At 38.2% G+C, this 144,179-nt stretch overlaps 1 protein-coding gene across 2 annotated transcripts; it reads left to right on the plus strand.

Annotated features, from left to right (window-relative positions):
* Window positions 1-4,783: 4,783 nt before the first annotated feature.
* AGTPBP1 (ATP/GTP binding carboxypeptidase 1) lies at window positions 4,784-58,205 on the plus strand. Of its 2 annotated transcripts, none has more exons than XR_015913950.1 (26): window positions 4,784-5,299; window positions 6,279-6,350; window positions 12,358-12,488; window positions 13,544-13,611; window positions 14,050-14,113; window positions 14,418-14,564; window positions 14,833-14,964; window positions 16,826-16,919; window positions 18,372-18,409; window positions 20,913-21,121; window positions 21,556-21,733; window positions 23,692-23,789; window positions 24,739-24,855; window positions 25,360-26,072; window positions 29,105-29,188; window positions 29,443-29,529; window positions 29,617-29,765; window positions 30,960-31,047; window positions 31,732-31,876; window positions 32,729-32,882; window positions 33,592-33,772; window positions 34,314-34,443; window positions 34,803-34,934; window positions 38,814-38,990; window positions 42,676-42,818; window positions 44,256-44,346. XR_015913950.1 is itself a non-coding variant. In XM_010218393.2 (26 exons), exons 2-26 carry the CDS (start codon window positions 6,319-6,321, stop codon window positions 58,024-58,026), a joined length of 3,684 nt encoding a protein of 1,227 aa, XP_010216695.2. In that variant the 5' UTR covers window positions 4,787-5,299; window positions 6,279-6,318; the 3' UTR covers window positions 58,027-58,205. The 2 variants fall into 2 exon arrangements, 1 of the variants encoding a protein (XP_010216695.2); XM_010218393.2 differs by lacking the exon at window positions 42,676-42,818 and adding an exon at window positions 57,849-58,205 and having other exon boundaries at window positions 4,787-5,299; window positions 44,256-44,413.
* The last annotated feature ends 85,974 nt before the right edge of the window (window positions 58,206-144,179 follow it).

The raw sequence follows: 144,179 nt of genomic DNA on the forward strand, positions 1-144,179 counted from the left end.
ACTAATCAGCTCATGCTTTTTGTTTTGCCACTATAAATATTTATAGGAAAGTGTACAAGAAAAAGGTAGTAACTGATTTGAAAGTAATTTTTATTCTAAGAGTCAAAAGTTCTTAGCCTGTTTATTTTATTCTGAATTTGGAAACTAGTTTCTCTTCTGTACTAAAAATGATTATTTCACTTCTATGAGAATCTTACGTAAAGTTATATTTATGCTGTTACCTTGTCAAGGCTTACATCTTGAAAAGACGTTTGGCTAGTTCCTCTACACTCTAATAACAATTTCTCAAAGAAGAAATACTTTTAATATAACCTCAAGGGGAACCTTAAGTACCCTTAAGAGTACTGCTACCAATTAAATATTAGAAAAAGATAACTGTTTAATGTGTATTTGAAGCCACTCTAATATACAATTTAATGGAAAATGAGAAATGCCTAATCATGAAATTTTTTCTCTCTAGACTATTGATGATAGTCCAGATGATATTGATGATTAAATTCCTATAAAAATTTCGACAAAAAATGAGTTTGAGGAGTCAGTGTTTGTCATAATAAGAGCTCGTATAAGAAGATTCAACAACTAGGTTAGAAATAGATAACTTGTGAGAACAGATTCAAGCTGCTATATTAGTTATAACTGTAGTAGGTATGTGTTTAACTTTTTGCTCTGTAGTTTAATACAACTAATGTTTGTCAGTTTGAAAACTCTGTGAAGCTTGAAGGATTTTTCCAGGTGTTTAATCATTAAAATTGGACTGCTAGACCGTTTTGTAAACCCTTTTGTTTTTCCTTTTGTTGTAGATGAAGCTGTTTGCTTTATTGCTAAAACTCTCCTGTCTAAAAGTTGCCCATGAGGGTTTTAATCTAACAGGGTATCTCATGTTTTTTATCAAGGAAACTCTCCATGCAATACCTCAGCTAGTTCCTATATCTCTAAAAATATAAAAGTTTCAGGTAAAATTCAGTTTCTTGTGGGGAAAGGAGGAGGGGAAAGGTGTAAATTATCACTTGGGGTACAAGGGTAGCAGTCGATATACATATGTTAATGCGTCAGTGCTTAAGTTGGTGGGGGGGGTAGTTAAGGCATAGTTCCTGTGCCCCCTGCCAAGGATGATCTTCACCGGGGTATAAGAGGACAAGGCTGTGGGCAGCATGGATAGCAGCCAACAGCCATTGCTACTGTCAGACAGGTCTTGCCCTGCATTTTGTGTTACCTCAGGTTGCAGATTGCAACTTTCCACAGTATCCAGGGATATTCCGTAGGTGTAGGAATTCCATAGGTCATAGTTAGTACCTGTTTTTAAGATTTTGTACTTATTTGGGAATGCCTTGGGTTTTTTTTTCCCCCTTATAGCAACTATTTACCAGGAGGGAGGTGATCTGAACACTATCTCATTTTAAGTGTTCAGTTGTGGTTTGACGGGAGAGAGGATGCGAGTTGGCATAGTGTTCCCAAAATGCTTGTAGTGAGCTTGCCTTTTGGTACTGAGATAGTGGCTCTTGCTGTCAGAGGCTGCTGATCATCCTCTATCTTGAGCATAGGGACTATTTCTAGAAATGTAAGCTTAATGAAGTCAAAATCTGTTTTTCTTTTTGAGCATAAAACTAAAACTAAAGTACTGTGATGAAATTAAGGTTGCCCAGAGGAATACAAAGAATTTAGTAGTCTTTTTATACTCCTGTATTTTAAACAAATCCATTTTCAGTGTCCTGGAAAAAAACATTTCAGACTATAAACAGATTCTGAGACTTTGTGTATGTGAAGTAATGGCTTGTCAGAAGTCTGCCTACTTTTGGTTTAATTCCCATTAGAATTAAATAGAGCCAAATGTGCTTCTGTGAGAGGCAGGACACACTTTTAGAAGCATAACTGAGAAGGCCAAGATCTGGTCTTGTGGAGAGTTTCAAGTGAGTGATAGGTTTACAAGTTCTTTTTTGTTTGTTTGTTTTTGTTTTGCCCACAGAAAATATGAAGCTTTAAAATATTACATGGTTTCTCACTTCATAATTACGTTTCAGTATTTAATTATATCAAATCATAATGAACTGTGAAACTGTCCTCTTAATTTTGTATTCCTTCTTGTCTCTCTCTAGTATTAGGAGTCTTTTTTGTAATGTTTACAAAGCTTTTCCTTAGTTAACTATTTCCATTATCTGATACGTAAACAGCAATAAAAAAATCTTGCTATGCACTTGTTTACCTTTTTTTTTTCTTTTTTTAAAATCTTTTCAAATCAGTAACTCCATGATGAACATAAATGAAAACTGAACTGGTTTTGAAAATACTATACTATGCTGGTAGCTTTACTCTGGTTCTGTGTTTTGCTTAGTATTGAGAGATGTGCAGTATTACAGGTTTTGCAGATTTTACATGCTGGACATGTTCAGTAAAACTTAAGTTTTGTTTGTGTCCTCATGAATATGATTTGATATGTTGCTGATACTGAATTGATTTGTGATATTAAAATGGATTTTTAAGTTGAACAGATTCAGTTGGCCTTTTTTAAAAATAGAAGTTACACTAGTGAAGAAAAGGAGTTTCTGGAAAACAACACAAAGAACAAAATATATTGCAAGTACAGCTGTTTTAAGAAGATTATCAATAATCTGTGCATATCTGCTTTTATTTTTTCAGTTCTTTTGATGAAAAGATCTAGTGCATTGTTTTCATAATGTAATTATTGCAGTATTCCACAATAAAGCTTTCCAATATTAACTGTAAATTAAATTTCAGGGTTCTTCAGCTTTTTTAATCATATATTTTTCTGATTAAAAAGAGAAAATAGAAAGATACTTTTCATGTGCAAATTACACGTCTCCTTCCAAGATAGAAATTTTCCACGGTAAAGTATTTTGGTCCATTGCAGCATGTGAGTTCAGCTTGTTTACGCTCAGAATGCTTTCCAACTTGAGTAGCAAACAGATGATCCTCCCTTTCCCCATGACAGAGCTGTGGCAGCAGGAAACTTGGAGGGCTTCTCGGGCAGTGTAGGCTCTGGAGATGATTCGTGCAGCAGACTGTGGCCACGCTGGTGCCCGGCGCCCCTTCCTGCGTCAGAAGCCGCTTTGCGCCGCCTGGCCGGCGCGGCTCCCTGCGCTCGCTGCTGCTCGCCCACTACAAGCAGGCTGTGCTGCTGGGGCTGCAGACGCTGCAGGGGAAGACGGACTGAGACCGTTTCCAAACGTATTTTTAACAAAGTGTAGATCCAAAAATTTTAGGGCAAGAGGGGAATCCAGACCCGATGTTGTCTGAAGCAAGCACACAGGGTTTTTCATGTGATATTACAGTGTCTAGTGTAGTAACTGGAATCGCGTTCAGATATGGTGCCCTGCACTTGACAGTCAAAGTGCTCAGGACTGACATGATGTAATATCAATACGCAGTGAATGTACATAGCATGAGAAACAAGTTCTAGTGCATTCGAGGCATGTATGTTGCTGCACCAAGTGCAATTTGCTTTCTTTGGTGTTATTTTAATATGTCTATTCAGACTTTAGGAATTCCACCTGTATGATTTGCAAAAAATGAGTATAATAATTTTTCTTTGAAATATATAGCTTAATACCCAGGATCTTACAGAATATGAAAAAAAACTCTGTGATGGTACATATAGAGGATCCGGTGAACAGTATATCCTTTTATCTCCTTTTTTCTTTTAATTCCCTCCTGCCATTGCTAAGTAGATGATGAAGAATGAAATTGATGACTGAGTGACTTTTGGGTGTGAAAATGAAAAGCTGTCTTGCTGAGAGAGAAGACATACAAGGGGAGGGGGCACAATCAAGTGGCACTGACTTGATTCCAGTGGGAAAATTTTTATTTATATACTTATTATTTGAAATATATGTTATTTTAAGTGCTTTTTTCCCCCCAAAGCAATGGAATTGTGATGAAAAAAGTAAATGGATATCTAAAATGGGAATGAGACCAACACCTTTAGGCTGAAACAGGAGGCAGTTTAGGCTGTACATGAGTGCTGCGGATGGTTTAGCAAAGGTGGATGCTGTGACAGAGAAATGAGATATGCAGGACTGAGGAAAAGGAGGGCTCTGTTTGGTTCATCTAATGACGAATTCTTCCTAATGAGAAATATCTGCAGTTCTTGATGTGTTGGGGGCAGAATGTGTGTAAGGCAGAAAACCTCAAAGCGGGCAAGAGCGAGGAAACATGAAAGTTTCATGCAATGTCTAGCAGTGCATTTTCATTGGCTTAATGGTGGTAGCATTACAGTGAGTCCAGCTGATCAGGAATAAAACCTGTCTGGAGAAATTTTCTATGAGAAGCTCCTGTTATGGCTGTGCAGGTGGGAAATGGGAAGAAATAATTTTCCACAGATAATGTTAAATGTCAGAGAGACTCGAGAGAATCCAACTTGAGATTTCAGTAGCAAACTGCCTTATCCTCCCAACTTGAGGCTTCTGTGTTAGACTTTTAAATGCAGAAGAACTGCTCATAATTTGTAATTTTCCCTGCCACCAATAGCAGGCAAGCAGCATTAACTGTTTAAAAAAATATATTTTCTGGGAGTTTTTTTTTCTTGAACCTTACAAAAACATCCTCTCCTGCCAAAAAAACCCCTGCAACCCCACATACCTCCTCTTTTTACCCTTCCTTTATTCAGTATATGCAAATATTTTAAAACATTTTAAAATATTTTATAAACAACCTTTTTTTAACATCTCATGGATTGTTAGGGATTTATTACTTTACAATGTATAAGTGATGTATATGGATGTATGTATTTCTTTTCTTTTTCTGTCTGTTCCTTTTCATTGTGTCCTGGCTTCTGCTCTGCTCTTTTCTTCTTGCCTTTTTCTCCTAGACCTGCAGCATTTGCACACTAGGCTTACTGAAATACCTCATGTTGCATTTAGAACAAAATAAATTAAGACCTTGCAATTCAAGATAGTTCAGCTCTGTAGCTGGCTACACTTGTTAATATGTAGATACTTTTGGCACTGGCAGACTGTTTATCATCTGTCCGACAGCTGGTCAACACTGCAAGCAAAACAGCACTTGGCTACTTGCATAACAATTCAAGAATCTAATATTTTCTCCCCAGTTAGACTTGCAGCCTGTTTGAAATAATACTAACTTTAAAATTTATCAAATTGTCTGTTTTCTTGGGACAGAGCTGTTCTCCTATAACTATTCATTTTCCTTAAAGGAAGTCAAGACTGTTTACACTTGAAGGGTGATTGAAAAAATCTAGCACACCTGTTAACTTGAGTCAAGCTGGAATTCTTGTAAAAAAGCAAGCATTTGTTTCCTGGTTGTTGGGGAAAGATTGTGCTTTCAGGTGAGTCTAGAAATAACCTTGCTTCATACTTCTGCTTTTGAGTGTTAGCAGTTGCAGAATAGATTAAGCAGTAGTCAAAACTTCGGTTATTGTATGTGTTGAAGAAAGTTTTTGAAGCTCCTGCACATTTTCCTTTGTGAAGTGTGTGCGTTTGACAGAACTTCTCATTGGCATTTCCCAAGAGAACAAGTGCCTTATGGAAGGTGAAGGTGAGAATTTTCAAAGATCATCTTTTTTTTTTTTTTCCTCTCCCTTTGCTTCATATTATATCTTTAAACTGTGTCCTTTGAGGACTTTCCACACACCCCCCGCCCCCGATGGGAGTATGTATTATTCATATTTGATCTCCTGTGGAATCACTAAGCTTCAGTTCATGGTCCTGTAGGCTGCAACCTTAATTGCTTGGAGGCACCATTTGAGGAAGCAGTGTACCCTGAGGACACTATGTCCTTAAAAGGGTAGGAAAATCGAGTCCTTAACACGATATGGTTTCCGTCCAAGAAGTGTATGCAGGTCCTGCTTAAATAAGAACACCAAACACTCCATGTTTCTCACTGTACCTCTCTTCCTCATTATCCTATACATACATGAAATGACAGTCAGAAATAAGTACGTTATATCATCTGACAATATTGTAAATGTGGTCTCCAGCTAAAGCTTTATTTGATAACAGCCTGTCCTGAACATGATGATACTAGCTGTTAAGTCACTGATATGATAAACTTGTGATTTATTCTAATGAGACTCTTGGAGGTTGGTAGGACTGAATTATACTGCAGAACCAGACTCTGTACATATTTTGCAATACTTCATTGGAAAAAAATGTGTCAAATAGTTTGAAGAGAGAAGAACTTGTGACAGTGTGAAGAACAATGATCTCTGTAATTTAACATTTCTAGTGCAGGAGTAAATAATATGGTGATAATATGAAGAACCAGCAAATGTTATTGATAATTTGTAACTGTTTGATATCTTCCAGGTTATCTGAGATGGTGATTTGAAAAATCAAGCTTTTCGATATGAACAAAGTAAAAACATCATCTGAGAAAAGGTAAATTTAAAACCATAATGATTTCTCAATGTCAAGCTATTTGAGTTTTGTACAGAAGCAGTCTGCATTTTAGCAAATTGTGTTAATTTACAGGTCCGCAGTGAGACAGTGGCAGGTGATGTCCTGAAACACCATTTAAGAGACATCGGAGAGAACTCAATATTGTGTACCTAAGTAATTTCACTTATAATAAATAACTTGGCAAACTCAAGATTTGTAAGATAGTGTTTATTCTATCAGAAATGTCTGCATTGCAGTGTACTTTTGACTAGGAAGTATCGAGTGAGCTTTGTTTCACTTTTTTTTTTTTTTCCCCCTCACTGATAATTTTACAACTGTCAATCTCAGATCCTGGCAAAACATAAAATTATTGCTGCTGAAGGGGTTAAAGGACAACTTAATGCTATTTACAATGAGGCCACAACTTTGCAATGAATAAGATTTGTATCAGTCCCCAGCCATCTTAAAATCCAACATACCGCTAGACAAAAACAAGCATGAGATCGCATAAAATACCAAGACTTTTCATGGTATTTTCATGGGAACTTAATTTAACATTGTAATATTTTTAGAAAAGCTATGAGATTATCTATGGAAAGTAAATGTCCTAAACTTTAGGAAATTACTGAAAGGCTTTCATTTTTACTTTTCGAGTGGTAGAACAAATTGAACCATCTTGTTTCATCCAACTATCTAGCTTTTTAAAATTACCTTGAGACAACAAAGTAGGTTATTTTGGCTGTACTGTTAGGTATCTGACATACTAGTCTTTTTCTAAATGCATGGATGGCTTTGCATGCCGGACTTGCTTCACTGTGGATTTATTGCTCACTGAGGAGAGGTTTCAAATTTGTGCGAAGATTATATCATTGTAATTTTAAATGCTTGTATTTAGGGGGTCTGCACTTTTATGGACTGTAACAAGGGAGTTGTTTGATGTTAAAAGCTCTAACCAGCTTGGTAACGTGAAAAATGCGTCAAAAAAATAGTCAAGAAACAACTAAACTTTCTATTTTGGGTACATTAGTTTCTGAAGTGTTATTATAAGCAAAGCAAGCTCTTCATCACCAATGGATGATTATAATCCATGAAGTGTATTAGCATAAAGAGTATTAGTTTTCTGCAGAGTGGCTGCTTAAATGTCATGTATTCTTGTTTAGCTATTGAGTTAAAATTAAAACTCCCACTTCCACAATGCAGAACAGCTTTCCATTAAAACATTTTTAAATAAATTATGGGAAACTTGAAGCGTACAGAGATAATCGATCAATTTCCTATTAATCCGATTAATTCCTGTCCGAAGACTACTGATTGCTTAGGAGATAATTGAAAGAAAAAAGATTTTCAAATAGTTTGTTCTGGACTCAAAGAAAGCACAAACACAAACAAGAAACTTTAATGAAAATGAGACCTCTACCTAGTTGTAATATATGTTTCTTGTAGCCATTGCACAGTGTGATGAAATACATGAAAGACCTTTCTGCTTTGGGGGAAGAAGTCACTCCCTGAATGTACTGGCAGACTGTAAACAATTAAGCAATTTTGTAGAAACAAATACAGTTGGGAAACTGAAAGTGTCTGATGTGTTCCTCCATTTGGCTCTAATCTGTTGGAAGACTTTTTGAAAGACGAACAGCCTAAAACCATTCTAAAGATGAGGGAATTTTGGTAAGCTGCCATGACAACCATTAGCTGTTACCTTTCCCATCAGACTCTAGAACAGGCTCCCTTGAGCAGACACTTGAGAAAGGGGTAGGATGCGAGTATCCAGTGTAGTGAAAGTACTACCTAGCACTAATAGTAGTGGCACTAGTAATGGAGAGCGGTGAATCTAGCAGTTCTTCGGAATCAGATTAAAAACAATGCTTAAGTCTCTTGAGGTATGGTGGGAGTGGATCAAAGTCCCAAACATGATAAAATTATCCTTTTAGGTAGATGCTTTCTACTTGAGGAAGTTGTCTTATCAAATGGGAACCTTGAGAGTTTTCTACTCCTCCCTGCGTGAACACTGGCTTCCTGTTTCGGTGTGTCAGAGCTTTCCCAACCGATGATGCAAGGAAATCCACAGAACCATCTGCCCATTTAATATCGCACCATGCATATTGGGAAACAGTGGAAGCGATGACTAGTTTGTTTGTTTCATGCTATCTGTAAGTTCATGTTGTAAGACGTGCTTTGATCTACAGTATGATCAGATTTTGGAAAAGAGAAGGATTTGTAGTTACAGTGTCCACAAGAGTTGGCGTGAAGGTGTAATTGTAGGTTGGTCAGCTTTGTCCAGACAGGTTCTGGAAGAACAAACCAAGCAGGTGAGGCTACCAACGCCATGGGGAGGTGAAGTTACTCTTGAAATCATCTATTTGTCTCTGAGAGACAGAGGGTAGCAGGTTTCATAAGCCAGGAAGAGTTATTAGAACACTATATCCTTTAGTAAAACTTAGGCATTGTGTGTGAAGTTGCCATAGGTAGCAAAGGCTACTGCTCCATTTAGAATTATTATGAGTATAAAACTCATTGAATAACAAAAGAACAGTTGTCATTCACTGTCAAAAGGAAAGAAAGTACAGTGTTATTTCTGTGTATTTCCTGTTTGTGGTTACCAGTTACTGTCTAAAAAGATTTTAAGATTTAGCTAGTGGTCTGAAAGATAGAAGGAAGAATATTTGTTAAAACTGTAGGTAACTTGAAGCTGAGGAGATGTACAAAGGCCAAGTGAGAATTCAGAATGCTCCTGTGAAAATAAACATTCAACAGGAATATGTGCAAGACACCATAAAGGACAGCAGATATTGACACTTGTGTGGGTGGGGTAGGGTCAGGAATAGTAAACTGCAATTGCTCAGTGGAGGTGTATAAAATCTTAAAATAAGTGTGTTTTTGGTTATTGAATCTCCATTTGTTTTGCATGCCTTAAATTAAGAGCTGGGCAGGTGCCCATCAGAAAGAGCAGTTGTAGCATTGATCTGACTCTGGGGAGGGTGATAGGTTAGGTGACCTTGTGAAGTTCCTTCCACAACTGCAGACTGCTCTTAGGAGGCTTTAGATTGGGTGAGCTGGTAAATGTGTATTTTCTCTTAGTGGTAAGAATGGTTCTTCACACAGGTGTAATACAAGCCATATATATAAAAGGCTGGCCAGAATGTTCTGAGAATTTATGTACGGTTCAGGAATGTCACTAGTTGAAGAGAAAATTTGGGGCCGAGGGCTAATAAATACATATAATATAATAATATTATAATAAATAGAGATTTTACTTTGCCGTTCTGATTATTTCTTGGGCCTACCTAGCTATGGTTTTAAAAATACTGATTTACATGGTTACCTGTCTTTTTTCAGAGACATCTTCTAGATTTGAACCTTGGATGGTTTACTTAATATAAATATCATAATTTCTGATTTGTAATACAAATTTTGTTTTGCTCTTGGGTCAGATGGCAGCATATGACTTGCTGGAGCAGCATCAATCAGGCTGTCTGCTGTCATTCTTGTCCTACAACATTTTTGATTTCCAGTTCAGGCATTGAAAGCTGTCTTGGGTATTATATGCTGCTACGTCTATTAGTATAAAATATTGATACATAAGGGTATAACTCCTGCTCTAAGAAGAGAACTCAGTTTACTCCTAGCTTGGAAAAGCAAATCAGCACTTTGAGTTATTCTTTGATACGGATTTCGGGCCGGTAGCATTTCCAGAAACCCTTTACTGAATGTTTTGGAGGTGTGGTATTTAGCAACAGCTCTGTTGAAAGATTTCCTGCATGATGACTAGCCTAAAACCATTCTAAAGCTAAATGAATCTGAATGCTGGTATTTCTGCTTAACTGCTACAGTGAGGGCTGGTTGCTCTTACTGGAAGTTCTAGCTTTAAACTTAGGAATTAAATTTTTGGCATTCAGAAGGTACTACTCTGGAGTGGGACTGGGAAACTAAAGCTTTCAGTAAGTATGGGGAGATTGTGTTAGTAGTGTTACTTCTGGATGGCGCTGTTTGTTTTCAGATTTTGCTTCATGAATCAAGAATCAGGTTTTCTGTGAAATATTAATGCCTCTACTGGGAGTTTTGTCCTTAACAGAAGCTAAGTACTGTGTTTGTTTGTTACCAAGGTTCATCTTCGTTTTTATGTTGGGTTGTTTCCAACTTTCAGGTTACATTTACTTTAGTGCGAGATCAAGGATACACCAAAATGAAAATTACAATACACACACATATATATACACATATACACAAATATATGTGTGTGTATGTATATGTAAAAATAAGAGTGGCAGTTCTCCCTCACAGTGGCTTCTGTATAGATTGGTTGAACACTGTTTTGATTTTAGACCTGGGGAAGATAGCACCCTTTGGAAGTATGTCAGTTTGGCAACTGTTTCTGGCTTTCATTACAATCTTGGGTTTATTTTGGAGGGTTTCAGTGAATAGATGGAGGAGTGGAAATGCACAAAACTCATATTAACAGTTGTGACTTTATGCTATGGAGCTATCTTTTGAGAGAGGCCTGAAAGGTTTATACATTATGAAGGAAGGTAAAATGTGAGCAACCAGAACAAATTTATTTTATTTTCACAAACTGCTTTTAAATCAAAGTCTAGCAAATGACTAAGAAGATGATGTATTTGTTTCTCACTATAAAGGTATTTCTATTTAAGATTTAAAATTAATATAACCTGTTCTTACTGCTAGTATTCACAGCTTCTGTGCCTTCTCTTTAAGCTGAAGTTTTTTGGCTATGCTTTTCACTTATATGTCGGTGTGGAAAAGTAAAAGTGGTGGAAGGAGATTTCTCTGCTGCTGTAATAATAGTTTGTTTTTACAGCAGTGTGACCTTTGCTATCAGCTATTTTTCCTTTGATCTTAACGTTTTTGTCCACATATGCGCTAATTCTTTTTAGCAGAGTTAATTCAGATCTTTTCACACATACAAAATACTGATCAAGGAGTAGCAATTCCTCAGTGCTGTAAACAATACTGACAGTATTTACAAAACTAATGTCAATTTTATTGCGGATAGCCAGAACTTCTAAGATATGATAAAATGAGTTATTGTTGATTATTGCAATGCTGTATGTGGAAAAAAAAATGGAGCAGTTACTCCTTGCGAATAATTTCCTCTAGTAGTTATTTAAATTATAGTTATGTATAAGTTTGTCTGAAAATAAATTTCATTTGGCTATGTGAATATGAAAAGGGTTCTGAAATTGGAGAACAAATAAAGCAGTTTTTGTACTGGCTTCATTTTAAACACTGTTAAGTTTTATATGTAAAAGTGATTATGTTATCTATCTATATAAATGCCCCTCTTGGAAATAATTCCCTATAATATGTATAAAAATACCCCATTTGAAATAGTTTCCTGTTATTAAATTCCATTTCTAGGCAAGTTTGTGATGTCACGCCAAAATACCCCTACATTCAAAAGAAATCAAAAATCTGATGATACCTTTGAGCACTTTCCTAGATTTGTCCTTCAAAACTGATATTTTTATTCAGTTGATCGGTGCTTATTTGTTAAATTCTGGAATTATATAATTTTCCTTCCATGTGAAAGGAACCAGCTGCGACACAAACAGTCCTCAGGACTACCCAGATAGTCTTGAAGCAGGAGTAGCAAGTTTTTCTTGTAGGGCAAGTCTGATGCAGTATCCTCACATTTAACTTAGACTATGTTCAATAGAAGTTACTCAGGCTGACATAAATAATATTTGTACGTAAGCCTATGCCTGGGTTTTGTTTGTTGAAAGCTTTTTTTCCCTGTTTGTGGTTGCTCTGGGAGATGCTGTTGTATATAATTAGCCTGCTGCAATGCAGACCTTGCAAAATTTGTAAAATGCCTGAACTGAGGAGAGTTAAGACACTTTCCTTATCAAGATAAAATACAGAGGTGATTTAGCCACTCCTCTTACTCTGACCATGGGACTTCTTTTGCTACTATTTTTTTTTCTGATGTAGGGTTTGGTTTCACATTTAGTGCGGATGGAAACATGAGTGTAGGAAATCTTTCTTGCAGCGGTTCTACCACTTCTCGGACTATGTTTCTGCTGTCACAGCTGGAAAAAATCAATTCAGATTCCTTAGCAGGAGAAGTAGAAAATGCAAGATATGTTACCTCAAAGATCCTTCATCTGGTTCAGAGTCAAGGTAAATATCTGAACATTTTTGATTTTAATAGTATTAAGCTCTCTTATATTTCTCCCTTGCTAGTGATTTTTAAAAAAATTATTTTCCTACACAATGAAGTTGGTTATCTGTCTCTTTTTATGATGGATTCTTCGAAGCACTGTTCAAGATCATGTTAAATATTACATAGTATAGTATTGGTTACTTGGTCTGTATTTTATATTGTCAACAGCAATTATTTCAATAGTAATTCAGTAAAGAACAGCTACTGTGATAGTATCACATTTTGGTACACTTTAACATATAATACAAGCCTGCTGTAGTTAAAGCCTTAATACAAAGTTTTTCTTCATTTGCCAATCTACTTTTTAAAATATGCTTTTAAAAAGAATAAACTATATATTTTTAAGATGATTCTTGTATGTTGTTCAACAGTGACCTCTTTCCAGGGTCAACTGACCCACTGTAGACTGCTGTATACATTGTCACTAATTAAACTTGTTAATATTAAAAAGTTAGAGCGATTTTGCTCCCCTTCTTCCCTGTCCCATAAATGAGAGTTAGTTATTCTTGTTTAATTACTTAATCTAGGTAGTTATTTTCAAGTAAAAATGTTAATATCTAGTTACATTTATTACTAGATGATAGACAAGTCAATTGTGAGACAAATAGATTTATCTCCATTTATGTAAATATAGAAATAACTTGCAATAAATTTGCTGCTGGAAATACGAATGTAATCTCCAGTAATTGTGCCTAGAATTCCGAAATATGTGCAAGATAAATTTCTTTTTTTTTCCTTTTATTCCCCTACCCCTCCCTTAAAATTAGGGCCTGTAAGCTTAAATAACAACAACAAAAACTGTTGAACAATTGGAACTAAAAATTAATATTAAAATCACTTAAGTCAGTCTGTTGCTTATCAATTTGTTAATGTTTTGTATGCCTGTGTGCAGTTTTTAAAATAGATTTTATTATTTCTAGCTTAGATTTTTTGATCTATATAGGACTACTGTTTTTCTTTCTGCAAAGATCATAGTATATTAAAAGAAAACTGATATCTTTCTAACTGGCAGAAAAAACTAGGAAAGAGATGACTTCTAAGGGTTCAACCGGAATGGAAGTTATCCTTTCAACCCTAGAGGTAAAACATTCTAATTTGTGTGGTTTTGTCTACATTGCATGTTTTCATATTATCATTTGGACTTCTCACCGATAAATATGCTTTAACACTATCTTTTATCTCCAAAAGTTGTGTTTGTCAAAGTCCTGTAGTAGTTAAATAGGATATTTAAGGTATCATAAGGTATCAAAGCATTTTAAAATTTTCAGTCCTTTATTTTTATATGTTCTAAGAGATGATTTGTGAACTATTGTCTTTAATGTGTCACGCTAAGAACTAGGTTTTAATTAGTTATGCAGATACTTTGGACTGCATGGTGGGATGGTTAATTGGGTGGTAATGTCTGAGTTTCATTTAATTCATCAGTACCAGTTTCTCTGAGGTTTGGGTATCTAAAAAATCCTGTATTAGATGGATAAATTAAGCATGGGAATATCTTTTCTTTTTATTTCATTTCAGAATACAAGAGATCCTCAAACTACTTTAAATATTTTGAATATTCTCATTGAGTTAGTCTCAGTTGGTAAGTTTTCACTAAGGAACAATTTATAGTATTAATCGTGTGTTCTTCAGACTTTTTTTTTCCTTTCCTGAAGTCACTAATGCAAAAATTATATTGTGCATGTTTCTTTGAAAGGTAGTGTTTTAGTTGTGTTTATGTTGAATATATGTACAATCCAAAAATGTGTTTTAGTGTGCTTTAGTCAAATATGAGGAAAGCATAGCTGTTTAAGACTTCATGATAATCATAGCATTAATATTTGACTGTTCTTTGTCTTTAGAAATATCAGTGGTGGGTTTTTTGTTTGTTTTTTTGTTTTTCTTAGGTGGCGGTCGAAGAGCAAGCGTCTTGGTTACTAAAGGAGGCACACAGATCTTGTTGCAGTTACTTTTGAATGTCAGCAAAGACTCTCCACCAAATGAGGAGTTAATGGTGCTTCTTCACACTCTTCTTGCAAAAATTGGTCCAAAAGGTGATGAATATATATTTGAGTATAGTTTTATCACTGAAACTTAAGGGCCTTTTTTTTGGTTTGTTTTTAACCTTCTATTATTGTGTAAGCAGTTACATAGTTAGGATTGGTAGAGGAGGACATAAGGAAAAGTGAAATAGAAGGAAGGAAAGTAGTGAAAAATAGACATGCAGGGTTTATATATCACTAGAACAAATTCACAGTTCGCTTTTATGGTAATTTCAAAATCAGTTTGATGAGTTTTTTTTTTTTTTTCCTTTAATATCAGATAAAAAGATTGGCATGAAGGCTAGAATTAATGGTGCCCTGAACATATCATTGAATTTGGTGAAGCAGAACTTGCAGAACCATAGACTAATATTGCCATGCCTTCAAGTATTAAGAGTTTACTCATCCAACTGTAAGTATTGCACTTTTTTCTTTTCTAATACAGCAACAAAAATAGCACAGGTGGTACAAGTATATGATCTAGATGCTTGGTTGGTGTTCCCTGGGCTATTACTACTTGAGAATTTACAGTGAAGTATGAGTGTACTTGATGTGTACGACTGATTCCTGTTTAGTGTGTGTGTATATATAAACATGGTTATTTATTAAGCAGTGCTGTTGGATTTCTGGAATCTTTGGCTATTGCATTTGTGTAAATGCTGATATGTTTCTACAAACAGGAATGCTACCATTGTTCTGCAAAAGCACTTCAAATGAAATAATTACTCTCTCTATTCCATATGCTCGTGTTTTTTTGTAGTTTATTATATTTTTAAATTAATTGTTGCTAATTTAGAATTTAGTTTACCCAGATAATATTTTTCTTTCTTTAACCATTTTTTGTTACTTTTATCGAAGTGTCTGACTATTGGACTGATGTGCTTCCATAAAAGCTTAATTTATTGTTCTTGCAGGCAGTAGGTAGTTGGTGAAAACAAAAGTTGTTCTTTTTTAATTTTAATACCAGTAAGATGCTTTATGAGCTTTATACTTTTTGTTTTGCATTGAATCCGAGGTGTATATTTAGTTTTTTAAATTAAATGAAATGGAAAACAACTGTCTTCAAGAGAGTGGATTTGCTAGTCAGTAGGATTGTGTTTTCTGAACATTCACATAAGCATGTAGAATTCATAAAGCTGCAATACTTGCAAAATATAGAAATTTTAATTCTGTTGCACCATCTAATAATGAGGTAAAAAACTTCTAAATTGGAGGAGTTAATACAGGTAGTTATGCAGTTTAGTTGAAAACCTGTTTTGTCATGGAAATAGGAGATTGAGCTAGGACTCAATTTAAGTTTAAATTATTTTATTTTCCATATTTATTCTGTACAGAAATAGTGCAGTTTATTTACATTTAAATAGTTTATTACATTTACCGATTATTTATTTACATAGTTTATTATATTTTGGTGGGTAGTTTTGCCTAAAATTGGTATACTGTTTCTACAAGAATAGATTCCTAATGTTGATTTTATTTTACTGTTGTAATATTGCTGCTAATGATGATAAAACTGCAGCCTGGGTTCAAGCAATGAATTGTATGCATTTGACATCTCTTATTTTGAAGGTAGCGCTTTGTTTAACTGTTCCTTTTTCAGCCTCATTAGGAATGCCTATTTCTAAACTCAGACAGGAATAATGTTTCTGTGCATGAATAAGTAGTTTGCTTTTACAGTGATTTTAACCTACAGTGTGCTTTTCCAGAACATGAATCTTGGCACCATCTCTTTTAACTTTCCCCCTCTAAACTAGTTTTTTTTTTTTTTTTTCTTTTTGAGAAAATCTTTAAATAGCCTGTAACTCAGAAAGAGTAGGGATAATGCTGATTGTAATTTCTAAATTATACGGTGAACACTTGGTTTTCAGTTGCTTTTGGACATACCTGTTCATCCTGTTACTGAAAGGTAGTAGCAAAGTGTAGAACCTCAGTCACTTACATTTTAGAAACCCTGCTGTCTGTGAGGTTTTGGAGAGTAAATCCATTTTGCGGTGTGCCTTAATAAGAAAGGAAACAGAGCATGCAGAAGGAAGTAATGATTTCCTTTTGTTTTTACTTAGAAAGTAAAAAATAATTTTTATTCTTGAGGTTTTATTAGGACCAATATAACACTATGCTATATGCGTATAGGCAGAATGGTATTTGCTTATTGTTGTGTTTTTAAAGCTCAGAAACTCTTAAAATCATCTATGTTTGAAAGTATCAATTTCATTTGTTTTTCATTCCACTTTGTCTTAAAACAGATTTTTCTTTTAATATATATAATTTTACAGCTGTAAATGCAGTATCCTTGGGAAAAAACGGAGTAGTAGAACTGATGTTTAAGATCATTGGCCCTTTCAGTAAAAAGAACACTAGCCTTATGAAGTAAGTAAATCTTTTTAATAAGACAATAAAGTCTTGTACTGTAGTATGTGGAAAAGCTTTAGATATATAAATATATAGAAATATTTCAAAACTTTGAAGTACAACTTGTATTTAATAGTTAGAGAGGGATGTTAAGGAGAACTACAAATCCTGTGCAGTAACACAAAATGCCCAAATATCTAGCTACAGTACAAGCAAAGGATAGAAGGATAGAGGTGTGATGTGGGTTCTTTTTCTTTTTTTGGGTCTCAAATATTCTTGTATGGAAACCGTATTCACAGCTATCCCCAAATAAATCAGAACAAACTGATCAAGGCAATTCCATCATTCTTAGACCTATTGGATTTAATCCCAGCTATCATTTGTGTTTCCATGGTGGCATGTGTTGTTTTATTTTATAATAGAATTTTCTTGCATTCTACTCCCAAGCAATTATACAGTTTCTGAGGGTAAAAGCATCCACCACAGAATAATAAACATCAGGAATATATATCTAGGGGACTACTATGTGAATAAAGATTTGATAGGGTACCTTAAAGTCCTGCTTTTGACTTTTCCTGTTGTGTGGGCAGTAATCTTAAGTTAAAAATAAATAACTCATCTATCCTGTTCATCAGGTATTTTTCACAAATGGTCCTGTATTACTTTTTTTTTTTGGATAAAAGCCTTCTGTTTGATATTATTGGAGCTAGCTCTTTCTTTATATACAAACAACCTTTTGAAGAGCATACATGTGGGAAATCGAGTTTTCATCTGTCTACTGACATAATATCATGTTGCTACATTCTAAGTTCAGCACAAATTAGGGTTCTGTTATCTAAATATTACACACATGGTTTTTGGAGTACTTCCAAATAATAAAAAAAAACCCTCCTCCCCCTTTAACCCCTAGCTAAAATTAAACATGTGAACTTACTATTCCATGATGTGAGTAATCATGATATCCTGTTTATGGTGTGAGATCAGATGTGTGAAGTCTATCTTTATGGAGAGGGTAAAAATAAGTGTATAGGTTATTTAGTTGTATATCTTGAGATAGTTGAGGCAATAACTTTGTATACAAAAGAGATTATACTGATGATTTTGCTGATCATTACTCTTAAGCACATTCAAGTAATACCATTTGTAAAAGCATGGGTTTCAGAGATGTCTTCCGTTGAACGTGATTCATGTTACATTACCACTGGTAGCGGGTTTTTTTGACAAAGATTGTTCATATAGCTATTTGATGAATTTTTAAACTTTCATTGTCGAATTTCAGATATGAAAGAAACCACAGTATTTCAGTAAAACCAAATTTTTAGAGAAAAGTCTGATTCTGTAGAGCCAGGAAAATAGAATAGTTATCTAATAGTATTCTGTCTGAAGAAATCTTAAAATATTAAACTTTTTGTATAGTTTTGCAGTGTTGTAGATAAAGTTTACTTGTTTGTCTTTTTTTTATGTTGACAGGGTTGCTTTAGACACACTTGCTGCATTGCTAAAATCAAGTAAGTTTTTGACTATAAGGTACAGTTCTTTTAGTTGAGATATGTATGCAAGCAATGTATAATGAAAAAAAAAAAAGTCTGTGACTCAAAGAAGTTCAAGTTGAGGAAGCTTTCAATTAAGACTGTCATTCCTTCTGCATTCCCGTGTTCTTTATGTATGTGTACATCCGTATTTAATAATTAGGTACTGTCTCTTCAGTTATGCAGCAGAAAGGCTGCCCAGCCTCTGCAGAACTGATCTGGATACAAGGTGGGGAAATACCTCTTACACACCTCTACCTTTCAGTAGTGGTCACCTATGTCTTAAATGCTATGCATTTTCCTCACGCACGTATCTTACATGACCAGAAATACCAGTGGGATTTCAGTGGGATGACAGGAGGTAGTACAAGGGTGCAATTCTGAAAATAGAAACTGTTGGGCTGCCTATGGAGTAACATGGGGTGATGAGATGGCTCTTCCTGGGCATTGGCTGTCTGAGCCAGCAGCTCTCAACAGACATCACAGCTGCTGTCTTTCGGCCAAGGTTATTCCACATAAAGAATGGTAGACTCATTCTCTCGCAACAATTGTGTAAAAACTACAGCAGCTGGAGAAATAGTCAGAGAAGAACTGAGGCATGCTGTTCTTTGCTGAAGACCGTTTCAGACACTGCAGTTCATGTAGAGTGTCAGATTTTCTTGAGTTTCTTGAGAAGCAGTGATTCTTGATCCTAAAGATCGTTTATTTACTAATTTGGAGGTTACTTCTTGGGAAATATAGAAAAGGAACCATTTAGAATTGCTACTGGTATTCTGTTCTGTAATTTTTTTTTCTCAGTACTACTGAGGAAATAAAATGTTGAAAAGTGTGTGAAGAAAGAAACATCTCTTGACTGACATGTTTGCATTTATTTTGAGAGATTTGGTCCTGAGAAGTTTTGGCCTTTACCATCCTAAGCTTTTATGTTGCTTTTCATAACAATGTTAATTTCTGGTGTGTGGAGTTCCATTGACATACTGAATATTCTACATAAGTTGGTGAGTTTTTAAACTAAGCAACGCCAACTAAAATAAACACATAGTCTATGTATGTAGAACTTCTGCCTATTTTTTTTTGGTGAAGCTTCCAGTTTATGGAAGTTTTCTGAAAATTAAAATATTTGTCTAATTTCAAATATCTCATTTCATTAGTAGGTTTATTTGAGGAGAAAAGAGAGAGCTAGAAAATCAATATAAACTATAATCTGCCATTTTGTAGTTTATTAATCGGAATATAATTATTTTAATGGCTTTAAGAAAAAAAAACAAAACAGTAGAACATCATAATTCTGAGTTTGTCAGAACTCGATTACTCATTGGATTGCATCTGTTCTGCTATTGGGGTAGGAACAGTTCGAGTTTATCATGTTTGAGTGACAGTTATTACGTAGAGTATAAGCAGTATAACAGTTTGTTTCAAGTCTTGTGTTTACACAGTATGTATGGACAGTGAGGGAAATGTTATAAACCTTTTTTATCCCCAAATTTTCTAGCTGCGAATATTTTATACCTATCTGTACTCTTTTGGTAAACCATGCAACAGTATCCTGAGGAGTAAAGGATACAGTACTGGGCTCAATCATTCAATTATTTCTAATGACTGTAATATTTTCTATATCTGTTCTCTTGACAATGATATTTATAGAGACAATTTTGTATAGCAGTAAAAAAGATAGTAATGCAAATGCAAAGCAAATAACATGAGGACGTGATGTTGCTACTTAAAAAACACTAATATGATTTTAATGTTGCACATCCAAATTTGCTATTTATTCATGTGTTGTATGTGTATGCTTTTCATGGAGGAGTACTAAACATTCTTGGTACTCATTTAAAAAAAAAAAAAGTCCAAAATGGGCTTTTAATTAAGAACGCAGTTCAAAATTATCATGCATTTGCCATGTTGGAGCAAGAATGATTAGAAATATATAGGTTTATTATAACAGGGTAGAAGTAGGAAATTCTACTGATCACTGCAGTATTACAGGTCCAAAATCTGTATTTTCATATGCAAATATAATTTTGCATATTGCATATTTTGCCTGCAGACATTGACATAGAGAAGTCAATTCCATTATAAGTATCATTCCTAACAGAGGTAAGGAGTTATGCAAAATTTGTGTGCAGGAGGAGAGATACAATATCTGCCTTGAACAGCTAACCTGTTTATTGTAGTGATTTAATTAGATATTTAGTGATACTGACACGGTAGAGGAATTGTAGGATTGTAATAAATGTATAGAAAATACAGAAATATGTTTTACAGAGTTTTTGTATTTGTGTCAGTGTAAAACTGCATCTATGTCAATGTAAACTTACTAAACATGGCTGAAGTATTTCTTCAGATGATAACATAATTCAGTAAATTGATTTAAAAGAATTAAAATATTGGTTTGAAAATCATGCTGAAAATATGACACTAATTATGCCCTTTCACCATTTAATTTACTGTTTTACTTTTTTTAAAAAACTTTTTTGTTAAGAGACAAATGCCAGGAGAGCAGTAGACAGAGGATATGTACATGTGCTGGTGACGATTTATGTAGATTGGCATCGTCATGATAGTCGACACAGATACATGCTGATACGTAAAGGCATTTTACAATGCATTAAAAGTGTTACGAACATCAAATTAGGAAGGAAGGCATTCATTGATGCCAATGGGATGAAAATTCTTTACAACACTTCACAAGTAAGTTTACTTCCTTTTTTCTTTTATTGCATTTTAAACTTTAAAAATATTTTGTGGCACTCAATTTATCATTATGAATTTATTAACCATTAATGCTCTTTTTGATTTGGGAATTATGCATGGTGTTCTGCAATTGATTAAAGTAAAAGGAAAGGGTACAGCATGATATTCATATTTTAACCTTACTTTGCTGCGACCCTCTCTGGGAGGGGCTGCTGAACTTCTGAAAAAATCTTCAATTGTGTAGATACGAGTTTTGGTAAAAGGTGAATTTGAGCTGAGAAAAGTTCCTCTGGTCTTCAGATAAGGCATAAACGAAATTTATTTTAAGTAGCACCATGAAATACTTTGTCATTAGTGAATTAAAAAAAATCTATAAAATGCAATATGGCTCTTAGTTTGAGATCCTTTTCTCTATTAATTGCTGTTAACAGGAGTGCCTTGCAGTAAGAACTCTTGATCCACTCGTCAACACATCCAGCCTAATTATGAGAAAATGTTTTCCTAAAAACCGTCTTCCTTTACCTACTATAAAAAGTGCTTTCCATTTCCAACTGCCAGTTATTCCTGCTAATGGTCCTGTGGCTCAGCTGTACAGTTTACCTCCCGAAGGTATGGATATTGTACTAAATTTTCTCTTTGAAATTGTCTAACTTAATTTTTAAAACTTTACTATATTTATATAGTTGATATATATATATACACTTATATATTTCGATGGAAACTAATATAAAAATAAACCAGGAACTAAAAAGTGCTTTTCATCTAACTGTCAGATGCAAAGCATAAACTGCATGTATTCACCTACACACTTAATCTTTGTTTTAACTTGACACATAGAAGAATATACGTGCTTCTTCAGTTTCTTTCTGTTAATCGGATAAACTAGATGCATTGAATTTAGTTTAGCATGTGCTACTTGAGGCATTGATATTAAACCATTGTGATTATTTCTTCGTCTATGTGATGAGAAGTAGAGCTGCTTATGTGAACTGCTGCAGTCCCTTAGGTAATGCTGGTCTGCAAAGCATTATCTGGGTGCTTTGTAAGAACAGCAATCTGATTGTGATTTCCTCTCATTGTTTTTGGGTAATTAATGATTTTTCAGATATCTGGAAGCAGTACTTGGGTAGGCAGACTATGAAGCTGCTGTGAGGAAATTAATCTAAATAAAGAGGTGAAACTGCACTTTTAATATCATATTCATGATATTTTCTGAAATAAAATATCATAATCTGAAAGAAGACAAGTATGTGTTTGAAATTCATATGAGATAGCATCAAATTACAGACTGTTTTCTATTGTCTCCTAAGTAGGAAATCTATACTGAAACCTGTTCCAAAATTTACAGAAATTAAATTTTTACTTCAGTATTTTGAAACTGTATTACTTTTTAGAACCATCATATTTTGATCATATTCTCTTGCCATTTATCAATCCTTTTTTAAAATATATAAACACAGAAAGATAAAAAAGATATAGGATACATCTCTCTAAATTTCTCTATTAAAAGAGGTACAGAATGGTCTGAACAAATACAGTCTGAATACATTAAAAGTATATTTTCATGTATTTAGCACTGTAAAAGTGTAATAATTCTGAATACTTCAGCAAATCGGTATATTTTGTTAATGTCTTATGTGAGTCTTCTACTTCTCTTATACTGAATACCCCCTTCTTAAAAACACCCTGTGATATTTGAAGAAAAAGATTGGATTTGTCACTAGTGATTAGCACATATATCAGAATGACTGTCTAGTGCCCACTTCTACATATCAGGAAGTGGTTTTAGCCCAGTACTCATTAGTAGTTGTGTAAATGAACATTTCACTTTTTTTTGTTGTTGTAGTTTAGATTTCAAAGTATTACATTGATAAATCAAATAGGGCTTGGTGTTCTGAATCCTTCTGCAGTTGTAGGGAGTAACTTTTCCTGTCTATATTTGGGGTTGCATATCTGGCTATGTTAAGCAGTTGCAGTGACTGCTTAAGTCAGCCCTCTTAAGATCCAGTATCTTGCTTACTAGGAGGAATCTATGTGGGAGCACTGGAAGGAAACTATCAATAGTTTCTGGCTTATTTTTAATTTTAGGCTCGTTCTTCAGATCTAAAAACATTTAGAGTAAAAACATATAGTGGTGGGTTTGTTTGTTTTCCTTCCTCTTTTTGACCTGCACATTACTACTCGATTTAAGAAAAGATGTCACGGCCATCTCATTTTGTGTTGAGCTGAGCCTGTACTGGGATATTCTGGTGCAGAACTGCAGGCTTGGCACATCTGGGTTGTTAAGCATTTCTGACAGCCAGTTGCTATTTTGGGGTGGGTGGGGGAAGGGATTTGTAGCATCGAATTTGCAGTATTGCCAAACATTCAGTTAGTTTTATAAACCTGCTAATAGTTACTAAAGCTTAGGGCATTTCACAGGACCTTGAACTAGTTGGTTTTGCCTTTTTTCAGTTGGTAAGTGAAAAATGAATAAATTTTGATGATTAGATAAACCTTTTTTTTGAGCTTATATATTATGTAAAATTTATGATCTGCCTTAGAGAACTTTTTTTTTCATATCACAGTGGATGATGTAGTGGATGAAAGTGATGACAATGATGATGTTGAAGCAGAGTCAGAAATTGAAGCTGAAAATGAAGATGACAAGGACCAACATTTTAAGGTTTGTAGGAGACGAAATTGTGCCTCAGTTTGGTCTTCTAATTGCATTGTTATTGCTTCAGTCATGTATGCAGCCATATGGTTTAGATATTATTAGAGTATTAGTAGAATGTGAGGAGGTTTTTCGTAAAAAAATTTGAAAAAATCATATGAATTTTAAAGAAGTTGAGTGCTGTTTGAAAGAATGAACCTTTGCGAAAAATCTTTTCGTTTCACACTAAATTTGGCTGCAGTGGGATGGAGCAGAACTGCAAACTGCTTTTTCAGTGTTTGTTCCCACCTTGTACTTACCTCAGTCCTCTCTACTGCGTATTGTACTCGGTAGGAGTAACTCCAGCTTTTTCCATTATTCTGACCTGGTATTGACTGTAGGTCAAGTTGACTTTGAAATTCAGCCAGCTTTATAGGTAGAGATCAGACCCTCTGTTCCCACTTTGGGAAGGTCTTGTTCTCAGTTGCCAGTCAGGATGCGAAAGGACATTCTGCCTGTTTTATGTTTGAATGTTATATCGATGCAGACATTGACGGCTTTGTTTGCGGGCTGTCTTCTCATGAGTCTTGATGAAGGGCATCTTCAAAAAGAACATTATTTTATTCTCACTGCAGTCAGGTGAAATGTTTACCTTTCAGGTTGTAATGGCTGCATAATGCATTATCTCCTGCAAAGGATAGGGCAAAATACATCTGTGCATAAAATAAATCTTTGCATAATACATCTGTATGAAAGCAAAAGAAAGTTAATTTGTAATGTTGCCATTGAAATTGGGGTTTTGGGAAACCAATAAAACTGAATTGCCTAAATCCTCATAATGAAATGTGCAGTTCAGCTAATTTTAAAAATGAGAGCTATGTCATAACCATGTTCGTGTAAGAAGTAAAGGCAGAATATCATATTTTTAGAAATTAATTCATCCTGTATGCAAGGTTAATTTATTTTGTTGGTCTTTCAGAATGATGATATTGAGACTGATATAAATAAACTGAAACCTAGACAGGAATTGGGGCGACCAATAGAAGAACTGAAAATATATGAGCAATTTTTCCCAGAACTTTTGGAAAACTTTCAGGTAAAGTATATGATTCCCAGTAGTAAGTGGTTGAATCTGGCATATATTTTAATCTTCTGCTTTTTTATGAATATAGTTATTCCAGAAAAAAAAAAAAAGTAAAAAAGGAGAGCATGTTTGCTACACATGAGGGGAGCTATACAGTCATACAGTGAGTTAGTTTCTGGCTATGTTATTTGAAGTCAATATACTATGTTGTGCACCTGAAAGCAGTGATTTACAAAATCTGGAGAATGGCATTGACTTGAAAGTTTCAGTTGGCCTTTTTATTGTTTCTTTTTTATTTTTATACTGTTTTGACAGTATCTTCTTGGAGAAGATGGAATTTTGTTGCCTTGTTCATGTAGGTTTACAACACAATGATAACTTTCTTTTTTAATTAAAACTTTGGTTTCACTTGGGCTATTGTCAAGTATATTGAAAGATAAATCATCTTATAAGAAGTGTTTACGTATGGGGAGGAAAATAAAACAAGAATCAAGGTTTGTTTCTGTTTACTTTTAGGAATGTGACTTGGTGTCCAAGGAACCAAAGCCTTTTCGATCTGATGCAAATCTGGGTGGGCCTATTGTTGTTCCTACAGCAGGAGAGGAGCACTGTGCAGAAGCAAGCCAATCAGTAAAAGAAATTTCTCTGAAGGAGAGCAATTCTTTATTGGCAGAGGAATGCAATATAAGGCCAGCCTTTCTGGAACTGTCCAAAAAAGATAGTAACAAAGGCAGTAGCTTACATCAGCAAAATGATCAAAAGAAGCTGCTGCCGACTTGCCAGTGTCTAAGCCAAGAAATTGTGAAAGGCTTGGACAGAATCACTCTGCAAAACACTGCAAAAAATGAACAGTATTTTGGTGCAGGGTGTGCCATAAAGAAGGAAAGCAAAACTAGCCTTACCACCCTTGCGTGCAGTAAGCCTTGTGAGCATGTTTCACCCTGCAGAAGTAGCCTTTTTGAGGGATCACCTGTTCAGCTGGGAAAACTGTGCTGTACTGGGGTGGATTCTGAGGAAGATGATGATTCCGGATCAAATTCATCAGGCGAACAAGTGATTCTTGAAGTTTCTGATATATCGCCAGTTCATGACTCTGATCTTTATATTGAAATGGTAAAAAACACAAAGTCTGTCCCTGAATATTCTGAAGTGGCCTATCCAGATTATTTTGGCCATATTCCACCCCCGTTTAAGGAGCCTATTCTGGAAAGGCCTTATGGAGTGCAGAGGTGAGTTAAAATTCTTTGTTGTGGTGGTTGTGGTTCCCTTGATAAACAGTCTTTACATTGAGAATAACTGGAAGTTCACCTCCTATGTATACAATTTTTATTCTGTCATGTAAAATGGTTTTCAGTGAAAATCAGTTTGAAGATAGGTAGCTAACTTCTTAGCATTAATCAATGCAAAGCCACCAAATAAAATTTGGTTCTGTAACTGCTAATTATAATTATGAAATTCCAGCTTCTAAAATCTTAATTTACTTTCTGCTCTCCAGTTTTTTTCCCCTCTTGACTTCCCCCCCATCCAGATCTTGTAACTTCTAAAAATCGCTTATCTTTTCCAAGATCAAAAGAAGGAAACTAGAAGTGACTCTAACTCATTATTTAACTTGCCAAGGAATTCTGTCATATTTTGTCAAGCAAAAACAATAAGAACTCTGAAAGCTTGTGGACATAATGGTGTATTGACAGTTTATCATCACCTTCTTTGCTGGGAGCTTTTCTCTGCATAGTCTGTGAATTAAGGACAAAATCTTATTGAAAGTGAATGAAGTTTCTTGAGTTTTTTCTCCTCTTGGAAGACCTTTAGCAGCACTAAAGTGAGTGTGGTCTCAATTGCATGAGACTCTACATGTTTACATTTAGATATTAAGATGACAGGTCTTTTTAAAACTAGATGAAATCTTTACAATAATTAGTTGACATATCTGTGATTGGAAAGAAAAATCTTTCCTACAATTGTTGAGACACGAATGACATTATGTTACTACATATATTCTTTCTAAAAAGCCCTCCTCACTGTTGAGAGTAAAGTATATTTAATTTCTAGATTGATTTGACTGATTTAGATTTGAACTTGGTATTTTCTGACTCAAGACAGCACAATACTTTAAGAAAATTTTGCATGTCCTGTCGTTACGTGTTTGATCATTGTGAATATTCCTGAGTAGTCTTACATTGGGTGAAGCCTAACTTTTTTAACTTTAAAGTATTTTACATTTGGTAAGATGTATTTTTAACATGGAAAGTAACATTTTACTTCCTCAGTGAAGCAAGAATGGAATTCCATGTAATTTTGCTAAATTTGATTCAGAAATCCTTTTTCAGCTTTTTAAGGTACACCATTCTAAGAATTCAGTTTTCTGCTAATGACTCAGTCTTGTTGCTGCAATATAATGAATTTCTGGGAAGATAACCCCTTTAAAAAGAGCCTAATCTTTTTAGAAATTGTACTTTATAGAAAGATGGTGAAAAGTGATTTTATCAAAGACACAGGGAAGTATTGAAAGTTTTCTGGAAAACCATGTGTAAATTCTGTTCGCTTTGAGTGAGATTTATGTTCACATTTTTGCCATTAATTAGTACACCCATCGTCAGCTAAGTCTCTGTTAGAAAGCAGAGCATTGCATTGCATTATATTGTCCTCACTGTATTCTAAGTGTTGTGGGGTGATGAATGTGTTTTGGTCTTGCAGTACGCTAGGAGATGCAGTGTTTACCAGCTTGTGTTTTGATGCACTTTTGAATTTTTGTTTGCATTTGACAATACGTAGTGTTTACAAAACGTTTAATCAAACTGTTGTCAGAATATCCTCTGAAAATAATTGAAGTGTTTTATTATTCTACCTTCTAGAGAAGGAAAATGCTACTTAATCCAGTCCCCTGTAAATTAGGAATTAAGTATCTACTTATTTTTTTTCTTCATCTTCTATAAACCTTAGGTGTGTTTTTGCTGCACATTTTCTAAACACCTGCAGAAGTGGTCATGAGTTAACTCAGAATTCTCAGGGGACCTACCCATAAACACGTAGCTCCAGGTCAATAGATTTTTCTTTCTCTTTTATTTTTCTAATTATTCCTTCAATAATCTTCCAATAGTTTCCCCGGTCTGCTATTTTTTCATTATCTTAAAATGCATTACTTTTTTTTTTTGTGTATCTTTCTTAAAGCCAGATCTTCTTTCTTTGTACTGTGGTTATAAATATGGTATTTAAATATTTTGCATTGATTAGTGAATTTTATCCTGATAAAATTCCTGTGATGATGGAGAGTATTATGATCACTGAGAGGTGTATGCTGAGGCATATTGAGATTTAATAATTCGTTATCAGGTGGGAAATCTGTAACTCTCCTGAGTTGAACCCTGATCAGATAGATTATGGTGAGTGGAACTTCTTGCAATTTTTTTATACATTGCTGGATATGTTTTTTTTTTCTCCTTGCCAAGTGACTCCTAACATAATAAGAGGTGCTACAGTTGTATACTTCTTTCTCTCTTTTCTCTTTTATCAACAATATTTATTTTAATTAAGCAGAATTTCCAGCCTGAACATACTTTACAGCTCTGTTCCTGTGTTCTTCATTGTTAATCTGCCTCCTTTTGTTCTTATTGCAGGTTCTGTGCTTTTCCCCACAGCTCTGCCACTATATTTCATTATTGAACTGCAACACATTCTTACTTTTCCAAACAAGGACCTAGATACTGCCAGTTGTGCAATGGTTTAATGATCTGGATAAATACATACCTGATATTTGGCTGACATCACCAAATTCATTCTTATTTGTTACCTAGTCGATATATGAACCTAGATGTCCAGAGGTGAAAAGCTAGTGCACTAACACACTCACTGCACGACCTACTCTGTAATACTTTAATTTTAGTTATGGTAGGACTCATGAAAATTACTAATATTACCAAGTACTGTCATAGATTAAAGCATTAACATACATAATGTTTGAGTAATTCCTGTTGCTACTACAAATTTTGATATGGTGCATTCATCTTGTAAGATAAAACCCACTGGGTTTTGTGCATGAAAACTCAGTTCCTACACATACAAATACTGGAATCAGGCAGCTGTGAATGCAGGTGTTTATTAAGTACACTTACATTTTTTGCACATAAGTGGGGACGAGGCTGAAGTGTCTCTGAAAGTCTATCCCACTATGTTCATGTTAATTTCATTAGTTTTTATTGTTACTTCTCTCTTACAATTGGAAATAATATGCAACAGGTTAAATGGGGATTCTTCTTTTTTCTAGGACAAAAATCTCTCAAGATATTGAAAGATTGATTCATCAAAATGATATTATAGATAGAGTTGTGTATGACCTTGATAATTCCAGGTGAGGTTTTAATTTTCTGAAAACAATAATGAATAGCCTAAGTATATTTTACTTTACCTATGATATAATTTGTAATTTTTAAAATGGTTCTATAATTGTTGATTTGACTAGTTCTTTCTTGTGGTATGACATTGTTTCTACTACTCAGGCTATTTTTATGGCAGATGTAGAATAATTGTTCAATTGACAAGTGAGATCTGAAGCAAACCACATGTGTTTCTGTTAGTCATTCTGATCTCTTTTTCTTCCCTTAGTTATTTAGTACCTGAGGAAGCAGATCTTTTGAAGTTTAATTCCAAATTTGAATCTGGAAACCTGCGCAAAGTTATTCAAATCAGAAAGTGAGATATTTCCATTTTTATTATTATGTGTGAAATCTTTCATTTCTTATTTTTAAAAAAGATGTATTTGTTTTTATTAATCTTCAGAAACGAATATGATCTAATTCTAAACTCAGACATAAATAGCAATCACTATCATCAGTGGTTTTACTTTGAAGTCAGTGGAATGAAACCTGGCATTGGATATCGGTTTAACATCATCAACTGTGAAAAGTCAAACAGTCAATTTAACTACGGTAAGATACATTTCCCATTCCTTGAGAAAAAATATGCAGTAAAATATTTGGACAGAAAAGTTGAGCTGTGTATCATGTCTTCCATCTATATATATATTTTTTTCAATAGTAGTAGTCACACTAGAAAGTGACTAATTTCAGCTAAAAAGAAAAAAAAAAGATGTAATTGAAGACACTAGCTATCAGATTTTGAAATTAAGCATTGATGTGATTAAAGCCAAAATAGAAGAATCGCAACTTCAGCGAAAATTGTCTTAAGATCATCTGGGATGAGGGACAACAAATCTTGTCAAAATTAGAACTAGGTGCCATTAAGTCCACTCCAAAATAGAGATGTTTTTCAGAAGGAAAAAAAAAGTGTAGATAGTCTCGAAGAGCTATTCTTACTGCATTTGTGAGAGGGAAAAGTAAGGTTCTCCTTTCAAGTGTTGTGAATGGTTCAGGTGTGACCCTCTGCAGCTTCTAACTCACAGCATTTGCTGTTTGTGCATCACGCAATGTAATAAGCTTTTCTTCCAGGAGAAGGGCCAGGACCTTCCAGGACCAGGGAGGTCATTCAGCTCAAAAGCACTTATGTGAGCTCTTTTCCCCATTTGATTTTGTACAATTCTTCCTTTTAGTCCTATAAGGAGAAGGAGGAGAAACCTTCCTTCCACCTTTCCCAAACACTTGGAACAAAATGACATCATATTCTTGAAGTGTTCACCTTCACTTGATTAAGATATAAACTTTTTAAGTGTTGCTGAGAAATAGGACATATTAAACCATTTATTTAAAATATTTGCACTTTCACAATAAGCTTATATGAACTAAACAAATAATAATCTCTTAACTTGAAAGTTCTCTCTTACTTGAAAACTTCTGTATTTTCCAACTCTACAGGTGAATAGATGATAATCTCAGTATTTTATGTTCTTTTTGCTGCCTTTTCATAGTGATGAGTTAAATGGAGTAGGCTTTTCTTTCTTTCTTTTTTTTTTTCTATCTTTAATTAGGATTTGATAGAGAGTGGAAACATGATCTTTTGAATGAAAGAGCATGTCCAGATTTTCATGAAAATATATTCTATGATAGCAAATTGAAAAGTGTAGCTAGCTTGGAGAATTGCATAAAAATGTTTGTCTGGTCCATTACCGATATCATCTCAACATTAAAGAGTGCTATCTTTACATTAAAATGATTTTTTTTTTTAAGGTATGCAACCACTCATGTATTCTGTTCAGGAAGCCTTAAATTCTAGACCATGTTGGACTCGTGTTGGGACAGATATTTGTTACTACAAGTAAGTACCAAACAGCTATAACAAACAGATCTTTTGCTGAAGATGACTATGAGATTTTTTGCTGACAACAAGAAATGTTTGCTCCTGTTTTTTAACAGTCTTACAATAGTTCTATTGTGAACACAGCTTTTCTCCTTAATTACTCTTGCTTTGTTATTATGGAAAAGTAACAGAAGTGATGAAAATATATAGAATCTCACTTGGTTAGCACACTGATATCATTGAAGTAGTTTACTTATATACTCATTTTGGCTAGAAAAGGCATTTTATTGTACGGAAATATTTAGTGAAACATAGATGTGCACACTCTTTAAAATGTCGTTGGTGACATGCAGTTATACTAGCCAGGTGGTATCTGTGATAAGTCTTTTGTGCCTTTATTGTAAATCATTTTAGAGTAATCTTAGAACATAAGAAGTTACCATTAAATTTCTTACCCTTCTTAGTGAAGGGTTGTTTGCTGCTGCTTTTTTGTTTGTTTTACTCATCTCCTCCCATAAAGCATGTCTATCTTTGCTCTCCAAGTTTCTTCACAAGTTAGTATTTAACTTGTATGAACACAGAAGAGAAATATAATCCCTAAAAATCTTCCTACCTCTTAAAAAGTATGTTCAGGAATAAGCTCTTGAGACAAAAAAAAAAAAACTTATTCAAATGTGTTCATTATCTTTGTTTTACTACTAGGAATCATTTTTCGAGGAGTTCTATTGCTGCTGGAGGTCAGAAAGGAAAATCTTATTATACAATTACATTCACAGTGACTTTCCAACATAAGGACGATGTCTGCTACTTTGCTTACCATTATCCGTATACATATTCGACCTTAAAGGTGGGAAGATTATAATTTGTTACATAGATAACCATTTTTACTTTTGGAGAACGTGTAATGTGGAAAATGATAGCCATTTGTGAATTAATTCTGCTTCCATTTTTTTAGGTTCAAACTGCTCCTTAAATTGGAGAATTTTTTTACATGATCTTGATATAAAATGACAGAGGGTGCGGCTTGTACTTAAGAACAATTCCTGGGAAACAAAATGATGCTTGTTTTCAAAACAAATAAAATATATGGTTTTTTGGGGATTCACAACTATATTTATTAGAAAAATCTTTATGCATTGAATTAGTGTTTTTGAGTGAGTCAAATTACTCTTATCCTCCACAAGTTCATAGCTGACCTATGCAAGCTGTTATATTGAAGACAGAGAGAAGCATTTTTAGGATAGTGAATTAGGTAAAAGGAGTGTTGTAAAGCATTCAGTATTAAAGAAAACTTCTGGACAGAATGCTTTGTCATAGACGACGTGGTTTTCGCCATATCGTGACTTCTTTTTTTTTTTTTTTTGGTAATAGTAGCAAAAACGTACTTGTGGATTCAATGTTTAGTGTAAACCAGTGTCGATTAAAGCTATTTATTAAACAATTTACTAATTTATTAAAATTTTTGAAGAAGTTTCACCTATTAGAAAATTTGCACTTTTCATTTTCTTCAAAGCAATTGTAAGAACATATAAAGAATTTAGCTGGCTAGATATGCAGAGAATGATATTTCATTGTCAAAATATTATTTGTAACAATAACAACAACAACAACAAATTGGAGTAAATAATGTCTGTAGAATAGACTTTTGTGGATGATTACAAAAGATTTGAAGTATCTTTTCATTATTTTGGGGATGAAGATGCATCTACAGAAATTGGAATCCATGCACAACCCTCAACAGATATATTTTCGGCATGATGCTCTGTGTGAGACCCTGGCTGGCAACAGTTGTCCGATAGTCACTATTACAGCCATGCCAGAGTCAAATAGCTATGAACATATCTGTCAGTTCAGTAAGTATGATTTCTCTTTCTCGTCAACAGGAAATAATGGTAAACTAGCTCTTGTGAAAAAAAAAAAAAAATCTGTCAACTACTGTGCACTTAAGCAAAACAATGTAAAATAAGTTTAATGACTTTCATGATATTGGAAGATGCTGGTGTTCAGGATTTCCTTTGCATTTAAAAACATATATCTGAGTATGAGAATTTTTATTTCTGTTACTCTTTGCTGATAGTGCTTCTTGGAGGAGAAAAAAAAACCTGATGTTCAACTAACTTTTCTGCCAAAACCTGTGGAAGTCAGCTTGTCAAAAAAGTTTTCATAGTGAAAAGCCTCAGCTACTGGGACTTTTAAGTGTGCTTTTGTTGTAAGAGCATTCTCAGTTAACCCCCTTCACGCCGGCTCCCCTGGTATTTTTCTAGTTTATTTGAAAAGAACCTTTGAAAGTATATGGCATGCTAATTGCCATCTTCAGCTGATTATGGCCATGTAGTTGTCTCATACTGAATTTAAAATTCCACTGTCACCTGTGTAATTAGCAGTCCTTCTAAAAATGTTCTGATGAGTTCATGAAGAATGCTCCATTTATATGAATGCACTGAAAGATAAAATACTACACGTTGCATTGGACTGAATAAAGGAAATGATTACTTCTCTCTTCTGTAAATAAAATTTTAAACTAGCTTGAATCATCTTTTGTGACATTTATTCTCCTTTTAGGGAATCGTCCTTATATTTTCCTAACTGCTCGTGTCCATCCTGGAGAGACAAATGCAAGTTGGGTTATGAAGGGAACACTGGAATATCTTATGAGCAATAATCCAAGTGCCCAAAGTTTACGAGAATCTTATATTTTCAAAATTATTCCAATGCTCAATCCAGATGGTGTCATCAATGGAAAGTAAGCTTAAGTTTACTTACAAATGTGTAAGTTGTGAATACTAAGTCTTTGCATCTGTTGTTTAAGAAAGTAATTTAAAATAGAATTTAAGTAAATATAACTAAAAATAAAACTATAAATAAATGAATCCTAAAAACATACAAATGCAATACTCATATATACTAAAAGAATTCTTATAAAACCGTGAGAATTTATTTTCTGAGGATTTTTAGGTTTTTTTGTTTGTTTGTTTTCCCTGAAGAAATATGGTTCAATTAGTTCACTGTAAAATCATATTTTAATTGTTTCGGGGCGCTTTGGTGTTTTGGCGTTTCATTCTCTTCTGACTGGAGATTGCACCTTTATTCGTTCTCTGAACCGCAGTCTTGAGCAGGTGAAGGTAGTTACGAGAAAGCAAAAGTGCTTTGAAATTAAAAAAAAAAAAAAATAGTCCTTTGGCATTGAACTCTTCCAAAGAAGTGGTAACAAAGAAGACTTGCATTAGGAAGGGTTTTTTTTCTTCATGCCTTTGTTTGTTTGTTTGTTTCTTTCTGCCAAATAGCCACCGTTGCTCCTTAAGTGGAGAGGACTTAAACAGACAGTGGCAAAATCCAAATCCAGATCTGCATCCCACAATTTACCATGCCAAGGGCTTACTGCAATATCTGTCTTCTATAAAACGTTTACCACTGGTGAGTATGTGTAAAGCAATTCTGAATCTTTTTGTTTATGCAGCTAGTCTGTAAAGTAAACTTCTTAATAGGTTCATGTAAACTGTATTACGCTTGCAGATGTGATTTGGAGAGCTGATCTGTTGCAAACATTTATGCTACTTTTTTCTGTTGGTAGCACAGAGGGTTAAACCTTATTTAGAAAGCATCTGAATTTTTTCTCTTACTGCATGAGTTGATCATATAAACAGTATTTCCTAAACATTTGGAACTTTTTACAGTGAAAATATAAACATAATAGCATAAGAAATAAGGATTTTTTTAATGTTAGTATTAAGTTGATACACCTTGGCTTCATTTTGCTGAATTGTTTCTTTCAGGTCTACTGTGATTATCATGGTCATTCTCGTAAAAAGAATGTATTTATGTATGGCTGCAGTATAAAAGAGACAATGTGGCACACTAATGTTAGTTCCTCCTCTTGTGACTTGATTGAAGACCCAGGTTACAGGGTAAGTTGGACATTCATAACTTTTGACACTTGACAAGAATTTGGAATATGCTTATGCTATGCACTTATGTGACTTTACAGCATAACTAGGCTTACTCAGAAAAATTAGTTTCATGAATGTATTTCAAAACATTTTGAGAGATGTAAACATTGCTGAAATATAACTTCAAACTTACTCATGGTACAGTAATTCCTTTTTCTGGGGGGAGAGGGGAGGGGCAGGTACCACTGTATGCTTTTTTGTGGACAGTATTACCTTATAATGTATACATGAGAAATATGCTTCTCTCCATTTATAATCGTAGAATCATAGCATGGTTAAGATTGGAAGGGACCTCTAGAGGTCATCTAGTCCAACTCCCCTGCACACGCAGGGTCACCTAGAGCACGTGGCACAGGACTGCGTCCAAGCGGGTTTTGCCCAACCTCTCTGGGCAGCCTGTTCTAGGGCTCTGTCACCCTCACTGTTAAAAAAATTTTCCCTAAGTTCCTGTGGAACTTTTGATGCTTCAGTTCGTGGCCATTTCTTCTAGTTCTGTCAGTGGCCACCAGTGGAAAAAAAAGGCCAGCACCATCCTCCTCACTGCTTCCTTTGAGGTACTTATAGACACTGATTAGATCCCCTCTCAGTCTTCTCTTCTTCTCTCCAGACTGAACAGGCCCAGCTCTCTCAGTCTTTCCTCACAGGGCAGATGTTCCAGGCCCCTGATCATCCTTGTAGCCCTGTGCTGGGCTGCACCTGAACTCCACCAATTCATGGTCACTGCAGCTGAGGCTACCCCCCACCTTCACATCTCCAACAAGTCCCTCTCTATTTGTTAGCACGACGTCCAGTAGCCCACCTCTCCTCATTGGCTCCTCCACAACCTGCGTCAAAAAGTTATCATCAATGCACTGCAGGAACCTCCAGGACTGTTTGTGCCTGGCTGTCTTGTCCTTCCAGTTGATGTTGGGGTAGTTGAAGTCCCCCATGAGAACCAGGGCCTGTAACCATGAGGCAACATCCAACTGACTATGGAAGGCCTCATCAACTTCCTCATCCTGGTCAGGTGGCCTGTAGCAGACACCCACCACAGTGTCTCCCACATTAGCCTGCCCTCTAATCCTTACCCACAAGCTCTCAGCTCGCTCATCACCCGCTCCCAGGTTGAGCTCCTGCATTCCAGTTGCTCTCTCACATAAAGAGCAACTTCACCACCTCGCCTTCCCAGCCTGTCCTTCCTAAAGAGCACACAGCCTTCCATGGCAGCGCTCCAGTTGTGTGAGCTATCCCACCCTGTCTCTGTGATTCCAAGGAGATAACGACGCTGGGACCGCACACAGATCTCCAGTTCATCCTGCTTATTCCCCATGCTTCACGCATTGGTGTACAGGCATTTCAGGGAAGTAACCAAGCCTGCAGGTTCCCCAGGAGGGGTGAAAGAGGACCCTCTATAATCATATCCTATCCTCACGTCCCCACTACCATACTCCCGCTGGAAACCATCTGACCTTGGCTGTGTGGTACTGTTCGCCCTGTTTGTGTGACACTCCCCTTCCCCCTTCTTGTCTAGTTTAAAGCCCTCCTAAAGAGGTTGGCCAGCCTTTTGGCAAAGAGACGTGTGGCCCTCTTGCTGAGGTGGTTCCCATCATTCCCCACTAGCTGGTGGTCATCAAACAGAGTCCCATGGTCAATTAGTAAATTAGTAATTACTAAAAGCAACTAGTAAAAGAAAGGAGAATCATTTAAGCATGGCAGAGATTATTCTAGAAAAAGTACTGAAATGCTCTGTGAAACATGCTCTCCATGTTTTTGTGCATGGGGAGAGGCAAGAATAGCTTTAAAATATGTATAATTAATGTATATGTCCCTAACGCATGCATGAAATAGGTTTGGACAAAAAACAGCCAGTGCATTGTATAAGCTTTTAGAATTTCATGAAATACCAGTTGTCAGTCAGTGTAACTTGACTGCCGCCTTGTGGCAAATCTGTGCAACTCAGTGTTTTGGGCCCATTTTTTTAAGGCAGTTAGACTCATTGAGCTTATACAGGCATGTTAAAAGGTTTGTTAAGCATCTAAAGACTCTAGATTAGTATAGATGCTTTCAGATGCTTGCCATTTTATAAAATAATTCGGTTGCTATTGAACCTGCCTCACAGAATGGTTAAGGTTGGAAGGGATCTCTAGAGATCATCTAGTCCAACCCCCCTGCACGTGCAGAGTCACCCAGAGCACGTGGCACAGGACTGCGTCCAAGCGGGTTTTGAAGATCTCCAGAGAAGGAGACTCCACAACCTCTCTGGGCAGCCTGTTCCAGGGCTCTGTCACCCTCACTGTTATTTTTTTTTTCCTTAAGTTCCTGTGGAACTTTTGATGCTTCAGTTTGTGGCCATTTCTTCTATTTCTGTCAGTGGCCACCAGTGAAAAAAAAAGGCCAACACCATCCTCCTCACTGCCTCCCTTGAGGTACTTATAGACACTGATTAGATCCCCTCTCAGTTTTCTCTTCTCCAGGCCGAACAGGCCCAGCTCCCTCAGCTCAGCCCTCTCCTCACAGGGCAGATGTTCCAGGCCCCTGATCATCCTTTTAGCCCTGCGCTGGACTCTCTCCAGCAGCTCCACATCACTCTTGTACTGTGGAGCCCAGAACTGGACACAGTGCTCCAGATGTGGCCTTCAAAGATGATGGAGAGAGGCTTAGCTGTGGCATCCGCCAGCTCACGCAGCAGTCTTGGGTGCATCCCATCAGGGCCCATGGATTTGTGGGTATCGAGTTTCCTTGGGTGCTCTCTGACCCAATCTTCCTCTACCCAGGGCGAGTCTCCTCCTCCTTGCCTAGTTTAAAGCCCTCCTAACCAGGTTGGCCAGGCTTTTGACAAAGAAACGTGTGCCCCTCTTGCGGAGGTGGTTCCCCACTAGCTGGTGGTCATCAGAGTCCCATGGTCATAGAAGTCAAAACTCTGTTGCCAAGCCGAGCAGCGCAGCTGGTTGTTTATCTGCCGTATCTGCCTTCTCCTCCTTAAATCATGTGCAACTCGTGCGGTTTCCCGGATGTTGAGTCTGTTTTCATTCACAGTTGCTGCCCTGCTTATTTGTATGAGGTCTTGTCATTTACACCTGCATGATCATAACATGCGAAACTCAATATACAATAAGTGTTGTGACAGAAAAGTGTTTTTCTTCCAAAAAGGGGAACTGAAATATCTGGGCAAGCTTACTCTGACATATACTACTGAAACAGTAAAATCAAAGTATTTTTGTCTTACCTGATACAAATAAAAGCTGGTCAAAAATGGAAGCGTTTAAGATTAAGCATGTAATAGATTCATTTGCATAACTGTTTCTTGTCATTTTCTAAATCTGTCAAGTAGACAATTATGTATTATATTTACTTGCTTAAGGCTCTGCTGAATAGAGTTTCATTTTATGTATTAGTAAAAATTGTGTATATCAGGTCAAAATGGATTGTTAAACCCATATAAAATCTGGATTACAGTTCTCTTAATTGCATGGGATATATAGTGTGCTTAATTTTGATAAAATCAGCTGGATAAATTAGGAGATGGGAATTGTCTGAAAATTTTTTTCTTATCATGTATATTATGCACATGATTAATGTTTCATTTAGTAATTGGGTCTACAAAAGACAATTTAAGCAGGTAGGAAACGACAAAAACCTATTTTCACTTGAGCCTACTGTTTTTTGAAAACTCCAGCTGAAGAAGTATTCTCATTATTCTTCAAATGCAAACTTGAGCAAAATTATCTGATAAGTTTGTAACTTTTATTTCTTCATAAATATTTTATGATATATGAAATTGAATATTTTTATGGATATTATATTTTTCATAAATAAAATTAAAGAATTGCTGTCTTCTTAATATTACCACTCCTGCAGACGCTCCCTAAGATCCTCAGTCAGACTGCCCCGGCGTTTTGTATGGGCAGCTGCAGCTTTGTGGTGGAAAAGTCAAAGGAATCAACAGCACGAGTTGTTGTCTGGAGAGAAATAGGAGTACAAAGAAGCTACACAATGGAAAGCACATTATGTGGATGTGACCAGGGTAAATATAAGGTAAGGAATTGCATCATTTGAACAATTCTTCTTTGATTTCTACCATCTGCACTGGAATCATGTTCTGTAACCCAGCTTGCTTGCATTCGTTTAATTTCTAAGAACTTTGTGTATTCCAATGTTGTAGAAAAATAATGTTATGTGCAGTATTACAGGTTGTGCAACTGTCTTCGTCTGTCACTTAAAATAATACCACTGCATATATGTTACGCTTTTCAGCTGTACTAACAAGACTGCTATTAATGAGTGCTTATGACACATGTAAATGCATTTATTAAAAATATTTCAGAGAACTGTTTCTTTCTAGTAGATTATTAAAATTGGATAGTAATAAATGCGAACAGTAGATAAAAGTTTTCTTCATATGTGACAGCTTGAGACTTCCCTATGTCAATTCATGACTATTGAACAGGTGTTCAATATCACCCTTTTCAGAATTAGTTTCAGAAACACACTTATAAATCAAAACTTTTTTAATATCAGGCTACCAATATTACAAATCGTCCATTTCTAAGTAAAGTCATTATAGTCGTTTTGCTTCTTATTTTATTTTCAAATTACCTTCTTAAAAGCATGCTAGTAGTCCTGAATATTTGAAAACAGAGAGTGGCCCCGTGTTTTTTTCAGCTGACAGAAAACCTATTTCAGAAGGAACACCCAATGAAAATGAAAAAAGAGTAAAAGAACATTAGATCTTCAGCTTCCGCTGCTGGATTAAGTTACAAATTGAAGCAAGTTTGCAAATGGGACATTCATGGAAGAAGTAGCAGTTTCTTCTACTTACAAAGTTTAGAAATGCTGAACAAGAAAATGACTGCAAGCCTCAAAAAGGCTGGTGCTTAACCAGGAAAAAAAAAAAAGGACGAGAAAACTATGAAAAGAAAGGGAAAAAAAGTATAAAAAGATAATACTGTTGTGTGCTTTAGCATCCATGCTTACTCTTCTGAGCGGTAGGAAGATGGATGTTTTGACAGGAATTTCGATACATGTGTAAATACTAGGTGAATGAATTCTGCTAGTTGACAACAGAAGCATGCTCTGACAATATGCTTATTGTCACTTCCAGAATATTGCATTTTAATTTCAGTGGATATTATGAAACTTTAAAGTGATAACTCATCCAAATCACTTAATCTGAAACATCAGAATATTCTTGCAACCTTCAACTTCCATGGCTTTAACAGTGTTGTTTCTGAAGGTTCTTCAGAAAAGTAAACTGAGATGGTTTACGGACAAACTCATCTTCCAAGCCTTCAATTCGGCGGTGAAAACAGTTGAGTTCTGTCAAAAGCATCCATTACTTAAAAGTTCTCCTGCATGATGTGAACTAGTCCAGTTTACAGACAGGGTCAAGTTGGTTTTTTTTGTCATTTATTTTCTTTGGAATTAAACAGTGTACAAGATCTTAGCATTCTCTGAACATACAGGAAAACCTTTCATAATTTCTTCACCATAGTTATCCTTGTCTAAATCAGAAAATATGCCTGAAGGGCTAAGGTCACTTGATCGAGCAAGAGGAAAATTTCTCCAGTGAAGATGAAAAGATTCCCTTCTTTCTAGGAAGGAAGCGGGACCAATAACTTTGTGAAAGAACTTACACTATAAAGTTTTTCACATCTTTTAAAACACCTTTTTTGTTTGTTGGCTTGTTTTTGTTTTTGGAAAACGTATTCTAACCTGGAGAAACTACCTCTCTTCCAACTTCCCATCTCAAATTACATGATATTTCAAAGGATAATGTGTTGCCTGCATGCCTGAAATGCCTTTTTCCCATTCTTGTGACTTAGTATCGTCCTAAAATCCATCAAGGCATAAAAAGTAATCACTCAAAACATCTGTCCTTTGTGAAACAAATGGTGGATCTCTGCGAAAACTGGGTATCACAGCATCAATTTAGCATTTCATTTTATTTTATTCAAACTCAATCAGAAAGCAAGAAAGCTGTTAAGGTGAAGTTGGCAATTCTTACCTGAATTTAGGGTCATTTGTAACAGAGTTATCTCTGGAAGCAGTCGCACTTTAGCTGGTTCTGTAGGGTCTCTGTTGTCCATTGAGAATTAGTGTCACAGATATTCGCCAGTCATCTGTGATTCAACACTGGAAAAGCAAATCTCCATGAGAAAAGTTATCCAAGGACCAAGGAGTATGGAACACTATTAAGACACGGGACAAGAGAAAAAGATCTCAATCTTTCTCCTGGTGTGAGAAAATGTGAACTTTTTTCAAATATATATTCAAATCACAATAAAACAATCATTAAGTCATTCCAGCTTAGGGATGACAGACGTGATAGACAATACAGATTAATCTTTCAGTTAATAGAGAAGTTTGCTGTTATCTGTGAATTGTGATGCTGCAAGGAAAGGGTTTTGTTTTTAAAAAAATAAAAATAATAAGTCTGAGTCAACAGAAGTACCTTGTTAGTTATAGTGATCCTTCAGTCTCTTGATGCTGAGTTCTCTAAGATAATCACCACTCAAGAGTAGTAAAGGAGAACAGGATCATTTACTAAGCAAGTGACTTCTCCACATCTAACATGGCTGTTGAGAATGTGCTAAATATCTACTATCGAAGGATCCATCTCAGCTTGAGTTAGGAGTCCTTCATGCCTCTGTTGCATTTTTGGTGTTTTCATGTTGTACTGACTGAGGAAGACTCAATTGGTGTTCTAAAGTGTTATTGCCTGGAAGAAAGTTAATTGTATAAAATATGAAAATGTAGGAATGAACTAAAAATTTTCAGCTAGCAAAAAAATCCATATGTACTTTAGAAAGCTGTGCCTATGTTGAACAGCAAAATTTCTAACACTTAATGAAGTGTAATAGGCCACAGAAGCAATTGCAAGTATTAGGAAGATCAAGAAGAGAAGTACAGAGAAGACCTCAGTGAAAATGAACTTCACTTCGCTTCCTTCAGCAGATAATAGCAGCTTCATTAAATGAAGTCAGCTTTGGAACCCTAGTTTCATGTAAAAGCGGAACATTTGTTTGATGGAAGGATAGCAGTGGATGAAGTTTGGTGTTTGGCAGCCATGTGGTATTACATTCTCCACTGTGATTCAAAGAAACGGCAAAATCAAAGTTAGACTTTAGTGTCGTTTTCTACTCCAAGTATATGTGCCCTTCAATGTAGCAAGTTCAAGCTTTGCCATCAGGATTGTTCAGCATCTCCCATCCAATTGGTTATGTGTCTCCCTAGTTATTTACTCCTTTTCCTCTGCTGAAAGTAGCAGCCATGGAATATGCACACGCTATTTATCATTCTAACAGTTGTCTTTGCACTTTCTTTCATACTGTGCTCTGTCCTTTTCCTACCTAAGAGCCACTCGTACTGTTAATAAGGAATCTGCAAACTAATGATGACTTCTGCAATAGCAGAGGTAGACAATGATGGGAAAAGTTTCTGAACTGTCAAGTTACACACATGCTGGTCTATGTAACAGTGAGATTACTGTTACCATTCTCCTTCCTCTTCCACATATTTGTTGCCTCTTGTCCTTAATGTTATTTTAATCTCTTTGGGGCAGGGATTGCATCTTCCTGTGATTAGCATAGTGGAGACCCAGCTATGACTGGGATCTTCAAATGTTACTGATGTGCAAAGAAATAAAAATAAATAAATAAATAAAAAAGGCCTCTGTGGAGGTACTGCACTGAGAGTGAGGAGAACTGATTTCTGTTCCCAGCGGGGTCAGTGACATGCTGTGAGACACTGTGCAAATCGCTTCAACCTTCTGTGCCTGCATTTCTCCATCAGTAAAGTGAGGATAATTCTTCCTTTATTGATAAAGTGCTTTGAAATCTACAGCACAAAAGCACTATAAAAGAGGTAAGTAGAATTCATATTAACAATAATACTCAACTATCCAATTCTTGTTTGCTGCTAGGAGGTTTCTGTAGCATTTGGCTGGAGAACTACACTGTTTAGTGTAGTGAATACAGGTTTCTTGTTACTAAAAGGGCCTTGTTCATGAAGATCATTGAGGAATTGAGAAGTCACAGGAAAAATCAAGTCAAACTTCCCAATAATTATTTTTGCATATATTCAAAACTGGAGCAAGTAAAGAACGCTGCAGACTACCATTTTGGAGAAACATAGCATTTTTGATCTTTGCATTTAACGATGTGGCAACGTACAAAGCTTGCGTGTGTGTTTTTTAGCGTGTAGGCAAAAAAGTGTCTATCCTTTTTGCTTTGCGTATTTCTTACTGGATGACACAGCTTGCCACCGTTGTCTGATTCTTCTGCTTCCCTGCTTGTTTTGTTAAAGCTGCTTTTTTTTACCTTCCCTTTCCCTTAAAAGATTTAGAAGAAACAAACTTATAAATACTTCTGAGATCCAGAAGTGCATGTTCATATATGGGGGTGGTTATGACATTAAATTTATTATTGTTTGTTCTGTCAGTAGTAGCCAATTATGTAATTGCTTAGAGCCATTCTGGAATATCATTCTAGTTTCATAAAAGAGATGTAGTTAGATGTTCTTTCCTCATATATATATGCATTGTTCTGCTGATGAAATGTGTATAATTATCTGATGGGAGTCTTTGCCACATTTGTAAATTTGGAGAATAATAAATATGTTCCACTTCCTAAATCTGCATAAAGAGGAAATTGTTCTTCTATCTCATTCAAGGTTGAAGGCAGCTATAGGATGGGATGCTTTATTTTTATTTTCGTCTTTTAAATGTATGAGTAAATGCTTTCAGAATTAACATGCGTAATCTTCAACTTGCAGGACGGGAAGAGATGATTTTTGTCAGGGATTAACTTTATTGTCTTATTTATATCTTAAAATGTGAGTGATCGTGATAACACCTGCATTGTTTTTATTTTGACAGGATTTTCTTTTGAACAATTTTATATTTTGAGTCTTAGTGTATTACTAAGACACAAAATACACTTGTGAATTTTGTCTCTCTTTTTATTCTTCTGTAATTGTTAGATTTTTTAGATGATATGTTGATTTCTCTCTTTTAATGCAACTGTGTAAATCCTATTAATGTTCATATGCCAGAATTATAGACAAAGAACCTCAGAAGAAATGTTGAAGTCTCCAGAAATGTCTGTTCTTTCTTAGCAGAATCCAGCTGTTATTCCCTTTGTGTTTAATATTCTTACTAACATTTATTCTTAAATTCTTATTTCTGTTTTTAGAGCATACAAAAAAGTGTAATAAAAATGTTATGATTTGCATAATACTGCAGTATATGTGGGTCCATCTGCATCTACTATTTTATCTTTTTAAATCTTGTTTTTAAATTAGGGATTGCAGATAGGGACAAGAGAACTGGAGGAGATGGGAGCCAAGTTCTCCCTTGGCTTACTGCGTTTAAGAAGACTGGCCTCACCTTTGGAATACAGTCTGCCTTCTAGTCTGGATATTGAAAATGACCTGATTGAGTCAAGCTGTAAAGTGACAAGGTAGTACACCTTTTATTTTTTTAAAATTTGTTTTCAGACAGCCTCTAAATTAAGGTAAATATTCACTCAGAAATGCTCTTCCACTACATCAGAAATAATGCTGGTGTATTATGGTGTGCTAGTGTAAGAGGTATCTGACTACTGGAAACTGAAAACAGTATTAAAAATACATTTAGAGTTACGTTTTATACAAGTCAAAAATTACTGTGAGAACTGTAAGTTTTTCTTCCAAGCCTTTATCCCAGCCCCTACCCACCTGCAAATATGAGACAATATTTAAAGAATTTAAAACACATGAAATAATGACAAGGTCACAAAGAAATATGTTGTATCTTCTTGGTAGCTAGAATACTAAATTATCAGATTCCTAAAGCTCTGGATAGGCTTGCAAAAGTATGTTTTCATTCTCTTAAGTAACGATTCAGTATCAGTATGTGTGTGGTAGCTGGAGATGCACAAGAAACGGATTAATTCAAATATACAAACTTTTTTGAGATGAAAAAGTAATGAAATAAAACAGTATTAAAGATAAGAGTAAATGAGAGTAAGGCTTACACATTAGGATATTTTATCATCAGCTGTATTTACAGCTGAAAACATACCGAGAATCTAAAAAAATAAATTTTATTGTTGTATCTGAGCAACTCAGGTAATGAAGAACTTGGAACTAAGACTTTAACTGGGTGCTGGACTAATGAGCAGTTTGCTTATTTGTACACTGTGGATACTAGCTGAGGTGTGAAAGGATATCTGTGGTATCCTGTGGAAGGCGAGGGAAGGTCTTCAGTACCAGTATTTAAACACATGAAGTATCAGCTGAATATGGAACAGTGGGAATAAGCATATACAGTTGTTGATTTTAAAAACTACACAGTAAAACATACTAACGCTAAAAGATGTGTTTGAAAGTACATGAAAGGTAGCCACAGCATGAAGATACCTTGTACTGAAGGTGCTGAATACCTAGATCCCCCAGGACCATTTACTCAGTAGTGCAATATTCATGTGTCAACTGACTGCTGAACTGCCAAGGTCAGATCGGCTTTCTGCCTGGATCAAGCTGAGTTAGTAATTCCTGGAAGGAGACTCTGGATTCGCCCTCTCCTACCAGTGGTTAAGCCTTGATCTGAAGAATTACTTGGAGTGGTTCACCCGGAGGAAGTGATGCAGATGCTGAAAAAAGTCAGCAATGCTCTAAAACTGTTGGGATAGCTTCAGGCTGATACCTGTGCAGCAGATCAGCACAGCGTTTTGATGAGTGAGAATGCCTTGCTGTTGCTTACTGTAGCACCACAGCCTCGGGACCAAAATGCCAGCAGCAGCAGAGAGCAGTGTTCAGCGTTTGTAAAATTACTCTGCAGGGTGTTGCTCTAAGTCCTGAGCCGCATGGTGTATGAATTACTGTGAACATTGTAGGAGGTAGTTTTAGCAAGGAAAATAATTCATTAGTGTCCTTGTTTTTCAGATTTAAAAACATGGAATAAAACATGGAATTTCAGTTTTAAAAACATGGAATAAAAAATTGGAGAAGAAGCTTTGAGTGTTCCTGAACTCTTGCTGTTATTTCTTGCCCTGATTGAAAATCTTGAAATCTGTTATCCCAGGACCTTAGGTTATTGATCATCATGTCACCAGGAAAAGCATCCCTCTTGTACTAAGATTTGGGGTGAGAAAAACATATTTGGTAGAGCTCATCTTGGGGACAGAGGGCAGAATAAGGAAGTACATTGTTCCAAATTATGTATTATATATTATTCTAAATGCATGGCCATGCACGCGGTGTATGTCAGTAAACATTATCTATTCAGAATTCCTTTCAAAGAGATTAAAATCTTTCTTACCATCTGATAGAAATTCCATTTGTTCTTTAGGATGAAATGCAAGTTTTGGCAAAAGAACCCAAAACTTGGGAAAGTAAAAGTATCAAACTGCTGAGGAAGCATTGTCTAGATCCTTGAAACAAATCCTTTATTGCATCCCACATAGGTATATATGTAACGATGGGAAGCAAGGAGGGGTGGAAAGCTTTATGTGGCAAAGCTCTTGAGGGAAATCACCAGGTACAGTTCAATCTTTATTACACAGGAAGTCATGCTACAGCAAATAAAAGAAAACTATTTGATAATAGTTTTGCTCACAAAGCCTTAATCAAAAAGAAGGAAAACTAGGAGATGGAGAGGAAAGAACATGATAGATCTGTTTGACTATCTAAGACAGATTCGAGGAATCTGTTGCTGTTCCAGGGTAGATGGGACCATAAGTAATGTCCTTAAATTACAAGGATAAATGAGCCTTGACTTCAGCAAAAAATTTCATATGGTAAGCAAAAATGAAGTTCCGGAGTAGATCATCTGAGGAAGTTGCAGAGTTTTCACAGGAGACTGAGAATAGTGTGGACAAACTTTAGCCCAGGATGGCAATGGGAATAGTTGATTTGGCTTTAAACACACACGGGTGAAGTGACAGTGTAGAACTTCAAGAAATAATATACTAGAAATAATTATCCATAAAAATTGAGTAGTTGAGTGTGGCTTTGAATCTCCTCTTTAAAAAGAAAGGATATCTTTAAATCTGGTCTCAAAAGATGCTAGATGCCAACATCACTCTAAGCTGGAGTGCTAAGTTAGATAATGGAAGTGCGATGCTCCAGAAGCACTTTCACACCCAAGTTCCTAATGCCTGAAAACCTTTCTTTGGTGTGTCTGCTATAGATGCTTTAATACTCCAGTTATTATCTGTTCTTCTATAAACATGGGCTGGCAGTAAGGCTTTCTGACCTGGCAGCTGTTGTGGATGGTATCATTTCAATGATAATCCTTCTGTAAGGACATGTGCTCTTTGCTGAATTCCTTGTATCCGTTAGTTCAGCATGCTTAACGTCATAATTTAATACTGATACAAAGCAAATGACTTGTATTTCATTTGCAGATCATACTATATGTTAATGAGATTGTGTAATATTTTCCCTATCCAGAAGTGCTATATAATGAGACACTTTGCAGAAGTGTTATAATACTGTCAATTTTATTAGGACACAGCTTCAGTGTAAAATCTATCTCTTTGCAATATGACTGAATTTGACTGAAGAAATCATTATAAATGATGAATCTTCAGGGGAGCATTGGCAGGTAGCCTCATCTTTCTGTATAACTTTGCATTCATTGCTGCCACAGATACAGAATATGTATTTCAAATAATGTTTCTAGAGAAAACTAACATCCCAGCTCACAGATGAAATTAGTGGCTGTGCTTTAGGAAAGCTGTGGGCTGAATTTCTTCATCCATTTGCCTTGTTCCTGTGGAGTGGCCTCTATAACTTCATTTTAGTTGTCAATTGTTATTGGGTATGCTTACATTAGTGATAGGCTGCAGCTTAAGTACAGGACATCTGAAATCTCAGTAACCATGGAAAAAAAAAAATGTTATCAAAACATGGCATGTATTCACCCGATTACTGGCAAGGAGTTTACCAAGCTGCTTTTAATAATTCATTAAGTCTGTGGATTATAACAGTTCCTGAAATTAAGTACTGGAGATGTGCCAAGCTAAATGTTTTCTAGCTCTCCTGTCCTTGTTAGATGAGAATTTAGGCAACCTCACAGGCTTTACACAAGAAAGAAGTACAATTTGGATGACCTTGTATGCAATATGTTGTTTTTCTTTTGTTTTTAATTTGGATCCTAAATTGTGCTATGATTTGTTACACTAATGTTCTCCTTAACAGCTGCATTTTTTACTCTGCAAGGCAAATACCACAAATTTCAGATTGTGTGCCATTTGGATTTAGAATTATTTACCCAAATGCAACAGCTTGGAATGTTTTTTTCCCTTTTGTTCACTTATTTTTTATTTCTGCAGTAAATGCACAGTGTTTCATAGTTTTTTAAAGCAATATTTCATACCATGTTTTCACACATTAATAAATAATGACATTGTAGCTACTTTGAATGTAAGAGAAATCTCATCATTTAAGATTCCAGTTTCCAAACTGATAAACATTTGTTGCTTTTGCACGTTGTTCTTACATGAAGCATGTGTTGCAAATCTGTGGAGGAAATATGACAGCAATAATAATTTTAGCTAAAAGCCTCCCACAAAAGAAGAATTTGTCTCAGCTTTTCAATGTCAGGGCCATTCTGTGTTAAGTACTGTACTCCAGAAATCAGTTATAATGAAAATACAGTATTATTTAAGTTCTAACATAACCGTAAAATGCAGAAGATCTGATGGCAGTCTGAAGTAACTCATACCAGATGGTTGGCAAATTCCATTATCTCCCATGTGCAAAAAGCATCACATAAAATCTAGTTATCATTCACTGTTGCTACTGAAATGTAGATTTATTTTTTCCTTATGCTGCAACTCAAAATGGTTCTTAAAAAATCAGGTCATAAATGTAAGGAATCTGTAATATGTCAGTGCTATATCCTCCATATCCTGAAGTACCTGACTTCACCTACGTTACTGCAAGCTAAAATTACCTGCCTTTACTGAGATTTTACATACCTATTGTTTTTTCAATTATTGCATAGCATTGTTGTCTTCATTACTAAAACTCGTTATGCAGATGCTATAATGGTAGCTCGAAGTTACTATGGGACGTAGCAAGCTGGATTTCCTTATAAAAGAAAAGCCAGTTAGCAAGACGTTCAAGGCTCTGAAACAAAGTTAAATAGAGAGTATGTGAACATCCGTTACTACCCTGAGGTTTGTGATGCATTTGGGTACTAATGTGGAAGATTAGTAATGTAATTTAATTGGCCTAGGAACAGGACAGGTGTTTGTGACGAGAACTCTTCTGGCAAAAAAAAAAAAAAAAAAAAGAAAGTTCAGATAATGGCTTTAAAGATATTATTTCCCAAATCCAAGGTAGCATTGAGTAATGCTTATGCTTGGAGGATTTGTTGAAGTTCTTTTAAAGGACTCTTCTAAGCTAGTCATTGTAGCTGAATTTTACTTTAAACTGATTATTACTAAGAACTTTGTTATGGAATACCATCCAGTCATAAGGGTGAACTCTAATTTGTGATTGTTCGTTAATACCAATGTTTTTCACTGGTAATGTTAATGTTAATATCTTTTTCTATGAATAGTTTCTGAGGTAATAATGTTTTCCCAGTGAGTTTCAGACTCTACCCTAAAGGACCAAGTCATGAAAATTAAAAACTGATTATATTTTAAGCCCAAGTTTTAAGGAAAGGGATCACTGAATAACTTCAATAACATTTCAAAACTATTCTGGTACAAAAATTGTATGAAAAATATTTCCCTCATCCTTACCTTTTGAGGGTTGCATAGGTAGAGATGATGAAAGGTAATGGCCAGATGCTTCTGCACTGAAGAAACAGGGCAATTAAGAAAGAACCAAACTGGACTGTGTGCATGGGTAACATCAAAATTTTTGTGACAGAGAAATATTCACCTAAAAAGTATTAAGCTTTACTGGAGAAATGTATGAACAGTATTTTAGGTTTCTCTAATACCGTGGCTTTGTTTCTTAAACGTAAGAAGTGAAGATTGATTTTAGTGACACAAAAAATTAGATGCTAACAACTGCTCTTTAAAATGTGGCCTTAATACTGAAATAAGTTTTGGGTTTTTTATCTGACTCCATGTACTCCATGATTCCATCTTAAATGCGATTTGGTAATCATACTTGTTCATGAAGGGGCTTAGTCAGTTGAATTCAAAGGAAATGCTTTTTACTGAAAACTGGAAGCTGAATTGGGCACTTAACTGTACAGGTAACATCTTTCAGAGAAAAGCTCAGACTTAGTGGTTGTCTGTTGTCACTACTTTAATATGCCCCAATGTCACACATTGTTAAATGCGCCTTTTTTTTTTTTTTCTTGGACATAATATATAGCAGCCTTATTTATATCCACTAGTTTGATTGAACATATTGATGTTATATCAAAACAGATTTGTTGAACCAAAGTCACCTAATCAATCATCTCCAATGAAAAACATTGGAAAATTTTCACGTAATACTTACTGTGTCAAAATGTTTTTACACTAAATCTAGAGCAGTATCACTATTTTTTTTTAACTATTATTCAGGTACCCTTTAACAGTAAATCTAGAGCAGTATCACTTTTTTTTTTTTTTTTAAAGGTACCCTTTGGAAGCAGGAGACACTCAGTGCATCTTCATAAGAGTAGGAATTTGTTACCCAGATAACTGTACTAACACCTTTCTATTTCTGGGGTCTTAGCAGGTTGCGTTCTGCCATACATCTTAGGCCACTGGATTTTCTCTGTTGTTCACATTGAGAAGTCTAAAACAAAGCAATTTTCTTCTGCTCCTCAGCAAAAATGCCTATACAGCAATTGGACCAAATGTCCTTGGGGGTCCCAGTTTCCTGTCTTTTACAGCACTCGCTGCATGTCTGAGCAGAGACTTCAAAAACCCATGCAGTTTACCAGTGATGATACTCCCAAAGGAAGTCTCAGATTCCTCACCTTTTAGAGGCTGCCTTGAATTGAATTGAAATACATACTGTAAAACAGGGTATGGTTAAAGGTCATTTATTTTATGGGAGAAAGGAAATAGTAGATGCCTGTATTCTGGATATAATTTTTAAAAATAAACATTTGAAAAAAGTTTTTTAAAAAAGGCACCTTCTGCTGTCTGAGGAGATACTTGAGAAGGATTCAATTGCTAGCTAAGGATGAAATATTTGTCAAAAAAAAAAAAAATCTGGATTGTTTCAAGTGGGAGCTCTACTCCTGGAATATTCCAGGAGGAATCTGAGGAATATTCAGAATACTAACAGCTGAAGAACAAAAGTTCAGTTAGCAGTTATTCTCCACTTAGCCTTTCGTATATTTTTCTACTTACACAATGTTTTGAGATCACTGAATATGTTTTTATGGCTACCTTATATATTAAGGTAAAAAAGAATATTGGACACTGCCTCAGTATGTTGCTGTTCATAGAGGTGTGGATGTCTGTTTTTGTGCTCTTGAGGGTGTGAGAGGTGTCCTAGAATAGAAAAAACTCCAACTAAGTTCCGGATATTTAATTGGGACCAATTCTTGAGTGACATTTCTAATGAAGATCTCAAAGACTTCTTTCCCCACTTAACAGTCCCTGCAGAGTGAAATATGGACTGGTATTTCTGGCAACCGCTTCTCTGAGGCACAGAGGGTTTGAGCTCCCTGTTCTTAACAAGCCATATTGCTGCTTTGAGGAAAAGAGTTTGCCTGGTAGGTCCCCCTATAGACCCAGCTACTTTTGTGTTCAAAATAAGTCCCATTCTACTCCTTAGTGTTTTAAAAATAGCCTCCTGAAGTCTTTATGTCAGGTACGTGGAGGAGGAGGATGTGGGTTGTTTGGCCTTGTATCCACAGTGCAGAGACTGGAAGTTTTGAGGGCGGTAAAAATTTGTATCAGCCTGTTCACCTGAGTGCCGGAAATGAACAGCGAGTCTCTACTGAGTAAAACTTAAAAAGCTAATTTTTATTCCATATCAAAGGCAGTCATTAGTAAGAGGGTTGTCACACATTTTCTTGCTTTATATGGGGAGACTTTCATACCTTTTTTTCACTATAATAAAAATAATGCTTTTGCTTTCCTCTTATGTTTTTCAATGCTCAATTCTGACTGTGATGAATAACAAGAGAAGCTACCCACAGGAAATTTTAGTAGGAAATTTCTAATTAGAAATATATAAGAGTGGTTTCTACAAGACTGTTAACGTGTCCCAGCTAGAATAGAGCAATAAGTAAGAGCATAGTTAATCTATTTATAATTTTGGATGTTAATCATGTTATTTTTTAAAAAGTACCTTTGATGCTTTGGAGGAGAAAAGGAAAGACTTAAATATTCAAAAGTATCTTTCCTAATCTTGCAAATACTTTTGAGGGATTGTGAAAATCTTTGGTTTTACTAGCTGTATTTAAACTGACCAAGTAAATGTTAATATTTTGAAGTACACATCCAGTATTTCATTAGATGTAGTCTCCGATTCCTTGAGTTCATTTTGAACCATGTCTGAAATATATTTGACTTAAGAAAAATAAAGCAGTAGGTAGATTTATTTCCCTCTGGCAGTGTAGTTTAACATTTTAAGTGATGAATTAAGCACTTTATTTTTCTTTAATTATTTTGAAACCATTTGCCAATGTTTTCCTCCATTTCCAAATGGAAAAGATTAGACTAAATGTAATATTGATCTTGTAGTAAGAGTTATAGTTGTTATGCTGACAGGTTTGATAGAGTCTGTACACAATGAAATAAAAACACATGACTAGTCATAACTATTCGAACTTCCTGGAATTATCTCTTGCCTGATAACCTGACCTCTTTCAAAATTGATTCTTTTAAGGTTCATTGGTATGTTCTAGGACGTAGTGTATTTTGTTTATAAACTTAATTTAATTGTAACAGAGAAGCAGACTGAGCTTTTGGAACCCAGCATATCTAGGGCTTTTTTTTTTTTCCCCCAAAAAAAAGCTAGACTGCCAAAAGGAGATACAGGAGATAAAGGGGGAAAAAAAAAAAAAAAAAGGGAAAAGAAAAGAAAAAGAAAACATTGCAAAATTCATACCCTGCACTTAAGGTCTGATCATTTGAGAAAATACATCTGACTGGTAGGGCAAGGAATGAAGTGTACATGTAGCAGAGAAGTGGATAAGGACCCTCTGGCAGTGTGAGTCTCTTCCTGGCCTGCCAGAAGGAACCTGGATTTGACCTACACTCTTTATTTACTCTAACCACCTTATTCACTCTTGAACTTTTAAACTTTTTTCAGATTTTTGCGTATTCCTACTCACAAATTAAGGAGAGTGGAAGTTTTTCTTCCCATCTTTCTGCAGTGTGCCAGAATCACATCTGTGAACATTTTCTTTGCTTTTCCGTATCTTAGAAACACTATTCAATTAAAAAAGAAGGCATCATTCAGTGCAACTTTTGTCCTGTTTTCCTCAGAAGGTCTGAAGGCAAAGCAGTTAAAGATGATACTTGGGCTTTCACTCTTGGCCCTAGTAGTAGTTGCAGGAATAGAGTGCCAAGACCATCCTTTGTCATCTTGCTTCTAACTGTAGAAACTTGTTTTAACTGTAGACTGTAGAAACAAGAGTACAGAGAATTTAAGGGTTACAGAAGCCAACTTCTGTACTGTTGTTCCAAGCAGCATTCTAAAACAGAAAAGTAGCTTACTTTAAAATTATCTTGCCATGGGCATCCTAGAAATAAAGAGTACTCGTAATGTAATAATTATTACTTACTCTTCGTGTTGTTTTCATGCTTTACTTCCACTTTTCTTGATGTGATGCAATTATTGGTGTTTAAAATGCTGGTGATTTCCAGTTTTGCGTTTTACAGAAAGTACTTGTGGGCAACGCCACAAAGATGATGTTGAGAAGAGTTTCTTAGGCTGTGGAGTGAAATCACATAATGTTGATGGGCAGGATTTTGAAAGCAAAGCATAAATGGTATTTGGATACCTAACTTATGGCTTAGAAGGCAGTCTGATGTGTAACTGTTCCTGTTTGGACTTGGAAATTCGCTTTAGCAGTATCCTACTACTTGGTAAAAATGCAGAGGTGAAGAGCTCCTTGCAGGGACAGCAAATGCAGCTGCACGTGCAATGACATTGCCTACTGTAGAGGCTTTGTTGATCTCTAACAGGCCATATAGATCCCGAGGGGAAATTAAAAGGAAAAGATTTGAGAAATTATTCTTTTGTGATACTTCCTGATTCTTTTTCACCTCATTTTCCCTCCCCTGCTAACGCAATTTTAAAAGGAGTTATTACTACTTCAGTTTTTCTTTCCTTCGTTTCCCAGCTCCCCAGACAGCTGCAACTCTCCATATTTTGGCAGGAAATACTTCTTAACTTTATTTTTCTTCTGATTTTTGTAAATATGATCTTCCCCCATAGTCTCAGTAGAAAAATGTTTATCTCGATGGGCTTGAAACGGGTGTTGATTGCATGTGGTATGTGGACTAATTTACACATAATTGACTCACATGGAGAATTAAAAATCCAAATATGTCTTTTGAGGGAGGAAAGACAGAATTTTAACTGGAAAAATATCTGTTTTATTGGTCACTGGATTTGTTAATATGTTTTGAGCATTAATTTAAACAGTGAGATACTGACTTTTTTAATTAAAAAATGAGATCTTGTTCTAATAAGCAATATTCATTCCTAAATTAAATGTTTTAAATGACAGGAGATGGGAGGGGGAATTCCTCTGTGTGTGTGTGTGTGTGTGTGTGTATTTCAGTGAAAGGAATCTTCTTAGAAAGTATTAGCATTTTGTAGACATGCGGACCACAATATGGTAACCGGTATACTAATTCACATTTAGAAGTCCATCTTTTTACCTGTAAAATGTTATCTAAATAAAATACATGAAAACTGATTTTTACAGAGAACATTCTAAATACACAAATTATGACATACATTACTAACCGTAGTTGTCTGATGAACAGCCTCTCCTAACCTGAGGAAAAATAATGGCTTCCTTTAAAAAAGAAAAACAGGAGGTGTAGAGGTAGAGGAAGAGGGATTATTGAGTAAGATAATTAGAAACAGCCCATGGGAAAAGTTAGGAAATTAAAACCCATAGAATCAGCATGACAGCAGCTAAAAATATATTGTCACAAGATATGCTGGTGGGGGAGAACAGCAGGGAAGCAAATAAAGAATTTGATTAAACAGTAGGATTTTTTTCAGGTGTTTAGATCTCTGTGTTGCTGGTGACCCTTCCTTAGCAAAACAGTGAAATAATAACCATCTTTTGCGGATTCCTAGTGACCTACAGAATAAAGTTGCTATAAAGCTAAGTTTCCAAGGTTAAAATTTGCTATATCAAAAGAAAACAAGCCATATTTGAAAATGATATGTGGCACCTGTATTTCGGTGTAGTGACTATTCATATACTATAGGTGAGGAATAAAAACTCAAGAACTGAAAAATGAAAAATATCTTAATTTGAGAGATAATGCCAATATTCTGTGTTTGTAGCAAATAATAGAGGAGGTGACACTTGGTGTCATAGATGGCAGTAAAAAAGATAACATTATCAGAGCTGCTGCTTATGTTAAGGCTATTAATAGTTGTGAGAATTAAGGTCTGTGCATCTCTTTTACTGATACCAATGTGTTTCCTAAATGAAGTAAATTATAGAGTAGATTTAAATTTATTAAATGGAAAAATGTTAACTAAGAATCCGTCTGCTTTTGACCTGAATTTTGAATGTGTGCAGTAGTAAATGTCTAAAATGCTGTACACAGCATCTGCACGTTGGCTGAATTTCTAAGCTAAGAGCTTGTGTGCTTCACAATTTTCCTTGTTTTAACTCTTGCTGAAGCTAAGCTTTGTAGCTACCCTAAAATAAAGGTGTAAAATACTGCAGTGATAGTACTTTCTGTACCTTACAGTGCCTCAGATATGTGTATGTGTGTGTTTTATAATCTAAAATAGAATATATTCTGTAAAAAGATGGCTTTCTTAAGTCACCAGCTTTGTGCTTTCTGCCTACATAGTTTTTGTTAGTTGCTTTTTTTCTTTTTCTACTGGACTAACCGTGTGAGTTCATTTTCCAAATCATGGTATAGGTATTTTGAAGAAATTTCCAACTGTATGTTACACCTCAATATCATTAATTTTTATAAGTCCCTATGATAATGCTTCTCTTATATATTAACATCCCACTATCGATGGCTAATAAAAAATTAGTCATTGACACAGCTCACTCATTTTTCATTTCAGTGTTCAGAATTATTAGCCAATATTGGGGCAACATTCAGATTTAATTTCCTGTGAATTGAGTTATGCAGTTACTGCAGTTACAGTGTGGATTCCTTGTGTAAGAATTCTAAAAAATCAATATCTGTGTTAAGCAATTAGAGGCAGAAGTTGCAGAAAGAAATGGGCATTGATTGATATGAAATGCATTTGGTAGAGTTCCTTTAGTTTTTTGTCTTTGAAACAAGTGAAAAAAAATTGAAGTCTCCGTTTTCCTCTATTTAAAGAAGTGTTGTCAGGTGGTGACTTGCCAGGGCAAAAAGCATCACAGGCTGAGAGCTTATTTTCTTTGGATGATTCTACCACAGCTTCTTTGTGCAAAACATATCCACATGCTATTGTGACTTCTCTACCACAAAATGAAAGAGGCTTATTAGTAAAGATACTGTTTCTTTATTGTTCTTTTTTCTTTTTTTTAAACTTAAGTCTAACAATTCTTTTTATCCATTTGCCAGCTACAGAAAATACTATCCTTTTGCATGAGGTTACAGATGGTGACTGAATAGCATTAAATTTATTTGTACTGATCAGAGACTACATTCAGGTGGCCCACTGAAGTTTTTAAAAAGACTTTTAGAAAGAAGTGATGATTAGTCTTAGTCCTATTCAACTATAAAGTCATGGCCAAGATGTCGCGTACCTTAAAATGAAATTCATCAAAATCAGTATGTAAACATCTATTTAAATACTGATTGTTCTTTTTCAATAAACAGAATATTCCAACAGTTTTTGTATGAGTTTTTGTGATTTAATTATCCATTAAAATGAGTGCATTACAAAAACCTCTAGGACCTCATCTGAATTCAAAACTACTTATGAAATATTTAGAGGTGCATAGTGCTTTTAAGCAGATAGCTTTTTATGTCCCAAGGGAAAGCAGTAAACGCATGTGTGGAAAACACATTGGTCTGTGCTTTTCTCTTTACTAGGAAGGTGACATGATCAAAAGAGTTTATTTTAACCTTTCTCTGCTTAACTTAATGGTGTTTATACCTGTTAGTCTTGGAGGCTGTTAATTAAGGGCACAGATACTGTAGCCTGTTCTGTGACTAGGAGCTCAGTTCCTAAAATCTAATGCTTCTGTGTGGCCAGGTTTAAGGTTTAATTATGAATGTTTTTGCAAGTACATGAGGACTTGGTAAGAACTGTATGCAAATTTAACATTAGTCGTAGACAAAAGGCTGATTTTGTCACCTCTGCTGCATATAGTTGGATCACTCGTAGTGCTCTACAGTTAAATGTGTGTTTTAGCAAAGTGCAGAGGCTTCCTACCTGCATTTGTAGATGTTGATCTGGTTTTTAGTTTGTTTAAACCTAGGACTAATAGCTGCTTCTTTTGCTGTGTTTGTATCCTTCTGCAACACCTCTGATACTATCGTAATTATATGAACTACTTACAGGCCATTAGTATAGGTCCATAAAGTGTAGCTAACTTATGTCATATTTGGATAATGAGTGGTGTATGATTAACTAATTAGTCCAAGGTCTTACAATTGTTCTTTTGTCTCAGATGTTTTACACGCAATTAAAAAATCAATACTTCAGGTAGACTGCTCCTTTCCTGAGATCATTTTTTGGATTACTGTAAGTCAAGACAGGGAAGGTATATAGCCTGAATGCAGTGCTCAGAGTAAACCTTTTAAAATGATTCATGCAGCCTCTTGTTCATTATAGCCCCACTACGTATGTTTTGGATGAAGATGAGCCTCGCTTCCTTGAAGAAATTGATTACAGCGCAGAGAGTAATGATGACCCAGACATTGAATTAGCTGATAATGCAGGTGATTATGAGGCTGCTAATCAAGAAGATGGACTTTCAGACTCAGAATCAACAAGGACACTCCTTTCTTGAATCATCTTCGCAGCCAATAAGAAATAAAGTACCTTATATTTTCAGAGTCATACTTCCTTACTCTTGTCTGTCAAGAGATTTGACTTAAGGGGATGTAGCAGGGGCCTATCTAGTTCAGAGACAGTACATGTGTCTGATCTTAGATAAATTGGCCTTTGTTTTATTTAAGGAATTCTGCACTTTCACTTAGCACTGAATAAAATTTATCAGTTCTTTTTCTATTTAATAGCATTGCATGGCATTTTGTGTCCTTAAATTTGGTTATCAACAAACAGATTATAACTTGTGGTGTGTCAGAGTGCAGAAGCTAATCATTTGTGGTGCAGTTCTTTTTAGTTGCTTCCTGGAAAATACATATGTACAGATTGTTTTTTTAAATTAAGGTGTGTTTGTATGCGTGTGTGTGTGTGTGTACTAAAATGAAGAGGTTATTTTTCAAAATTATGTTAAAGATGTTTGATTGTGTTTGAAATAATGTAGTGCCTGCTCTGAAATTCTTTAACAATGACTAAATTAAAAATGGAAAAGTGGTGTATGAAATGTTGCACTTGTTCTTGCTTCTCTGAGAAATATTAGTTTTACAACAGTATTAAGTGAAAATGTGTAATGTCTGTTCACAGTTCCAGGAGTTCTGCACACAGACCAGTGCCAGCCTATACTTACAAGAATTATAATTTGTATAAAAACTCTTCCATATAATGTAACCATTTCTTGTGAGGGAAGAATGCATCACCTAAGCCATGTTTTAATATGAACTTTTTTTAAATAAACATGACTGTAAGAAGAGGTTAGATGCATAGGTTTGTGTATATGGCTGCTCAGTTCAGTTTTCTTGTCTAACATGCACATAGTTAAAATAGTTCAATTTACCTGGACCTTTTAACCGTTTATCAAAATTTAAATGCTTTAAAAGGGAAGGTCTGTTTTGGTTTAAACATTCTTTACCTCATATGGATTCAGTATTGACACTTGTTACCTTCCCAAGGTCTCATCCAGCCTAAATTATCTTGTGATCCTGTGTTCTGCATGTTTAAAGTCAAACTGTGGTGGTGTGGCATTTACCCTTTTTTGTCATCTTTTGTTATCTATTAATCCTTATCCCTCCCGCTTGTTTCTGTTTACGATAAGATCTAATGCAGAAGTGAAATTGCATCCTGTTGTTTACAGAACTGACATGTTTTGCTGTGAAAAAATATATTACCAAAATTATTTTTACTCTTTCATTCATTTTCTGTTGCATGTGCAAGGGCTTTAAAAGCATGAAGAAAAATGTTTCTAAGTTATAGCAGGTTTTTAACTAATGAGAACTTGGTGTATGCTTACTGCTGCAAATCAAGTGTTATTTTTGGAGGAGAAGGGTGCCTTTGGTAGAAAGACTACAAAAAAAAATCAAGAGAACTACACTTGTCAGTGATTCTCAATGGGGATTTGGTCTTTCACCAGACGACCGCTCATTCTAATACAGCATTGGTTGATGGTGCCCGACTGATGGACTTGCCATCTTGATTCTGAAATTGGGGTAGGATTTTTGACTTCCCCTTTGTTGTCATGCTGCTGTATTTTCATCTAAAGGCTTAAATTTATGTTGATCATGAACTGCAAGGTGTAAGGATATAATGGAGCCACTCTACCTTCTTGTACCTGGTTAAATCTCTCCAACTAAAATGGTCATTGTTTGTGTTCTTTGAACTGTCTACTGTAAGAAAGAAAATTAATGCCCTTTTGAAGAGAAGTCTTTTTCCATGAAATCATAATTGCAACAAGTAGGGTTTGTGAGTTTTGGCAGTCTGCCAAAACCATAGATTGACCTTGCCACAAAACTTGAAAAATCTGTAAATCTGTCCAGTGAGCACAGCAAAGAATGCTCATGTTGCTGTGTCAATATTATGCCTATTCTCTGTATAAATCTTCACTCTTAAGTTTTCTTGCTTTACTACCTTCCATAACTAATTCGATTTAAGATTCAGGGGGTATGAGATTCTGAGTGTTAAAACTAACGTCATTGTGCATTTTTCCTTAGTTTTCATAGAAATCTGTATTAAACCCGGAACACTTTTTTCATGCTACAGGCAAGACTGGAAATGTACTACTTGCAGTTGGAAAGGGTTCTATTTTAGGAATACAAAAACACCTTCAATGTTCATCCCGAGTGAATATGCATACATATTTTTTCACATCCTCACAGCTTCTAGTCTGTGCAAAAAATAAGTGTTACAAGTGGCTTACGTAGCAACTCAGGATAACAGCCACATTCCTTAAATAATAACGTATTTATAAATAAGTTCATATTTCAGACTGGGGATTATGGGCCTGATTTAGGGCCTGAACTTCTAACTGTGTAGTTCAGGTGCAAAGGTGAAACTTTGTCCTTACCTTGCACACTGTAATACATGATATATATTTTACTGTATTTATCTAGGTACAACTTTTTGAAAGGCTGAATGTTAGTTTATGGTCAGAGGCACACTGATTCACATGAAGTACTGCCACAGTCGTTTCAGACTACTTAACTAGTACTCTGCTAGTGTTAGCTTGTTTGTAACAGTGTTAGCAGACATATGTGTAGATTCTCCCTTACCTGGCTTCTCCCTTTTCTGGTAGAAAGCCTGGTGGTTTAGCTGAAACTGGAATACCTCAAAAGTGTTTGACGAGGGCACAGAGTGCACCCTCAGCAGGTCTGCAGATGACACAAAACTGGGAGGAGTGGCCGACACCCCTGGGGGCTGCGCTGCTGTTCAGAGAGACCTGCACAGGATGGGGAGTTGGGCAGGGAGGAACCTCATGAGGTTCAACAGGGACAAGTGCAGGGTCCTGCCCCTGGGGAGGAATAACCCCAGGCACCAGTACAGATTAGGGGTTGACCTGCTGGAAAGCAGCTCCATGGAGAGGGATTTGGGAGTCCTGGTTGACAAGTTAACCATGAGGCAGCAATGTGCCCTTGTAGCAAAGAAGGCCAATGAGATCCTGGCCTGCATGAGGAGGAGCGTTGCCAGCAGGTCGAGGTAGGTGATCCTGCCCCTCTCCTCAACTCTGGTGAGGCCGCACCTGGAGTATTGGGTACAGTTCTGGGCTCCTCAGGACAAGAGGGACATGGAGCTTCTAGAGAGGGTCCAGTGTAGGGCCACGAAGATGATTAAGGGACTGGGGCATATATTGTATGAGGAAAGAGTAAGCAAGTTGGGCCTGTTTATCCTGGAGAAGAGCAGATCAAGAGGAGATCTGATCAACATGTTCAAGTACCTGAGGGGAGAATGTAAGCAGGATGGGGTCAGGCTCTTTTCTGTTGTCTCTGGTGATAGGACAAGGGGTAACAGATGTAAGTTTAAACCTAGGAGGTTTTATCTCCATATGAGGAAGAACTTCTCTACTGTGAGGGTGACAGAGCACTGGAACAGGCTGCCCAGAGAGGTTGTGGAGTCTCCTTCTCTGGAGATCTTCCAAACCCACTTGGACGCAGTCCTGTGCCACGTGCTCTTGGTGACCCTGCATGTGCAGGGGGGTTGGACTGGATGATCTCTAGAGGTCCCTTCCAACTTCAGCCATCCTGTGATATGCTCCATTTGTTACTGGGATAACAGATTGTTCCTAATGAATGAACAGAATGGATAGCAAAGAATGACAATTTTTTCAGCTGCCACAACTCACTTGTTAAGCGTCTGACCCAAATAGTTTAGTGTCATTTTACACATTGGTGTCCCTTCAATGTATCTCTGGTTTTAAATGAGGCATGACTAATTCTCCATGGAAAACCGAGCTTTTCTCATATTTTTCAAGTAATGACAACAAATAACATAGGAAAATTAATAGTTAGGGTTTTGTTACTTACTATTTTGCTTCAAAATAGTTACTAGGTGATGAATTCCTTTATTCCTGAACTATAATTCAGATTGTAGCATAAATTTGGTATTTTGTCTTCATTGATAACATCTGTTGGTGTAATGTAATTTTCAGGTGAGATTGTACTTTGCGCCAAAATCTCGTTTGATGCTTTTTGGAAGTGCACTGTTGTATCAGCCTGGAATATTAAGGAGAACTGTTTTTAATCTTAAATAAGACTGCAGCAGCAGTAAAGGAAGCTCACTAAACTTGCAAATAATTTCTATTGTAATGCTCTGATAGATATAATTGTGGCAGTATTACTATGCATGCCCCAAATAAAAAATATTTGTTAATAAAATATACAATAAAGGATTAATTACAATTACTTTGCTTCCTTACACATTTTTGATAAGTTTTTTTTTGAAGAATTTCTCACGTTAGACTTTACATCTGTATACTTTTGAGAACTGAGGTGTGTTTAGAATTTCAATTTTTGTTCTCTGTCAAGTTAGAAAGTAGTGTGTACTATGAATATTTTGCATGAACCACAATGGGAACCATTGCAGGTCACACAGACAAAGAAATATTGGTGGAAGTCTTCCCTACACATGTAGGTAAAACACGTCTCACGTAGGGAAAAGTATTACTCAAAAGTTAATGTCTTCGCAGTTCCAGTGGCCTTATTTTTATTTTGTGAAGGGGTGAGGGAGTGTGCAAGTCAACACTAGAGACATTTTTTCATGAAAAATTTAAGATAGAAGCAGGTCTTTTAATTGTGTAGAACTATTTGAGGAGAGCAAGGGGTTACTAAAAATGAGTTATATGTCATTTTTGCAAGTGCAGATACTATTTTCATAACTGTGTCTTCAGTGTTAGTTTAAATTTAACAGCTTTCTTTATGAGGAATAGAGCAGTCAGCATGACTCTTAAATTAGTTTAAGACTACCTTTACTCAGTCCTAATGATTCTGTCTATTTTCAGGATGTAAATCATTTGAGATATCAGCTTCATCTTGTTTGCTTGAATAAACTTGTGGATCGCTTCAAAAGAAGTCCCTTAGGATGTGAAATGCTGAACAGCATTGATACCTGCTAAAGAATATATCAAATGATGGATGACTTGGCTATCTATTATAAGGGGAATTTCCATTTATTCATCATAAAGTAGTTCATTAATGTGGAACACCCTATTAATCCTTCTTATTAGAAAAAGTTAAAAGCAGTTACATTTTTCTAAAAAACATACTATTGTTTGTCTTGTCTACAGTAGACTTTCACCTAGGCCTAGATTTTTCATTAGACTAGTTTAGAGTGGGCTTTTCACCATCTACAATAGGCTAATATTGTTGGTCTGGTTCTGGGGGAGTTCAGAAGGAATTCTCCGTCCTCTGCAGTTCATGATTTTAGCAGCAAACGAAGTGAGACACTGAAGAATTTGATCCTAGGACTCTTTTCCAAACCCCAAACTACTGTGTCCTTTCTTTTGTCCTGCTTACTTTGAAAGAAAAAAAAAACAAGGCTCAGAGGCAGTTGTCATGTACTTGAGTAGTGTAGTGAGCTATTCTCTTAATTCAATCTTTTCTTCTTCTTTTTTTTTTTTCCCCCCCTCTGAAGAGGGCAAAAATCTGAAATGATCTGATAGTATCGTATTTTCCATACAGCGTCGCCTGGCTAAGATCTCACAAAATCAAAGTGTTTCTATTTCTAGAAACAAAGGAAAAGAAAGTAAACCTCAAGATGACACTATGCAACTTCAGGCAGCACAATTTAAAAGGCAGAAGGCAAATTGTGTATGAACTTTACGCCTTAGAGACTGTTAAAGAAATAATGAGATTTCCCCCAACGGAGACCTCTGCATCCAAGGAACGGCCCTGGCAGGGGTTCAGGTGTTTATAAAGCAAGCCCTCCTTCCCCTCAAATTTGTAAATGACACAAGGGTTGTTTACCTTCCAAGCAGCTAGGAAGGGCCATGTCTGATGCTTTTTTTTAAAAAAAAACAGGCTGCGGCCTTCTTGCATTTAACCCTGAGACCTGAACCGGCTCAGGGCTCTCCTGGTGTTTGGGATGGAATTGCTTTGCACAAGGGTGGTCTTTTGGTTGCCTTGTGATTGCAGACTGCCCTCCTTGGCAAGCCCCACTTAGCCTTTCAGAACTAGCACGGATCTGTTATCTTCCCCAACCAATTATTAAATCAATATGAAGTCTCTCAGATGACACAGTCGCTTAGGTGCTTGCCTGGTTCCCAAAGGAAACAAATAGAAAATAGTTCAGCATAAGACAGGAGATGCAAATTAAGTAAAACACAGGTTGTTAGTATTTTGTGTCACGTTTGGTTAATAGTACCATGTTTGCATGCATTTTGCAAATGATAAAGGTGGTCTACCTGAGCCATGCTAAAATGGCTCACTTTTCATGGGACCGAGCTGAGGGGTCTGGCACAAGCCCTCAGCAAAAATCTGCCATAATACTTGGCTTTCTTCCTGCATCCTACTTCGATATAATGTGGTATTACCAAAGGGAAGGTCCTAACCGTGCGTCAGATAGACAGTATTCTGCAATGACATATTCCCATCCTCTTAAAGACTACTGCAAAATTTGCAAGTTTTCTTATCATCTTTGTGTTGTACGTAATCACAAGTTGGAGCCACAAGTGCAATTTAATCCAAGTACTCAGCGTGTTACTTCATTCTTTTAAAGCATCCCTATCCGGTCAAGCCAGTAGCTGGAATGAGGTGATTCTGTCTTCGTTTTGGTTTCCCTTCACCACACACGGGTGCTGTAGCTCACGCTGGGATTGATGGAAATTTCACCCGTTACTAAAACACGTCTTGTGCATCTTCCAGTAATGGAGACCATTCTGCAAAACCGTTTAACTGTTGTAGCTTGTTATTCAGTGCACTGCATACTTTTTCACCAAAGACTGTCTAGGAAAGAAATATGCAGACTATATGCTATATGAAAGACAATTCAGACGTATGTTACTGAGTGTTACTGTTATTGAGTGAATTCAGGAAGACATTAAATACGTAAATCCCTCCATGCGAACACCTGGACCGAGATTTTGCAGGGGGAACTATGTCGTGCGCGATACTGCGTGAGCACAGACGATCCCGGGAAGCCAACGCCAGGGAGGCGGCGAGTCCCTCAGCACTGGCAGGAGGTGAACTCCTGTCACTCCCAGCAGAAACTGAAGAGAGCTTCCCCCAGGCTTCGCTCGGCATGGATTGGGAAGTATGAAAAATTAGGAAATACTGCTCTTAGGGGCCAGGTACAGCGGTATTAAAGAGCAACCACCCTCAACAGCCCTCACCTGTGACTTGCCTTCTCAGTCTGGCTGGCCATCAGGAATGTCTCTGCCCTTCCTCTCTTCCAGAAGAATGAAAGAAGACAAAAAAAGACAGAAGAAAAGAAGACAGAAAAAAAGAAATCAGAAAATTCAGATGCTCAGATCATTTTTAAAGCTATTAAACTTTCATGTTGTCTTGATGGGAAGTAACTTTTTTTTTGATACATGGGCAGAAGAGGCAGGGTACAGTTCCTGCAGAAGACCACTACCCACCTCAAGGCTGCAGGAGGTAGCACATAGCACCTAAAACTGAGTCTCATCTTCTTTATGGTGATCAGCTTTTAATATTTCATTCCTGGTGTAGGTTAATGCTATGGTAGAAATGTAGAGTACCATTTTCCAACCTAATGTTTGTTAAATTGGGAAGAGAAGCTATGCTGCATTTATGTAAGGGTATAAAATATTGATTGCTGTAATAAAAGCTTATGGTGATTGGTAGTACACTTAGAGTGCACTGCCAGATAGTATTACATATGTAAAAGATTCACAACCCCACGTGATGCCAGTTATTAGAATAATCCCTTGAGAAAGCCTGTACGTAAGTGAAAAAGCTTTCCATATGGCATTTAGCAGCACAGAACCTATTTCAAGGCTGCAAGAATATGCTAAGGAAAGATGTGTTTTGTTTTTAAAACGGAGTTCCTATGTGTGCATCCAAAATTTTGTTATTTTCATCACATCCATCTGCATGTTAATACGTTAGGAGGGAGGAGCAAATAAACAGTAAAAAATGGGTCACTGTAGCTAAAGAAGTGTTGGAGGAGGAAACCAAATGTTGCCCTGTGTTTGCAACCCTGAGTAGCGACTGAAGATATTATTTTTTTATCCTTCATCTCCCTGGAAACTGCTCTTTTTGGATGGGTGCCTGTAAATGATGGGGTGCTCCTTGACCCCGTAACGTGGTGAAAGAGATGTCCTTCAGTAGGCATCGAGCTATGAAATGATGCCGGTAATCATTAAAACGTTTTCCTGTACCTTCGTCCTCTATTTCATTTTCATTTATGGTGAGGGCTCCTGTTGTCTCTTATATATTGAATAGTCAGTGATTTCTTGTGAACTAAGTTATACTAGGGGTACTTAGGTTGGAGAGAAAACACCCAGTACTTTCGTGTATACTGGCAAAGTCTCCAGTTTAACGATTTTCTTTCTTCACAGACTGCAAAAGACATAGGACCTGTGCTCCTGGGCCAGGGAAGTGGTTTGTATTTTGCCATCACGCAGTGCTGACAACTCAAGGAAACATATGAAAGCCATTTTATTGGATAATTTATCCAGGAAAAAACGTACTCCTTGCAACCACTATTTAAAATCCTATGGCAACAGGATTTTTTTCCCCCTCGCTAACTGACTATACTCATTAAACATATGCAAGTGTAATCATCCTCAATGCTGCTTAATATTTTCACTTAAATGAAGCGCCGTGGTAGCTTTCTCCATGTAAAAAGGTTTTGTGCTGTGACTTTTGTGTCCCAGTGAGTGTTCCCTGCTTTGTGTGTGCATGAGACCATAGATGATCACAGTTCACATGAGCATCTAGGGAGAAGTGTTTACAATCACAAAACTGTGTGCGCTGTGGACTTGCATTAAGACTTAATAAGGGTGGTACTGACCGCTTTGAAAGAAGTTAAGAAGTCAGAGCTAACAGAAAGAAATCTAAGCAAGTAAAGTAATGGAAGAGCCTGACAGAAGCACCCAACTATCCCTACCACCAAGTTTGGTGCATGAAAAGAAATGCCTGACCTTCCTCTGTCCAGCCCCTTCCTTTCTTTTCTTCCTCCCTTCTTCTCTCCCTCTCAGATGTGTGGAAATGGTGCTTTTCCCATGGATTCATTGGTGTTGCTGGTGGTGGTATAACACTTCCCTAGTCATAAGCTTTCTATTGGCCCTGCCTTCAAGCATATCATGTTCTTTGCAGTGGGATCACTGGAGTTTATCTGCTTTTATACTAACCTCCTTGCCTATGTTACTGCTCTCCAAAATTATTGTCATCACTTCAGAGCAATTCTTTGTTTTTCAAATGCATGGCCTTGAGTTTCGGTGCATGAAAATACATGCTCAACTGACATAACTTGCAATTCACTCTGTTGTCAGCAAGTAAGCACTCTCGTTTTGGAGAATATGCTATGCTTCCTGCAAAAAGTAGAGATTTATGTGCAGATTTTCAATTTAAATGAAATTAAATTGCACTGAGCATAATTTTCCATTTTAAAACACACCTGTTTAAAATTCAGCGCAAACTTACAACAGTCTACATTTGAGCAGATTGTAGAAGCAAGTAGAAAGTAGACTGAGACCGACCCAAGTGATTGAAGTCTGTGAAAACTAGAGTGCAAATGCAGGGAGAGGAATCAGTTCTGGGTGGCAAGAGAGCCTGCTGTTGGGAAGGCTCCTGGGAAGACTCCTCTCCGTGAGATGTTGGAGTGGATCAAGGGGGAAAAACAGCATGGCCACAGTTGTTAATGCTGGCACGGAGCCCAGGGGATGCCCTGGGATCCCGACACCTCCCTGCTTGCCGAGCGTGGCCACGAGCCCCAATGAGCCTGGCACCGAATGCTGAAGGTGCCTCGAATATACATGAAGTGCCGCCGATGCTTCCTGTTGCTAGCTAGGGCATTGATCATTTTTCACCTTAAGCTCTCAGAGCCGGATGAGCCAACCACGAAAATGGAATAAAAAAGCTATTCTCTTACTGAAACAGTTCTACAGACATGAATTAATTCAGAGTTTGTTAAACACAAATATAGTGATGAACATTACCATATTTTAAAAAATCTTTTCCTAAGAATCCTGTGAGAAACTTGATGATTTTGACTGCAGAATACTTTGGATAGTGTGAAATTATTAAGACAAGGGTCCTGCTCTGAGCAGTAAGGATTAAACAAACCCCTATACATTTTGAATATTGAATAGTTGCTCATTTAAGTTACAAAACCTGTTTCATGCTGTGGATGAGGCACAGACACCCCAAAAAAGTTTATGCTTTAAAATTGTATCATAAGGTATAAGCACACAGAAGGCGGATTAAGTTTGTGCAGGGAACTTCGGAGCTCTTTATTGCCATTTTATTGCTCTGTTAATGCAACTTTGTATTGCACATACAGTTAGATCTTTGATTGATGCTAGGGTCTAGTAAATTCTCTTTCAAACTTTCTGTCTTAAAAAGATCCTGTCAAGTGAGGCATGTTGTAAAAAGAAAAAAAAATGTGACAAGACCTTTTTCTTCTCTATATTGACATATGCAAGGCACATAGATGTTTCAACAGAGTAATTGCAAAATATTATTTGTTCATTATACAATAAATATGTGCAGGGTTCCCTGAAATATCCATGTGCAAGAGTTCCAACATCTGTTTTTATCTTGTGCTTATTTTCAAAGGGAAGTATGGAAAATAATTATGTCTAAAGCCACCAAATATTTTTATACCAAAATAACATATAGTAACTTGCCAAAACGTAACTCACTTCCAACTTTAAATCCCTCACTTGCCCTGAACATAAAATGCTTTTATTTAAAAGGCTTTTTTATGGGCTGTTATCCATGCTGTTGTTAGGTCTTTATGTCAAAGTCAAAAAGGATAATGGTGTTTTTTCAGCTGTTGGGTCTTTCTTTCAGTAGAATTTGGAAGACACACAGCTCCAGAAAGCAGAAGGAGAATTGCAATTTTAAAGTTTGTTTTTGTTGATGTCTGGCTTAATAACTAGTGTTATAAAAGGACACCTGGCTCTCTTGAGTGTCACAAATGAGATCAAAGTTCATTCAGGATCTGATTAGCCTGGAAATGGGCAGAAGAAAGAATTAAACTTAGTATATTTGTAGTGTGAACATGCATAATAAAGTCCTTATGTTGTACATATACTTCTCCTGAAATTGCTAAAACAGTAAGAGAAATCACAGAAGAATTAAAAATACCAAATACTAATTTTTCAGTGATTATTTCTGAAAATTAATAGTGTTGTTATTTGTGCCTTTATAAAAACTAATACTGTCCTCAAGTTTTTCCCCTTTGGTACTAAACACGACATCCTGTTAAGGGTGTTTTATATTAAAGCAGAATAAGCTTTTTTTTCACTCCACTTCCCAGGGACCTTTTTGTGCTATTTTGAGAAATACTTCATTTTTGCTATGAGATCTTTTAAGAAGTGATAGATTACAATATAAACTACTCGTTATGAAAGGTGCGAGCTGAAGCACTGCCATTTTTTTAAGTGGTCAGCCTATTTTTCATGGGATAGATGGTCCCTTGAATCAGTTCCCTCATTTAAAATAGTCAGTTTAGTATTCTATTTATAAAAAAGGGAGAAAAGAAAAATAAGTAGATTCCCCTGAACAAGTGGTATCAATTATGCACTAAGCTGGTTAGTGAATGTTAAGCAAAATTAGTTGTCTTTGAACGACCTCAGCCTTGTCCTTGTGGAAGTAGCTCTGCCATAGTGGAGTTGACCAGCCTGGGTAAAGGCTGATGCCTGATTTCAGCACTGGGAAGGCTAAGGAGGGCATTAGTGTGGCCCTCCAATTTTCTGCTTAAGCTTTACACAGTGTAACTTCTCTGCACTTCTTTTCACGTTTTTCAGAAGAAGATGGTCATCCATCCCAGCCTCACAAAGCAAGGTGTCTGCAAGATACTGATATTACAGCAATGAGTCTGCTCAAGCAAGTACTACTCCAGCAGCAGCAAAGACAATAAAAAGCAGGAATATGTAGAAAGCAGCCTGTTAAAATCTTGTAAAGATTACAACAATAAGGATCAATGAATAACAGAAAGATTACAGCAACTCCTTTTTTATTACATGCTTCTCCTCAACCTGGGCACATTAATTAAATCTATTTTGTTTTGTGGTTTAGTGATCCACACTGCTAGTGGTTTTCCTTATTTTCTGTTTTGCTTCTCACGCAGTGTACATCGCACAGCAGCCAGTGACCTGAAATGTAACCATATACAAGAGATCAATTATTTCACGTAGTGTCAGTGAAAGTGTTAGCACTGAAATGAATAGACAGCGTTGGCCATAAGACATGCTTGAGAAGTCTGTAATGACTTTTTTGTCCTTTTTGTCCTTTTTCCCTTCTCCCCCTCTCCTCCTTTATTTTTCTTCTTTTTTATTGCTGAAGTTTGACACGAGGTGCAAGGTCGTTTTGGCTCGTGCTGAGGGGAGTGCTCCAGAAATGCAGATCCCACTGTCGCACCGGGGGAGCTGCACTTTAGTTGGTAGTTGCGGAACGGAGGTGGCTGCACTGCTGCAGAAAGCAGCGATTTGTCACTGCTCATCCCTGCTCCAGTGGGCAGCTTGTGGCGGTGTCCATGGCCCGTCCTCACCCAGCCGGCCCTGCACGTCCCCGGGTGGAAAAGGGGTGTCCTGGTGCTGCAGGAAATGCTGGGAGCCAAGGGTCAGCTGTGTCGGAGGAGCAGGAGGGGCGCCAAATCTCATCCTAGTCTATTTTGGGAGCTGAGTAACCCTCACCAGGCACAGCAGTCTGTGAACCAGCTGCGAGTCCTGCCCCTCGTAAACACCACGTATTTTAAAGAAGTCAGCTGTTCTCACAGGAGACCACAGCCTTCGTGTTAAAACGATATCAGTCCGATACTGTGCTTTAGAGCTTAACTTTGATAGAAGCCCGGGTTTTCTACTTCAATTGCCGTGTTTTCTCATTTCTTACGAATGTCACCACCTTCGTGGATTTCCGTACTGTTAATTTAGAGCCATTCGTTTTCAATACCCATATTCATTCCAGCCCCAGTGTGACTTTTCTGGTTATTATTCAGTAATTATTTTTCAGCAGACGCGCTGCTGGCTGCTCAGTGCTCCCTGTCCCGAAGGATCCCTGTCTGCCCGGTCTCTGGGCTGAGCACGGCGGCAGGGTAGGACCCACGCGTGGCCAGGGTGTCAACCATGCTACAGCCCCAGGCAGCAACAAGCGAATTGAGCTTCAGTGCTAGTGATCAGAAAGGGCACTGGAAAAGGACTTGGGTTAATCTGCTGAACTGTCAGAAACGCAACCTGAGAAATAAGCTCACTTGCTTGGTACTAATGAATGCACAGAAATTTGGCATATTTAGTGGTGGTTATATTGCATAATAGAATCTGCTGTGGGCCTTGGCAATATAGTACAGCATTACATTAAACTTTTTTCATGAGAGCAGAATTTATTTTGCAGTCATTTAATACACATCGTACAGTCTGATTCATAGTTCATAAAGCAACTACATGCACCAAGGAAAATTGCATCATTTATTTGCAAAGTGCTTGAAAATGAGAACTGGTTCCATTTGTGCAAGATTCACTGAGAAAATATGGTTCAGGACTTGATGAAAGTGTATTTCTTTTAAAATAATTATCAGGTTTATCACAGTTTTTGCAAATCTGTGGAACCTGAATATCTCTACTTCATATGGCATCATAAACCCTGCACAAGTACCTTCAAACATTTAGCAAATGCAGTCTCATTATTTTTTCTGTCTTTTCTTTCTTACCATTGCTGCTGTATGTGTGTTTAATATTCTCTTTTATGATGTTTCTTATCCTGACAGTTAGGGGAATTCTGTTCTAATTTAACGGTAAATAGGAAAGTCACAGATGCCGATTGTGACAGTGCAGCTGTAAAAATTTGGAAGAGCACTGAAAAAGCGAGTGAAAAAAACCCTTCTTCAGTTACAGGCAACTTTGTAATTACAAGTGATGGATAACGTGCGTGGGTGGAAAGAATCTCTGTCCCTCGTTGAGCAGCTATTTTAACACCACCCCAGGGATGGGGATTCCAGAGCCAGCAGAGTTGGGGGCCGGGGCCGGGAACTGCATCAGAGATTGGGAACAGGGGCTCCCTCACTTAGCACGGAGCATGTTCACCCTGAAGCCAGGGCTAAATGCATCTGCAGCCCTGACTGCCCTTTGACACTTAGGTACCTCTTGGGTAATTTTTAACTGGTGCACGAATAGCTTCCCTGCTAACTCAGGAACTTAACTCAGTGATTCTCTTGTTCCAGCTATATAAACCCAACTGGGAAAGCCTCAAGGCTGCATTTGTTAAAGAGGGTTAAAATTTGTGTGTCAAGAGAGGGATTTTACTGCGAGTCAAAAATTCTGCCTGAAATCAATCTATTTGTTTTATGGTAAATGGAAGCCAAAAGTTCTCTCAAATACCTGGGAAGAAAGCCAGAACTTTTCACATGCATCCGATTGATAGTAAACTGCCTCTGTAGGGACTAACAGGAGTTCTGTCTGCTCCCCGTGGCTGCAATAGCAAATTCAGCAGGCTGCAGGTAGCTCCTTGGCTTTCCTCAGAGCACCACACATGGTCTGCAGCTCACGATGGTCTTCCTGAGGTCAGGCTATGGCTGCTGCTGAGTATTTCCCAATCCCTTTGGACCTTTTCACACACGAGATGAACAGCTGCCAAAGAAAGAGCACTGCTTGGCAGGTACATGCTGCACTTTGCTGGTCTTCCGCTCTGAGGAAAACTCTGTAGCTGAACCGTACCCCAAAACTGCATAGTATTAGTGGAGGTTTTTGTGGTGCTTACACAGCAACCCTGACCTTGTCCTGATTCACTTCTGTAGATCTAGACAACCAAGAAAAAAAAAACTCAGAAATGCCTGTGACCTCCTTTTTGGGCAGGTGGAGTACAGAGGGGAACCTGGTGCCATTAGGGCAGGGGTGAGGAGTTGGGATAAAAAGAGGGTCTAGCCACCAAGGCCACCAAATTTGACTGGCTGTAATCCCAGGTGCAGCTGCCTTGTGGTCTATGGCATTCTTTCACGGGCTGTGTAATTAAAATGATGCTTAATGTAACATTTGAAGCAGAGAAGGGTCATTATTTTATCACTTGTCCATTCAACAAGAAGCTTCAAGTGAGGAACATGGAAGTACCAAGAAAAGGAAACCATTATCCAAGACCTCATTGCTAGGGCTGTGCTTTCTAGGCTGCAGCTTTCACCTCGGGACTGTGTGGGCTCAGGTCTACTGCTGGTTTATGGAAAAGACTTGGATGTTTGAAATAGTCTTTGAGGCAGGGCGTAACGGGAACTCTCCTGATCCCAAGGGAAAGCTGCAATCTTGGAGGCTGCAAGGGCTTTCCCTGCTCCCCTGCCTGCCCTCCAAAGCTCACCCCTGCTGGGGAAGGTAGCTGGGCACACCTGGGTACACCTGGAGGGTCTGATGGGCACAGCGGACAGCAATGTGTGGGACGGAGAGGCCCAGGCATCCTTGGGTGCCCTGAGGAGCCCTGGTTCTCAGCCTGGAGCACTGAGGTGGGAAATAATAACAAATTAGTCCATGGAGGCAGGTGGGACAGTGAGGGGCGGTGTGATTTCGGCATGGCAGCTGCCCACCCATCAGACAGACCTTGTGGGAGTGACCTGAAGAAACATCTGCACTGCATCCTCGTGACGATTTCACTCGTGGAATAGCTCGTTCCATAGAAGAAACATGTCTGGGAGCCTCCTCCATGAGGAAAGTCCCACAAGGAAATAAGCTGCAAGTGTAGATCTTTTTTAGAGATAAATATGCATTTTATTTATCTATAAGCATTAGGTTGTCCTTTTGCACATTGGATTAGGACAGGGAGTTTTCACAGGTTCTTACACTTCTCTGTCTTCTATCTCACAGCAAACGTGTCACAAAGGGGCAGAGCAAAATTTCTCTCTGTTTAGAGATAATGATGAAATAAAGAGGAAAGGATCGGTAGCACTTCATGGGGATCATTAACTTCCTTTGTAAGGCCAACTGGCTCACATAACCACCTGCTTTCAACTTAAATGGTTTATCTCTTAGAAAATAAAATCTGTTCACAAGGAGCATTTCCTACCAGGCATTCAAAATATCTAATTGAAGGAAGATATGTACTTGCATCTTTACTTTTGCTCTTATTTTTTTTCACCCTGAAAAGAAATTTTACTGAAAGGACAGAAAATGTTGTGCTATAAAGATTTCTCTCATGCACTTATAAAAACATCAAGCCAATATACATTAGGCCCATTTTTCCGTGAGAAATTATTTAAAAATGAGCATATTCTCTCCCCTTTGCGGATACCAATGTAACCTTAACTGCCACATGAAGTAAGCCATGTCCTTCACTTCCATCAAATCTATTCCAGAAATTCTACTTTTAGAATAATTTTTTGTAGTATTGTGTACTGGAAAAATGTTGATAGCTGGTGCCTTCTTAGGCCTCTGTATTCAGTGCAATCAGCAGATGCACAGAGATAAATAATATACATGTTTTTCATAGACCTTCTCTGATAGTTGTTGATATAGACTTAAGTTGTTACTATTATTTCTGAGATACAGCATGAAATTACAGAAAGCTATAGATGTTTTCGAATGTGCTTTTTTAGTTGGGAGTCACAGGAAAGCTGAGATTGCCTGTATAGGAGAAAAAGATATTCATGTTACATTATTTAACTTTTTTTTTTTCAAAAAAGCAGGAATATTATTCAATAATAATTACAGACAAAGTCTAGACCTCAGCCCCTACTTCCCTTTCTGTCTTGGAAAAATGTTTAGTGAAAGTATTGGCACACACACACATAAAGTTAACAGAGGGAACTGAAAGCTTGTAGGATCCTTTGAACTTCAGTGAACTTTAAAAGTATAATTGTATTGAGACTTTCAGTGGTAAAATGATTCATTTTTTGTGGTGTTGGAAGTAAATTCTCCCTTGGGCTAAATTTCAGTCTGGCAAAATTATCACTTTGTGATGGAAACGTGAAATAGAATGGAAAAGTTTGATTATTTTTGATAAAACTTTAGATATTACATGTTAAAAACATTGACTTAATTCTGTTAGTGTCATGTAACCCTCTTCCTTCTCTTTGCTTCCTCTATCTTCTTAAAATCAGCATAATTTGCTTAATGGAGCACATAAATTCAAGAATGGCTTCAACTCTTTGTTTGGATCAATAAGAAAAAATCTAATAAAACAGAGAAGAATTTAGTTATGGTTAATTTAGGCTTAATCATGATTAAACCTTTTATGGCCTTTAGAAAGTAATGCCCTATAGTCATCTGAGTTTCACCTTTTCTCATTCTTTGTGACCAGCCTTTTTGTCAGATTACAGCATGGCTTCAAAAGGTGAATGAATCTCTTTGCTACAAAGGCACATGCATTCCTCTTCTTGAGAAAAAAATAATTTAAAAAAGCCCCCCAAATTGTAGTCTTTTCCAATCTACTGTCTGCATGCCCTGTTCATGATACTTTCTGCCTACAAGGTTTCCAAATCTAGATCTTCTGACATCCAGGTCCTGTGTTGGTACATGATGGCCTTGGGATATAGTCTTACAATGAGATCAGTGTGTCTCTCACAGGTTGTGTGATATATGTTAACAAACGTTGAATAAATATGAATGAATACAGAACTCCTTGAATTACTTTTGTTGCTATTTTCATTTACTCTCCTGTCTTAATTTATGGAAGTGCTTAATCTTTGGCTAGTTTCAAATGTACTGAAAGTGAAAACAAACCAATTTAGTAGGGAATATAAAAAATAACTGGTGAAGAAGGGACAAAAAAATTACTTTGTAAGTGGTGAAGACTCACGGGCAATATCACTTTGAATGATGCTTCCTTAGTGGATAATTAATTACTTGATACAGGTTTTCCTTGGACATTGGCTGATCTATTTCTATTGTATTACAAGTTATTTATTATCCTGAAGTCCACGGGTATATGCCAATTTATCTTCTATGCTTCTATTTCCCTGCAATAGATCCGTCCATAGGAATGATCACCTAAATCTTCAAAAACCCACTTGAACCTTGGCTCATGGCATGATGTCCAACATTAGGTTGACAGGTTGGTCTTCTAGGAATTTCTTTGTCAGATGATTTTGATTTGTTTTACTGACATGTACTGATGCCCAGCCGTTGTCCCAGGGCCCTCTGTGGGTGCAATGTCTCTCCCAAACCACAGACACTCAAGAGGTTGCAGTGGGAGGATGTGCTAGTTCAGCTGCCACAATACTAACTGTGTAAGTTCTCTTTCGCATCAGGTGTTGTCGTCTTTCTGTTCTAATTAATAGGATGTGCTCGTCATCAAATATTTGAAGTAAATAGAAGGAAGTAGCAGGGTAACTGTTTATTTATCCAAAAAGGCTGGTAAATTTTAAGACTGACTGCTGTATATGCAACAGAAAACAAAAAGCAAATGAAGCCATAATTGCAAGCAGAAGCTCATGCATCTTGTTCTGTGTGACTTTTTTCACCATCTTGTTCTCAGAATGACTTACCCTCTTTTTCCAAATCAGTGAATTAAAAACATTGTTCTGTGGAGGGTCTGTGTTTTTACGTGTTGCTAGGAAGCATTTTAAGTGTTGTCCACCAGGTCCTTTCAGTACATTCCATTGACTTTGAGGTTGTTACAGACTTCAGATTTCATGTCAGGCTCCCATTTTTGTGCTGTTATTTCAGGGCATTCATAGAAGTAACATTATTTTAACTCGTGGAAATGTGTCATTGCCACAAATGGGCATTGCATATCTCATTTATGCAATGAGATATCACCATGAAAAACAATTTTATGGGCCTTATAATAAAGGAAAAGAAATATTTTAGCTCTCTAGCATTCACAGGCATGTGATTGTATGTTACATCATATGAATACAATGTGGGATATTTTTTAACTTAGTTTTATCCAGTGATACATTGAAATTTAGTTCAGTCATTCACGAAATGATATCTTTTTACAGTTGATACCACCAGAAATTAGTCAATGACCACAACAACCAAACAGGAGTCAGACTTTCTGTTTGGTGGCAAATTATACAAGCTTAAAGCAAAATATTGAAATTTCTCTTAAAGCAAAATCTTAATCCTATGTGTCATTGAAACAAATGGTTTTAATGTCAACACTGCAAATAAATTCTTACAGTGAAACTATTTTTTTCAAAGTGAAAAGTCAAATTACTCTATTCTAGAGATATCCAAAGAGAACGTTCTCGGAAAATTTCTTCCCCTTCTTTTCTTCCGCTCTATGTGAAACAATGCAAGAATGAAATGTTTCTGTAAAATCTTGCACTCTTGATCAACTGGCATTTTCTGCTGGGGGGAAAATACTGTTAGTGAATTTCTGATCATCTGTGAACAACAGGATTTGCAAATAAGCAGTGTTGACTTGAGGGATGCCACATAAATAATCCTCAACTGTAGAAACAGGTTTGATTCACATTCGTTTTGAAAAGATTTTATCCAGTTTTTATTTTACTAAATTTCTTAATGACTAGTTGATGCATGTCTATAGTGTTTCTGCTCCTCTTCTCATATGTAATATTGAGTAGATCTATGGGCCAAGAAAAGTTTGTTTGTCCATGCAATGAACTTTTTTTTTTCTTCCTCATGTATATCTGTCCATGGCAGAATTATAATGTCCTTCATTGCAAATGCACAGTGCTCCACTATTATGTGAGCCGTACATCCTTTCCATTAATACAAGGAAGGAGGAAAAAGTGGTCTGGGTAGTTCAGGGAATTGTTAATGAGCTAAAAGCCCTTTTTATGTTGCTCATTGCTTTGGACAGATGGCCTTTCCAGCAGTTAAGAAGAGCTGAAATAACCCATCAACCCATCTGTAGTCACAGAATCACAGAAACGCAGAAGAATTGAATTTGGAATGCTCCTCTGGAGATCATCTAGTGCTATCCCCCTGCACAAGCAGGGTCACCCAGAGCACATTGCATAGGGTAGTGTTCAGGTGAGTGTCAAGGATCTCCGGAGGAGACTCCACAACCTCTTTGGGCAGCCTCTGCCAGAGTTCTCTCACCCTCACAGTCAATAAGTTTTTCCTCATGTTTGGATGGACCTTCCTGTATTTCAGTTTGCTCATGTCCTATTGCTGGGCACTAGTGAAAAGAGTTTGGTGTCATCGTCTTTAAACCCTTGCTTCTTATATATGCTGATAAGATTCCTCCCTCCTCAGTCTTCTCTACAGGCTAAACAGTCCTAGCTCTCTCAGCCTCTCCTTGTAGGCTCCAGGATTATGCTCCAGGTCCCTAATCATCTTTGCATCCCTATGCTCAACTTTCTCCAGGAGTTGGAGTAGTTGGGACCCAGCACTCCAGATGTGGCTTCACCAGGTCTGAGTAGAGAGGGAGGATCAGCTCTCTTGACCTTCCTGGCAATGACCCCAGGAGACTGTCGACCTTCTTGACCACAAGGGCATATTGCTGGCTCATGCTCAGCATGTTGTCCACCAGGACTCCTAGGTCATTCTCTGTAGAGCTGCTCTCCAGATGGTCAACCCTCAGCCTGTACTGGTACATGAGGTTTTTCCCTGCTAGCTGCAGGACCCTGCACTTGCCTTTGTTGAACTTCATGCTGTCTGCCATTTCTCCATTATGTGGAGGTCCTTCTGAATGACAAGAAAACCCTCTAGTCTATCAGTTCTGTATCACCAGTCAAGTTGCTAAAGGTGTGCTCTATCCCTTCATCCAGGTCATTGATGAATAAACTGAACAGGATCGGACCCCGTACTAACTCGTGGGATCACCACCAGCTACAGGCCTCCAACTAGACTGCATCGCTGATCACCATCCCTTTGAGCTCTGCTATTCAGCCAGTTCTCAATACACCTTGCAGACAACTCATCTGGCCGACACTTTCTGAGCTTATCTATGAGGAAGTTATGGGAGGCAGTGTCAAAAGCCTTGCTGAAATCAAGGTAGGCAACACCCACTGCTCTCCCCTCATCTGCCCAGCCACTCATTCCTTCATAGAAGGCTATCAGATTGGTTAAACATGATTTCCTGTTGGTGAATCCATGCTGACTACTGCTGATCACCTTCTTATTCTTCACATGCTTAGAAATGGCATCCAGGATAAGCTGTTCCATCAGTTTTCCAGGGATAGAGGGGAGTTTGACTGGCCTGTAGTTACGTGGGTCCTTCTTATTGTCTTTTTTGAAGACTGGAGTAATATTATACTTTTTCCAGTCCTCAGACACCTCTCTTATTCTCTGTATCTTTTCAAAGATGACTGAGAGTGGTTTAGCAATGACATCTGCCAGCTCCCTCAGCACTTACGGGTGCATCCCATTGGGGCTGATGGATTTGTGGGTATCAGGTTTGCCTAAATGACCTTTTCATCCTCAGTGAAGGCCCAGCCTGTGCAGTCCTCCTTCCTGAAGGCTTCCTCTCTTGTTTCCAGGCTCCAGGATTCCTGAGGCCTGGCCTTATTAATAAACAGTGAAGCAAAGAAGGCATTCAGTAACTGCCTTCTATGTATGTTCTCATTCATCAGTGGGCCCACATTTTACCTAATTTTCCTTTCCTCTTATTACTACTGTGTTTAAAGAAGCCCTTCTTCCTATCCCTAACACCCCATGCTGAAAAGCAAAATGGCCTTCTTCAGCCAGATGTCTGTCTGGGCTGTCTGATAAGGGCTGCAGCCACCAAACCCATCCAACCAGCTGGCACCTCTGCTAGCAGCTTCAGTGAAGGAGCTGTGAGGGATAGGAGACATGTGAGGCAATGAGACCTCCATAATCATCAGCGCAGCTGATCTCTGGTATTCTCTGAGCAGCAAGAGGAGGTGAACATTGCTGATGGGACAAGAACGTTGGCATCTGGGATGAGCAGAGCTTGTCAAGGCAGGCACTGCTGATGCTTATCCCCTATTAACACTCACTGAAACTGTCCACTTCTATTAACTTTTACGCTATGTTTTTGTGCCTTTTTTTTTTCCAGAATTTGAGCAAACTAAATCCGCAACCATTTCTTGTGATTGAGGTAAGGGCACAGTGTTTTCTACTTCCGTTTTGTTCAAACACTTTGCATTGATTTTGCTTTATTCACTTTCCCTACTGATTTTCTAAATACATGGTACTAAGACAGGAAGCAAGCCTGGGAAATTTCAGATTAAAAGGTAAAAAGTGTAGAAAGTTGGGTCTAATTGAAAGCAGAGGTTTATAATGAAAACACTCCAGCAAGTTTAACTCCATTTGTTGTGGTCACTGTAGGTTTAGCAATGCAGTTCTCGTATTGTACACTGTCATGCTCCCCAGGAACTTGGAGGAGAAATCGGGGGAAAGATAGGGTAAGTAAATATTTACTTATCTTATTTAGAAAGATAACAAAGGAATTCCTTGGAATATTTTTGAGAATAAATGAGCGATTGTTTTTCAGTCCATCTGTGCTAGGAGAGAAACTGTGTATTTTTAAGCATTTACATTATCCTTTTGTTTCTGGTGTCAAGTGATAGAAAAGCTCCCTGAGCTCAATGTGTGTTACCCTCATGGCCAGGAAGGGTGAAGGGAACCCTTCGTCTGCCCGCGAAACCTGGGGATGACCTTCTTCATGTGCAGGCGAGGTGCAGTCCCATCTCAGATGCCCTAAGGGGAAGCCTGGGATTTGAATCTAAAGCAGACATTCTGGAAAAAATACATCTGAAGGTTCTCATTGCCAGGCAAAACCACTCGGATCAGAAGCTGGAGCTGTGACACTGTTTTCAACAGGATTCTCAGTGAACTAGCCCTCATGAAATAGGTAATAAATTTCTTGGCCTGTTACTGGTAATATCTCTGAGCTGCTGGCTGCAATGCTTTTTCTACCTTTTATTAGCTTAGAGTTGAGTGATGAGTTTTGGTGTATTTTGTGGCTCTTTTTCCCCAAAACACAGAACATGATGCCTTTTTCTCCATGTCATGAAAATATTATTTAAATTGTTCCAACCATGAATGCCTATGGTGACAATAAAACCCCTTTCACTGAAATTGTCTCTCAAAGCAAATCCTGCATTCTTACTGGTGAGGAAAATATGGTGTTGAGAGGGTTATTCATTTCCTGATTCCAAAACCGGATATTTGACAGGAAACCATACCTAAGGGTTAAAATGTTATATTTTCGGAGGAGGAGTACCTAACATTTGTGTCTTCCCTGTGTGTATGGTCTGTAATCATCTATCCCATATTCACCCTGTGGTTTATATTGACTAACGAGGAATAATTGTGTCCAAATTCCTTAGTGTAACCCATAAGCATCTGGCCTTTAAAACAGTTATTTGCATCCTAATACTTCAAGCTGTATTTATATAGCAATGCTCATGTGGGAATTTCCTCTTTGTGTAAATATTATTTGTGTGACTAACAGCAAAAAGAGCACTTGTGTAGTTCTTTTGTTCCTCACAGTTGCATTGCAGTAAAAATCTTTGCATGATTGAAGCAGGGACTTGGGAAGTTGTGCTTGTTTTGAACTTTATTTCTACTGGTTTCAGAGTGACTTGATGCTTCTGCAGATGCCACCTGCACAGGTTGGGCCTGCTTTAGGATAAGCATTTCTTTAAACTAACTGCTGCTTGACTTTCTTGCCTGATGAATTCAAGAGGAGAGGTGCCAAATTAGCAAGCAGAAGGAACATACCTATGTCCATCTTGTCAAAATGATCTTTTTTTTTGTAGAAAGCAAGGAGTTGCAGAAGTTTTTTTTTTTAGTTCTTACAACTCGAGGCCACTCAAGAAGAAAATGAAATCATTGTGAAAGAAAGCAAAGTTGAGCTAGAAAGAAGGTCCTGAAAGGAAAAGACAGTGCACTTTAAGTACCTCCTGGCAAAGTGTCTTTAGCTACTTGGCCATCAAAGAAGAATATCTTGCATAATCAAGTAGTTTTATTTGCTTTTTGGCTTATAACAAATCATTTAAAATGCCAAAGAAAAATTAAAACACCATAATTAAAAAGAAGAAAAAAAACACACAAAGGGTGTGTTTCCTTTCCCTGGAAAATAAATAATTATTGTCTTTTTCTCACCTGATGGATTCAGGATTGGCTGATTTGTGTGAACAATAACAGAAAGCATGATTATTATTATTCTACTGTGTCTTCAATTTCTCTCCTAAGCTGCTATTTATTTATTTACTTATTTGAGCTAATGTAACTAAGTCAGTTGGGGTATGTGGAGCAACATAACTTTGAGCAGGTTGGCAGTAATCCAAAAGCAGTCCATCCCCAGTGAAATCAGAAAATAATTCCCCTGATCACTATTTTTCTTGTGTGAGATTAGGAGAAAATCTTCATCTTGGGGGCTGTGTGTGTTTCTTGCACTACACCTATCCCCACATTAAGGCATTGCAATATACACCTTGGGAGTGCTCCTGGAGGGACAGCACAGAGCATTTGGGGTTTGACCCTGCAGGACATTTTTCTGAGAAACCCATGGTTTCCTTACTTGCTCATCAGCTGTATGATCACTGCTCTTCCTCCTGCACCTTCTCGCTGTGCAGCACCTCATCTCTCCTCACCACCTGAATGCCTGCCCTCTACATGCCTCTCTTCCCAAAGAGGAACACAGCAAACCAAGGGCCTTAGCCCTAATTGCCCTCTCTTCTGCGTGAGGGTCACCTGCCAACTCACTTAGTAGAAACTAGTTGATAAGAAAACTAATCACATGTTCTTAGTAAAACAAGGGCACCAACAGAAAGGCATTTATAGCTGTCCCCTTCTCCTGCCTAGCTGCAATGAGAGATCTTTCCCTGTGTTCATAACTGGATATGATAGCACCTCAGTTAGCTTTAGAGGAAAAAGTCTGAGAAGAAGAGAAAAATCCCAGCATGCCTGAATTCTTTGGCATCCACCAACTGGTGTGTATCAGGGCAAAGGAAGACCTCTCTGCATAAACCCCACAAGCTGGTTGTCTTACAGTTCAAGTCCAGAGGGTGTAAAGAGTCAAACTGATGATCTTTGCAAATTACCTTTTTCTGCTCTGCAAATCTTCTAGTGGGCCAGACTTTTGGAAGAACCTGACATTGATGGTAGGGCTTCCCAGTTAGGTAACACTCTCTTACACACCGACAAGAGTCTGCAAAAAAACATCAGGGCAAGGGGAAGGCTTATTTATCTTCCTCCTCCCTGGCATAGCCAAGCTAACTTTCCTTTTCTGCAGTCTATTTACTGCCAGTGACTTTAACAATGGTAGTTTTCTCTCTCATCCATTACTGAAGTTGCTAGATTATCTTCAGCTTGTCGATCTGCCTATATTGCACAGCTGAACAGTTCTTGGTAGGCCTCGCTAGCCTGGTTCCTCCACATTTCTCTTTCTTCGCCTTAAACATTTTGCTGTAGCTTATAGGTTACCAAGTAATTCTTCCAGTAAACAGGAGGCTAGGAAAGAATTCATAAGCTGATGTTTATTTATTCATTCAAGATAAAATGACTTTGTGACTCCTTTTTCCTTTGGCCCCAAAGAACCAGTGTAATCCTCCCTTGCACTGTGCTTATCAACCCAATGTTTAGTGCGTCTTTAGCTCAAGTGAGAGCTGCTAATGTGGATGGTCTGAAAAATTGCATCATGCTTACTGGTGTCTTGTGTATGAAGAAGAATGGAAAACATTTGCTTGAAGTTGGAATGTCTGAATATTAGGAGCATTGCAGAATCCAGTAGGATGGCAAAAAAAAAAAAAAAAAAAAAAAAGGAGATGAAAAGGGTAGTCAAAAGTAGCTACATTTTTTGGACATATTGACTTGAACACATTGCTGAAAGTTTCTGAGAATTGGGATAAGGTGAATCACACCAGGAAGAGATGCCAAAGATGCCAAATGAAATGGTGCAAACAGTAATACAGGTTTTTTTTTTCAAAATTACTATTAAAAAAATAATCATTTCAATGAATCCATGATTGCTCCTTTGCTTAGGGAAAGGAAACCCGGTTCTGAAATACTTAACTGTGTTGCTTTCTTCCAGCTTGAAGAGCAAAATGGCATGCAGATACCTGTCTATCAAATCCTGATTTATAGTCTCTAATAAGAGAAGGTGAAATCTGACTATACTTCCAATAATAATTTGTATTTGTGCATAGAAATGTACATTGTTACTTCTTACAGACATTTAAAATAGTAGATTCTCTGTTTACAGTATGGGAAAATGAAATACGGAGAGATCAAGGGATTGGCCAGAGGGATTTACATTCATGGAATGGAAATAAAGCCTAAGTTTCCTGGCTGAGCACTCTACTATAAGTAAAATTTTTATCATTTCCCACTTTCTAAGGCTAATGTTTCTGAACAGAAAAATAAAAATACATAGCAGAGAATACCATGATACAGGTACTTTAGGTCAGGCAATCAAGAAATGCTAAATTGTCTGGAAACAAACAAACAAACAACAACAAAAAAAAAAAAGAAAAAAAAGAAAAACACCAGTTGCATGGAATTGGAGTGGATTTTGTCTTCTATTTCAGGATTTGAGGATGTAACTGAGCAATACTTTCTAGGTCTCATAAAATATTACTATTTATCTCTCTCAAGGCTGAAAAAAGAACCTTGCAGAGCAACAGGAGCAGTTTAAATACACAGTGGTTATGTTAGTGAAATGTAGGAAGGCTGCAGGGAGCTGGTAGGCTGTACTATTGCTCAGAGTTTGTTTCTGATGGATGGGCTTTGCTTTTTATTGTTTTTTTTTCCTCAGCTTCCTTCTGTTTTGTTTTTTTCAGAATGCACATTAATGGCCATTCTTTCTTTTTTGTTGTTTTTTCAGCTGAGGAGCAGACTTGTTCATTTCAGCTGTAAAACAGCAGTCCGGGGGTAGGATGTTTCTTGCAGTCATGAGATGGTGGCTGAAATGAATGTGATTTTCCATCTGCTCTCGCTTTGCCTGGCTGCCTGCAAAGGCAATGTGCCATTTTGTGGAGGGTGTCTGAAAGACGGGTCCCTGAAACGAAACACCAGCCCTTCAAAACCAGTTTGGTGGCATCAGTGATTGTGAATAGGAAGCAGACGCAGGAGGCAAACTGAATGCTGAGTTTTGCCCAAGAATTTATTCACAGGGCTCGAAACAGATCTTCTTTTTCCTGTGACCCAGGTCCACCCCACTGGCATGCAGCTGGATTTTCACTAACACCAGCTTTCTCGTCCCATAGCAGAAATACCAACTGAAAATAAGACGTAATGATACTGTGGGATGCCACTTGGAAGAAAAGGAAATCATTGCTTAGGACCAAGACTTGCAAAGGGTCTGTAATGTGCCCAGCAAACACGGATGGACCTGCTATATTGGTGCTCAGTTTTTGTGCTCTCAACACACCTCCCTAGTAGATGCCTATACCAAGCATATAGACTATGTCTTTTTTTAAAATTCATTATTTCACTTAGAATATTGGGTGGGGGGGATGAGATTATTTTCTGAATGGAAAAAAAAAAAGAAATGAGTTAAATATTAAGCAGTATTATATATATTTTTTATTTTCATAAATACATGTGCATCCTTACTCTTGTGCTCTCCCCTTTTCTCTCTCTTTTCTGTTCACAGAATCCAGGCTTTTTTATTTATTTTTTTTTCCTTTATAACACTGAGACTTATAAGAGAAATAAATCTCTCCATTGTTCTCTTGGGGTGCAGCTGTTTTAAACTGTAATCATGGGAGTTGAAACAGGTTTCCTCTCACAATAACATTTATATGCGTTTCCTGACACTCTTTCCTAATAATGTGAGCGTCTTCAGCTGACCGTGGAAGAAAAGAAAATCCCACTGAAACTTGTGAAGATAACATTTGTACAGCACAGAATAGTTACTGCCATATTACAGTATTTTTTAAAAAGTGTCTTATATTGGATATAGAGCATCTAGATCTTTATATTCCAAGGTAGCATTTTGATTTTGTACTCTACTTTTCCTCTGTCTGGAGTTTCTCTACTATTGACATACCTTCTTTTGCACTGAGGGCTCATTAAACCAAGCCTTACCTGCTGTTCTTTGTGTTTTTCCTCAGGGATGAGCACACAGATCATAACGTCTGGGAAGAGGAAAAATAAAGGCTTGTGAGGCTTCATGGGGGTGGAAAAATGGGGGACTTCAAGCTCTTTCTCTAGTGCCCTTCCTCTGGCTACTGAGTGAGGTGAGAAGTGGATATCTTCATATTTCAGCTTCCTCACCTGTAAAATATATCAAGATAGCAAAACTGTGTTATCTCTGTCTCCTCTCTGTGCCAAGACCTTTAGAAAAAAATGTTAGTCTAAATTCTGTTGTCAGTGATATGTGCATAAATGCAAATATTATGCTCTCACTTTGGGGAGTAGATGCTCCAGCTTGATATCTTTCTGTCCAAGAGGTGATTTTAGCCCATTTTAATGGATTGCCTTTAAGAGGATATCTTTTCGTCTTTCAAATTTTCTGACATTCCATTATAAATGATTTTTAGAAAAGATCAAAGATGATGGAAATATTGCTGCAAATCTTAGGGAATGAGCTCTATACACTTAATTTTTCATTTCAAAAAATACTGCTACAAACAGCTATAGCCTGCTTCAGAGGAGTATGAAAAGATATGCAAAACTTTTACTTTTGTAGAGTTTATATTTGTAACCAATAACCCCTCTCTATTTTGCATATGAATGACATTTTCAGGTTCTTCAGGAAAGTCTGCATAGGTATAAACACAAGAGTCCCATCTTGTCTTTGCTTCTTCCATGTCTGCCATGCAGCTGATGCATCCCCTTGCATGCCTTAATAAAGACTAAAAGCACTGTAAGCCCATGTTTTTATAACCTTTCCTTTAGCACTGGGGAGAGTCTGGATCCGGTACTGACTAAGAAAGAAAATAACATGAGAAGATGCTTTTTTTTTCTTTCTTTTTTTTTCTTTTCCAGAGGAACAAGGTCATGAAAATGATGATCCACAGGATGCAGTGACTGGGTAAACGGCTCGTGTGGAAGGAGCTGCCAATAGGAAGAACATCTGTAAGGGGCTCTGCACTATCTCATAATCACAGTGTCTTTGTTATTATCCACCAAAGAGTACTTTTGGCAGCGTGCTGTCACAGACCTGTGCTGAATGCAGTCCTTGGGGGCAGAGAAACAAATCCAGTCAGAGGATTTCTGACCCAGCTGGTAAGTACCTGCAGATCAGTTCTTAGGTCCCACTTTCTCATCTTCAGGGCTCCTTGGGAAGCAAGTTAACCATTTCCAGGGGCTTGGGGAATTATTTACAGTGAGGAAAGCACAGATCTTGCAGGAACTATCCACAGACAGCACCCAGTATAGATCCCTCTGATGTGGGCAAACATAAAACACCAGAAAGGAAAAGGAGAAAAGGGGAGTAACTGCAGGTCTGAGGAGGGGAGCACCATGACCCAGACTGCATTCTCCAGGGCAAACTGCATCACTTCTTGCTCCAGGGCAGGTGCAGGGTTAGAAAAGGGGTTTTAGGAGGATCTCAGTGGGATCCTCCTGGGCCAGCCCAGGAGGAGCCTGTCTCACAATAACATTGGATATGCTGGCAAAAGGAAGGAGCAGGGAGGTGGCTGCAGCTGGGAATGAGGGGGTTTCCTGTGGTGCCCGAACTGTCAGTACAGAGGATAACCATTTCAGCTATGAGTACTTACCCACTAGTAAAGGCTTTACAGAAAAGAGCAAGAAGGTTGAAACAGACACAATGAGGGAAAAGAGGTGAGCAGACCGAGTGTGAATGTGAAGACTCAGGTTAAAGAAAATGATTTTTTTTTCCTAAATTTTATTTTGCCTAAAAGGGAGTGCAAAGGCTTTCACATCAGTGGCAAGAGCCTGACTTTTTATTTAAGTGTACAGTTTCAGAGCCTGACTTTAGGAGTCTTAGCCATGACACTTCTGGCATGCTGCACAGCGGTTACAGAGCCCTGAAATACACGTTATAATCATTAACGCTGTATAGGATAGCAACGACAGGCTGGAGAGAAAGGCATGAGACTGGAAATCACATTGCCTGGCTTCAACTCTTTGCAATGCTACAGCTTGCTACGAGGTCTTGGGAAAGACACTTAATGCACATTTAACGTGTCAGTTCCTCTGCCGTGAATAACGGTTTTCAACATCTGCAAACTTCTGTGAGATTTACCGATGAAAAGCGCTTGGGAAGCGAGATGAAATAACCCCAGCCGGAGCCCTCCAGCCCGTCATCCAGATGTCTCCATCATGACTCACTCCTCGCTTTCTCTCACCAGCCTGAAGCTGCACGCGTGGGCTGTGCCTGAGCTTGAATTATTTTTGAAACGTTCGAGCAGAAAAGAAATACAGTTACAACATCTTGACATGTGAGAAGGGAGGAAGGAGGAAGTATCCTAAACAAAAACAAAAATGAGCAAACGAGCCCTGAGATTTTTATCTGAACATCTGGTGGTGCCAAAGCCACATGGGGCCAAAGCTTGAAAAGCTGATTTGAAGAAAGGCCTTAATGAGTATAATAAGTACTACTGATTGTCTCAGTGAAAGCTGGCTGTGATTTAGCAAAAATGAACCTTTGAAAGTCATCGCTTCAGCAGTTCCAACCATAGCAATGTTTTTAATCACTAGTCTCCAACTTTCTAGCAGCAGTATGTGCGCTTTGTGCATGTCTGGATGGCTAATTAGTCTCCTTACTAAAAATATATGAAGTTAAAACACTTGCCTATGCTTCCAAAAAGCTTCTTGCTGCTATTTTAATCTTGGCCTTGACCCCTACCAAGGCATAAACACAAGTTGACTTTAGCTACAATTACCCAAATAAAGGTAAGTAGGTGTTTATGTGTTTACAACATGAAAACATTAATATTTAATTCATTGTTCAATTATTTGTACATTTGTTCAATGGTAGAGAGGTGTGCTTTGTACCTATAACAAACAGAAACATCTTAGAACAAAAGCAACGTATTTCCCTCTGTTGAAGTTTAATTGTAGAAAACCAGCTCTATCTGATTTGGATTGAGAAGACTGTTTTTTGCCTAAAAGCCAAAATCTGCTCTTAGATGCAAATACCTACCTTCCTGTTCAGGAAGACTAAACTCTGTTCCTAAGAAGAGAATACATCTCTGATGGTTTGACTTAAAATGCAGTGCTACTGTGCTATGAATGAAGGGATTATCATACAGTAAGAGATGGTATCCTTCCTGCACTGATTAAAAAGACTGAGAAAATCACCCCAGATTGTTATGAAAAGCTGCAAGTTCGGCAGTGTGTAACTGACTTTGACTTAGTAAATCAAACTTAAAGGAAGGAAAGTATTTCTTACGCTATTTACGAAATATTTCATAGGAAATTCTTGTCTGCTTAGAGCAGGGAATCATGTCAATATTGATAGAAAGAACTTGTCTGACAACTCCATAAACTGTGACTTTGTGTTTTAGCTCCATCTGCGCACTTATCCTGTGACGTGTCGGGTGAGTTACTCTGTGTTAACATGAATCTGTGTAATTGGATCGATATCTGACAACAGCTCTTTTGATGCTCATCCATCTTTTGCTAGGGCATTTTACAAATAAAGAGCAAATAGAATAATGTAAAGTGTTTAAAATGCTTTTCTCTGTGACTATTAGACTGGAAAAGAAGGGCAGCAGTTGAATATTTCCATAGAACTATGCTGAGTTCAGTGCCAGCACTTCTTGAGGTAAAAATGAAAATGAATGTAATGTTGTTTGCTTCTTAAAATGGTTTCTTCCTTTGAAGTTTCAGTCCCCATGATTGGAAAATACAGCTTCAAGAATATAAAACCTTCATTGATCTGAATTCTGTCTCCAGAGTTGTTTTATCTTTCTTTACATGTGTGCATTGGAAATCTAGTTGAAAGACATTATATATAAAATATATAGTGGGAGAAGAAAGGTGTGATTTATGAAATTTTTCTTTTAGCTGCTTAACAATCCAGTTCAAGGGAATATATATTAGTGATGGGTAGTCTGGATATACTGAATATCTGATCATGTTAAAAAAAAAGAAAAAGAAAAAAGCCCACAGTAGCTACAACGATTCATTCTCCCCTGGACTTTTATTGCTCTAACTGAAGGTAGAAGTTTTGTTAGCATTTCATGTTTAGCTGAGGCTAAAATGGTGCAATAAATACTGTGATGACACAGTCTTGGAAGTTGTTTAGACAGAATTTAAGATTTTTTTGGTAAATGGTGTCAGAAGGGCACACTGTAGGATGGAATTTTTCTTTCAAGGGAAGAATTCTTCATGGGAGAACTTTGTGTTAGCCAGAGTATTTCTCTAGTTGAGTTTCCATGATTAAAAAGAGCCGTTTTTGCCCCAAGCTACCTTTGTCCTTTTGCAGAGAGCTCAGTTTTGATAGTGACTGACTGAAAAGAATAGTAATGAACTGTGATGAATATCCTTACATTGTGAAATGCAGCAAGTGGAAAATGACTTTACTGGTCTTTACAAAGACCAGTAAAGATGTGGCTTATCTGAACGACACAAAGCTCACTGCACTTTGTGGAGGAGCATATTCCTGTGGCTTAACACCATGAGTACGCAATCAGTGAGTAGGTTCAGAATAATCGGCCATTTGGGCCAAGTGGAATATTTTATAATTTTTAATTGTCTAGCAATCGAAGGAGGAGAGGGTGGTGGATCATCATTCCCACAGCATCCTTTTTGGTGCCAATTAGTCAGCAGGAAACCTGTTATAAGAGAAAAGTGGGTGGCAGTGGCGGGGCTAGGTGCCAGAATGAGCTCAGTTAACTTGCATGTGCGTTGGCAAGAGACCACAAGCGTGTGGCAGCGCGAGACATCTGTACCGCCTGGGTGGGCAAAGGATGAAGACACCAAGACATCTTTGCAGGGACTGGTTGGGTTTATGAGTCACCAAGGTGGTGCTGCTAAGGGCTTCTCACCTCCCAAGTGTTCACAGGGCGTGTATTGATGTGATCTACTGCATGTGGTTTGTATTCAGCAGATTATAATCAAGTTGTTAAGTTCAAATACTTAAAGAAAACACGTGCTGCTTTCCTGAAGTTTTGCTATGCTTAGTAAAAATCCACTGCCTAGTAAAACTTTCCTGATAATTGCAAGAATAACAACGATAATGGTGCTACTTGTTGGTTTTGGAGATAAATCACTGGCATGGAATCAGAAACTAAACTAATAAAGGGATCATCATTTAATAGGATAAGTTTTATTCTTCATAGCTATTTAGCTAGGAATGAAACAATAATAGTAGTAAATGTATATCTAAATCTATCTATCTATCTCTATATTTTTTATTTAGATATATTTGTACTGACAACTGTGGGGGTCCATGCCAAGTTAATCTCAGAGAAGGTTAATGAATGTAGTCTTTATTTTATTTTTCATCCCCCTATTACAAATCAGACAGTTAAGCAAAAGCAAAGGCCCTGTTTTTCTAAGAAGCACAGTGTCATTTAAATTTCTAGTGATGTGCTGTGACACAGCCAATTTGATAGAGAAAAATCTATTTGATTTAGAAAGGAGGGACTCCTCTTTCATTGCTAAAAGCTACCACACTCAGCCCTGGGTTGCCTGTGGTCCAGGAAAGCAAGCACAGGAAGGAAATCCAAGTTCAGAAACTAAAAGCACCCCCTCTCCTGTCAGAGAAGCCCTCCTCTGTGTGCCAAAACACCCTGTTTTTCACCCAGACTCAGAGATAATAATGTCTCTGAGGCAATGCACAAGCCATATGCAGTATTGCAGTAGAGCATGGTAGATGCATTTCTGCTTATGTGTTCATCTGTGCTGCTTTATATCAGCGACTCTCAAACGATTTCCATCAGAAAGGCAATGCCCTCTGCTTCACAGTGCTGGCCTTTTGCACGCCTTCCCTGGGGCGACTGTAGTGCTTCAGGCAGCACTAGGTAGATAAAATAAACTCTTTATCCCTCAATAAACTTATAAAATTAAAAACTTACAAAAATAAGTTACACATGACTACATGTGTAATTTTGCACTAAAATGCTCTGTTGCTCCTTCCTGCACTGGCAATGACTGAAGTTTCCAAGCCTTTGTGGTCTTCTTGTTCTTTTTTCTGGCAGCATCCACTTACACTAAGATAGAGACTTTTTGCAATGGAAGCTTACATAGAAAAAATAGAAAATATAGAAAAACGGCCTCTAATATAATGTATGATATATAGAGGAAATACAGAATAGGAATGGAAGAAGCCTTGTTTTATTTCTCTTTTATCTATAAGTAGCTGTAATGATTTCCTGATGGCTGCAACAGGAAGCCCAAGCAAATCTAAGCTATGAACTTTTGTTACTTGAAACTTTATGGCAAGAGTCAGCTTGATTTTCTTTTCCAAGGCCAGAGTTTTGTTTTTTTTTTTTTTTCATCAAAGTAGAAAGTTTTTGTCTTCCTGCCTTCAGGTTTGATTTCCTACTCAAAATTATACAACAGTTAAGTTTACACGACAATAAAAAATATTTGATCCTGCAAGATACTGAACGCCTTTGCCTGCAACTGAAAACTAACTCAATGGTGCTGCAAACAGTAATGACTGGGAATATGGCCCTCATTGGCTCGTTACAGAATTGGACCTAAAGGTTAAAAAAAAACCCTTTCCAATAGGCAGAAGTACCTCTGTTTAAAGAACTACAATGGAATTCTAACCTTCAATAATAATTCTGCTTTCAAAGGCTTTGACTGTTTATTTTTTCTGTTGCTTCTGGTGCTCTTTAAAATGAATGTGGAAGCAATACATGTCAGGTGATTACCTGTGCTACGAGAGGTGAGGAATAACATGAGGAACACTGGCAACAAAAGAAAGAAGCCTTGAAACAGGGTGTTTGTATGAACCTGATGAACACATCCTTTAATCAGAGATAAAGCATGAAACTTTCTGTTGGGAGCAGACACAAGGTAGTGATGTTTAAGCTCTTGCTCCTGAAAGATTTTTCCCTGAAGCAGATTTGAGAAGAGGAGGGAATAACAAGTGGTTCCATATGAGTTTTTTGGAAATAGCTTATTTTTGCAAGACCATCTCTGCTGAAATCAATTTCCCCTAATAGCGCTGCCCCAACTACTGTTCTGTATTAAAGAGGCAGGTGTTCCGCTTGGTCTGTTTTGAATAAATGGCAGAGTATTTCTTATAGACAATTCTTCATCTTTGCTTTATTTATTTGATGTGTTTCTATGTTCAGATTGATGATTTGGCTAATCTAAAATTAAAAGGTCTAGTCTGAACACTCTCAATTCTTGTTGTCTTTAACTAGAATTTTACAGTGATATAATCTTCCAACATAAAGTTGATGTTTATAGCACTTGAAATTTAGAGTCATGAACAAAAGCTGTAGGCTGCTATTTGGCCAAGGCAGCTGGTCAGAATTTTCTTTACGACTTTAGTGTGGAAAGTGCAGCTTCTATAGAAGAAAAAACTACCATGGGAAATCTTTGTTTTTTTCCTGAGTACACTTGTGACTATTTCATATAGGCTAAGTCCATGTAGCTTTTGTAATATTTTGATTTGTTCAACTGAGCCCAAGCCTTCTTTCTTGTGAGAATTACCTGTGAATTACTTGTAATTGTGTGAATTACTTGCAAATGCGAGAATTTCTTGTGAAAAAAATAAGTGAGAGAGCATTTCCCTGTTATGGCAAACTACTGCCAAGGATCCTGCTGCACTGGGCTCCTGTGGTGCTGCTTCCACCCAGCTGCAGAGCACGCTGCTGTCCGAAGGCACGTACAAAACAGGAGGTGTGGTCTGGCCCCTCTGGAGCTTTGAGAACATTGTAAATAATAACAACAACCTACATGGTCAGCCATGCACCAGGGCTGCTCCTGTGAGGGCACATGGGGGTCTTCCACTGTGTGAGTAGATATCTAACCAAGAGCAGCAGGAGGTATCTGTGCATTCAACACTTGCAGGACCTGTGCATGTTGGCAACAATCTCCACATCTCTGTGGGCTTGTAGAGTACACCAGGACAGAGGATCGTGTAGGTAATAACTGTGTCCTTGAGTCCGATGCTGATCAAGCAATGCTGTACCCTTGTTGGGATTATTGTGGTGGTGATTTCTGTGCTTCTTTCTTTAAGAAATCTGGGGAAAAGCTTCTTACAATATAGAATTCATTCACTTATTTTTAAATTAATTTTTATCTGTAAAATCAAATTTATTCTGCCTACCCTGACCTCAAGTGGTCACTTCTAAAGTTGTTCAGATGGGTAAAAGAAATACATAAGCACTTGCCTTTTATCAGCATATGGTACACCTTCAACACTGCTTATTTCTGTGAAATGTGATTATGGACTTTCAGGGTGTCAGGAAAAGCAGGAAATTACTTCTGGCTCTCTGTGTGATAACACAAATACTGTAGGCAAATATAGGAAACTTAAGGGTTATTCAAGTCAGAAATCTTTGCCTGATGTCCCTCTTGTGAAGGATTTCTGAAGTACAGAGATGGAGGATACCCAGAAACTGCTTTGAATAAAAAAAATGACACCAGGAAGTGCATGGCCACTACTCTGGGTAAACATCTTACAGTGAATTTCTAGTGATGTGCTGTGACACAGCTGATTTGGTAGAGAGTCTCTGCTCCTCCTTTTGTGTTGGTTGTCATTGTGTGGGACCACACATGAGGTCCCTAGAGCAGTGCAAAGGTTTTCCTCCACACTCAGTCAAAAAGGACAAACATCCCTAATGCCCCAGGTAACACCATCTTTTTTTCTCTTCTTGTAAAACTGATGTAGCTCTTGCTGTGAGCCCTGGACACTTCAGGCTCTCCATGTGCAGACTCACAATGTGGTGGCTGGCCAGCAGTTATCTGTGACAACCCTAAAGTCCAGCAGGGACTAATGCGGCTGAGCTGTTTCATCCAAAGGGGTAGCAGCAGTGTGGTACCCATATATATAAAGCATAGATATGAATGGAGGCATATATTTATATATAGAAATATGTGCCCTTGTTCTTAAGTTAGGATGTAAATCAGGTTATTTTCAGTTTATATCTGTACCTGTTTTCCTGATACTGTCTCATAATGAGAAGGCCTGAAAACATAAAATATATCAAAGAGTTTAGATTCTCGGAATGCATGTATATGAATGCCAACACGCAGATAGAATATTTGGGGGTGGCTGGGCTGTGTAAGTAAACCATATTCATTGCTTTTGCAAGGTGGGAGAGCATCTGTTCTCTCGTACTTCCCCTTCAGAAATGGGAAATTGCTGAGTAGTGAGGAGTGATTTCACTTGCTGACTAATTCAGTCGGTATCTCTGGACATTTTAAAAAATGTTACTCACTTAATTGTCTTTCACTTTCTCAATTCCTCTAATTTTCCTGATTTTTTTTTTAACTACTTCCTAGTCACCCTAGTGCTGTGCAGAGCAGCAAAAGAGAAAATATGTGTCAGGAATAGTCAAATCTGAGAATATTTCTAAAAAGTTTATTCTGTGGCCCCTGATATCTAACAGGCAGCAGCTGTTCATAGCAACATGCTGACTTAGAAATTAGTTGCCAGGAAGTAACACAAATTCACTTTATACAAAGCTCAAGGTTACCACTTATTGAAGGAGAACAAATTCATGTCTAAATGAGTGAAAGCCAGCTCAATACCTTAATCTAGCTTCTGGATACCTGTAATAGAAACAAAACAGACTGAAAGCCTGGATGTTTCCATTACCAGTAGTCAAGTAATGACCATTTAGTGGGATTCTATCATATTACGGGAAAATACTTACGGTAACTTTAACCGCTGCTGTCATTAAAAAGAAACCCCTCAAAATATTAGTCCGCTTTTTATTGTTTATTTGTTGATTTAACTCAGATTAGGAGGTTGGGCCATCCTGAATACTCTTCCTTCCTCTCTTAGTGAAAAACAGCTTAATTTTCCTACTAATACTTCTGTTGCATGGCCTAATGGAGCAGGAGTAGATTCCCCAGCCCTCTCCTTACCACTCTCTCCCTGACACACTCATTTGTGTCATATCCTGGCCACCATCTGCTCTGCCGCTTAACTTGATCCTCTTCTCAGTTCCTCAGGCCTGCAGGTCTGTAAATGCAGGCTGCTTGCAAATTTTTGGCTTGGTGGTGGATATTAGTAGATCCTTCTCAGCTGCAGCAGTGATACCAGAAATGGTGTTCAGGGACTGTCCTTTCTGCTCTAAATACCCTCTGCGGGTCAGGCTCTTTGAAGTCCACAGGTGTAAAAGAAAACGGTTTGGTTGCAAATGTGTTGAAGTGAAAAGCCTTTCTTTATTTCTATCTATCTGAGGCATTTCTCTGGTGCTCCTTACACAGTTATATGGTATGTGTGATATATACACAGCTATATATGATATATACATGTAACAGAGAAGCTGCATATGTTAACCTCACAAAAGCAGGGCTTGTGGTTATATTACAAAACACCATGAAGCACAGGCATTGTTGCAGAGACTTAGGTCCTGACATAAATAATATGCACTAGGGAGTCTGGTTAAAGACACGTTAATTTCTCACTAGAATCAATCCTACTGAAATTTATAACTTCTGCAGAAATTCAGAAAAAAAACCCAGCCCTGTATCTTGTAATTCCCCAGAACACAGCAAAGCCCAGTCATTCTTCCCATATTTATTCCAACTGACTTTTTTTTGGCTGGTTGATTGTTTTGTTTTCTTTTTTTTTTTTTTCTCTCTCGGGCTTGCTAATCTCTTTGAGCAGATACCAGTTTTATGTACATACTCCTGCAACAGGAGACAAGTGTTTTGTGGGACTATCCTTTCAATAGTCTAGAGAGCACGCAGGGAGATTATTTTTCTTCTCTAAAAAGCTTTCTGCTTGTGTGAAAAAACACTGTATATTCCAAGGACTCTCTTCATCAGTATGTTTTTTTGGCAGGAGATGATGAGTTAAAAAAGAGGAGCTGCAGACTGACACTACTGAATATCAAAATGCCTTTGCTCGTTCAGGAAAGCATTTGCAAGTAAGGAGACATTTATTTCCAGGCTGGAATGACGCTCCCACCTTGTGTGCTGGGAAACGCCTTGCTCTTTCGATGGCACACTTGGGCTGGTAAACAACCATTAAAATTCTAAGCAGATCTGCATAGCTTGCAGGAAAACCTCTCAAAACAGCTGCAGTCTCCTTTCAGCAGACGGCGATTAATAATCGCCTTTGTTCTGCGGGCACTTCCAGTCGCCCCCAAAACCCACATTCCCAGGCCATTTCACCCCTCGGGAAGAAATGCTGTCAGCCCCCCGCAATACAGACCCTGCGGTCACACCAGAGCCCAGGGAAGGGTACAGCTCAGCGAACCCGTGGCATCGCTCCTCCTCTCTTTGCTCACTTAGAGGATTCAAATTCGCTGCTGGAGCATGGCTGCTGTGATTAGATATAGATTGGCTTTGACCCCTCACCTCTGCCTTGTCTGCTCATCGTGCCAGCTTCTTTGCAATGTGAAAATCCACCACAGATACTTAAAAGGTCTGAAACATTTAGTGGTGCATTGCTCTAGCATTGCTCTAACCAGGTATTACTTTACCCGTGTGGAAATCTTTGCTTTGTCTGCAACAGCTTCGGAGATGCAAGCACCTGTGCCTGGCCCCTTCACCCCACGCGAAGTGCTTTGGCATTTGGATTTTTGATTTAATACCAGGGGAACTGCAAGAAACCTCTCTCCTCTCTGAAAGCTGCTACTTATCAGCCCTGGGCACTGCCATCTGCACTGCCCCGAGAGAGCTGTGCCACGTAGGACCTTGCACTGAGGAGGGAGAGCTGGAGGTTATAGGAAGACTGGGGAGGCAAAATGTTATTGTCCAAGGGCACCTGCTGGCAGATCAAGTATCAGACCTGGTTAAACCTCCAGCAGATCAGAGCACACAACATAATCCTTCAGTTCACCAGCAGTTTCTCATCCTTACTGAAGAGGAAGATAAATAAGTGCTTCTTTCTGCAGATTACTGTTGAAGAAAATGCCACAGGGATTTTTCTACGGACAGACCTCATTCCCCTGCCCATGCTATGGTGGGGCAGGTGATGACACTGTCGTTCTGACTGAGGAACAGAGCGCTCCTTCACCAACAACTAACAGAGGTTTAAAAATCCTAAAATTCTCATGGAGCTTGGAGCCAGTGCTGGTATTATTCCTTGCTGCCCATCAGAGGGTGCTGCTCTGCCGCCTTTCACACCAGCCTCCAGCTTGCAGGTCCCTTCGCTGGCTGTCATTTCTAAGCCCTCGAGCGGGGAATATTAATTACCTCCCTCTGCCTCTGTTATGTTTATTAGCAGCGTAAATAAAGTGCTCTTTTATGACTTCATAGGTGCATTAAATACTGCCTATTTGCATCTATCATTATATTGAATTTGTACTTGGGAACTTGAGAATCGAGTGCTCAAATGCTGTGATCCAAGCAGTATCACACTTCCCTCTTCTCCAGTTTTAAACATACAGAGCAAGGAAAACTTTATTGCTGAATGAATGAGAACTGCAGAAGATATCCATGCAGAATAAGTGTTCTTCAAGGCAGGCTGCTGTGGTCTGCTGAATTTCTTTTGTATTGCCACTTGATTAAAGAAGGGGAAGACATTTCCAAACCCTTTTTAATCTCAGTAATTTCCTTTGCATTGTTCTGAATTGCTTAGGCTTTGTTATTTCTATGCACTTGTTGATGACATGTGCCTTGAAATCTTTTTACTACAATTATTGCAAGAGACCCAATTGCATAGCATTGTGAAATTTTAACTCGAGGGCATAAGCAAGTATGTAGGTAAGTTGTAGATAACCAAGAAATGCTTTCCTGCACAGTTGAATCTCATTGAACTAGCTATTTCTTCTCTAAGTAATGCCTCTTTACTTACCTCTACCCCATAACATGTTATTTCCTAATATAAAAAAATGTCATGGCATATGAAAATTAATGCCAGAGGTATCTGCTCTTACTTTCCTTTCATTATGAGCTAGAAGCAGGAAGGATACTTGCGCTACTTGATGACAGCTTGATTGAACTAAAAGCTTAAGAACAATAGAACATATTTTACCGTGGCAGCATGTGACATCTCTCTCAACATCTATCAACATGCATATACCGATATATGCAGACAAACACCCTCTCTTGTTCGCAGAACGGAATTCTCCCCTTTTGGTTACCAGCAGTGTTTCGCCACCAGCTATGGCAACAGCCTACAACAGCTGGGGAAGGAAAGCTTAGCTTGCAGATAGGAGCATAGATCTGGTTACGTGTACATATTGCCCCACTGGCATCATTTTTACCTAATCGCAAGGCATGGCATGGGCAAGGACACTCCCCAGATAGATAAGTTCCTGTTCTCCAGATGCCAGTCTGCAGGGAACAGCAGGGGTGCAGGAAGCAATTGGGGCTGAGCACCATCATCAACTGTGTACTGCTGTTGTTCTTCTCTGATGACTCACATAATAGTAGTGTTTGGCTCCAGTTTATAGCTGACAAAAACCTTGCTTCAGTGGCAGGACAAAGGAGCAGAAGTGAGTTGAAATATCTTTGGTTTATAAAGTGGAAAAAGAAATTACTCAAGAGATTGTCTCTCGAGGATGACTGCTCTTCAAATATACCAGGTAGGATGCAGTCAAGTAGGACATCTGAAAAGCACTAGCAAAGAATTCACGACAAGTTCAGATTTCCCAGTTTCCTAAATGTTTGGTTAAAATAAGACACAATCCTGAGGTACCTGAGTCATAAATTAGGAGGCCAAACTCAAAGAAATGAAGGAACAAATCCTTTCAAATTATGCTGCAAGATGCACTGTAAATATGAATGTAGTTTTCCTCTACTATAACCAGTTTGCTGAAAAGAAAAGTACAACGGTGATTGGGGGTAGTCAGCTTGGATTCACCAAGGGGACATCGTGCTTAACCAGCATGATAGCTTTCTATGATGGAATGACTGGCTGGAGAGATGAGGGGAGGGCAGTGGGTATTGCCTACCTTGACTTCAGCAAGGTTTTTTACACTGTCTCCTGTAACTTCCTCATAGGTAAGCTCAAAAAATATGTGTTATGTGAGTGGCCAGAGATGTAGGTTGAGAACTGACTCAGTGGCAGAACTCAGAGAGTTGTGGTCAGTGGTGCAGGGTCTAGTTGGAGGCCTGTAGCTAGTAATGTACCCCAGGAGTCAGTACTGGGTCCAGTCCTGTTCAATTTATTCATCAGTGAGGTGGATGAAGGGACAGAGTGCACCCTCAGCATGTTTGCAGATGATACAAAACTCTAGGAAGTGGCTAGATGATCACTAGAGGTCCCTTCCAACCTCAACCACTGTGTGATTCTGTGATGCTTAAGGAAATTAACAAGTAAGTACGTTCATGGAAGTAAGTGTCCCTATCAACTTTAGTGAGATCGGTTATAAGTAAAAAGACATTCATTCAATGCTTGCAGTAAGGACACATACCATAGCTCATCAGGAATTTCTGTTTGTGAAAACTGTTGCTAAATATGTGCTTTACTGGAAAAACATGTTGCCAGTTGCCAAAACATGTTGCTAAATATGTGCTTTACTGGAAAAACATCCCAGGTGAAAGCCCCAGAAAAAATGGTACAAAATAGCTGAAAGAAAGAAAAAGGGTTTTTTTCTCCCTTATGTCTTAAAACTAAAGTAAATTACCAAAAAAAAAAAAAAGGAAAAACAGAAAAAGCAATAAAAAGTGGTAGTGGAAAGAATTATGAATTACGAAATTCATAAAATGAAAGGTCTTAATGTTGAGGGTTGGGAATACCATGCAGAGTATTTAGACAACCATGGATTTCAGAGAAAAGAAGGTAGTCAAAGCTTAGTGAACTCCTCCATCAGTATATGCAGACAAATAAAAAGGATTTTATCCATTCCCTGGGAAAATAGCAGTACTTGAAGGAATGTCAGTCCAGAATCAAAAAGTCACAGAATGGTTGAGGTTGGAAGGGACCTCTAGAGATCACCTAGTCCAACCCTCCTGAACCAGCAGGGACACCCAGAGCACGTGGCACAGGGCGGGTTTGGAAGATCTCCAGAGAAGGAGACTCCACAGCCTCTCTGGGCAGCCTGTTCCAGGGCTCTGTCACCCTCACAGGAAAGAAGTTCTTCCTCACATGGAGACGGAACTGCCTGTGTTTCAATTTGTACCCATTACCCTTGTCCTGTCACTGGCCACCCTGAGAAGAGTTTGGCCCCATCCTCCCTATGTTCACTCCTCAGGTGAATCTGATCAATATGGATACATGAGGAAAAATGATAGGCAGGGTGAATGTAAAAACGGGTAATTGCAACACAGAATGATCCATAAAAAAAAAAAAATAGTAGTCTAGGCATGTATGGATTGCATGTTAAAGATGTCATTTCCTGAATAATTTGCTGCCCCTGACAGCTATTTGAAAACTAAGGAAATGAAAGATGTGAGGAAGAGAAATGTAACACCCGTTTTCTGCGAGCAGAGACAGTCTGGTAAAAGCAGCACTGTGTGTCTTAGCCCCAGCTCTTCTGGAAGGACATCGTGAAAATGGGTGCTCCCACTGCCTTTCTTGGCCCTTGCAGTGCCAGAAAGTGTCACCACCTCTCAACCCACGCTTACCTTCAGTGAGAGTTAAGCTTAGGTGTAAGAACTCACTTGGAACTGAGCCCCTGAGAAGAAATTAATCTCTGAATCTCTCAGCTCAGCCTCTTGCCAATGGACAAGGAACATGCAGATACACAGGAGGTGCTAGAGAAAGAGACGAATGGGATATAAATACTTTTTGCTTGAGTTTAAGCATCCGGGATGAACACCACAAAATGCAGATGATCTGAAAACTCATTGAGTGTAAATATATCAGTGCAGTGTGTCACAATCTCAAGAATAAAGCCAAAAATCTGTGGAAGTATATAAAAAAACGAAAATAAAAATAACTCTATTCCTCAGGCAGGATGCCATTGATTTTGTCTTTTGTATGCTGAATAAACTAGGGAGATATAACAGAAATCATGAGATTAATTTGCTATTTTTAATATACAGCAATGAATTTTAGTCCTTAAAGTGCCCCAGCGGGTGTAGATGTGGATGTGGAATAAAGAGATGCATGGAAATTTAAAATGATGAACAACAAAAACGTGCAATCTACTGGCATTATGAAGAATATCAGGATATTATTAATTGTAGTAATTTTTTCCTGTTTCAAGAGAGAACTCCTCTCTGTTGGGAATGTAAATTTACTCACTGCAGCTTTATTAAAGGGTTTCATAAACCAAGTTTCATTAAAGGGAAGATCTGCTGCATTTCATCATGCCTCTAATGCCTTGTTTGGACAGATCAGGTCCTTGATCTAAGCGTCTGATATTTGTGTAGCCTTGATTTAGGGAGGCATTGGTATTCAGAAAGGGGCCTTCATATCAAGCACAGACTTAAGTGACTTCCTAAATAAGAAAGGCCTTAAATTCATATTTAAATTCTTGTTTGACTCGGAGCAGTTGTGGTCTTTGCTGATGCTGTGCAACAGAAGCAGCTGTTACCACTAGTGAGTGGTGAGCTGTGAATTGCAGCAGTTTTGATTATAGATACCCTCTTCTCTGGACTTCTTAAGCCACTACATCACCCAAGTCCAGAAGAACCAGGACTCTACTTTCACCAGGTTTATTTTTCTTCTTCTTTGTAGGGGAAAACAATAATAATTAAAAAGGACATGTTTACAAACTCTTTTAGTTAGGCTGAAAGGGGGAGGGTCTGCAGGATTATCTCTGGAGAAGTCACAACTTGTGGGAATAACGTTATTTCACAGGATAAGGCTTTCACTCAGTGGTGCTTTGCTCAATGGAGTAAAGTAACTCAGCTGGCATCTGCAGAGCCAGATATCCCCACCCTGAAATCCAGACCTCCCTGCCTTGAAATCAATAGCAAACCCCACCGAGACCACTTGTTCAGTGTACGTGCAAAAGGAATTACATTGGGTGAGTGAGATCAGCCCTTTATGTTTATTATGGCACTCCATGTTAAAAGCTTTCTCCTAAGATCTCCTGCTATTCTGTTTCTCATCTTATTTGTAATTATTTCCTCCTTTAATTTTGTCCACTGTATTTCAAAGGTCTTTTTCTCTCTCTCTTTTTTTTTTTTTGTGGTTGCCTTTCTTATTTCACAGGAACGTAGCATGAGAGAAGTTTTAAAAATACTCATTTTAAAATGAATTCCAAATTAAGTCCCTCCTCAGCTATTTGGCTCATAGAGAATAAGTACATATTGTCGTAAAAAGCATTCTTTATTATTAGTTGATTAGGTGGGAAAGCACGTGGCACAGTCAAATTGGGTTGCAAACATGCTCTTGATCTTGGCTGTGGCACTGCTTTGCTGTGAGAACCTGGGCAAGTTAGTGCTTAGTGCTTTTTTATTATTATTTTGGTATTAGCTATTTAGATTGTAACCTGTGGGGGCCAGAAATTGCTCTTTTTTTTTTTTTTTATGTGGAAGGCATTACACACATATCTACTCTTCCACTTCCTTTGGAAAGGTTCAGAAGAATCTTAACATAGATTGTGTTTAAAATTACCATTCTTAGGCTTCCTTATATTGCTAGCATCAAACTTTTAGAGAAGGTTTTGATCCAAAGAAAGGCAATCAATACTTCTGCTCACCTAGCAGAAAGTGAATAAAACATTTAGACTATTAAATTACGTAAGATGTCCTACTTTTCACAGTCTTATTTCTGCATTTGCTCACCTTTTCTTATACAAGCACACCCATGTCAAAACAGAGGCTTATTTGTCTTGATCTGTTAGATCACAGGTGAAATTTATGATGACAAATAGTTGTGGAACAAAAGCCTGACTGTGATTTACTGGTCATAATCGAACTCCTGACATCTCGAGGTGGCTTGGGCAGACTTGGTGTGACGTGGAGTCCTCCCCACTGGAGCACGGGGTCCATCCCCAGCTGAAAGGTCTTATCTCGCTTTGCTCCACATTGCTGCATCCTGTGCAAGGGAGCTGGGTAATGGAAAACACGGTTTAGGGAAGAAGAGCACCAGCACAAATGATCACCAAAGGGGGCATCTCTGCACACCTCCTTGTGCTTCTCTCTCTTTTCCTTCCTCTTGCTGTCTTTTCCCTCCTGAGAAGCGTTTCTCCTGCAGCCCCCACATGCCGCAGGAAACCTCACCCACTCTACCTATTTTTGCCTGATGAAGTGTGGGCAGGTATACCTGCACGCCTTAGCTCAGCACTGCATCATGCAGCAAGCACTTTTGTTCAGAGCTCTTTTTGAAGCTATTAAAAAGGGCAGAATTAAAAAAAAAAAAAGAAAGAAAGAAAGAAAAGAAAAGAAACACGCAATCTGAAGCCTGAATAGCAGCATTTCTATCATCTGTTGTCATGACACACAGTTGACGTGGGAACACGGCAACAAGGCTGACTGCTAGATGGGTTTAATTTTGGTGCAGAAATTTGCTAGAAGAAGCTTTCAAAAATATCTCTGGGTAGGAGTAAAACAGGTGGGTGCTAGTTATGTGTACGAAGAAGGAGGAAATAGTTGTCAGTCTTACCCAAGCATTACTCCAAATCCATCAGCCCCTTGGTACCCTCACTACTCCACACGGGAAATAAATCTTCCTGTCTCTTTTCCTTTCTCTCTCCTGGTGCTTCTGGAGAAGATGGTGGTGGGCCACAGAGCGAAGGTAAACTGGGCGCATGAAGGTATGACTGAATAACGCTTGGCCTGTGCACATCTGTCTGAGCAGTCCTGTTAAAAGATGCCCTTGTCCAGCTTGGGAGGCAATGTCGGTGCTGTCCACTGGAATAAGGTGAGAGTGAGACTCCTGATGAAGTCCAAAATGAGGACACCTAGTGCCAGAGCTTGGGGCCGTGTGGTGCGTAGTGGACAGTCCATAGAGACTTCTATGCTGGACGTCATTTCTGTGGTTGTCTATGAGAGTGGGCAACTGGACTCAATAGCCTGTGTGATCCACTTCATCTTGTGTTCCCAAATCCCATACACACTTCTGCTTCAGAAAAGTCCTTTCGTTTTCTCCTTTGCTGTCTCCAGGTAAGTCAGACCTGATCTGGTTTTCAGACATGCACGAGCAGGCACAGCTTCTGCTGGCTACAGAAGAAGTGTAGGTGTTCAGAAATGTTCTCTGAAAATCACTCTGGTAACCCATTTGAAGCTCATGCTCCTCTTCCACAAACTACTATGTATTAGTACATTTCTCATCTCCATTAGTCATTCTGACTAATAACTTTACTCATCTATGCTAGTTTACTCATCCATTTCAATACTCTCCTAGATCACAGGGACAATTTGTGACTTAAGTAATCAGTTATAAGCTCAGAGATCTTTGAATGAAAAATGCTATGTTTTATAAGAGGAAACTACTATGATTACACTTCTGGAAAATGTAATTCTGTGAAGGGACTTCCTTTCTCTTCCACACGGACCAGCTGGTAGCAATGGTGGTGTAACTGGAACTGAAGATTCCAACGTCCAACACTCAGAGGCATGAAAGACGAAGCCCATTTAGTTGTGAGTCAGTTGTATGGACTACAACCAACATGGAAGCAGAGGAAGAAAGGGAGGAGTTTTTCTGGAGAGGAAGTGCACTGCAACCTGAAGACTTGTATGTCTCTCTGAGCAAAGGACTGCTTCTGAGGACCTTCCAAGAGAAATGCAGAATTTTCTTTTACTCCATTTCATTGTGTCTCAACAGAAAATTTCCCTACCATTCCCACTATTTTCCCAATGAAATGATTCCTTTGAAAGCACCATCTCTTCAAAGGGACTCAAATGAGAAGCCTCACTAGGAGAAGAATTTGAGATCAGTGTATGTTTTGCGTTTTTGTCTTGCTTCTTGGTTTTCTGCTCCTCTGCTTCTGATTCTGCTGCTGACTTTTGTTTCCATCTTCCGCAGATAACCCATTGTGTGCTCATTAAAAAAGTTGAGTAGTTTCTGCTTTGAATTTTCTACGGAGAGGACTGAGAGGAGATCTGATCAGTATGTACAAATACCTGAGGGGTGAATGTAGGGAGGATGGGGCCAAACTCTTCTCGGTGGTTGCCAGCAATAGGACAAGGTGTGATGGGTACAAATTGAAACACAGGAAGTTCCATCTCCATGTGAGGAAGAACTTCTTTCCTGTGAGGGTGACAGAGCCCTGGAACAGGCTGCCCAGAGAGGTCCTGGAATCTCCTTCTTTGCAGATCTTCCAAACCCACCTGGATGCCGCCCTGTGCCACGTGTTCTAGGTGTCCCTGCTGGAGCAGGGGGGTTGGACTAGTTGATCTCTAGAGGTCCCTTAACCTTAACTATTCTGTGATTCTGTGTGATTCGTTGATTCCAAAAGCCATTTATCATTTCCAGAAAGAGGCAGTACCAATATCATCATCAGTCTCCTAAGCACATTACCACCCTATTGCTGCTTATCAAAATGCTTTGTGTTTCTCATAAATGAGACTTTGCACCCTTCCACTGGGCACCCTTGGAATCCTGACAACCTCCTTGCCCCAACCAACAGCGTAAACAGTTTTCTACTGAAGAACTAATCCTAGAAACTCCTTCTGTGGTGCCAGAGTCTGTCCATCTGGGGCAGACCATCGAAAATGTCATTCTCAACCATTCTCCCAGCAGCAGTATTTGGTCCGAACTTTGAAAATAAGATAGTTCTCAAGAGTTTCAGCTATGAGGTCTGAAGTATGTAAATCTGACTGACTACTGACAGCCATACTACCCTCTCATACATGAAGTAGAGAGGAAATTCTCCTCACATTTCTTTTTCTCCTTTTCTTTTTTTCCTCATCTAAATTCTAGGGAGCTGGAAGAAAACAATTTTAAGTGTGTCATTGGGGAAATCTAGTCATTTGGGAACAATATAAGCATTGGCAGAAAGGAGAATCTACCTTCCCATGCTAAACAAAGACACAGATTTTCCCTTCATCCTAGAGATCACACTTCAAATATCTTTTTCAAGCACCTTAAAAAAACAACTCTAACATTCCTTCTATATAAACAACCTGTCTTTAATAGAAAGGTTGCTTTCTCAGTGGCCATACACTTTCAGTGAGAATATCCAAAATAAGAAGGCACTCAGTTACAATTTTTAGGAAGCAAGTTTTCTTTGTAGACACTCTTCAATGTTCCAAACCGAAGACAAGATGACTGCCGATTTGAAGACAGCAGATGTCTCAGAGACGTAAGTGTTCAGCACCCCAGAATCAAAGCTGCAGCATAGCTGAATACAAAATATTGACTGTGTTTGTTTGCTTTTTGTGTGGGGGTTTAAAAATGCTAGTGATGTTTAAACACCTCTTCAGAGCCATTACAAGTTATTGTGCAAATACAGTAATTTTTCCCCAGCAAGCAGGCGTGAAATACATGTTTGCTTATCAGAATGAAACAGCTCCAGAGGAGGCCTTGCTGTCTGTCAGGTGAATCACCTAATCTCCAGATTTAATGTATTTAACTGGGTAAATAAGATACTTTTTAGAGATGTCTAAATATACATTTCCCTCAGAGAGATTTTCTAGTCTCCAGGGTAAATAAATCATGCTTATATGAAGATCACCTTTTTTGTTTAAAAGATATGATTACCTGAATAAATTGTTGTGCTATAAGTATATAGTGCACCCGCCATACAACCTAATTTCATAAATATTTTACTGTAAAAATGTCTATTGTCGAACTGTATCAGCCACTCAAGATTTAATAATCTGTCACAAGATATTTCCATCGCTCTCTTGGGAAAGAAGGAAGGCAAAAAGAAAACAGATAAAGATTTCACAGCGAACGAAATTGCCTTACCTCTTAGGAATGTTCAAACTATAACCTGACAAAAATCAGGAAATTAAAGTGCAAAGCCAGCCTTGTGTCCTTACTTCACCCTTTTGTGCTTTCTCTCATTATCATGCAGAAGAACACTGCCATTTCTGCTGTGAGTCTCTGCAACACTGAGCTTCCCTACTGCATTTTCAGGATGACTTATTCTGATTGTTAACTACCTCAAGAACTATTGTGGTAGGTCATCTAGTCCATCTCTGCCAAAGTGCAATTAAACCCTACTGCACATTTATAAGGGTTTATCCTGCCTAATGCAAATGTCCTGCATGACCTGGCTTTCTTTTATCTTTACCATTGAATTATTTTTCAGGCTTGGAATATGTTTTTTTTTTTTTTTTTAAAAAAAAAACAGATTTAGAAGGAGCTTTCTCCTCACTTCATTAATTTCAGAATTAAGCGGGGTGTTTGGTCTCTCCAGATAGCTGTGTGATGTTCTTTGCTGTCTCCTTGGCAAGAGCTGCTGGTTGCTGCAGATCTCAGCATCAGAGAGGGCTGTGCTCCTCCATGCACTCTGGTGCATGGCAAGAACTCCCCAGCCACTTGGCTTGCCACAGGAGCCTGCCCGGGCTTCCTTCCTGCCCTGTACAGGTAGGCTTGGTGTTAAATAAAGCCAAGATTTATTCCGAGAACAATTTATGGTCCAAGATTACTAATTTACTTCTACCTGTTATGGAGTTCCTACCCTGGAGATTCTGGGAGAAGCTGAAAAATCTTGACTTCTTGAGCACTGGGTACCTGTCCCAGCCATCTCCAAACCATCCAGGCTGTTTGACCTTCTTTCTCCTTGGGGCAGGGCACCTGAAATACATAAGTCAACTTGTATACTAACTTGTATAATGTTCAAAGTGCAAACAGCACTAATGGAAATGTATTTATTAAAGGTAAGCAGCATTTACCTTTAGGTAAGTGATTAAAGGTCAATAACACACTGTATAGCAAATGATCAGAAATAAATGATATTGTATCTCTACACCGGGAATAAACTGCAATATCCACTAATGGTCTTTAGCATGTCATTTTTTTTTTTTCCATTTCCCTTATCTTTAACCATGATATGAAACTGAAACGGGAGAGTGCTGGTAAGTAAAGTAAGTTCCTGGTAATTCTGCACAGACTTTTGCTGTTTTCCTGAGGATTCAGCCAGGCAAGAACTAGTGTTGGTGACTGGGGTGGAGCACAGTGAAGCTGCAACCCTTAGGACTTTGCATTTTCTACAGTCAAGTAGCTGGAGCTCAGGTCTTTCTTTAATTTATATTTGTAGGTAATTTTTCCTTGTTTCCTTTGATAGCACAAATATTTCAATGCTGAGCATACTTACCTACCTGTCCCTGCCTACAATATTGAGTGTCTTTAGAGAGTCTTTTTCTTTTAATCTAATCTCACAACTTTTACCTCTAAACAGACAACAGTAATTCAGAAGCAATTTTCACATTATCTACCCATACTTACTGAAGAGCAGCAGCAACCCCCTTTCTTAGGTGAGTAAACCAAAGAGTGCCTAGGTAGCTGAAGCAGGAGACAGGCTGCTTTTGAGATAGGAGTGAGTGGAGCAGAAGGAAGTTAATATCAGAGCATCGGTATCAGCAGTGTGGAAGGGACTGTTGCTGGCATGCAACATCTTCTAGCTGTGTGTGCTCTGGATCTAGTCTACACACAGGTACAGGAAGAGAAAGGAAATCTGCTTTTAAATGCCATAGTCAAACTGCATTACCTTACTGTGGTGACATTTTTGTTTAAAATATTCTTAATTCTGTTTCTTATAATTCACTTTGGTATGTAAGATTGTTTGTATAATACAACCTAAGTTCACACCTTGAGCTTAAATCTCCTCAGCATCCCCATACACACAAGGCCTGAGTTTGATGTCTAAACCTGGAATCCAGGATCCCCCTTCTGCTCTCCACATTGCCTAGGGACCACTTCATTTCTGTGCTTCACAGGCTGCAGCTTGCCCTGCCATCAGGCTGTTAATTTAACCACGTATTGAAACAGACTGAGATATTAATTACTTCTTTCTATGAGAATTACTTTAAAAGTCAATGCTTAAAATGAAAGCAAAAGAACAGGTGGAAATATTAACTCGCAAGGAAAAAAATAGATGGATGAAGCAGCTGTAGCTCCAGGCATCTAAGAGATGTAACCCTCCCAGGGAACTTACGGCAAGATGTTATGGTGACGAGAGTGGGCACCTCTGTGGGTTTTTTCCCCCCGTGAGGCCTCGGAGGAGATACGGAGGCGCCAGCTTTGGCACTGGGTGGCAGTGCTCTCCCGCGCTGCCGCCGTGACCGGCTCCTGCAGGCACTGCAGGGCATGCTCTGAGAGCTGCAGGCTTGCAGCGCGGCTCTCCTAATTCGGCTAGAAGACCAGTCCACGGCTTGGGTAGAGCTCTGCCCCTTTGTGGCTTTGATTTCTAACTAAAGTAACCCCTGGACAAAAAGAGAGAGGAGACAGTGGAAAGGTTTGCAGCTCAGAGCAGTGGGAGCCCCTGTTATTCAGGGTCCCTTGAGAGGACAGCTGGGGGAAAAATATAATCTGGCCATACTCATCCTCCTTTCTGCTGTAAAGGAAATTGCCTACCTTCCCCAGCCTCATCTGCTCATGTTGGAGAGCCAGAGCCATGCGACTATCCACCATCTCTACAGGAGGGTGGGCAGCCAGTGCAGCAGTCATTGCAGCACAAAATCCTGGTGTTGTGCAAAGACCTGGTCCTCATGGGACTCACCTAGATGCCATGGAGCCCACCTAGAGCAGGAGCATCAACTTTCACAAGGTGCTCTTAACAGTGCAGCTGTAAAAAGAGAAAAAGGAAGGAAATGGTCCTGCAAATAACCTTCTCCTGTGCAGAGGCACGGGGACAAACCTATGCAGGACTCTTGCATTTAGACAGTGTCCTTGGGTCTGCTGCTAATGTATGGCAGTTCCCTTTTACCTGTCTAGGATGAACATTGTAGGATTGGCAGCATGTTTTTAACAAGGACCTCGTGAGCCCTTGTAGATGTAACAGATAAGTGTGTGACCTGGTGTATTGCTGCCTGGGGACAAGTAGAGAAAAGGTGGTGCTATTGAGTCTCACAGCTTCATTACGAGGTTTGTAGCATTAGATACTTTTCTCGAAGCCTCAATTTGATTTCATATGACTCGCCAAGAAGCTTAGCTTGTTTTCTTCTTTTAAAGAGAATATAGCTTTCCCTGTCGTGCAGAAGTGCTTGAAAATGTGAACAACAAAAGCTTTGACAATACAAAACAAAAAGGCTGCCAAATTCCCCCCATTTGGCCTGGAAAGTACGAAGTATTTTTGGTTCCTGAATTTTGAAGGTCTCAGATGATCAATGCTGTGTGTGCTTCTGTGATAATGCAGTAATGAAGGTGGGCAGTTGTGCGAACATGCTTTTCCCATCAGGGACACCTTCTCTGCCTTTCCCAGTGCTTTAAATCTTTGAACTAGCACGACTGTCTCTGCTTCAGCAGTATAGACATGCAGGTTTAGCTGCACAACATAAAATGTGGGAGCTGTGCAACTGCTCGCTCAAAGCACATTGGTGCAGCATGGGATGGGGAGAACTATGTAAATTAGGCAATAATAACAAGAATAATTGGGTCAAAACTGTCCATCTGTTAATATAGGATGAAAATAGAAAGGCTTCTAAGTCTTAATGAGGATCTGAAAACTTCCTCATAAAGAACAGTGGGAGAAGGAAATGTAAGTATTTTTAGGATGGAGTTGGACTTGTTCATGAGAAGGAGGTGAGGTTGTTTGCAGGACTGGGCTCAGTGACACAGAACAGCTCTTCAAGTATTCATGCTCTGATGTTCAATATGCATCATGTGAGTTTGTCTGGACATGTTTATCCAGACATTTTTTTTTGTCTGGACGTCTCTACGTCCAGAGGTTAAAAATTCAGTGCTCAAATGGGCCCAAAGCATAGGTGCTGCCTTCCTTCCACTGACCCACAATGACAGTTGAGGTTAATGTGCTTTCAATGGCTGACTGGGACTGGTTGTTCAGCAGCAGACAGTGTTCATGGATTTATCTACAAGTAGAGATGAGTGTCACTGTTTTTAAGGTTCAGTGGGTCCCCTTGATCAAACCCACCTCATTAATGAGTGAAGGCTGTGAAATTACTTGTGTCTTCTATTAGAGACAAACAAGCAAGAACAACACCACTTAAGGAAGCTGCATAAATAATGAATGAGTAGAGAAATGCGGTCCTTTCTGACAGAAATGATGCTGGTTTTAATTTGTGTTTATGGCACCTAAAGTAATGGGCGCATGAAAAATGTATGGGGAGAGAGAAGCAAGAGAAAAATCCCCAGAGAACCAAACCACAGTCACCTGGACTCTGCCCAGAAAGTGCAATGGGAGGGAGGGAGGGACCTCCTTTAGAAATAGAAAATAATGAACACTGAAAAAAAATTACAAAGCATACAATACTTCCAGAAAATCAAAACACTGTTTAGGACAAGTGCTCCAAGTGCAAAATTGTCTACCATGAGAGCCTTTAGCATTTGGCATAATGGGGCCAAATCTTGATGGAGGGCAAAATGTTCTTTCAGTGTTTCTTGTATATAAAAAGCTTCATTTAAAATAACTCAATCTTTTATCAGGATCCATTCTAGCAAGCTTTCTTCTAAATTTAAAGACAATAAAGCATTAACCACATTAAGGTAAGTATGTAACCCATCATCTTGAAAGCTCCGCTGGAAAGCTGAGTTAAGTTTGTGTTGAACTTTAATGTGTCAGCTGCCTAACAAAGTGTCCTTTATAACATAAAGTGTTGTATTTGTGTTATAAAGTGTTCTTTATAACATAAAAATGTTTCACAGAAATTTAGCACATGGGAAAGGTCCTGACAAACATCTAAAATAGTGTCAACAATTTTTATGATTTCAGTATATCCTTAGTGTACACTCAAACTAAATTGGGCATTTTATTCCTGAAGAATATTTTAAGATTGGTAAAGTCAGGACTAATGTGACTTTTGTTTTCATAGCTGAAATTACCTTTTTCTGGACTTTGTAAGAAAGATCTACAGAGGTGTTAATGCCTCTGAATATCATGAGCAGGTCTATGAATACATGTGTATTTTGACTGAGTTACTGAATGATAGTCTCCCAAACATACACTCAATCAAACTGATCACAGGATTTTTTTTTTTTTTAATGAGGCAGCAGTGCAAACATTTTTGATTTATGCTGAACATAAAACCTGGTTCATCCAAAGTAGCTTATTTTGTTTTCGGCCCAGGAAACAGACAGATAGTTTTCTCAGTGGTGTTTGAATTGAAATACAGGTGTTATATACATTATTTCTAAATGTGTATACTAGATTTTTCTGCAAAAGTGCAATAATGCCTTAGGTTTAATACCAGTACTTTCACATTTACAGAGCAAAGTTCCTTTATTTCCTTTTCAACAACTGCCCAAAGTACTTTGGTTGGAACATCCCAGTATGTGTGCAGCCGAGATCTTAAAACAACATCTCCAAGGACACTGTCCTACTTATCAACGTGTTAAAGGTTATAATTATGTATCACAGAAATAATGAAAGTACTGGAAGTGATTATCCCCGAAAGGAGAAGACTGAATGTGATAATAGTGTTCAGATAGGCAAAATTTACAATAAAGAGGAAGAGAATCACCTATTTTCTACTTTCATCATAAGGAGAAATGTGGACAAAAACTTTCTAAAGGCAAGAATAGCAAAGGAATGCCTGGTGTGGGTATGAAATGTCCACTGATGAGATCTTAGAAGATTGTCAGAATGTAATTTCTGTCAAAAATCATAGAATCATAGAATCATAGAATGTTTAAGGTTGGAAGGGACCTCCAGAGGTAAAATGACTTTGGTATATGTGATTCTGTGAGATCATGGCCCAGAGGGACAGATAATCAGAAGATGAATAAGGAGATTGCCTCAGGTCCCCTCCAGTCATCACTTCAGTGCACTAGTGCTGTGACTCTGCTGCTTGATGGTTCATGGAAGTACTCAAGTGGTGGGACCTTCCCAATAACTCCAGTTCAGATGATTAACTCTGTATCTAAGACAGAAGGGGGAGGTCTTAACTGCAAGGTGTGTCCAAGTCCTTGCAAAAATCATCTGCATACTCGCTCCTTCCCTGGATGAATGATTAGGTCCGTTAGGTCAGCAGCTGAGGTTGAGCTGAGCCTGTGCTGGGCTCTTTGAGAGACATGGTGGGAGAGTGAGGCAAGACAAGGTTCTCCAGGAGTCCAACCTGCCTAAGGGCTCTAGCAGCTGCCTGGCAGGTAGAGGTGGAACAGCTCCTTCTCTTTGGGTTACAAGTGTCAGGGAACATAGCATCTGAGAATGCTTTTTTTTTTCCCTTCAGGCCAAGTGCCTTAAACAGTCATGAATTATTTTGTCATTTTTATTTCAGTTGAAACTCCTCAGCAAACCCCATCTGAATCTGCAGAGAAGTCTGACCACCCTAAACCTGCACTTTCCAGATAATTTGTTGAAAGAAAAAAAAAAGTCTATCTCTAATGACAAAACCATTTGTTTGCAAAAACTTTTCACAGATGACAAAGTAATTTCCTGCTCATGTTTTTGGGGCAGACTTTGAATGATACAAATTGTGTCATGTCTCTGGGTAACTCGGTCTTTCTCTTTTACTGATATTTCAGGGATTCCTACTGAAAAAGTCCCTTCATTTGCATAGAAAAATGGACCAAGACCATGGTCATGCTAAAATGTATCAAAAGAATGCAGACCCAAATCCTCAGCTGCTGGAAATTGGTACATCTCCATGATTTTGATTGGTTTGCACAAATGTCAGCTGGCCAATGCAGTACACTGGGGCATGGGAAAAGTTCAGGAGTTCTGTGCAAGTACTCCCTCATGGAAATTTCTCGTTCTCACTTGTTCTTTCTCCAAAACAACTCATGAAAGCTGTTCTGTGAGTCACCAAGCACTGAGGAGGGCAAGCACTGTGGCAGAAAACATGTCTTAGAATATCTCCCTGGCCTTTTGCTAAATACCATCAAGATATATCCTGTGTTTGCTGCTACAGAACTGGTTATAGGCAGAGGAAAGTGGCAGCCAGGCTTCATCCAGCCTCAGACTTGCAGGGTAAGTAGGAAGGGCTGCCAAGGATCCCTCCCGGTGTGGGACTGTGATGGAAAGCTACCATAAATAGGCAGCACTTTTCTTTACCTGTGTTCTATCAGACTGTTGATTTCCTACTCATAGCACTTTTGAGAAGAATAAATAAATAAACAAAAGCAAAACTACTAAAACTACAACCCGATTAGCTGTTCTTCGGAAAGGTCTTTGACCACTGAGTGCGAATCAAACCTTGCTATGAAACACGTATATCATGCAGAAATACTTCTGTCAATATCTTTTGGTCTGAAAAGTTGGGCTACTAGATTGTGTTTGAATGTCTAGAAAGCAAAACCCTTTTCCCCAGCAGGACTACATTTTGTGTTACACTGGGCTCTGCAGGAATTTTGAGCTTAAACCAAAACAGAAGAATTGATGCTCAGCAAATCCCAAGTTGACAGTGAACCCTGCAAAGTGAAACAACAGAAAGACAAAGCACAGCTAGCACAGAAGAGTGGATAATGTTTTCCAAGGAAAGCAGTCTAGCTGGTTCCTTTTGCTTTCCTATCAGATGTATAATAATGAGCAGTGCTAGCTTTGAGATACACTATAGCATTTTCCTGTTGCAAGAACTGATTAGCGCTTTTAATGGCAGAGATAGTGATGAGCTTGCAGAAACCTTTCCAAGCCTAATGGGAAAGATGTGGGCTAGAATGACTTTGAAAATAGTTATAATGTTGCAGTGGCATTTTGAAGAAGGTAAACTGGAGGTAAGATTTCCTTGAGACCTTGATGTAAAGTAAGTAAGATGTCCTTGAGATGTCCTTATCAGACATTTTGCTGCCAATTTTGAAACAAATCCTCAATTCCTACAGTGCCACCCAAACTCATGATGCGGACGTTAGCTGAAGGTCCAGTGCATGTTGTGATGCTGGAGTAAACTTGCTGAGGAAGGAAATGACTCTGGAGGTGAAGAACTTGTGAGCTAGCCAAAGTTTCTTGGAAATACCAGGAATGCATTACTTTTCAGGTATAAAAGGAAAAGACAGTGCAGTAGATTTTGCACTATGGATAAAAAGCAAATCTTCTAGAAGGATATGATGCCTGCAGGTTCTTAAATGAGTGTTAACAGTTCCATGGTCTTTGTACAAGACCACGCACAATTTGAAAATGAGTTTACTTGAAAAATCTGCTTAAATTATTTCACTGCGGGCTTCATCTGAATACTTTTTAGATAGTAAAGAAATAAAACAAAACACAAATCAGACTTGTAAAGAGACACCACAGCCTCTGTTGTATTACACACAGCTCTAAAATAAGCAGATCTTCCTCTGATAATTCACTTTGATCTGTAGAGTGTTGACCAGGAGAGACAGTCTTGTTGAAATAAATGACTACTTCTCTACAACAGTGAGGGAGAATTTCCTAAACATGGGCAGAACAAGAACTAAAGTCTCTGGTGAGTAATAATAAGGATGTTGTTATGCAAGTGTAATATGTTGGAGCTCTTTGGAGGAGGGATTTTCCTGCCACAAGAGTGTGTAGTATTTTAACAGATATTTTAATGGAAAAGTGACCGAATGTATTCGTTTAGATGGTTTTCTTTCCTCTTTTATAGAGCTATTAATTCAGAATAGATGTTTTTTTTTGGAAAAACCAATGTGGAAATTGCAATGAAAGGACTTCATTTGAAATATTGACATGTTCACATTTCATTGTACTGAAATGCTGAAATATCAATCTGAAACACAAGGTTTAATTTCCATATGTCAGTTCAATCTACATTTTTTCTTAAACATTTTTTTCTAACAATAAAATCAGAGAATAACAGCACTGTCCCCCAAAAGACAAATTGGCCATTTTCAATGGGAAATTTTTCAGTTGAGGGATATTTTCTGAGTTCATGAAAATTGTTTGAGTTCCTAAAAAATTCATTCTGCTATGTCTAATCTTTTATTGCTTGCAGGATAGGACATTTTTCTACATTTCATTTTTTTCATATCCCAGCAGAGACACCACTGTTCCTGCTGTAATTGTGCACAGAGAAAACTGAAAATGGAAAAACATCCAAGCTCGTCCTGACTTGTGGAAATCAATGGGGGAAGGCTGAACTTTTGCACGTGGGATGAGCGCATCGCTCAGCAATTTCAGCTCAGTGCCAGCTCCATCACTGATTTTATTTTTTTGCAGTGCAGCCACTAGCTGGCCACGAGATGAATTGAAGCTGCCAAGTTCATTTCTCAGGCAGGTCTGAGCGACGCAGGCAGGCACTGGGCTGCTCCACGTGCTTGCACGGCTGTGTGGCTACGCGCTGCCAGGCTTCTCCCTGGAAACTTGCCTCACAATAGGCGGCTATCAAATATTCATCATATTGTCGGAGGATAAAACAAGGGCTAATTGGAGTGCTTTTGTCTGCTTGAGAATCAGCGAGGGCATTTCTTAGGTGCTGCAAGGAAAGGAGCCTGCTGTATATTGACAACCACAGAAGTTCCCCAGCGGGTAAAAGAGAAGTGGATGGGCCCCCATTGCACCTGGCTCGGGCAGGGAGAGTGTTAGGGTCCCCAAAGTCTTGCTTTGCATTGGGATGGGGAACTGGGGCATTGGGAGAAGAGCTGCTGGCAGCAGCGTTGTCTTGGCTGCAGGGGAATTGTTGTGTGATGGCTGTGATGAGATAGCACTTTTGGTCCTGGACAGGTCTGGTAAGGCAAAATGAAGTCCAGTAAAAACATTAGGTTAAGGTTCAAATTCTTCATGTTTTATCTCATTGGCTGGCTCATTCCATCTTCTTTGTCACCTAGCCAGATCCTTCTGACAAGATTTTTCCTGAACAAAGTGCCTGGGGCATCTGAAGAAACAAGGGTGTGAGGATCTGGAAATACTTAAAATTTGGCTTTTTCTCTATTTTGTGCAGTAGTTTCCAGCTGGCTAATTCACCTTTCTTTGCCTCAGATGGTTCATCTGTAAAGAAGAGTGACAGCAGTGTCCACAGAAGTAGTGATCAGGAGAATGTAACAGGGAGCCTAAGCATGCAGAGTATTAAAATTAAAAAGAGAAAATGTAAATGGAAAAAAAATGTGCTTATTTTTATGACCTAGAGGCTATGGAGAGGATTGAGTTCTTCACAAACTGGGGATACAGAGGTTATTGGCTGTATACAGTCAGGTTTTACTTTAGTTGCAAGTTGGCAGCTGTCAGGATAGCTTAGGCCTGTAGAAAATGATTTGTTTTTGACAATTTTATTTGAGGTATGGGTTGACTGTAAGGCAGACCATGCAGTGATGCAGATTATCTTGTGCACAGGGGTACAGCTCCAGAGACCTCAGATATGGCCAGCTCCCCTGGTCAGCTTTATGAAGCCAAAAATGAAATTCAAAACTCAGTTGAAGAGATGTCATTCTTGCTCAGTGTTACGTGAAGTTCAGTAAGGGATTCGGAGACCTCTCCCTCACCCCCCAAAAAAGGCCAAGCATGAATCTTCTCTAGTGTCAACTGCACTTTAGGAGGGTTTGTGTGGCTGGGCCAGAGGTTTGCATGAAAATGGTCTGGTTTTATTTTCACACTGACTTCCAGTGTTGTTGTGTAGTTTTCTTTCTTTGTGTAATGTTTCCCACAAAACTTTTTTTCAGTTAGAACTGAAATCTTTATTTTATTTTATTTTATTTTATTTTATTTTATTTTATTTTATTTTATTTTACCATGGAGATAGATATAAATACTAAAGGCAGGCACAGATAAAATAACAAAAAATTTAAAAGAGTGACCTTTGAATTATGGTTTGGTTTGAATAGATTCCTCCAGCATGTGCAGATCCAGACGTATGTGTTTTCCTTGGTACTGAAAATCAGAAGGGCTACCATGAGTCATCTGACCACATGACTGGTGTACATTGCTCTAACACTACCCTGTTACAAGTTATGCGCATTTTAGGAAAACAAAACCCCATAATTCCTTATTTCTACTCTGGAGAAGTGGCAAGTGGACTGACAACTGATTGTGTGGTGACTACTTTGAACCAGCAAATGTGGACCACTTTCGGAAAAGAGTAGCAAAAATAGGTGAAGTTTGTGCATGTATTTGCTCATCTAAATTTCTGTGGCAGCTAGTCTGGCTCCCTGTCAGCAGATCTTCTCAGCCTGACACTAATGTACTATTTTAAAACCTTCACTTGGTTTGCACAGAGTATGTCCCAGCAAGCAAACATACTGATACTCATTAAAGCCTCCTCAGAGGGTCCACATGTGGGGGGTCCTTTTGGGTGGGTGTTCCACAGCCTAGAGCCTTGGATTTCAAGCACTTGCTTAAGCTCCAGCCATATTTTGGAAAAACACTTAGTCGTAAGATATGGCCACTGAAGAACATGGGTAAAATGCTGGCTTTATAGAGCTCCTAAAGATGTGTGTTTTCGTGTACTGGAATTTAAATAACCACATAGTGATGTCAGTGCTTTATTGGAACAGAAAGTGTTGTAGTGAACATGAATACATACATTCCGTTAAGTAAAGTATATGGTGTAAGATGGTGTAAGTAAGTCCCACACAAATGACTTTAAGATAAAGACATAAGGAATTTAACAAAAAAGTGCTATATGACCTTGTAGATTATTGCAAGTCCCTACTTTCTCTTAATTTCAGAAAAAACTAAACTGTGTTCTCAAGATAGGCCCAACAGGATTGATTTTGAGATAATGTGGCATATTAATTAAAAATGTATTTACCATTCATTTTTCTGTATCTTTCTATACCTTTACTTCTATCTGTAAATTCCTACACACGGAAGGAATACTTCAGTTCCAGTTCCTGACAGAGAACCTCTGTCCACATGAAGACAGTCTCTTTTCTCTTTTTTTTTTTTATTGTTGTTGTTGTTGTTTTTGTTGTTGTTGTTGTTGTTTCAACAGGGTTTGACAAGGAAAGAAACGGTGGCAATACTGCTTTTGGGGTTTGCTTGCCAAACTCACATTCTCAGAACTCCAGTTTAAACGCCAAGCACCAGTACAGACTAGGGGTTGACCTGCTGGAAAGCAGCTCTGTGGAGAGGGATTTGGGAGTCCTGGTTGACAGCAAGTTAACCATGAGGCAGCAATGTGCCCTTGTGGCCAAGAAGGCCAATGAGATCCAGGCCTGCATGAGGAGGAGCGTTGCCAGCAGGTTGAGGGAGGGCATCTTGCCCCTCTACTCAGCTCTGGTGAGGCCGCACCTGGAGTATTGGGTGCAGTTCTGGGCTACCCAGCACAAGAGGGACATGGAGCTTCTAGAGAGGGTGCAGCATAAAGCAACGAGGTGATTAAGGAGCATATATCTATCATATGAGAAAAGACTAAATGATCTGTGCTCGTTTAGCTTGTAGAAGAGAAGATTGAGAGGAGGTCTGATCAATGATAAATATTTGAGAGGAGAATGTAAAAAAGAATAGGCCAAACTCTTCTCAGTGGTGACCAGTGATAGGACAAGGCGTAGTGGGTATAAGCTGAAACACAGGCAGTTCCACCTCCACGTGATGAAGAACTTTCCTGTGAGGGTGACAGAGCCCTGGAACAGGCTGCCCAGAGAGGTTGTGGAGTCTCCTTCTCTGGAGATCTTCCAAACCTGCTTAGATGCCACCCTGTGCCATGTGCTCTAGGTGACCCTGCTGGTGCAGGGGGGTTGGACTAGTGGATCTCTAGAGGTCCCTTCCAACCTCAGCCATTCTGGGATTTTGTGTAAACCCCAAGCCATAAGGAACCAGTTTCTCTCTTCCAAATGTGTGAATATGGAACATTCAATCAGGAAGACTTACGATATATCCTTTGAGGAAAACCACAGAAGCAGTTCACATGAGAATTCACACAACAGTTCTCATCATGTGTGGTACACTTTTCCTTATTTTTGTCTCTAGAAAAGAAGTTTGTTTTCATGCTAAAGCATTGGGCAAGGATGCAGTGCAATCTGTTGCAATTTACGGCCTCTGCTATAGGTTTCCATTGTTACTTTTTGGAATTTAGCTCTACTTTTTCCATCTAAAATGCAGAAAAGCTGATAGTTAACATAGGCTTTCCTCAGTGAATCTAGAGGATATATGTCCATTAATTCCTCTCAGAATATGGGAAAATTCCTTATTTACAGGTCATTTCTGAGATGCATTATAGGGTTCAAAAATTTGCCCTAAAACATTGCTCTTCTTCTTGAAGGCAGTACAACAAAAGCCTTACAGTAGATCCTATATAACTGCATTTTTAATTTGCAGTATTTTAAAGCAGTCTTAATTTCTTTTGGGGCTTGGCAGCATCATTAGACTGCTGGACTCTAATAACTCATAATTGCATAACCCTGTGAGTTGGGCAAAGCTCCAATTTTGAGGTTTTCAGACTCCGTTGATGAATTTAATCACAATTGAAAAGCTTCACCAGATGATTGTAAAGAGGTTTATGCAGCACCGTGCTCATCAGTCTGCCCAATAGGCTTGCTCTGTGTTGAAGTGTTGTAACTGGATCAACAGTTCATCACCCCCAGACTTAGCTATTCCACTTAAAACTGACTCCAGGTTGCTTTTAACAAACAGGACAGATCCTGGAAAGGGGCAATGCAAGAGGAGAGAAGGAAAAGTGGGAACAAAAGGCTTTTAACTTGCTCTGTGCATGATAATGATGGAGCGCCTTCAAAGAGCACTGGGCTTTTGTAAATCACAGAAGTGCAAAGAGGTCATCCATACATATTTGAATTATTAACACATGTTTAGCCATTAAAGAAAGATGTATTGATAGAATATCAATGCGATTAATAATTTAGCTAGAAAAAGTATGTTAGAGAAGAGAAATTAACTATTCACCACTCTTTGGGAAGGATGAACCCTGAATAAATGCATTATAAAGGGGTTTGTTACCACAAGGCTTGTTAATAACAGATGATCGTAAAGTACCGCAGAAAATGTGTACATGCTGGTTGTATTTATTTTGGTTACAAGATGAGCCTTCATCAATTGATCTATAGTGAGATGGAATGGAGAAAACCACAAAGACCCAATTTGGTGTTTGACAGGAAATGTGGCAGCTGTTTAGCTTGTGGTGACCTATTAAAATAAATAGGTTTTTAAAGGCAATGTATACCACTATCTGAAAAAGAAAATCCACATATCTCACACATGACATTTTCTGTGTCTGTATTAAACTGCTTTGCCTGCATTACTAATGCAGATTCTGTGTGAGGAGAGAAGATCCCTCTGTTAATATTTGTTGGCAGGAAAAATATTCTACTGCTGGGACCTGTAGCTCACTTTTTTTCATTATGGCAAAGGAAAACTTGAAACATTGCATATCCACTTTGCAATACACTTGTGGCTGAAATTCCTGCAGACTTTGGTTCCAGTGTATGGTTATTGTATATTTTCTGCAGTTCCTGGCCAATTATTCAAACAAGCCAAGCAGATTTTTAAAATGAATCCACAGCAGTACTGTAAAAACCCAGTGTATTTATTCTATGTATATAGGTATTAGAAACTACCATCAAATTATGAGGTATAGCTTCGGGAAAGCCTATAAAGCTTGACCTTATTTTATTTGTTGTTTGTTGGTACACAGTGCAGCAGGGAGGAACACCATTCATCAGCCACACAATCATGTTGCGCTGAGATTCTCTCCTAATCAGACCCTCCAGGGTCTGCCCATGGTGAGAGGAAGGAAACCACAGAGTGGGGAGAAGGAGGAGACGGCCAAAATGTCTCCTGAGAGAGACGGACCCTTGGAATGAATGTCCGAGTAACAGCATGAGGAATGAGTAGTGCTGGGATATGAACACTGAGCTATACATATCTTGTTTGTGATGATTCCAAGACAGGAAAAGTAATCTCAACTATTTGGATGTCTTATTTTTTATATTACTCTATTTTTCGGATGCCAAAATATCTACTTTCTTTCTGGTGTAAAAGTGTGTGATAATATTGTACACAGCCGACTGGACAATCCATCTGGAAAGCTAGTATGTATGTAAAAGACAGAAAAAGAAGAAAAGACAGGGATAATAACGAATTGAAAAGAAAAAAGCATGCATGTTTGTAATCAGGACTTCTGTAAGTATTTCTTGTTGTGCTGGAAATAAATGGAAAGCTAAAAAGCAATACATTATCTGGTAGTGTCTGCAGCCCTGTATCTGAGATATTTTTGTTGTTTTGTTTGTTTTTGCTTGCCAGCTGAAGATTTCCAGCTTGTCAATGGTGTGCATAGTGTTCAGCTTATGTGTTCGCATAAGAAACCATATCAATCATCCTGTAAATCACACAACAATTTATTGCTCTGTTTTGCCAATTGCAGTTGTCCAGCAAATGTGGGATAGCAGACTCCAGCAGCTTTTCCACTTGGTGAGACATACGCCAAACAGCCCAGCTTGGAAAGAATTCAGCTTTTTCCCACCATCGTTTCCCTGCTCCGACGGTGCAGTTTCCCAGCTTATTTCTCCTGCCAACTCTCTGCTGAGATAACGCACCTGGATGCAATAGCAGCCACAGAGTCCTGCTGGACAGCCAAAGGTCAGGTAAGCTCCCTTTTTTCCTAGTTTGAGCATTTGATATTCGCAGAAAGGGAGCCAGACACGCAGCAAAGCTGTCACTCAGGCAAGGGTGAATTTTGGAGGGCCCTGTGGTTTGTTTTGGGCTGTTCAAATTCCTCTCTATAGCCTGGGGAAAGCAGTCACCCTCAGCTGAAGCTGTGCATCCTCCAGTATGTCCTTAGCTCAGCAGGGTCTCGCAGACTCTTTTCTATGGCTATAGCACTTATGCCAAGGCCAGACAAATAGAGATAATTTCCAGTTTGCTGCTTTGGGATATAGGAAGGCCGCAGAGGTGGACTTGCAGTGTTATCAAGGGAGAATTCTCTGAATCTCATAATTTTAGGGGACTCTGAATAATTTAGTTCTAACAGACTGCAGGGACTTCTCACATGGAAGTCTTCTACCAGCTAATAATGCTTAGTACTTATATTGCTCTTTGCATCTGCAAAGCACTTTGCAACATTAACTAATTAAGCCTTACAACACTCCAGGGAGGTAAATATAAGTAAGTTATTATTGTTAAGTAAGGAAGGTTCTTGGCATGGAAATCTCTCAGTGGAAATATTGGGAGAACTCCTAATCCTCCATACTGTCACACTTTCTGGTCTTCATTCCTCCCTGGTATTTTATATTTATCAAGTCAGTTCAGGTCTGATGTGTCACTGCTGCTTCTTGCACTTCCACCAGGAATTTTTAAATACTCTGCAGCCGGTTACTTATCTCCTGCACTTACTCCAAATACAGCACAGCTTTACAGACAGCTTTAGGGACTGCGGCAATCATTTGCGACTTTTCTCCTGGGTCTCTTTCATTCTGGGGAAGAGAGAATCTCGAAGGCCTTCAGAGAAAATAAGTGCAAGGACTATATTTTTGAAGGGTTCAGAAGATTCTGGGTAAAAAAAACAACACTGTTTAAAAAAGAATTCCAAGAGATTTTTTCTGCAAAGCTTGGGCCCCTTCGTTGCCTTGTTTTAGGGTGTCTGGTGAGGCTTAATGCAGAGACAGTGTGCGGGCAGAACCAAAAAGGCTGAGCATGCTAGCTGTGAAAAGCCAAGATTTTGGCAAGTGCATTTCAGAAGTGGGAGAGCACCCTTAAAAAATCACATCCCCCAAAATCTAATCTCTGTTCAACAGAGCACCTCATAAGGTCTTGGGTTTAATACTAATAGTCATAATAGTGCTGTTATTATACCACATTAAGAAGTCACTTTGAAGCTGTGGCAAGGGGAGGGAAAGAAAACAGAATGGCAGCTGCTCTGTCAGTCACTTTCTATTCTACGGGAACCAGCTGGTTGTTATTATCACTTATTACTTACCATCTAAGCTAGGCACTTTACAAAAAAAAAAAAAAAAAAAGACCTACATGGCCACAAAAAAATAAAATTGTCCATTGGGGACTTTGGAAATTTTCTGTGGTTTGATACATATATAAGCCGATGCCTTTTCAATAAATCTCTTTACTTCCTTCTCCTGCCAGTTCAGCTGCCATATTAAAGTGATCAAGTTGACCACAGATTTACTAAACGGAAATGTGCAGTTCACTTAGTCTTTAAACCTCATAAATACCTAGGAGGGATTTCTCCAGTTTCCAGTATTCATCTTGAAACTACTGCTTAACGTTAAATCATTATACCTCAGGCTTCTTTTACGCAGCCCATAAGCAAGCACATAAAATCTTAGCCATTGTGCGCAAGAAATGACTATACTCTGTGCAGTAAAATGCTTGACAAGTGTGTAGTAACTGAAGAACAATTCTCAAAAGGTTTAGTACCTAGGTTAAAGGTGCAACGTGTATGAGTATTTGAGTTTTTGGAGATCCATCTTTTCTCTGAGAACAGCCCTTACCTGAACCTTTCTCCTTAACTGAAGAGCACACTAGACATGCATTTTTGCAGGAGCAAGCCTGTGTGCACTTTGCTGAGGCATTTATTCTGTGCTTTTGCTGTGCATGTAGTGATTTCTAGTTGTTGGGAAAAAAGCACATAGGGCAACTGGCATGGGGTAACCACTGCTCACTGTGCTCCTTAAACCAGGAACTGTCCAGGGCCTTTTCCTCCTGCTTTTTGCTCCTTGTATCTGTCCCCTATCTATTGCTTTATTAGCTCAAACCCTGATAAGTGTGTGTGGAGGAGAGAACCATCATTTCTTCATTCGATAGTGCAGTTTCTAGAACAGCCAGACTGTATCCATGGATACTGCTGCAATACAGTCAAATGACAGTAATTAATATAGCAGGAGGTTGGAGGAGAAATCCGGGAAGAGAAGTGGCAGAGCTTTTTGCCGCAGCTGAGGCCCCCAGATATTTGGCTGACACACCTCATTAGTGGGGAGGGACAGTCACCCACTGAGCCAGGACCACCACATCGATCAACATGAGTAGCCTGGATGAGAACTGCCGTTGAGACTCCCCCAAGGCGCCCCTAGGAGCTTTCATTCGGACACAAGAGTGACCCCCTTCCTGTGCCTATGAGGGGATCAGACACCCCCAGGAGTGACACTTTGGAGCCACCTATGCTTTGAATTACCCCTGCAAGCCCACATGTCACAGCGGGATTGTCAAAGACAGCTACAGCAGGCAGCAAAGGTCTTTGCCACCTCTGGCATTTGGAAAATCAGAGCACGACTGCAAGCCAGTTTGGTGAAAAGCGCTCCCAGTGTGCTTAGAAAATTATGTTCTGAAGTGCTCTCACTTTTTGCCACACAAAACAAGCTCCCTCTGGATTGAGATTTTTTACTGCACTTCTTTAATCAGGGCTGTTTCAAATGCCAGCCTTCTGCCCTTATTCTCCTGGGCTTCAGGAAGGTTACAAAAAGAAGTCTAAAGAATTCTTTTAACATGAGCAAATTTTATTCCTCTCCTTCTTAGAATGTTTATATTGGGGCCTACGTTTTAGTAAGGAGTCTTTTACTGACATTTTCACTTTTATTTTCTTACGTATAATCAAGTACAGGTTTGTATCTACTCCTGTTCATTATATGTTCACTGTTTTTGAATACTTGGCCTTTCTGTGTTGCTTGACCACCAGAAAAGTCTTTTGTTCCTTGTCCTACTAAATGAAAGTATTTTTCTCCCTTCTCTTCTCTCATTGCAGGAGAGCTTTAAGCCGTCAATCAAGTTTTCTATTCTTGCACGGGAGCGTATGACTCTCCTTGGTTTCTGTAGGCGTTGCACGCACATCTATGAGGGTAGAATTTGGCCCATCTGAATCTTTCTCCGTATGCTGGTACGTGAGAAAATGAATGTGTATTGTAAAAGAAATTTGTCTCAATTAACACAGAGGGGGAGTACATCACGCATACGCCACTGGTTTGTGTGACTGGGTGTTGTTGCTGAGATTGTACTGGTAATGTGCACACCTTCATTTTTCTCTGAAACTCGCTCTTTAGGCAGCATTTAAATACTTATGAGTGATCCATGGGGATAATTTGTTTGCAAAGTTTTTGTTTCCCTTGGGAAGTGCTCTTCTGCCAGGACATGTAACTCTGTCAAACAGCGCATACACAAGAAGGGAAGGTGCATTTCAAGTGATGTAAAACTGAAAGATTCTCAAAACCATCTGCTTTACTCACAGTCAAAGTGAAAAATGGGTGTGTTCATAGGATACGGATAAGGGAGAAACCCCAGATATGACAAAGCTGAAACACTTGGTTGAGGTGAATCCTGTGATGTATCTATATATCCATGAGCAGAAGGAGATTTTGAGGTCCTCTAAAGCACCTTCACTGGTGTGGCACTGGTGCTCTTGCATGCCAGATTCATGGGAGATGTGAGTTTGCTACCCTCTTGGACTGCAAAGCTCTGCCTGAAACTGTAATACTTTACTCTTTTACCTACCAGAGATGCAGTGTTTGATTTCTGAGCAGTTACAAAGCTGGTGATTGTTGCTTAGACAAGATGGTGATGTCGCTGGTCTAGTGCAATCCACAAGAAGGGACAAATAACCGCCCCATTTTACAGACACTAATCTTTTTTAAACGTGTATTTTTACTTTACAGTGTATTTTCCTGGAAGGTTTATATTCAGCAGGAAAAAAAGTGGAAGCAGCATGATTTGACTGCATGGGGCGAATTATCCAGCTGCCTCTTTTGGTGTTGGTTTGGGAGAGTTAAGCCTCAAGAGCACTGTCCTTCTCCTTGAGCTCAGCAGCCTTGAGAGCGTCAGGTATCTGCAATTCCTTTATTTCCAACAGATTTGCAGTGATAGGACAAGGGGTGATGGGTACAAGCTGAAACACAGAGGTTCCGTCTTCATGTGAGGAAGACTTTCTTCATTGTGAGGGTGACAGAGCCCTGGAAGAGGCTGCCCAGAGAGGTTGTGGAGTCTCCTTCTCTGGAGATCTTCCAAACCCGCAGAGGGGTTGGACTAATTGATCTCTAGAGGCCACTTCCCACCTTAACCATTCTGCGATTCTGTGGTTCTGTGATTTTGTGTTAAATATCGAGACAAGGATGGCACGGAGAAGACCATATTTCAGTGAAAATAAATGACTGTATTAAACATTTACAGTAAAGTGTTATTTTAAACAGAGTAGCTCAAAGCATGATGTGGCAGAAAGTAGAGAGATGTTTAAGGATCCAGTAGTAAAAACAGTCCTACCGATCTAATCCTTAGGTGAAGTGAGTGCCACACTGTTGATAAAGCTAATCTCTGCTCAGCGCTACACAAGCCTACCTGCCTACATTTAAAGGTCTGTGTGATTTACAAGGTAGAAATTTATCTCCTCCTGAAGCCAGGATAGGGGAAAGAATGACTGAGATAAACAATTCCAGGCCACAAAACACATTTTTATTTGCAATATGCTGTTCAAATGCCAACACTGGGTCCAGGTGGCAGGGGCCTCACTGGTCCCTCAACAGCACATTTCAGAGGGCAGCTTTGAGGGAACCCTGGAGGTGGACAGCAGTGGGGCTCCTGAGGACCCAGACCCATGGCAGGGTGTCAGGGGACGCTGCAGTCTCCACTCCCATGAAGGGGCTCTTAGTGCCTTTCGGCTCCTGCTATGAGAGTGATGCTGTTTCAGGTCTCTCACTGTGCAGCAAATTGCATTACATTAAAGAAGTGCCTTTGGGTAGGAATATGCAAGTGAGAGAAATGCATTTGATTAGAAACTCCTGTTATTCATTGCAAAGTAGTGCACAGCTCCACTGCTCGAAGAGCGCCTAAGGTGGGAGATGGGGCAGGACACCGCCGAGGGATCAAGGACATCTGGTTTTCTGATCTGTCCTGTAGGGTCCTTGTCAATGTCTCCAAGTGACTGCCCCTGTCTTCTTCCTTTTCCTCTGTTTGTTGTATTTAGTTCCTTGTTCTTTCCTTCTTTTTGTTCAGTAAAATGGAAATATAAGGCTGTTTTGGCCTTTTAAGCATCCCTTAACCTTTTAAACAACCCTCATTATTTAAATGCCAGGTGCATGGCATTGATTTTTTTTTTTTAAATCTGTTCAATCTAAGGCAGTTGCTGCTGACAGGGAAAGATTTGCCCAGTCCTTGATTTGGGATTTCTAACAGCATGAAGCAAATAAAAGAACCAGAGATGATGATGGGAAGCAGTCTCTGATAACAGCACGAGAAATTCCTTAAACTGATCAAGAGGGGCTGAATATTACCCACTTTATTTTTAGTATATCGATTATCGATCAGTACACTGAATGGAGGAAGAAGTTCTTTAGGATGGACTATTTACCTGGGTTGGAAGACAAGAAAACTTCAGATCAGCTTGATAGTGACAAAAAATTAGTTATATTTTTTAAGTCTTCATTACGCTTGTCACTTTTTGGATCACTTCAAATAACACTAGGCCATACCTTCAGCAAAACTTCAACACTGATACATGCCTTAGATGTCAACCATGTTCTGTCAAGGGACAAAGGAAAGAATCCAGAATGTCTTTTCCATCTCTGAATTCCAGCTATGTACTGCAGTTTGCAATGAACCTGAAATAACAGAATTACAAAGGGAAAAATATTGCTATGGCAACAAAATATTTCTATTTTAAGTAAGCTTCGTGCAAGAAAAAAAAGCAAGTGATTGAAACAGAGACAGATTTTGTAAAACAAGCAATGTAGCCATTACTTTAAAATTAAATAATATTTTACCCCCCTTTATGAAAAGGTATTTACCTGTAACACTTTCTCTATGGTATTTTCTGAAATTACAGAAATAACTGAAAACACAGAGCAACCATTTGCTGTTTTAAAAACTCAGAAAATTATCAAATGACCCAACCTTAGATGGCACAGCAGTTATTTAACAAAGGTGGTTATAGAATACACATAATACAAGATATAAGGTCAAGACAACTCCTTAGTAAAGCGAGACATCAATCTAAGGGGCCTAAATCAGCAGTCCTGACTGCTAGAAGATCTTTATTCAACATATTGAGAAGTACTGTATCCCCACAGTAAAACTACGTTTTTGGCTGAATTATCATTTGTAGGGCCTGTTTCTCTTTTGATTGGCGGGGAAACACAGACATGATGCATCTGGCTTCCTAGTCAGTTATTTCAGTTATATTTTTAGAAAAATAACCAGGATCAAAGCTCCTTATTCAGTCCATTCACAGAAAAAAAATACACACATCCCAGTGTGAGCGAATGACACTCATTTACCATCCAACAAACTGCAGTGATAATCAGTCTGACTTCTAATTTTTGCAAGCAACAATGTCACCTTTGCTAAAATCTTACTGCAAGGCTCATGCTTTGGCCAAAGGACAAAATTCAGCCTCTTCCTCTGATAACCAAGAGCTTTTCTAGTTCTCAGCATATTAGTATCAAGGTGAAAATCCCTCCCCCCATCATTTTATATCCATCTGTCTTGACTGGGTGCTTTTCTTCCTTCCTTCCTTCCTTCCTCCCTTCCTTCCTTCCTCCCTTCCTTCCTTCCTTCCTTCCTTCCTTCCTTCCTTCCTTCCTTCCTTCCTTCCTTCCTTCCTTCCTTCCTTCCTTCCTTCCTTCCTTCCTTCCTTCCTTCCTTCCTTCCTTCCTTCCTTCCTTCCTTCCTTCCTTCCTTCCTTCCTTCCTTCCTTCCTTCCTTCCTTCCTTCCTTCCTTCCTTCCTTCCTTCCTTCCTTCCTTCCTTCCTTCCTTCCTTCCTTCCTTCCTTCCTTCCTTCCTTCCTTCACAATTTCCAAAAAAAATGGATAGATAAAAACATTTTTTTATTTCTAGGTAATGCTGTTTCTTCTGCATCATCATATCAGTGACTCTTTGAAGGAGTGACCCTTTGGCTGTCAAGGACTGACTGCCAAAACCCTAGTGAACCCTGCAGCCTTCCAAAAATGCTGCTATTATGATAACACACACAAAAGAAACATTTACACAGATAATTGAAGCAATTAATTTTTTTTTCTGGAGGATGACCTTACAGAAGTTCAGTGCTGCTGCTGGCTCCTGCTCATTAAACTGCAACTTTGAAAGGAGCCGAGATAAAATTAAACTAAAAATAGACATCTGAAGAAAGAAAATACCACCTGCTTGTCCAAGCAGTAACACAATGAGGACTCAGAAATCTCTGCAGAACTCTAGGCCTTGAATGTTTTCATGTTCCCTGGAAAATCCTGGGAATATGAGTACTGATTACTGCTGCAGATTCAAATCACCTAAAAGTCATCTACATCTCCACATCTGGTTATACCTTGGGCAGTTCCCAAGCCTTTAGAGACTCTTGGCCAACAGGGAAAGCCACGCCTAGCAATGAATTTGGAATAAATTTGGCCTGGATTATTCGAGGCTATAAAAACCTGCAAGTGGTGTCTGTACAGAAAGTTAGAAAGCCAATGATGATCTCATCCCTGGGGCTTAGTCCTGGCTGCAAAATGCCACCATCCTCTCTGCTCAAAGAGTAAGCTGTGCAGGACCTTATGCTCAGAAGAAAGCCTGGGCTTGGGGGCTTTTTAGCAACATTCTACCCTCAGAAATAAGTAGTTGGGATACACAGAAGAGAATATTGATTTATCAGTGAGAGAGAAGAGGGATGAACTGTGCAGGGTGATGGTGCTGTACGTGCTGGTGGTCATAAGGTGAGACATAGTCTGGCTGATGCTAATCCTCCTTTAAGAGACAAGAGGTGAGTCTATGGAAAGTGCACTCAGAGCAAAAGTGACCCTTCTCTTGAATGTTTTGTTTCTTGGTGATCAAAGGTCTGGAAGGACTAAGTGAGGAATAAATGGCTTTTCAGCTCTACTCAGCTAGTTCAAAGGCTTCTGTTTTGCATTTAAGGCAAGCAGTACCTCACTTTTCTACACAGGATAGGCAAGTAGCAACCAGCATGGTCCTGTGAACCTAGCAACAACCAGATGATTCAAAGGCATTTTTTTACCAAAAAAAAGCAAATGATAGCTTAATTGGCCAATCAATTCAGAATAGGTTCTATACTGGAATAAATGGCAATTTGATTATGTACTGCTACCACAAAACACAATTTGATTTGACTTTAGGAAAATGATGTCTTCTTCTTCAATATTTGGTTAATCGCCTTTCAACTGAATGTATCTTGGAAAGAGCAGAATGCTGAAATACTATGATTTCCCCATGTTAAACTTAAACATATTTTATACTTATTAAGAGATTAAATGACTTTTAAAATTAAATTGAGTGATTCAAGCTTGCAGAATGAGACTTGATCTTTGGCTATTCTGCCTCTACAGAATAAAATGATCCCCTGCAGCGAAAGTGGTCTTAATAGACATCAGAGATGCAAGCCTTTTGCAAAATACATTAAGATTTTTTGATTTTTTTTTCACTACCTCTCCTTTTTCTTTTTCTTTTTCTTTTTCTTTTTCTTTTTCTTTTTCTTTTTCTTTTTCTTTTTCTTTTTCTTTTTCTTTTTCTTTTTCTTTTTCTTTCCTTCTTTTTCTTCTTCTTTTTCTCCTTCTCACTCTCCTTCTCCTTCTCCATCTCCTCCTCCTTCTCCATCTCCATCTCCATCTCCATCTCCATCTCCCTTTTTTTTTGGCTTTGCTACACAAGGTTTACCTGCTCTATTACAGTAATTTTGTTTAAATCACAGCTGGACTCTCATTAGTGAAATAATTAGATTCATATTATCTATCTATTCACCTAAATTAATACATTATTTGAAGCAATCAAGTTTTTCATATGAAAGCATTTAATTTAGTAGGGTCATAGATTTTTAGAGATGGAAGGGACTAGTTGTTCCCTAATCTGACATCCTCTATTTGTCCTTAAAATTTTACCCAATAGTTCCTGCAAGAAGCCAAATTATTAATGAATTTTGGCACACCGAAATAGTTAAACAAGAATCTTATCTTCATATAAAGGCCTCTTTTTTGCCAGGGAAGCTAGAGGATTTTCTGACTCCTCTACAGAGCTGCTCCTTCCCTCAAAACAAGCCTCCATTATGTAAATAATAACCTACTTTTTTAATTAATAGATATATGACATTCATTTGACTGTATTGGATTGATTTGTTTGATTGCATCATTAGTAAATGCATTTCTCTGTAGTATCTTCCCCATTATTTACCATTTCCCCAGCATTAGAGCCATTATGGACCTTACCCACTTCATTCCTTCCCTCACATCTAAGAATCAAACCCTCCAGACTCTTCACAAATGATGTGTAGTTTCTTACAGATATTTGCAACTAAAGACCTTAAGTTCAGCACTAATAACTTTTCACTTGTGGAAGTAGATTTTCCAGAAGATTATAAATCTGATGGGTTATTCCTCCCCAGGTGCAGTACCTTGCACTTGGCCTTGTTGAATTTCAGAAGTTTTCTGACCATCCAGTTGTCTAGTCTGTCCAGGTCCCTCTGGATGACAGCGCAGCCCTCTGGGGTATCAGCTACTCCTCCCAGTTTGGTATCATCAGCAAACTTGCTGAGGGAGCACTCTGTGCCTTCATCCAGGTCATTGATGAATAAATTGAATGGGTCTGGATCAAGGACTGACTTCTGGGGAACATAGCTAGCTACAGGCCTCCAACTAGACTCTGCATTGCTGATCACAACCCTCTGGGCTCTTCCATCCAGCCAGTTCTCAAGCCACCTCACTGTCCACTCATTTAACCCACACTACTGGAGCTTGCCCAAGAGGATGCTGTGATGGACGGTGTCAAAAGCCTTGCTGAAGTTTCTTTTCATATTTTTTACCTTCATGGATGAAAATCATGAAGAACAGTGTTGTTTTTTTTTTTTTTTTAAGAGTACACTGATTTTACTCAAGAAATCAGCCTGCTAGGTACACTGAAGCTGGACAGAGATGAGCTGGATTCAGCATCTAACACAGGCCTAAACTTACTGGTAATGTTTAGGAGGATGCATATTTCTTTTGAATAATTCTGTATATTTATGCTGCAGAAAGATGCAAACTTGATGCCCTCGAGAAATAGTATGTTACAGTAAGGGTTGTCCCACTGAAGATGATTTCAAGCTGAAATTTACCACACTGTATTTCTGTTATTTTTACTGACTGTTATTTTAAATATATTTCTAATTGCAAATTCGTCACAGACAAGCTGTGTTTGAGAGCAGCTTTCTTGAGCTAAAGGATATTGATGAAAAAGTCAATAGTACAAAAAGAAACGTTTAAGACAATCAATAAATTTATGAATAATAAAGAAAGATGGACAGTTAGAAAGGTTATTATGTTAGCATCCTTAAAATTAGCAGGTGAATTTTTCTTAATGAATCCATTACTTGAGAATCTAATATGTGATATGTCTGGCTCCCTTATTGTCTCTCTTATTATCACATTGTCTTAGAAGTGAAAAACTGAAATATTTACACATATTTTTCTTTAGATAATCCTGGTGGAGAGGCAAGATCATGAGTAGAGAAATAAATATTCTACTATATGTTCTGGTCTCTGCCTTAAAAGTCATGTTTTGTTTTTCACATGATGGATGAAGATGTGGAAGTGTCTGCTACGGCACTAGAGTATCTAAAGCACCGAGAAGTAGTCAAATCTCTGTGCCCTCAATATCTGTTTGGGAGCGTGAGGTGATGGACAATACATCCCTCACTGTCTGGAATGTAAGCTCCTGTTTGTACCTGTCTTGTTTGGCAAGAGCAAACTACAGATAGTTGAATGATGGGGCTGCAATGGCAAAAGTATGTGTAGTAGGCCTTGTACAAACCAGTGAAGACTCTGCGAAATGCACAGGAAGCTGAGAGTGATCAAGTTGGGGACAAAAGATACAAAAAGATGCAATTTGATCAGAATGGATTCCTTAAAAATCCTTCCACTGCAAAATGAGATCTGTGTTTCTAGCACTATTACAGGGCTTTCTTTCTTTTTTTTTTAAGTTCAGATAAATAATATGAACAAAATGCATAATGAAATATACTATTTTGTCTAGGCCATTGTGAGGTTTCAGTATTCAATCTTTCAGAAGACATGCTGAACATTAAACATCACCTCTTTAGATTTCCTCTCAAACTTTGGATGAGAACCTGTATATTATACTGTACAGTTCACAGTAGGCTACATTTACAACACTTATCACATTGAAAAATATACCTGAGAGATATTGTAATGTTTAGCAAAAATTCCAGGTTCCATCCAACTTACTCATATAGTGTTGAAGTTGATGTAGCCAATAGACATATGATTTTCAATCATTTTCTGCAAATTACACCTGACAAGTTTGGTGAAATCAAGAAAGGTATTTTGAAAGTGCAGTTATCCATCTTATCACTCGAAAGTGAACATCCTCCTAGATGTTCAGCTGGAGCAGTGCTCAACTTGAAAAATGTGATTGTCCTATTTGTCTAGTTTACATTTTTCATATCAAATAGTTTCCCAACTGCCTGAATTCTCAAATTGTTTATCTCAGATTCAGCAATATATCCCATTTAACTACTGCAAAGTTCATCATGTTTCTGATTAGTAGCCTGTCCTGCAAGAGCGATGTCTGTGATAGCTTCTTTGGACTCAGTACTTCATCTCAGGCTTCTGCCTTTACCCTATCGAGCATATTTATATTACAGTCACCCCCTCTTAGATGGTCTCTAGATTACTGGGTTCTAAGAAGTAATCTCATTTGATCAGCAGCTCTGACCTGGCAAGAATATCAGTTCTTTCCTGCAGGAAACTGTGACCAAGAGGGAATACGGAAAGCCAAACAGCTGTCTTAAAATAAATATTTAATTCTAATAGTCCCCCCCAAGTAAAAAGATTTTTAAACACTGCAGAAAGTCCATCTTACCTGAGGAGTCAGTTTGCTGAATGCTGGAATGAGGCTAAATTCTCTAGTGCTCTCTCAAGTTTAGGGCCATCTTAATGCTCTTTTAGCCTCCCTTTTTTTTTCTTATGGGACTTCCTTTAAACCTAACCAAAATTCCATCTTCCCCTACATTTATGGGACCATAACTAAAGTCTGTTTGTTGAACACACCAGGCGGCTGCATTCAGAGCATCACCTTGAACAGCTCTTGTATTGTATCTGAAGTATCTGCAAGGGAGTACGTATCTGGATTCAGTTCTCACTCTTCCTGGGCAATCCAGTTATCAAATCAAGTTACTGTATGAATACATACGCATGTAGCAGACGTCTTTGTAGCCAACCCAACATACAAAATTCCTACGTCATCTCAGGCAACTCCGAACCATTACAAAAGCAACTTCCAACTCGTATTTCATATAGTATGTGAAATATTGAAAAAACTGAAGCAAAAAAGAAGGATCATATATTTCCTATAGGTAGTGTATATAGTACACATAGTATACAGATATGAAATCATCTTTATCTACTCATTAAATGGGCATGATATGTATAATATAGAACCACCTTGAATTGCTCACTCATTGAGGGTATTTGTCACAGACAAGAAAATACACACATCACACGTGGAGTGATAAGACCTACTTCATGAGATAACAGATGAAATATCTTCAAGGAATGGCACAAATGATACCTTTTTATGAGAGCGTATGTTCTACTCACAAAAAAAAAAAAAAAAAAAAAGTGATATCATCTGGATATGGTCAAACTACAACATCTATACACTTTCAAGTGTGCTACATTTTATGGTCAAGAAATTTGTCCCCAGGCTACTTTTTAGCCTATACCTTACATAAAGTGATTTTATGCCCGAGGTGGGAGAAGATGGTTAAATCTTGGCCTTATTTAAATCAATAGCAAAATTCCCATATACATCACTGGTGCCAGGATCTCACACTAGGAATTTTAATTTGCCACAGAACATCACTGCTTACTAAATCACTTCTGGCTTTTCTGGCTGCTTCTATCTGAAGATGTTCACAATGTTTTGATGTGAAGTTAACTATTACAAAAACTAAGTGGATTTGGAGTTAGAAGGAATACATCTACTGGAATAGTTCATAGCACCCTAGGCATTTTGGGCACCAAATATGAAAACTGGCCACTGGAAGATTTTTGAAAAACAAGGTTATTACATGTTTTTTTGACTATTTTCATTGAATGATTGGTAATTTACACATGTAAAAAATACAACAAAATAAAAGATAAGTGCATGACAAAATAGAAGATTAGTGTATTGAGAAGTAATAATAACCAGGGAGACAACTATAAAAGTGTGTTGAACATTGCGATAGCACAGATCAAAAGAACACTTTACTAGAGCAGGAGAAATTAGTATTTAAGAGTGGGAAAATGCAAAGAATGGGTGAAAACAAGTAAAATTTGAACACAGATTAACACAGAGTAAGATGGGTCACCAAATGTTACCAATGCTGAATGCATCTCCCAGCTCTGTGACTGCCTTCACAAGTGGAAGTGACTGTCAGGACAAAAAAAAAGTGTGAATGAAGACATATAAAAGAAAAAACAGCAGAAAAACCTACTGCTGTGGTGCATACCTTGGTTATGGGCGTCCATTTTCTCCTTCACAACTGTGTTCATTCTTCTGTTTCAAATGAAGTTGCTGTGTTATTGATTTCCTAGATATGTTTTTAAAAGCATTTAGAATTGGACAATTAGTTAATGCTTAATGCAGAATGTCAAAACAAAGCTATTGATCCTGCTAATTCATCAATTGATTTATTATTTCCTTCACATGCCTTGATGTGGACCTTGTCCAAAAGAATAAAGGAAAGCAAAATAACTTGGCTATGTTGAGAAGTAATATACAACAAAAAGTTAAGGAAAGATTTATTGGTCTTGAAAGGAAATACTTTGGAGATAAAAGTCATCTTTCCAGTAATTGCTTGTTTATTAAAACAACCACTCAAAAGAAAAGTTCACAATGGAGCGATAGAAACAAGAAATACTTAGCACTGTACTGTGAAGGGTATTTATTGTAACCACGAAACAAGGCATGCCCTTAACCAACATGCCATGAAAGCAATTTTAATATGTTGTGGCCTTGCTCATGCAGAAAAAAAAAACATTGAATAATTATAATTAAGAAATCGACTTTGGCCCAGGAACCCACATGATGGACTTCAGCTTGAAACAGAAAAACTTTTGGGAAGGTCTGTGTGATAGGTAACAGGATATGACCATGGAAATTCTCCTAATCAGAAATAAAGATTTATTAGTTGAGCCGCATAAGCAACAGGATAGTGCTGAAGTAAGCGCCCTGACTCCATTTCACAGGGTCACTGAATTTCTGAGGTTGCACAGGGCCTCTGGACCTCTGGAGGTCATCTAATCTGAGCATTCTGCTCAAGGGGAGGCAGCTAAAGCAGGTTGTTCAGGGCTGCATCCAGGCAGGTTTTGAACACCTCCAGGAATGGAGACTTCACAGCACCTCTGGGCAGCCTGTTCCCATCTCTTTGCTGACCCTTCTCTTTGGCCCAATGTTTTGCAGGATATTCACCATTGTATTTTTCCCATTTCTCCTCTCTTTACACAACTACACTATCTTGAAATTACTCCTAGACTTCTGCTTCATTGACACAGATAGATAGGAGAAACTCATATACATCTGGGAAACATTTGAGCCAGGGGCTGTCTTCTATCTCAATCTCCATAAAAAAAAAAAAAAAAAAAAAAAGCCACTCTCACACAAAAAGTACATTGTTTGAAAAATGCACTGCACAGTGACTCACTCACTGGGCCACATTGCCTTCTGTACCTGCTGAAAGATTGAGGAAATAACTACAACGGCCAAAGACTAATTTCATTCTGAGTCCCAGGGTCAGTTTTTTTTTTTTTTCTGTAGATTTGTTGTCCCCAAAACATTAGAGATATGCAGCTGTTGCAGTAGAAGGCCAAAAAAAATACCATCAGAAATAATTAATTAAATAATGATGGATGTAGCTCATGAACTGTAACCCATCAATAATTATACATCAAATTCTGACTAAAAATATTCTGAAAACAATCAGTTAAAACAAATCTGTATCACAGAAGGCAGTTCAAAGAAGCTGAAACCACAACATTGTATTTAAACAGCTGGAGAAAGCCAGAGGTGTCAAAAATTATTCTGTTAACTGCATGCTGTCAGTGGATTAAAAATAAGCATAAAGTGATGATAAACACCCAGGTTAACTGCATGAAATTAAATTAGACCTTGGGGAAATAATTCTGTTTTCATTTCAGTGGTAGAAAACTGATGTGGTTGCTGGTGATTGCATGGTGAAAATATTTTTAACACAATGATAAATAAGGGGCATAGCAAGAAAATAATAGATTAAAGAATATTTAGATAATTTATAAGCATTCAAAGTAAAGAGGCCTCTGAAACTCACCCTAGAGAACATAAAGAGTAGGTAAAGCATTTTCTGAAGCCTTAGTGATTAACTCCAAGAACTTGCAGAGGACAGAGCAAACCTCCGAGGACTGGGGGTCAGCTGTAGTACCTATCATTAATAAAAGGGAAAGCAGTGTGACCTAGGTAGCCGATATGTCAGGCTAGCTTTATTACCTGTAAGAGGATAAAACAGATGATTACATAATCAATTTATAAGCACCTAGAGGATAGCAAAACTGATAAAATGTAGCCACTGATTGGTCAAGAATATATCACGTCAAACAATCTGGTTACCTCCTTGAGGTTATAACTAGTCAAGTGAAAAAAGTAAAGCAGCAAGCATGACATATAATGGCTGTAGTAGGACGTTTACACCATCTTGGGCCTGTTTTGCTCCTAAATATAAGAAAAACGTAGAAGAAATCACAGAAGGTGCTTAAACAATTGGTTGGTCTATAATGCAGAATGCATTGTATCATTCATATATATGTATAATATAAAGATTGATGTCTTATCAGTGACTTACCAATGGATTACTAGCTGTCATCATATTCTTGTGAAGCCATATAGGTGTGTCTGTAGAGTTTGCTTCATTCAACATTTTCATTAATTATGTGGTCTAAAGAACAAATTTGTAATTTGGGGATAACAATGAGCTGGAAGTTTGATTATATTGAGGTATAGGATCAAAATTGCTAACAAATGGAAGTAATAGACTGAAATTAAATATGAAAATCAATAATTGCAAGTGCGAAGTATTTTTATGAGGAAGCAGAATGCACAGAAATGAAAACAGGATTAACTAGTAAGTTGCAATAATGTAGGAAATGATTTGTGAGTTACGGATGATGTCAAACCTAACCTGAATCAACAGCGTGAAGATGCTGGAAAAGAGGCAATCTTATTTTGTAATCTACTGGTGGAATGTTGTGCATGAGATACCCAAGGAAATTATTCTCTTGTATATGTCTAAGAGGTCCTTTGCTGGATTAGTATATTTTATTTTAGGTATTTTTATTTATCAAATTTACAAGAAGAATTGGAGAGAATTTAGATGAGAACAATTTGAAAATTAAGAGGTCTACAAAACATGATCCCTGTAAAAAACTTGAAGAAGCTGTGTTTCCTTATGTTGAGAAGCAAGAAGTAATAGCATGAGTGGTCTTCCAGCATAAAAATAATTGCTAGAAGGAAAAATGCATTTCAAATCAGCTTTGTTTGAAACTGAGGAGATATTGGTTCAGCAACAGAAAAAATATTCTAATTGTATGGCACAGCAGGGAACAAACACCTGAGTTCACTCACTGAAAGATATTAAGAGCTGGACTGCTGTCAGTGACGGACCAAGTATACTCACCCAGACCCTGGGCAGGAAAAATGTGCTCCAAGAAGTCTTTCTTTTATTCCCCAAGGGATGCTCTATGAACATTTTCCATTTTAAAAGGAATGTTTGACTATACTTTTTTTTGCTGCTCTTTTAAAGGAATGATATCTGCTCAAATTAATTTATGTATCAGCTCTTGGAATAAATAACATAAATCCTCAGTGACCACACAAGAAGTGTACTCCCACTGTATCTCTGTTTATTTGAGTTAATATTGAAGAGATTGAGATAGTGTCCAGTGGTCATGGTAGGAGATCACATGCAATATGAAGAACGGAGCAACATGCAGTGTCCATAGCATTTGCTGTTTGGGATGTCTCTCTCCCTCTCTCCTCGGTCATTCCTACTGTCATGCTACCAACAGAATAACTTTATCAAATTGTCAAATAAAGATTAGCAGATAGACCATCCCATCAGTAATTTTGCTGAACTTCTGCTTTATTACTTGGCTTATCACCTTAGCTAAAAGGGCAAATCAGAAACAATGATGTACAAGTGATGTACAACACTTTCAGTACCAGAAATGCAGATTTTCTTGATCAATGTTTTTTTCAGCTGAATGCTGCAGCAGATGGAAGCAGCCTGCCTGTTCAGAAACTGCCGTGGTTTTCAATACTAGGTGATTGCATGGCAAGTTGTGCATGCTACCTACAATACCCTCGTCTCTGTGTGTTTGTATAGTATAGATCACAGTTAGGCTGCAGCTAATTGCACACATGCTTATGCCATACCGTAATGCAAATGCGTAAGTATATTTAGACTAATTTGAACTAAGTTGTTTTATTGAAAATGTCCACAATGTTGTGTGTGATTTTCAGTTTTTTTTTTTCAATCAATCGTTATTTGCATACCAAAAATATCTGAAGATGAATTTCTCCTTCATTCCAGGATAAAATGTGAAAGTATCAGGAAGGCAAGAGGAAACAGCAAACTAAAATGATGGATCTCAGAAAAAATGAAAATGAACAATGATCTCCAGTTACACTTTCATCTCGTTTTATAAAGATAGTTATGATATTAAGAATCATCCACCACGCATCATGTTTCTCCATCAATAAAATGAAGATGGCCATCATCATGTTTGCCATTTCCTCCTGCAGTACACTGAAGTTACATGCTAATATTGCTGCCAATGGAAAAATAACCCTTTTAGCTGAGTGCTGTTTACAGGACTGTACTCACAACTTCTTTCATTTCACACAAATGAACCAAGTAATGACTCCTGATGTCTGATCAAGTACCTGCTTTATATACCATCATACAGTGAGATCTGAGGGCATTCCTCAATGTATTCTGCCATTTATTTTCACCTTCTTTAACAGGAACTGATAAAATAGATAGGTAAATATCTCTACGTTTCAACATGGACACTGAATTAATAAAAAAACAGAACTGAGGAAAATGTGTTAGTTCATGAGAGACTTCAAATCTCAAAGATCTCATACTAATCCAGTAATTATACAAGTAGCCCACAGCAGGACTACTTACTTCAAAATAGATGATGTTGTAGATTTTAGTAGTACAACAGTGACTCTTTGCTAGTCTTTTCTTTCCCCCTGCTTTAACACTTTGAAACTAGTGACACTATGATTCAGTGCAACTTAGTGAGACTGTGTAGAACAGAGAAAATCTAAATGCAGAATTTTTGTTGTATCCCCGATGTTATACGATGTTATACGATTATAAATAATGAAGCAAACAGAAAGCAAAGAAATTTAAAAAACAGATAATGCAAAGGAAAATCACATGGACTCCAAATTTGGCTCTGAGAATGTAGTAAAGCAGCATCTCCTGCTTCACAACATGATTTCCACCTGGAAATTCATCCATTCCTGTGTTATTCTCCTTCCAGAGGCCAACCCATACCCGGCTCTAGAGCTACAGCCTTGGGTGTCAGTATAAGACCACACAGACTTTCTTAGTTAAAAAAAAAAAAAGCCTTTAATGGAGGAGCACTGAGATAGATAGAAAAATCAGAACTTTTGTTAAGGAAGTGTCAGGCTGCTTGACTATTTGTTAACCTTGGTGCAAATTGTGGTCTCATCCTCTGTTTGGGAATGGTTCAAGGAAATAATTCACAGTCACTTTAATGACTGTTAGTATAGTTTGCGATCCGCTGTGCAAGGAGGGAGTTACTTCTGCTGATCTCTGTTGACTGGGAGAACGTGGTCTCATCACAGTAAGAAAAAATATTTCCTGATACGGACTTTGTTTGGGTCTTTTGTGTTTGCTTTGCATTCAACAATGGCTTAAATGTTACATTCTAATTCAGGATATTAAATGAAATAACACAGTTTCAATTACCTGGTCACCTTTGAGCATACTGCATTGCCTAATAAGCTAGAAGATGGGATTAGAACAGTGAATTTATGTAACTGCAATAAAACATAATAATATCTGATGAAACAGGGGAACAGGGAAATGAATTTAGATATAATATATTAATAGAGACTAGGGATTCATAAAATTGAGATGGATTGCCCTGGAGACATTCAAACCTCACTAATATAAACTGAAGCATATTTTAATAACTTCTGGCTGAGCTTCACATGTCCACTCCCTTATCATCCTCTACAAAAATGAAGGTTGCCTTCATGGGTACTTGAAGCAAGACAGCTGTGAGAAAGATTTGGGGCATAGTCTTGGATAGCAGATGGGAAATTACTACATATGTATATGGGACTCATTCTCTGTTTCTCTCTTTTTGTCTGGATCTCAGCAAAAGATAAAAATAGCTGGAGACAAGGAGGGTCCAGAGCATGAGCCTCCTGCTCTCTGGGCCAAATTTGAAGAACTGGTCATCCTCATTTACTTTAATCTTCCACTGAAACAACTCAGCCCTAAATACTGCTAGATATACAAATAATGAAAAAAATCCCAAACACCAAGATCCTGTTTTCCCCATTTTGTGCATAAGCACGACCAGGTTAGAGTAATAGCACAGAAAAATCCCACTGCTTCCCAAGAGAAGGCTACTGAAGACAGCAGGGAGTCATGAGAAACACAAAGGACATGGAGGATATTGTCTGTGCTCATGTGGAAATGCCAAGAAAAATCCATGCCAGTAACTTTTTTCCCCTCTTCCTACCTCAGTCTGCTTTCACAGCACTTGTAAGCCTCTGGCTGCAGCAAACGCTCCATGTGGAGCTGCTTCCAGCAAAACTTGAGAAGCAATGCATTTTTAAAGATACCACTCAATTTTAGAGCTATATATAGTGCACCAACCTGTGTGCACTATGAAAACCAGAGGGAGAGAAAGCAGACAAGCAGAAAGGAAGTAGGAGAAAAGATCATTTGAAATTAATTACTGGAGTTATTATTTTTTTTTTTAGTATGACAATTTGCATATGTACAGAATCTATCCGTATATTTGTATAGATACAAATGTACACACACATACATTACTAAGAGAATTCTAGATTTTTAAGAATGAAATAGGCATAACGTTTTCCTCAAAAAATGATCAATATACCAGATTTAAAAAATTGGAAAGAAAATCAAAATGATGTATTTTTGAGAAAGTATTTTAATTTCTCATCTGGTTTGTGGAAATCTCACAGCTGAGAATACTGATTATCTTCTACTTGAAGATAATCTTGTCTCAAAAAATCCAGATGAAGTTACTGTGCATGGAAATTTCTATGTGTGCTTCACTGTATGCCACAATACTATGTTAATCTATGTAAATTAATTAAATTGAATGTGTGCAACTACATAGGATAAGGATAATTGAATTCTTCAAGTTGCTGGAATTTTGCTGTTGACCCCAGCAAAAACAGAAATTTAGAGTTTTTCTTCTTTTTTTTTTTTCTTAATGCATTTCATGAGGCCTGAGTTTATTGTAAAAGCAGACTCAAAAATGCTCTTAGATTTATCAGGAGATACCACTACTCTCAATAAATTTAGCTAGCATATTTTACATACAGAACTATGGCCATTTCTTTCTATAAGATTTAAAGTATTTATGTAATTTATAATTTATGCATCATTACACTGTCATTGTTGAACAATTTTCCTGATTCTAACTTCACTTTCTTTA

The sequence above is a fragment of the Tinamus guttatus genome, unplaced genomic scaffold (assembly GCF_059628265.1).
Source record: "Tinamus guttatus ecotype Peru unplaced genomic scaffold, ASM5962826v1 Tinamus_guttatus_pri_ptg000620l, whole genome shotgun sequence".
Taxonomy (NCBI): domain Eukaryota; kingdom Metazoa; phylum Chordata; class Aves; order Tinamiformes; family Tinamidae; genus Tinamus; species Tinamus guttatus.

Excerpts from the sequence above, each read along its gene's own strand:
- AGTPBP1 (XM_010218393.2), top strand. The coding sequence starts at position 6,319 with ATGAACAAAGTAAAAACATCATCTGAGAAAAG. Across the intron at positions 21,122-21,555 it reads TTCTTTACAACACTTCACAA|GAGTGCCTTGCAGTAAGAAC; the intron begins GTAAGTTTACTT and ends TGCTGTTAACAG. Across the intron at positions 23,790-24,738 it reads ACAAGGACCAACATTTTAAG|AATGATGATATTGAGACTGA; the intron begins GTTTGTAGGAGA and ends TTGGTCTTTCAG.